This window comes from Prosopis cineraria, unplaced genomic scaffold, assembly GCF_029017545.1.
Source record: "Prosopis cineraria cultivar Desert tree isolate PC_DT_omini unplaced genomic scaffold, ASM2901754v1 PC5, whole genome shotgun sequence".
Classification (NCBI taxonomy): domain Eukaryota; kingdom Viridiplantae; phylum Streptophyta; class Magnoliopsida; order Fabales; family Fabaceae; genus Prosopis; species Prosopis cineraria.
In genome coordinates this window covers 29,549,232-29,693,410 of record NW_026555336.1, presented here as the reverse complement: position 1 = coordinate 29,693,410, position 144,179 = coordinate 29,549,232, and the positions used below count along the sequence as shown (strand labels likewise).

Genomic DNA, 144,179 nt, shown 5'->3' with positions numbered 1-144,179 from the left:
ATTACTTTATATTGTTCAAATATTAATGAATATCATTTTCTTAACTTGTTTTGTAGAGGAAGAATCAGGGGCTCAACGTTCAACCATTTCTAATGATTCTGAAGATGATGATGACGACCCAATGTAAGATTAAACATGTGGTTGATTGTTTGAAGAACTTTTTTCATTTGTTGTTCAGTTGTGTTGTTGCCTTGTGATAAGGCTATTTGTTTTGGATTTTTGCTTGTGACTTGTGGCATGACTATTTGTCAACTTGTGTGGTTGTTTTGATTTGATTAATGTTATGATTTGAAGATTAATGATGCTTGGATGACTGTAATATGTAATTACTAATATGAGAGCTTGTTTCCTTTGATGATGGTAATATTTAAATTGTTTTTAGATGGAATTAAAAGAATTTGAAGTGTAGAATATATATATATATATATATATTTGGGCAAAAGAGGACTGTTTGTCCAAAACGGGCCAGTCAGCCCGCCCAGTCTGTTTGCAACCCGCCCAGCCCGTTTTCAAATGGGTTGAAACGGGCTGCAAACGAGTACGGGTTGGCCCAGCCCATTTTGGATAAAACGAGATGGGCCACGAGCAGTCCTACGAGCCAGCCCATCCCGCCTGTTATTCAGCCTTACTTGCGAGTCAAAATCTATCAGTACTTTGAAGTCTTTCTTTTTCAAAAACAAAAAAGTTATATAATAGGCATGTTTTAGGGAGAATTACATTGTCATTGTTTTTTGGTCAAGTCAATGGTGGATCTTATAATATTTAAATATGTTGCACGAAACTTGTGTATAATTCTCCACATGTTTTAACATAAAAGATGTTAAAATTATTAATAAAAGTTAGATCTAATAAAAAGAGCTGATTTTTTACTGTATGAAAAATTAAAATTAAAATTCTCGTTAAAAGAATTATTTATATTTAATATGTCATCGTATTTGAAATAAAATTTTTTAAAGGACACTTATGACTAGTTAAAAAAGGTCAACACTGCAGCAACGTGTGAATAATGACTGCTCTGTGACCTTTCGGAACAATTCACCACTTCTAAAAATAATCCAAAAAATTATAACATGGTTTACCAAAAGGTGTCAAATCAGGAATGCTTGTGCACATGGTTTGATCGGCCTAACCCAGCCGGTTTGACCTGTTCATATTGAGTCGGTTTTACTCCGTAAATTTCAACATCTATGGTTTATGTTTTTTTATACATTAGTTGAGTTTCTCTTAATGAGATAAGCTCAGCATAGATAGTTAGCTTAATCTGAAAGTGATGTTGTGTTGTTCATGTTTTATTATATTGATTGATTGATAATGACTTTGAAGTCACCCGTGGAAAATTCTTTGCCTCAAGTAACAGTTTTTTTAAAATATTAAACAAACTAAATTATTGTACGGAATATTAACTCTCAAATTAGATAAAATGAATGGAGAAGGAAGATTTTAATAATTGAATTTCTTAAAAAAAAAGATAGATGAGATTGAAAACTTATAATACAGATAACTTGTAAAAGAAAACGAAAGTAAATATTAATTAAATTTTTTTGCCATAAAGTTAATTAAAAATTTTAAATTACACTACTCCTCTATTCTTTTTAGAGCCTCAATTCTTATTAAATTTAAAATATCTGAATATATCAAAAATTTATAAACAAGCCTGACTCTCCTATTATTGGCTTTTAAATTTATTTAGATTAGTTTAACTATCTCAAATTGTCAAAAAAATTTTAAATATTAAAAAAATAAATTATTGTATGGAATATTAACTCTCAAATTAGATAAAATAGAATGGAGAAACAAGATTTTAATAATTGAATTTCTTAAAAAAAGATAAATGAGATTGAAAACTTATAATACAGATAACTTGTAAAAGAAAACGTAAGTAAAATTAATTAAATTTTTTTTCCATAAAATTAATTAAAAAATTGTAAATCACACTACTCCTTTATTCTTTTTAGAACCTCAATTCTTATCAAATTTAAAATATCTGAATATATCAAAAATTTATAATTAAACCTGACTCTACTATTATTGGCTTTTGAATTTATTTAGATTGGTTTAATATCTCAAATTGTCAAAAATTATTTTATTTTACTTTTCTCTTTATTGAATCCATTAATTTCTTTTTTGAATATTATTTTAACCAATTTAAATATTTAATTTTTTAAAAAATTACAATATAAATAGTTTTAAATAAAAAATTAATTTTTAGTATAATTTAAATTATTTTTAGATAATGTTATATTTAAAAAAGGGATATTTTAATTTAATATATGTGACTTTATCATCAACTAATGATTAGATGGATAAAAATAAAATTTTAAAAATAAACAAATATTTATATTTTATAATTAGTCATACTAAAAAATGTTTAGGTTTAAAAAATAGAATAAAAATATCATTAATTAAAATAAAATAAATGAAAAGTTAAAATATTTTACTCTTTTTTACTTATAAGATTCATATTAACAATTTATTTTTTAAAGGTCTCACATGTGCCTCTTTTATTGTTGGCCCACATTATTCTTTACTTATTTTTACTATATCATATTAAAAAAACTATCGAATAAAAACTTAAAAAAAAGAAAAAGTTAGATAAGAACTGAAAAAAAAGAAAAGTCACATGGGAAGGAAAAGCAACCACAATTACAATATATTATAGATATAGACATAAATTATAGGTTATAAATACTCTTTTTATTAAAAATATAAGATATTTTTAATCTTTTAAAGTGTAATTATTACCTTTTTCTTAATAAATATTGAATAAATTACTTTGTATTTATTTTAAGGTAAAAATTTTTATTAAATAGGAATAAATATAAAAAAATAAGATTAATTTGAATATAAGTAACTACTTTATTGGATGGTGAGATTTAGTTAAAAATACTTTATATTTTTAGATAGAGGGAGTATATAATAAAATAGTAATAACAATTACTGTATTTTTATAAACATTAATGATTAATGATTCAAAATTTCATGTGAAGGACAAAATATTAGAATTAGAATTAGAGAAAAATGCACATAATGACATAACTCAATGGTGAAACTAAATTTTAAAAATTTGACAGTAAATATAATAATTATAAAAATAATACTAACTTAGATGTATGAATAATAAATCTATTGTAACATTTAATTTTAATTCAATATAATATATTAATTTTTATAATTTGGGAGACGTTTGCCCTTTACCCTCATGTCTCAAAAATAATTAGTCTTCATTGTAGGTGAGGTGTCTTTCTCGTTTTTTTTTTTTTATGATTTTTGTGGCAATTTCATTTGGGGTCGGAATTTTTTTAAAAAAATCTTTCATCTCCCTGAGTCAAGAAAAAAAAAAACTAACAAAAAAACAAAGCGACGTACGTGCGTCCACAACTCCCGCGAGAATCCCATTATTCCCATATGCCTTTGGCGCGTTTCTCACGCGCCACGATGCTGCGTTTCGCAGCGTCCCACCTATCCCTTCATGGTAACTATAGTGTGAAGGAGGGGGCTTTAAATTCTAATTCCAATTGGATAAGAAAGAGACAGCCTCACCTAATCTACTCTCTTTAATCTCATCCATACACGTGTCCCGCCTTTTCTCTCATCTTGCACGTGTCTCCACCTCACCCCCCAAACCTCAGTGACTAATCCGAATGCCTTAGTTTCCACCAATCATAGCCTTCCTTTTGTCAATTTCTAGATCTTTTCACTGAGGTGAGATAGTAATCTATCTACCCAATATTCCGAAAATACCCTTCATAAAAACCCATTTTTCCTCCCCTCGCCTTCCAAACTTGTCTCCTTTCGCAGTACTATATTTGTCTTTACGAAATGTTACCCGCGACCTGAAAGTTACCTTGTTTGAGAAAAGAATAAAATAATATTAATAAATAACTTTCTGATTTTTTTTCTTTGGAGAAATATTAAAAAAATTGTTTTTCTCCTCGTTGCCTACCCTTTTTATTCAGAGCCTGGTGCATCCGTCTCTTTTTCCTTGTTTCCTTGATTGCTTCGCTTCGGTACATTTCCTTTGCATTTGATTGAATTGAATGCCTCTTCTCTGTGCTTCTGCCTTAGCGTCTGTATAACTTAACACTGTTGCGATTCGCTCCTATTCGCGTCTTCTGTACTCTTGAACCAGATCCACTTCTTCCCTTCGTCTTCCTTGTTCTGAATTTCTGTCCATTAAACTCTAAAGTTGCATCGCCTTTTTGTTCTGGTTCCGATTCACAGGAACTTTTGAACCCTTTTTCTCTTTAACAGAACCCCTTCCACATTACAGATCCTTTGGTTCTTCGTAGCTTCGATTGAATTGGTAGCCATAGATAGGGACTTGTTCAATCTCACCGACAAAACTCAATTCTGATATCGTTGACTATATAGTTGCTCTTTCTTGGATTAGTAGAAAAGCTTCTGAGTCTTCTTTTCTGCTCAGTTTCCAAATCTGCTCTTGGTGGTGTTTTTGTTTTTATTCTATTGAGTATAAGAATGTTGGGTACTGGGTCACAGTTTGGGCGTGCCCGCGGAGAGGATCGGTTTTATGATCCGGTGAAGGTGCGGCGGTCCTTGCATAGCGTGGAAGGTGATAGATTACGGCGCGCTAATGGCGACGTTCCGGCGAGTCGTCCGTCACATTTGGTTAAAGAGAAAACGGTGGATTCAGTAAACAGAGAGCCTGAGAACCGGGTAGGATCTGAGGAGTCCAAGAAGCCTGCTGCTGTGCCATCTTCTCCCAAACCCGTGTTGAAGCGATTGAGTAATCTTCAGCGCTTCTTGCTGGCGATCACGCCCTCCGTGCCTGCTCAGTATCCATCCAAGGTCTGTTTGTTCAGTAGCCTATGTGCATAATCAGTTTGATGATATGGTTTACATATCCTGTTATAATTTCTTTGGTTTGTTACTATTGAGAGTTGCCGGGACTGGGTAAGTAAATGAAGACGATGCATTTAATTTGTTTGTTATTAATTTTTAGTTAGCTTATGGATTCATCAAAACTATTATGTGATTTCCTGCTTTTGTTTACAACGGATTAATTAATGGGAATTGTAGTTATGTGATTGCAGAAATGAATAGCTATTTGCCATACGTTTTAACTGTGGATTGACTATTGCAGACGACCATGAAAGGTTTCGTGCCTTGTGGCGGGGAATTTCAGCCTTACTTCGTTCTTGGTGATTTGTGGGAATCATTCAGGGAGTGGAGTGCATATGGTGCGGGAGTGCCTCTAGTACTAAATGACAATGATAGTGTCGTTCAATACTATGTTCCCTATCTCTCTGGAATTCAAATATATGCTGAGACTATGAAGCCCTCTACTAAATCAGGGTATACAGTTTGTTTTGATGGTTTTGAATCAGAAGTTTGGATGGCACTTGGTGTGAAATATTTACAACGGGGTGTTTCTACGAGTTTAGCTAGCCTTTTAAACTGTGCTGAAGTGAATGAAGTTACATGCCTTTTCATATTTAATCTATTTTGGAAAACTAAAAAATAGCCACGTGAAGTGGGGGAGCTTCAAGTTCACCATTTTAGGGGATCTCCAATTTCATAGGATCCCCATCCATTCTTGTCGTGGTGATGGTTTCATTGCCCCCTTTTTTCTGTCGCAAGATGACAACATTCTTTCATGTTTTTGGCTATAATGTTAGTGTTAAGCATACCCCATGTTTCAGTAATTATAAATATTAAATAGGCTTTAAGAACCATATATCTCCCAACGATACTTATGTCTGTTGCTTGATGAGATAAAAGGGCGTATTTTACTTCTGGCTGCCTTTTCATTCATTGCCTCCTACTTCGCTTTATGATATATTGGATTGTTTTTTTTTTTTTTTGTATGGTTAAAGTGCTTTTTTCTTTTTTTTTCTCATTTGAAGAAGCAACTGAGTTTATTTTTTTACTGATATGACATGTGGGTACAGTTTGAAAAGTGGTGGTAAACATTAGTGGTTTTGGATATTTCATTGCAGCATTCATGGATTTCTTGCTGGATTAGTATAATGTTCAATGCTCAATTTGACCTTGTGTTTTTTTAATCATTTTGATTTGATTGCTGGGTTTTTGGGTGATGATGGTGATGGTGATGGTGCTTTACTGTTCGTGTAGATTAGTGGACTTCAATTGCATGCTTCCTTTTTTCTCAGATGATTTTTATGCAGTTCTCTTGCATATTAATTGTGTGATTCTTCCTCTGACAGGCAACTTGGTGAGGACAGTGACAGTGATTTTAGGGACTCAAGTAGTGATGCTAGCAGTGATTATGAACCTGCAAGGGGATTAAAATACATGGGGGAGCAGAGGAATCTTCACCTGTCAGAGGTGCACCATTGGTTAGATAGATTATCCATGAGGGATCACCATACTGTCACTCAAGATGGTTTTTCTAGTGACGACGGAGAATCTGTTAATCCCCAAGGCTGCTTGATTTTTGAGTATCTTGAACGGGACCCTCCATACAGTCGGGAACCTTTGGCTGATAAGGTGTGTTTGTGCTCTCCTTCCCTTCCCTTCTCTGCCTTCCTCTCCAGTTTACTGGAACAAAGTTATTATATCTCATCACTGCCCCTTTGTGTAGCCTTTTGATTGGGCTTTCTGTTCTATTTTGGTGCAGATATTGGACCTTGCCTTTCGTTTCCCTGAGCTAAAGACACTTAGAAGTTGTGACATACTCTCTTCAAGTTGGATATCTGTAGCCTGGTACGATCTCTTTATACCTATGCTTTTGGCAGTCAACTTCAAGATGCTTAAGTGGCTGATCGTTTTGCATTTTACTTGTAGGTATCCAATTTATAGGATACCAACTGGACCAACACTGAGGGATCTTGATGCTTGCTTTCTGACGTACCATTATCTTCATACAGCCATGGAAGGTAGGTGGATTTTGACTTCATTTCTGTTGTTTAAGCTCTTAATTTGTGAAGGGTTGAATAATGAGATATGTCTAACTTAAATTTTGTTGTAGAATCTCTGGTTTGTGATAACGTTATTTAATGATGTTGATGATATTTCTACAACTCTATTTTTACTATTGTTAGCAGCCATTTTAGTGTATGATAGTAGTTCATCTTCTGTTTAGGGTGACTGATCACAAATTGCTTTCAGGTTCACAAAGATCACAGGCTCCCATCAGGACTTATCTGGGTGAAATTGATGGTGGGCTTAAATTATCTTTGCCTGTTTTTGGTCTTGCTTCGTATAAGTTCAAGGGTTCCCTTTGGACTCCTAACGGTGGAAAAGAGCTCCAATTAGCTAGCTCTTTATTGCAGTCCGCGGACGATTGGTTAAGACTGCTTCAGGTCAGCCACCCAGATTTCCTGTTTTTCAGCCGTCGCTGATGTTGAGGTGGCAGTAACATTTTAACTTCGGCTGTTGAAGATGTGGTCTTGCCATTTCAGTACCAGCTTGACCCATATATGTCGACAGAGGAGTTGTACACCAAATTGACACAGACAATGAGGAAAAAAAATGGTTAAAAAAAAAAGGAAGGCCAGAGACAAATGCCCCTTGTAATGCCCTTCTGGAAGTTCTGATATAATATAGCGAGGAATGAGAAAGTTAGTGGGAATAAAAACAGAGAAGCTTTAGATGAGCATCTCTATTAATGCTTCTCATGGACTTGGTAATGGTGGGTGGATAGAGTAAGAGAAGCTTCTGAAATTGCTGGCTGTGATACCTGTCATGAGATGGTTTTGTTGTCCACAGCACATGGAGGAACCACATCTATTGCTTCCTGATTTCCCCCCAGCCATTTTTGGTGTGTTGGTATGGTGTTTAAAGAGAACAGGCTGTATTTTTTATTGTCCTGATTATGTATAGGGCCAAGCTTTAATTTATGGTGGATTTGGAATGCAAGGGTTGCTGGTGTTTGAACTGGCCCAACGTTTCTAATTAAATACTAGTAGCTTTATTACAGTTGTATAACTTGTTTTATAAGGTTTTTGACTTTTGATTCCAATTGAAAAAAAAGTGGTTAGGATTAAAATGAGTTCCAAGTATACAAGTCATTTCTGCGTGCATGATGGTTTTGGCAACAATGTTTCGCCTTTTCATGAGCATTGCGATTTGCAAGTGAACTTTGCTATATGGCTTCTACTGTATCTAGGTTCTGATTGAAATCTTAGGGGTGCTGATTCTTATAGCGATGATGGCTTTGTTGTTGCCTTGGTGTTATTTACATACGTGGAAGTCGCAAGATGAGTGCAAGTTTTAGACAATTAAGGTTGTGGAAATAACAATAATGAATTATTCTCCGCATTTATTTAATTTAGAGAAAATTAATTTACTTAGTTCCTATATATATTTGATATTCTAGACCTTATGTTTTTATTTAATTATAACTTAGTCTTCAAATTTTAATTTAATAAGACTTAATCCTTATAGTTTAACTTTGAATTTTTATTTAGTAAAACTATTTTTTAATACATATGTATAGTATAAACTGCAAAATATTTTAAGTAAATATCTAAAAGAAAATAATTAATTTCGGAGTATAATTAGCATGATACAAACCCTGACATATAAATCATACAAATCTAAATTATTTATCATTGAATATGAAACTAATTTCTAGTCTTGAAAGCTGTGTTTGTGTCTTGATTTTTTTTTTAAAAACAATTGTGCAATCTAAGGGCTTACCCGAAAGCATTTTTGAAGCGTGATCCTCCATTTTGACAGGGCCACAAATGTTTCTCGACCGGACAGGCCCAACTTATGTTGTTGGTTCTATTCACATGTGCTCAAACTATTTTTCTTCTTTTAAAAATTAGAAAACTTGGTTTTCAAAACCGCCGTAGAGGTTAAAGGTTTGCATTAGTGATGCATGGTTGGGAAATAACATATAACTATATCAATAGAAATGCAAACAATTATACAGAATGGTTGGGAAAGAAGTTCATAATATGACTGCATCACTGAGAGAAACTCCACCATATTGCAGTGAACTCATGAGCATTAATTTGACACAATATGACTATGGGTTAATCTTTTTTTCTTAATTTTTTTATTTTCCTTTTTCTATTTCTTAAGGCTATGCCTTCCTTTATACATACATACATACATGCATACATATATATATATATATATGGGTTAATGAGCATCCTAAATTTTAAATTATTATATAAATGACATTCTAGATCTTGAACTTCTAAAATATACAAAACTCTTAAATTTTAAATTCTAAGCAGTTGAAACTCTATTATTAAGTTAAAGAATTGACCATTATTTTTAAGGGTTAAGATAAGTGTCATATCAATACGCAACTCGAGCCTTACAAATATAAAAGTAACAGTCATTTTTTTTTAACTTAACGGCAAACTTTAAGAGTTTAAAATTTAGAAGTTGAGAAAAATTTTTGCACATTAAATAATTCAGGATTTATGATGTTATTTGCGTAATGGTTTATTATCTAGAAAGCTCATTAACCCTATATGTGTGTGAAATAGTTAGAAAACTTGAGAGGGAGTGGATGCAAATCCATTTCCCAACTTCACCAATAGTGGTTGCCTGTTCTAAGTTCAATATTTATGGAAAAAAATAAGTTTAAATATACTCAAGTTGTTATTTACGTATAATTAATTTATTATTTATATATATTTAAATTGTTAAGTAATTATCATAAGTCATGTTGTCCTTTATTTTAACCCAAGTTACTATTTAAGTATAATTAAATTTTTATTTGCGGATATCCAATTTTTTTATTTAATTACTACAAATCAAATTGATATTTTCTTAAATCTGAGTTGTTATTCATATACAACTAAGTGGTTAAACTTGTATTTTTTTTATATGAAACTTATTTTGGCATTTACATACGGTTCTATTTGGTTATTAGAAAAGAATACAATGAAATGTATTAAAAAAAATTAACACAAAAATGAATTAAATTATCCTTTCACTTCATGAAAAGTATGATAAAATTCATTAATATATATATACATATATATTAAAAATGTAGGAATTATCACACCTTTCAAGAATATCATGAATCATAATTCATAACCTCATAAATTAAATTACTCATCTCCTCTATAAATGTGGTTAACTATTCATTTTGATTATCTCCTCTTTATTTTTATTTTTTTTAATTCATTTCATTTTCTAGAGCAAATATTTATTGATTTTGATTATGTAACTGTCTGACGGCAAAACTGCTATTCAAATTCTATTTTTTTTTTGGGGGGGGGGTTGCTATCCAAATGCAAGTGCTTTTACAGTAAGCAAGCAGAGGAGGACCCACATATACTTGAAGGATGGCAATTCCTCCTCTTAGTTTTGTTTCCTTATATAAATATGGAATGAGTTTTAATTTACTTTCATTGATGTGTTAGTTTTGAAATCACTAATTGAAAGAAAAAGAAGAGAAGAGAAAGTAAGAGAGAGAAAAAGATATGACATTCATCTAGGTCTATGTGAAGAGCCAGGATATGAAGTTTGTTTTCGAAAAGAGGATGTAGTATATTTAGAACTTTAGATTTAAGATACTCATTAAAATTTAAAATAATGAGTAGTAAGTAGAGTAAAAAATAAGAATTAGGTCTAAAAGACTGCTCGTTTAAGCTTATTTTTATAAAAGTTTGGGATTGAAAAAATGATACTTTTTAAGAAAATTGAACTTTCAAACCCAGCCCTGAAAAAACAGGTTCGGGCTCATGCGGCTCTTTTAGGCCCGTTTTTATTTTTCTCTTAAAAAATAAAAATTTTAAATTTTTAAATTAAATTTAAACTTTAGAATATATGTTTATACTATAAAATTAGAATTTCTATTATTTATTTTTAATTTTTAAACATTATAATTTGTATTTTTTAAAAAATATATGAAGTAATATAATTAAAAATTTTAATTTTTAAAAATTTTAAAAATAAAAAATAATAATAAGGACTTACGAGCCTGACCTTAAGCTCTTTATATAAGGGTTGAGTTTTAAAAAATGAGACATTTTAAGAAAGTCGGGCTTAAAGGCTTGAGCCCTTAGTAGTAAGGGATGATAGAGATTTTAGAATAATGTAAATATTATGAATGGTTATTTTTTATTGAAAGTTTTGGTTCAGATCGTTTAATTCTTATGTTTTTATTGGAATAATTTATTTTATTTTTAAAATTTTTTCTTTATTTTTACTGAAAATCATTTATAGAGTTTTAAATAACTTTAACCTTTATATATTCAATTTTTTATTTAAATTTTTAAGCAAATTAGATTGGTATACGTGGTAGAAGTCTCATTATTATTTAAACAAATGGTTGGGGTCTAAATCTCAACTTACATATAGAAAATTCAGCTTATATGGTTCTATGATTCTATTCATTGCTTTTAGCAGGTGGGGTAACTTAAATTTTTCTTTCAATATATATAATCCCTTAGTTTCTAATTGTAGAAGAAAAAGGCTGTATCATATAATTTTAAAAAATCAATTAATTTTATTAATTATGTTTGAAAATAGAAAAAATTGGACAAGATACACTTTATTAATTGTTTCTTATAATTATGAATGATGAAATTATGAGAAATAATTTAAAAAATTTATAATAAATGCTTATTGAAAAATTTAATTTTATTAATAAAAAAATAAATTAAAAATAATAGTTTCTTCTATGAATAAAAAAAGAGGAAGTATCATCTGTGTCTTGCCAAAAAAAACAAATTATGCATGCATTAGCCTCAAGTCCTAGGTCTGCCACAGTTAGTAAGGCCTATAGCTTATTTTTGTTTAATTAAAAAAATGTTGTTTTTAATGAAAAAGATTATGATTATTTGACTACGAAATCTCAAGCTCATACCTTTGCAAATTACTTTAATTGAGCCCCACAATACTTTGAGTCTCACCTACTGAAATAATCATATCACGATTCGGTGGGTGGTGGGGGAGGAAAGCCAACGGAGTGGCCAATCATACTTAATAATGTCTATGAAGAAGCAAATCATCATGTTAACGAGTACCTATACTCATTGATGCTCTATTAGATATTCCAAGGCTCTACTAGGCCTACCTTGTTTTTGGGCTTCTCTTTTTCTTAATCCATTTTTCCATATAAAAAGGTACAAATATTTATGTGCGTTTGTTTTTGTTTTTGTTTTTAATATAAGGTCACAGAAAAACTATACATAAAAATCAAATCATATAAAAAACATAAGGTTTCTCCATCTTAATGGGAGATCGTTGTAGATCATAATATTAAGGTTGTTTTTAGGAGCTTGGTAAACAAGAAGATTTGTACATTTGTTCACTTATTTGAAGACATGGTTAAATTTAATTATCTAATCTTTCATAGCAAAATTTCTAATTTTGTTAATGATTTTAGAGAAGGGGTGAGCCTAACAAAACTGTGTTGGATGAGCAACAAAACTTTTAAGAAATCAAAGTAAATGAGAATATTAGTAAGTTTGACATTTTAGCAACGTTTGATTCCTTCCAAAATATCTTAAAGTTATATAGTTATGCTTGGATGATATTGATAAATATCGAGAAACCCTTAAACCAATTCTTTTGGTTGTCACATATGTGGCCTCTACAAACAATAGTCCCATTGATGTTTGTTGAACCGTTAATATCGAATCTAACCCATCCTGCTTTAGGAGGGTTCCATTTTGCTTTAGATCTTTTAGTTCCCTTCCTAAAGATGTTGATTGTAGACTGGAGTTTGAGATCATTAAGAATTTTTTGGGTGGAGCAGAACGCAATATTTGTTTTTTGATAATCTTCTTCAGAGAGTATTGAACTGCAAATGCTTTTTCATATGTTCCAAGAAACTTGAGCAAAGAGTCTTTGTCAAAATATTCTTCTTGCTCCTAAACTTCAAGTATCATTTTTTACATTTTAAATTATCCAATCCTATTTTATGATAGGAGGTGAATGATGATTGATTGCTCTCTATTTTTTTTTGTTTGTTTAGGTTCTTGTACTGTATTTCTCTATTTCTCTTCAGTTATTGAATTAATTTCAGCTCAGTTAAAAAAAAAAAATCCAATCCTATATAGATAGGGAGAAGAAGGCATTAATTTTAGAAGGATTAACAATTTTCAACCACACTTCTCTTGCTCTTTTGCAATCATGTAGAATATAAATTGAAAAGTCAGTATATAACTAAAAGAGTAGATTTGTTGGTAAGGGCCGCTTCTATTGGTGCTGGCGAATTTGGTTTGGAGCTTGTTCCAAGCAGCTTTTCACAAAAAATATTTAACTTCTTTATAGATAGGTCATTTTCAAATCCTAAACTAGATTTAGGAACTAGATGTGCGTTTGTTTTCAATTGGACATCAACACTATGAAGGGTTCTTTCATAAGAAAGCTATTAGTATTAAATTCTTTTGATGTTATATTAGTTTGTTTTGTGAGGAGAAGGGTTACTCCAAGTCGACAACTCAGTGAGATGATGCTATGTCTTTTTTTCTTTTAATATTTGTTACCGGAGAAGGAGTTATACGCTAATACTATGACATAATTACATTGAAAAAAACTTATTTTTGTTGGAAATCTGGTAGAAAAAAAAAATAATTTGAGCCATGCTTGAGTATATTGTCCTTAAGAACCATTCTGTCATACATGGTTGAATGTGGCACCTCCCAAAATTAAACAAAACTTTCCTATAAATAAGTAGAGGCACAAAACATCAGAAACAAAAATAACTCAAGCAAAATAGTGGAACAAATTAAGGAGAAGAGAAGAGCCTGAAAGACTCAAGCTTGGTGTATTGAAACTTAATGCAAGCGCTAGAACTTACGAACATTGGACAGTAAAACACCAGTTAATGATGCCTTAATTACACTTTAAAAATCAATTCGGATAATAATGAGATTTAATATAAATGGTTTACAAAATGAATAGATTCAGTTAGTGACTAATATTCTTAATGTAAATAATTCTTTTTGAATTACTTATTAAACTAGATATTCCACACATGGGATGCATGGGACATTAATTTTATCCTTGATTTTAGAGAAATGGATAGGAATAGAATGGAAGAGATATTTTAATAACTTCGATTAAAAAAAGATAGAGAAATAATATTATAAAATTTTAAATAAATATTTTTAAATTTATATTACATGATCTTCTCTCATAGCAAATGAGTTTAAATATAAATAATAGTAAAAAATGTAATTAATATCTTATTAAGTGTCTCATATTAAAAATCAACAAATTTATCTAAAAGACATCCTATAATAAAGATAAAAGGGAGTGTAAAAAAAAGATATAATTAAAAATATATATAAAATATACCTAATGTCTTACTTTTTAGATTAAGTGAGTTTTTAGAAAAATACCATATTATGATTTAAAGAGGAGCACATATTAAATTTTTTTATTATTACCCCACATGGCACATATCCACATTTTTTTTGGTGTAGACTCTACAACTTCCATTTCTCGCTATATAAAAAAAAAAAAGAAAAGAAAAATGTCAAATGATACCGTAGAACTACAGCACCATTTCCACGGGAATTACAATAGATAAAGATTTTACAATATCCAAAAGTTTTTACATAGATTTGATAATATTTCAATTTGAATTAGTTAGAACTTAGGACGAAATAATAAAATAATTTTTAATTACTTACAATTGTTTTTTATTAAAGGTAAAATTTTATTTAAGTCATGATTAGATACTAAATGAATAAACGCATCTTTTAACAAGATTCGAAACAAAAATTAATTTGACCCCAACGTAAAATACCAAGGCAAACGTAAAATTAACGTTACACAAGAGAGCAACGATGTTAACCAATTTAATTTGTTATCTAAGCCTTTATTGTACTTCATTTGTCTTAAATTATAAAATATTTTTAAATAAAATTGATACATACTAGAAAAAATTTATTAAATATATTTTATAAACTTATTTTTTAATAAAAATATAAACTTTTAAGAATACTTTTCATTTAATTTTTTATTTATAAAAAAATATTAAAAAAAGAATATATGAAAATGGCATTGTTAAAAAAATATTATTAATAAAATATTATTTTTGTTAAACTATTTTATATTTTTAAGATGTTAAATCTTTTAAAAATATTTTATAATTTAACGTGTAGGTAATAATATTTTTATTATGGATTCTTTAAATTACGGAACCAATGCCCCCATCATGCGGTGGAATTTTTGTATGAAGTCAATAGTTCAATCCTAATCTTGTCGTTCAGGTCAAAAAAGTTCTCTTCATGACGTGATTTCAACTTTAAACTGCCGCAAACTTTTATATTTTAGTTTTTTTTTAAATTGCAAACATTGTTTCATATATTTAAGTATATAACTAATCAACAATTAAGAACTCTCAAATGTCAAAATTAATTTAGTCAGCTATCTAATGTGTAATTGGGAGATTACTTTTTTTTTTTGGGGTAAATGCATGGGCAAAGCCCATTATTATTCAATCAACAAAATTTCCTTGTGTAAGTAGTACCTAGTTCATCATTGTACAATAATTGTAACAAGTCACTAGGAGGCTCAAACAAATCAACAGCCTCAAAATCAAAAGTAAAACTATAATTAGCAAGCCAATCAACACACTGATTGTTCTCTACAAATATGTAAAAATTAAAAATCCCAATCATTTGCCATTTCTATCTATATCGGCCAAAGTAAGGACTTGCAAATATCAGCTCCTTCCCACACGCTTTTCAAAATGCTTATTACAAAGGTAGTCACAATCTATAATTAGCTTTAGCATCCCTAATTTCCTTGCTAACTTTAAATCCCATAAAACACCCCAAAGTTCTACATCAAATATTGAACAAACACCCAAGTTTTTAACATAACCTCCAGCCCATTTATGTAACTCATCCCTTAATAATCGTCCACAACCTGCTAATGTTGATATCCCTTTTGAAGCCCCATCAAAATTCATTTTAAACCAGCCAGCTGGAGGCTTCTCCCAAAAATAAAAAACCTTGAAGTAGAGTTGTTCAAAATAGTGGTATTGGTTGATAAGTTGGACAATTCCCAAACATAATGTTTAATAATACTAGCCGGGTGATTAGGGAAACTAAACCCTTTCTCAAATAGACACCTATTCCTCTAGCTCCATTGAAACCAACATGTAACAGCAAACATAATATTCCACTCACCCCTTCCTCCCAAATTGATTCTGAGCCAGTCCTCACAATCCAATTGAAAAAAATTATCATCTACTTCTTCACAACATAAAGACAAGCAAACACATTTAGACACTGTACAATCTCTAATAGCATGGAAAATTGATTCATTAGCTAACTTACATCTACAACAAATAGGAGAATTCCCCAATAACCTTGCCCTTCTATTAGAAGTAAGTAATCTATTATGATTAACAAGCCAAAGAAAAACTTGTATTATCCTAGGTCTGTGCCACCTCCATGTTTTCCTCCAAAAAGTATCAGCATGTAAATTGGCCAAGTTAGACATATACCTATACATATTAGCAACACAGTAGACATTGGAAGCAAAGCCCTTCCACCTAATGCAATCAACTCTACCATCAGCACGAGGACATAGGGTAGCCCTCAACTTTAATAGCATCTCATCTTTTAGGTAGTCATTGAGATACAATAACTCCCACTCACCTCATTCATTTGTCAGATCCCTCACATAACACTCTAATAATTTGCCTTTAGGTTTTCTATGACATAAGTCATACAACTTAGTCTTATCGTGCAACCACACATCATGCTAAAAATTGATCCTACTACCATCCCTGCATTCCCAAACTATCATATCTATAATTTTTGGCCAGACACTAGCTAAAAATTTCCAAAATACAGAATTAGAATTTCTAATAAAACATTCTTTCGTTAGATCAGCATCTCTTCCATACTTCTCAATCAGCACAGTAGAGCATAAATTTTCAAGTCTTACCACCATATTCCATTCCACTTTGGCCATGAGTGCAGCATTCATTCTTTTCATATCTTTAATACCATAACCCCTAAACTCCTTAGGTAGACAAATCACATCCTTGTTAATAGCATGGAGTTTTCTCTTCTCTTCTGATGAGCCCCAAATAAACTCTTTTTGTAACTTCTCAATTTCATTACACACACCAGCAGGAATTTGAGCATGTTACATAGTGAAAATTGGCATCTGAGAGGAGACCAATTACATAAGAGTCAGCAAGGGATAAACATTGCTTTTTGCATCTACTAAGTCTATTCTGCACCTTGTTAATTAAAAATTGGAATTTGTTTCTTGAAGCTCTTCCTTGTGTGATGTAAGCTCTTAAATATCTTCCTAGCTCTTCTTTTGCTTGGAAACCACAGATCTAGCACAGCTTATTCCGCTTCAATCTGGAAACATTTTTTGAGAAATAGATATTAGTCTTTTCTTTATTCACTTTTTGACTAGAAATTCCCCCAAACAAATCTGGGCACTCTAACATTTTGATTAGCTGGTTCACTCAGCTTCACAGAACAAAAGTAAATCATCAGCAAAAAGCAAATGAAAGATTGGGGTACTATTTCTTCCTACCTTTAATGGATTCCATTTTCCCTCATTTACAGCATCAGAAATAATATGAGAGTTTCTCTAGTGCCAGCACAAATAGATATGGTGATAATGGATCACCTTATCTCACACCCCTAGTAGGTTGAAACCATTCTCCTTTTTCTCCATTCCACAAAACAGACATACGAACAGTAGACAAACAATGACTAATTAGGTCAACAATATGATTAGGCACCCCAATCTCATTCAACACCCTAACAATGAACTTCCAACTCATCGTATCATATGCTTTCTCCAAATCCATTTTAATAGCCATATAGCCTTTCTTCGTTTGCATCCTGTTCATTATATGAGCAAGCTCTTTTGCAATAATAATATTATCTTGTATGTTTCTCCTTGGTATAAAACTAGCTTGAAAAGGATATATCAACTTATTTAAAACCCCTTCAAATCTATTAACTAAAATCTTAATAATACTTTTATAGATGACGTTACATAAGGCAATTGGTCTAAACTGTGCCACCATCTCAGGATTATCCACTTTTGGGATCATCACTAATGAAGTCTTATTAATCTCAAACAACATATTAGGATTATCCCAAATTTTTAAAATGTAATTTATAACACTAGGACCAACAATATCCCAGTTTTTTTTGGTAAAACAGGGCAAGAAAACCATCCTCACCTAGTACCTTCAGAGCTCCTATAGTATCAAATGCTCTCTTGATTTCTTCCCTAGAAAGAGGTCTACCAATTCTCTCTATTTCCCTTGGGTTCACATGACCCCATCCCTGCTTGGTGAGTTGCCAATTTTTGTTTGTATCATGTTCTTGAAATAAACTTTGAAAGAAATCTTTGATGATTCGTCCAATCTTCTAATTATCTGACACCCACTTGCCCATCTAATTTTTTAGCATACACACTTTGTTTCTTCTTCTTCAAATCAAGGTTTTTGTATGGTAGTACTTTGTATTTCGATCTCCCTACTCTATCTACATACCTCTTGATTTTTGGTACCACTTCATCTCTTCTTGCATTAAAACCTCATTTAGTTGAATCAGAAGGTCAATTTCATGCCCTTGCAATATTATATCATCAATCCCATCCAATTTTCTTGTAATTCAGGTAATTGTTGCTTCAATCGTTTCTTCCTTTCCTCGATCACCTTAAAAACTTCTCTATTCCATACTCACAAACCACCTTTGACCTTAATTAATGCTTTTGGTGTCTCCATTGACTGACACCAATTGCTTTTTAAGAACTCACAAAATTGGTTATGAGATAACCAAGCTGCCTCAAATCGAAAAGGTTGCCTACCCCTCCATCCCCTCAAAGGGCATGTATCAATGAAGAGGGGATAATGGTATGAGCAAAACCGTGCTAACACTTAAACCATATCATCAGGAAATAACTCTTGCCATAACTTATTATAAGACTCCTGTCTAACCTCTTGTATAATCTATCATGTCCCCTCCACTTCTAACCCTTCTATGTGTATAAAGGACCCTATGCTAAAATATCGATTAAATGACAACTATTTATCTAGCTTTACAACTTCTAACATTAACTCACACACCTCTTTGTTCAGTAGGGGTAGCAATCACATTAAAATCCCCTGCAAGTATCCAAGCCTCCTCCATGTTGTCACTAATATGTTTTAACTGTACCCACAAATCCTATCTAGTTTCCTCTTGAGGATTAGCATAGACAGCAGTGAAGTATCATTTAACATTATTACCTTGCAGAAAATAACCATAAACAAATTGTTCATGTTTCTTTAGCATTACAAAACCCAAATCTATCCAGTTCCACAACACTAAAATACCACCAGCAAATGCCCGTGCCTCCACTAGCTCCTAGTATTTGAATCCTAAGCTTCTTATAACAATCTTGGCCCTTACACCACTTACTCTAGTCTCAAATAGCACCACAACATCAAATTTATATGGGATCAAAGGAAAAATTTACCTTAAAAGTTTTTTGTTAGATGTAACTGATATTCTTAAATTTTGATTAACACGATGCAACTAGAAGTTTAAAAAATGATACAATATTGTCCTATAGTAACGTTTAACCAATATTGATTATTAGTAGAATAATTATGAGAGTTAAAGAGTAATTTTATTGTGAAAGTTTGTATGAAAGAGAAATTGGTATTTTAAACTTTCTTTTCTTTTCTTTTTTAATACAAGGCCACTCTAGATTCTATGCAAGAGGAAAACAAAAATCAAGTCATGTCAATTTCCACAAGGCATCTGCATGCATCCTGAAAGCAGATGATTAAAAATAGCAAGATCTAAATTTTCTTGGGAAGCCTGGTGATCAAGCATGTTAGTGCATCTATCAGTTTTCCTGAACATGTGATTAAAGGTAATGGTCTAGTCTTTCATGACAAAATCTTTAACTTTCTTGATAGTTTCAAAAAGAGAGTGACTATTACAAAAATTATGCATTCTAACAAGATTGGAGCTATTTTGCACCTTATAGTGGATAAGTTGTGAGGGTGCCTTAATTCTCATGGAGCTGCAAGTATAATCCTTTTCTGAAAACTTAAATAGGCATGTGAATATTGTAAGAGGTAAAGTAGCCTTGCTATCACAATCCATAAATATTCAATCAAAGTTGCTTTGATTTGTTGATTCCCAGTCCTTAGGTTAGTATATGTTGTTGTTTATCAAAAAGTTTGAACAAGTCTTTATTTGCTCATGGTTAAGCTCGTGCAACCCCAGTCTACTCATGTATTCATGTATGGACCTGCTCATGGGTAAAATAATGACAAGTTTGAACTTTGTTCTAGGGCCAGTTTGTGGAATGGGTAGAATTAGTTTTGTTCTTAGTCAACTTTCAGCAAGCTTTTAGTCAAAATCTAGAAATGTAAACCATGTTTAATATTAATAGCAGGTTGTTGAATTCTTCTTTTGATTTGAACATTAAAAACCTAAAATTATTACATTAATTGAAAGTTTAGGATGCATATTGCTTCTTCCCAAAAAAAAAAATTCAAGATAAAAGTTCCTTTTAATCTTGGTTAGAATTATTCATCTAACTGTTGACATTTGTCAAACATTAATATAAGGCGATATTACACTATTTTTTTTCAATTTCAAGATATCATTATGCTAATAAAAAATTAAAAATACTAATTGCACCTAACACAAAATTTTTAAGACAAATTTATCATTTGATCCTTGTGTGTGTGCACGTGCCCATGTGTGATTGGGAGATTACTTGCGTGTGCGCATGTGATATTGACGTTTCTTCTAGCAATAATTAAAATGGGATAAGTAATTACAACTTACTTTCTACAAAAATTTTTAATTATTGGAATCCAAATGTTGTAAATATATATGACTATTTTAGTTTAAATAATAACTACTTTTCTTTTAGCAATGATTAAAATAAAATAGCAAATGACAAATTTTACTCTACAAATTTTTTAATCATTGATCCAATTCTTTTTTTTTAATATTAAAATACAAGGGGGCCAAAAACTATATGTAATTGAATGGTACACTTTATATTTATTTTTATTGATACTACTTCTATATTAGTCGAGATATCATTATTTTATCATATAATAGAATGCATTCCTGATACAAAGAAATTCCATTACCAATAAAAAAAGGCTAATCCACTACTACAACATTATGAAATCAAGCATAAAAAGGAAGACAATCAAAACAAATATATAGAATCTCATTAGCCCAAGTACCTAAAGATCTCTTTCCAAATAACATTTGAGGTTGTTCTTGTACTGATGTGATCATGCGACGAAATTTGCAGCCCATCCACCATTCTTACCCTTGAAAATGCCACATATCCATCTTCTGCTTTACCGTGCAACGCACTAGAAAATTAAGCATAAATATTGATCAAATATAGTAATTAATTTTTATAAAAATCTATTAATAATAGGATTTGTTGTTTAGTTATCTTTTATGCAAAGAAATTAAAACTATTAGACATCTATTTGTGATATTTCATTCTACAATTTTCTTTTTTAAATACAATGCCTTCATCTATATTGTGCATGCATTTTTAATTTAAATATAGTGGCTTCACCATATAATTTAAGAACTTTTTATTTTTATTATACTCATACTATTAGTTTCATTTTGAATGTAGCTAGCATTTACTTTCCTCTACAGTGCATTATGAGATTATAATTAAGGTCTTAGTACATTATTAATGAATTAGTTCTACATCAAAGTTACGTAAAAGGAGAATTATTATTATTTTTATAGAAGAAAAACACCAAGTTATTACTCAGTGTTAATAGTTTATACATGATGACCAAGAACTTAAATCAAACTACAACTCCTGCTAGATGAACCGGGGAGGTAGTGTGAAAACTGAAATTCCCATGCCACTCAACATCTCCTGTAGTTTATGTATAGCATATTTATCTACACTAAAATCATATTTATGCTCATCTAGCACAATTCCACTTCAACTTGGTATATATTTGCTACTGGTAAAAAAAAATCTTAATATATATTTGCTTACCTTCCTTTGATAGGTTTGGCAACATCAATGACAAAGCCTGCTTTTGATATGCTTATACTCTGTTGTTCCATAGCTTCATGGATACTCACCCTACTAATGCATGAATATCTTTTAGCTAAACAAACATTTGCTTACCTTCTCCCTTCATTTGTGAAGTTGGTAATTAGAGCCGGTAATTCGGGCCAAGTTCGATGGGCTAGCCCAAACCAATCAGAAAAATGTTAAGGTCGAGTTTGGCTATCTGAGCCTTTTTAAGATGGTAGAATACTTTAAACTTGATCTGAATAAACCCAACTCAAATTGAGCCCAACCACTTGAATTTACAGCTTCATATGTATATCGAGTTAGTAATTTTGGCCAAGCCCGATGAGTTAGCCCGAAAAAAGTTAGAGTCAGGTTTGGCTACATGAGATTTTTAAAGAGGATAGGATACTCCAAACTTAATCCAAATAAGCTTGATCCGAATTGAGCCCGACTCGACTAAGCCCGGCCCATCCGAATGACCAACTCTTTTAGTAATTAACAGTATAAATTGGAAATTACAAGATTACAAGGGTGGTATCTTTTTTTTTTCTTTACCTATCCCGATCATTCAACTTGTATATGTTAGCTAAAATATGACTTTCATTAGCTTATTAAATAACATGTTTTGTATCTATTGGCAAGTATGGAAGAGCAGGTGTGATTTTATCTATGGAAAAATAGATGTTAATGCTGTGACTTGTTTAATAAAAGCTATTAGATTAGCTAATGAAGTTTGGATGGTACGGGACATTAAGAATAAAAAGAATCTGTCAAGTGGTAATCCTACATATGTGGATAAGGACTATGATCAAGCTATGTTTTGGAGAAAACCTGATACTGGGATTGTGAAACTGAATATAGATGGTGCTTTTGACGTGTCAAGGAAGTTAGCAGCTGTTGGGGTGATTGGTAGAGACCATGATGGAAGGTTTGTTGGGGGTATGGGGAAACTTGTAGCTGCAAATTCACCCTTTATGGCAGAATGTTTAGCTCTCTTGGAGGCTTTGATGATGAGGGATCTGTTTACTGATGGAAAGGTGATTATTGAAATGGATTGCTTGGTTTTATATGAGAAGTTGAGGAATAATAGTTTGGCTGGTTGTGAGTGGTTTTGTACTGATATTCTTTTGAAGTGTTTGAAGTTGTATGATGCTGATGTTGATTGTTCCATGGCTGTTGTGGCTCGTGGTGGAAATGGTGCAGTAGATTGGCTTGCATCTGGTGTTATGAGGAGTATGGTTCCGCAAGGATGGCTTTCTAAGCCACCATCTTCTCTTGCTTCTATCTTGCTCAAGGATCAGCATGGCTTCTGCACTAATGCTGCTGTCAAGAAGGGTATTGGATGACTGGTTTTTGTTTTGCTTGCTTGTTTTCTTGCTTAGTTTGTGTTTGATAGTCTGTATCTAGTTTTACTGCTTTATTTCCTTTCCTTAAGTTGTATTGTTAGGGGCTCTACTTTTTGTCTTTACAGGGGATTAGTGTGTGTATTAACTTTTTTTGTGATTAATAAAATTGGATTGTTCTGCTAAAAAAAAAAAAAAACATGTTTTGAAGACGAATACAAATGCTTTTGCTTTATAGTTGACATAGTGTAACAACATAAGGGAATGGGCCTCCAATTGTTTGACCAACAGCATAACATAGGCCAAGAGAAATTATGTCTATTTCTTTAACAACATGGAACAGTAGAAGAAAAATGTAATGGCTCAATGCTCATTTAACCAAAGGCCTGCTTTGTCATTTTTTGGTGACGGGAAATTGAAGAACTTTTTATGTCTAGTCCAAGATTTTTTTCTTGTTTAGTGAAAGACAAAGCCGAGAAGATGATAAACCATCCATTATATATAGCTAGAAAAGGACATTCCAATTGCAACACACACACACACATTGAATTTTCAACCTTGGTAAGACAGAATCTGGGATCCAATTTGTTGAAATATCAATCAAGCACAGTGGTTGAAATTTTCAACCATGTGTTTCCATTCTTAGCTAAGCGTCTATGCATTCGCACCAACTTTGAGTGGCTGCATTATCAAGTAATAACACGATAAACTTTTCATATCAATCATTTTTCATTTACACCTATCATTCATCATTAAAAGAACACAATTTATTAAATGAAAACATCACATTTTTTTCAACATTAAAATTTGAAACAATAATTTATTGGATAAAAATATAATTATTCTAACTTACTCATTATTTATTTTCTAAAAAATATATATTAATAAATTTGAAAAAAATACAAAAAATAATCTAATTTTTTTTTGTGCGCCATTTCTTTTTCTCTACATTGATCTTTTACCACCCATAAGTAATTTTCTATGTACTTATGTATCACCCATAAATCTATCTTAAAACATAGTAATTTCAACAGGCCTACACAAAAACTTGAATTATTCAAAGTCTTGAATTATTTGAGTATGAAAATTTTTTTTTAATAATGAATATTTTTTAGACACCTATACAGAAACAACCAGAAGGGTTTCCCAATGTTTTTTATTATTTGAAAAGAATAAGCTTGTTATAGAAGAGAATGAAGAAATATTTTAATAGGAAGTTTCTCCTGTAGCTAGGCTTGAATCAAATATGGGCGGTGGGCCCATTTTATTATGTTGAACTAATTTTTTGTATATATGATTGAATGCATGTCTAATAAAAAGTGAAACTTCATTATCATTGGATTGGAGAACCCCATCTATGTTCACATTATTGAATACCGAATACATGTCTAACAAAGACAACTCAAATCTACTAAGCAAGGCAAGTCGCTCTCACTCAGTATGAGACTTTCATGAATCTACTCTGATCCATATGTCCAGAGGATTCTGCAAAGGAACTAAGAAAAAAAAGAAGAGGAGATGTTTAAGGAATTTCAATCAAGAATATTTTACAATATATGGTAAATTCAATATTCTAAAATCTCATAACACGTGTTCTCTATAATTTGCCTCGTCTCATTCAGCACAAATAACTAATGACAAATTCCCAATCCCTTGGAATACAAGCTTTCCTTGACTATTACCTAGCATTAAGGTACTAAAAATTAGACGGATCATTAAACTAATTGAAATAGTAGCTTAAGGGTTAGTGGTCTAATAAAAAATCAATCTGAAATCAAACTGATCATGGTTAAAATAATATAATTTGATTAAATATATAAAAATATTCATATAAAAGACAATAATATGTAGATAAAAGTCTTTAATTCTTGAGTAAATGAAAAAATTTATCCATAAAATCTTATACATGTCTTATAAAAATAATAATTATAAGTTTTTGCCAATAACAAAACACAATAGCATTAAAATTATTAATTAAAAAATTTATATTTGATTTATGGTTTAATATTTAGAAGAAGAAAGGAAAAACAAAGAAAAATAAAAATAATAAAATCTGACCCAAGTCAACTCATTAACCCATCAGGTTAGTCAGGTTTATCTAGGTTGAAGTTAGGTTATAAGTGACTGGTTTTCTTAATCAATCAGATCAACTAGGTGACCAATTCATCAGTTAACGAGTCAACTCAATTAGATTGGTCTGGATTTACAAACAATGCCTAGCACCATTGTTATCGCCATTTTCTTTATATCATCTTCATCTTCCTTCAATAATTCATGTTCACTATCTCCCAAACCCTTCCTCCTCTTATTGTGCACATACCAAATGAGCAAAGAAACTAAAATCACTGTTACAGTCCACTACAAGCTCTTAAAGGTAACCCACACAAGCCTGGATTATTCCAAAACCTTCCACAAGAAATTTGGATGATTCACCAAAAGCAAGTAAAAACCCAAGTAAAATTGTTCCTAGAAAGATTCAATTTCTTGAGCCTATTTAATGCAACTGAGCTTTGGGGAATTGAACCCGTAAACACATTATTCCCCAAGTGTGGTTACCATTGTTGCTTTCACTGTTGCTTGGAGGCAACCTTTTTTTGAAAGCTTGAGGATTGTGTAAGTTGTAACAGCAACTCATCTACTCTGTTAAAGGCTAAGCACATATAAAGATAAACAATAAAATAATAAATGCAATTATTATAACATGATAATAATTGGTTTAGTTTGGTAATAATGGAAAGTGGAGCTTACCCATAAGAGGAAAATAACAAAAATTACAAAGAAAGATGTGAAATATTTAAATTTCTTTATATTTAGGGTCAAACTTCGCATGCTCTGCTCTTTTAATATGTCACTTTCTCCCTGCTTCTACAACTCTGCGCTAAATTACACTGACAGAGAAAGCCAATTGACTTTTACTGAATAAAACACAGCGATTTAACATAGACAACAGGGTGGGGAAAAAAATAAGACAACATGACACCAACTTTTTTGAAATAATTTAATCACCGTGACTTTGCACTGATATTCAATCAATACAGATATGTATTCTGAAGTACACTGCCCGCTATGTTTCCACTGCTGAATCTTGCTCCACAAATCCAAACATAAAAAAGCCGTTCAATATTGTTTAGCTGTACTTCGCCTGGAAGAAGAAATATGAACATTTCAAAGCATGAGATGGTTAAAAAGGTTTTGTGCAGATAATTCTGTACCTCGGGATCTGCTTCCAAAGAAATATAATGTGAAAAGCAAAGCAGATATATGACTAATATACATTAGTGCAGTCTTGCAAAGCAAATACTTTTATGACATGCAGTACTCTGACCGAGAATCCCTTTAACAATATCTTTCCTCCCAATTTTTATTCAAATTTCAAAAAGTAAATTCCACTTTACAAATTTTTTAATTATCGATCTATTTTTATTTTAAATTAAAGATATTATAATCATTTTATAAAAGATACTAATGTCAAAAAAATCCCAAAAATCCTGTGAAAAATTATCAGTGGGACCTCGAGGTCATTGATATATTTTGGGGACATTTTCTGTTATTTTTCCTTTTTTTTTTATCATCATATGGGGGAAAAAAACGAAGAAGTCGCAATAACTGGGAAGGAAATTGACGGACTGGTCGACTGGATATGCTCCGACCTGCCGACGGTGGCCCAGCTAGTTATTTTGACTAATCGTTCCATCATTCTAATTAAGCGGGTCTCACTGACAGTAAAGTCATCAGTGACTTGGGAGTATTATCTTTTAAATTTTTAATTGTTTATATTATTTTTTAAAATATATCTGAATATATCCAGTCCTTTCATTTTAAATAATATTTTATTTTAATTTTTTAATTTTATAAAATATTTTTTTAATATTTTAATTCGAACATGGTTAATTTTATCTTAACATTGAAGTTTTAAATATTAATAAAATATTATTAAATATTAACATATTAAATTTAATTTTTTTAAAATAATAATGATTGACATAAAAAATAATTATTTAAAAATAAAAATATTAAAATTGAAAGATTAAAAGAATTTTTATAAAATTAAATGATTAAATTAAAATTTTATATAAATTTAGAGGATTAAAAATATTTTTTAATTTTTTTTAAATAGAGTTTATTGATCCAAAAATAATTCTTTAAAAAAAATACACTTCATCTCCATGCCGTAATATTATAATCCTCTTCTGTTTTTAATTTTTATAGATCATTTTTTGATTTCCTATCCTTTTTATTTTCTCTGCTCAAAATGTTAGTTTCTATATTTAAAAAAAAAACTTAGAAAGATAATAATATGATACTTAAGGGTGTTAATTTTGTTAAGTTGTATTTAACATTTTTAAACCCATCAGAGACGACAGGAAAAACATGCTAACTTGAAAAAATTATAAAACTATTTGATTAAAAATGAAAAATAAATCTCATTTTCTTAAGATGAAAATTCCCCAGGAGGGAGAAGATCATCAAAAAAGCATTGGAGCTTTGAAACTCAACAAAATTAATATCAATTTGGCTAGCACGGAGTCATTCTAACTATTTTTTTAAAATAAAGGAATTAATATTTTAGACAGAAAGGATAAAAAGACTATGAAAAAAATTAACGGGACGATTACAAGCATAGAGATCTAGAGTAATATTTTCTCAAAATTCTTTAAAGTGAAAATTATAAAGAAGTCCTAAATTAAAAATGTGATTACTAATAGATTTCTTAAAATTGAACACAGCCCAAGGGCTGTCTTGGGTTCTATCATGTGGATAGAAATGTTTAATCTGTGTTGGTTGTTTTTTCTTAGGACTTTCTAAACTTAGGCTTGTCTTATAATTTCAAAAAAAAAATATTAATTATTAATAAATCTCATGCAAAACTTGAGCAAACATGATGGATAATAAATTTAAAATTTCTCAATTTCGTTTATAAATATTGGAGAAGCACTTGTAAAAATACTTTATCATATAGGAGTCTTCCTCCGATATTTGTCAGTCAAATTCAAAAAGTTATAACATATCCTAGCTATTTTTTTAATACAAGTTTTCATGCAATCTATTAACAAAGACTCAATTTTTAAAAATTTATTATCAATTTACTCATAACTTTATAAGTAATTGTCCATCAAGAAGGATGCTCTCCAACAAGTTCATGAGAGTGGACCAACCAAATCTACTCACAATATTAGCTAAAAAGAACCACCTTTGAGTTGGGTAACTCTTAACTACAATGGTGCAATCAAAAGTAGTAATGATCAAGCAGTTGTGAAATGTTTACTTTGCAATGTTGATAGCTCTTGACATCGTGGGTATTATCACAACATTGGAGTATATACCCTTACAAGCAGAAATTTTGAGTTATGGTTGATGGCTTAACTAAGGCTTGAGAGTGGGGCTTTAAGAAGGCTAAGCTAGATGTCGACTATATGCTAGCTTTGCATTTTTATCAACAAATATCACATTTGTGAATACTAACAATTGCTTGATTGGACAGATCCATTCTTTTCTACGGAAAGGAAGTTGAGATTGAACATATTTACCAAGAAGGAAATAAATGTGCAAAAGTTTTGGCCTTATTTTCCATTTTCATATATGGAAGTACACGACCTTGATCATCCATTAGACAATTTGAAGAAGCTTTTACAAGACAATAATGCTTTAGGCATTAGTCTAATTCGCAATTTGCATTTGTACTAATAGATCCTAATAGAGTCTTGTCCTTTCTAAACAAATATATATATATATATATATATACACTCATTGACTAATTAGTCTGTTGAACCCTGACTCACTCTAGTTTAGATTACCAGTGAGCAAAACTTTCCCAGTAACCACATTTTACACAATACTCAAATTCAACAACTATTTGAATTCTTTCGTTAACTGTTTTTTTTTTTTTTAACTTTCTTTGTTTTAATTGTTTGTCATCAATTTTATGCTCTATCAGATTTAAATTACTCAAATAACTTGAAAATACTCCTAGTTTTCTTAAATTTTAAATTAAGTTTTTATAGTTTATTTTATTTGAATTGAACTTGTATAATTTGACCCTTTTTTTATTATCAACTTATAGTTTGACGTGTTAAATCCGTTAATTCTTGAATGATAAAATCATTGAATTTTTTCCTCATTAAAAATAGAATTAAGCACTTTTACATTTTTTGTTAAATGATTATATAATTTTAAAATTAGTTATATCATCTTTAAAACTAAAACTTAATTTACACACAGCCGAACATGTCTCTATTTTTAAATTTTGCAACAATATCTCTTCAAAATTTTCATAAAAATACTAAAATAAAAAACTAAAAGAACAGGAGAATATTAGGGCCTGTTTGTTTTTATTTTTTTTTTAATTTTTTATTTTTAAAAATAAAAAAATTTAAAAAGTTGTTTGGTTAAGTGTTTTTGATTTAGTTGTTTCTGTTCTTTCTGTTTTTTTAAAAAATAGAAACAATCTCAAATTTTTTTCATTTTATTTTTTTATTTTTAAAATATATTACATTTGATTATTAAAAATTACAGTTATTTTAATCAATTTCTATCATAAATCACCACATTAACCACATATAACCATCGTTATTAGTTTATTTTTTAATTTTAAAGCTATTTTTAAATTAATATAACTAAACATATTTTTATTTTGGTTTGTTTTGAAAAACAAATTTAAACACTGTATCACAAACTGTTTTTAAAAATAAAAAATAGGAACAAAAATCAAACAGACCCTTATATTCTCTAACTATCTCAAGGTAACAGTAAGACAAAAAATTTAAATTATATCTTCTAAATAATTTTTATCCATATAGGATTAATATAAAAACTAATAGAAATATGAACATTTTATTAAATCAATTTTTTGGTCAGAGTGTTAAATAAAATTTTTTATGAATTTTAAAAAATCAAATTATAAGAGTTCAATTTAAAGTTTAAACCCCAAAAAAAAAATGACATAGCAAGAAATATTCGAGAAATATTATAGAGTGACAGTGCGTGAAATAACAATTGTCAATTTATCACCGTCAAAGAATTTATTTCAAAGGCTTGAGACAGGAGATAAAACGACAATTAAATAAAATGTTTTATATTTATGTACTTCCTCCAATAAAAAATATAAATTTTTTTTAAGAAGTTGGATATTAAAAAAATCTAAGACATTTTTAGTGTTTTAAAAGGTAATTAATGTGTTTTTAAAAAAACCCTTAATAAATGAATCAATTTATATCATATTTTAGTAAAACATCTTATTAAATAAGGATAAATATAAAAAAATTGTGTTAATTTGAAAACCATTGATAAATTTATTGAAGATAAAATTTAATTAAAAATATCTTCTATTTTTTAACCGAAATATATAAAATTTGGTTTCCTTCCCAACACTAAACTCTAGACTTGTGAGTATTTAAAAAAGTCCAAGACTATCTTATCTCAACAACTTTGAGACTTTGTCTTTGATCTACTATGCTCTGGGTTATATCTGTCACTTATGATCCTAGACAACTTTGTTTGCAAGATCTCATCCTATAATGTTGGCTGACATGTTTTTTTTTTTTTTTTTATGAACGAACTCTCAGCTGGAAGTTTTAGCTTGGTGATAATGAGGGATATTCATTCCTTACGCATCAACTTCAATGTGGTTTACGCATAAAGCTTAAAATCGATTCTCATTCGAGCAAATGCATATTCCTTTCATCTTTTTACTTTTGTTTTAGTTTCCTGCTTTTCTTTTCTTTTCTTTTTTGTTTTTTTTTTCACTTTTTTAACTCTAATTGAACTATTTGTCATTTAATTTCTATTTTTTAAAAAAGTCTAAGGCTATGTAATGAAGAGTTTGCTTTCATTTACCCAAAAAAAAAAAAGTCCAAGACTGTGTTCAAATTAATGATGAAATAACATCAGCTTCCACTTATATAGAATAAATGTTTACTGAGTCATCATCTGATAAAAACCATTATCAATGTTAGTGGTATAAATTTCTTGATTACTAATTTGACCCAATCTGTTTATTATTGTAGTGGAAATTCTCTCTTGCATGATTATTAAATACCAGAATCAGAGAGAGAGATTAAAGGCATCAAGCTCAGCAATAACTGTGCAGAATTTTTTTTTTTTTTCTTTGCTGATGGTGCTTTCTTCTTCATGAATACAAATGTCAATAATTGTAATAATAAACTTGCTCGTATTCTGAGGGTATATTGTGAAGCTTCAGGTCAGGAAACCAACTTCGATAAATTAGGTATTTTCTTTTCCAATAATACCCTGAGGAATTAGAGAGCCTGTGTCTGCCAAACTCTAGGTATTCGAGAAGCAGATGACCAGGGACCCTATGTTGGCATTTCTAATTTTTGGGGACAGACTAAGCATCAAGCTCTTGCTTGTGTAAAAGAAAGAGTTAGGAAGAAAATTCAAGGTGGAGTAAGAAGACATTGTCTTATGTAGGTCATGAAACCATGATTAAGGCAGTTCTTAATGCTATTCCCGTTTATCCCATGAATTGCTTTAAGTTTACTTTGCAGGCTTGAAAGGAGTTGAACAAACTTGTCTCTAATTTCTGGTGGGAAGCAAGGGTAGAGAGATAGGGAGGGACCAGGAAAGGTTATGGCCTCCCATAACTTTTAAATTTTTTCTTAGTAAAATGTGGAAATTATATATTTCCTGCCCTTAAATTGGCACATTATAGAAACTTTAAGATATTAGATGAAATTCACATTTCAATTTTATATGTAATCTTTTTTGCATGTATTATGTATAGTTCAATTGCTTCAGTAGTTTAAAGCATTGATGCTATTTGTTTTGCTTTCATTTTATATTTGAAAAAAGAAATTATGAGAATTATTATTAAAAAACTTTGTCAAGTATTGCAACAAAAATTTCAAGACATATTAAATGATATGTGATTGATATCTATCATAAATTCATTTATTCAAGAGTTAAAAGGTTATGGTTAAGATATCTTTTTTTAGAAAAAAAAATTAATTTTCTCTGTTATAATTAAGCTATTAAAATTTATTATATGAATGATTTTTATCATGATATAATTAAATCTCTTTGACATAAAGAATTATTGACAATTAAGTATTACTACTGTGTTGATATATTTATTTACTATAATTATCAATTGAAAGAACTAAATAAATTTAATAAGTAAGTAATAGAGTTTCATAAATTGAACATAATTTTATAACTCAATGATGTATTTAAATTGTTCAATGTCTATGGGAAAGATGAAATTTTTACCAATTTAATGATAGTTGATATTGAGAATGAAATTAATAAAAGTTCATCATAGAGATGATAATTAATAATTCTTATATCATGAAAAATTGATAAGTAAGACTTAAAAAACAAAGGTCTATATTTATTTTTGTTATATATTTATAAAATTGAACATAAATATATACTTTGAAATATTTATATTATGTTGATATATATATATATATATATATTTAACTTTCCTTCTATTAACATATATACTTTGTGGGAAGGTTTAGATAAAGGTTGAAAGACTCATTGGGTTGTGTGAATAGAAAAATTGAGCGAAAAGTGAATGAACGAGTTGTTCTATTAGCTATGCAAGTGGGATACATATATAAAGAAATACAAAATCTGTTGAAACAGTATTACATAAATACAGTAATGAAAATATACAAGATAAAATATTATAATATCCTAACAGTAAGATACATGCAATAGAAGAACTAAACTCGAACTACATAAACTGGGCTCTACATTGGGCTTTAGTGACTTCTTTAATAGCCCCCCTTAGACAAGAGGGTGGATGAGGAACTTCGAGTTTGTTGTGTAAGTAGATGAAGGATGAAGCTCCTAGAGGCTTAGTCAAGAGATCCATGGTTTGTTCAGCAGAAGGGACATAACGAATCTCAAGAGTATGATTATAGACTTGATCACGAATGAAGTGGACATCAATTTCAATGTATTTAGTACGTGCATGAGCTACAAGGCTCTCTGCAAGTGTAGTAGCACTTAAGCTATCACACCAAACAATGGAAGCTCGTGGAACTAGTGCTTTGAGTTCAAATAATAATGCCATTAGCCATTTCATCTCTGCAGCAGTGTTAGCTAAAGCTCTACACTTTGACTTAGTGCTAGAACAGGCAACTACGCTTTGCTTCTTAAAAGCCCCAGATATTAAGGCTCCTCTAATATACACGAGATAGCCTAAAATGGACCTATGATCTATAGGACAGGCAACCTAATTTGCATCTGAATAAGTTGAGACTTTTAAACACTTAGTAGGACAAATCTTGAGGCCAACTAATACAGTGCCTTTCTAGTAACGGAAGATACGCTTGATAGCTTGCCAATGTGCTGTTGTTGGTTTGGTAAGGAATTAGCTTAATTAATTGACTGAGTATGTGATATCTAGTCTAGTGTTAGTTAGGTAGTGTTAGTTAGGTATTGTAAAGCTCCGATTGCTTGTCAAAACTTGGTTGGCTCATGCAAAGGATCACCAATGCTAGCTAAAAGGGCTTTACCAACTGCCATGGGAGTAGAACACGGTGCAGTGTAAAGCATGTTGAAGCGTTGTAGCAAGTCAATCGTGTACTTGGCTTGGTTTAAGTAGAACCCAATAGGATCACAATGAATCTCAAAACCCAAAAAGTAATAAAGATCACCAAGATCTTTAAGTGAAAAAATAGCATTTACTTTAGCAATGAATGAAGCCAAGTGTCTAAAATTATTACCAATGAGGAGTGTGTCATCTACATATATGAGAAGCATGATGATAGACTTGTCACTATGTAAAATAAACAAAGAGTGATCACTCCTTGCGTTGAAGAAACCCTAACCGAGTAGTGTATTTTGAAGTCACTCAAACCAAGCTCTTGGAGCTTGTCAAAGACCATATAAAGCCTTACGTAATTTGCAAACAAAGTGAGGACATGCAGAGTCAGTGAATCCCTTGGGTTGTCTCATGAACACATCTTCCATGATATAACCGTTCAAGAAGGCATTATTAATATCAAGTTATTTTAACATGCCAGTTGAAGGATGCTACAATTGCAAGAACAACACGAATGGTGGTGATCTTAGCTACAGGGCTAAAGGTTGATCCAAAATTGACTCTAGCATCTTGTTGGAACCCCTTGGCAACAAGTCTTACCTTGGATCGATCAATAGAACCATTTGCTTTATACTTCATTTTGAAAACCCAATGACAGTCAACAATTTTGGTATTGGACGATGGTGGGACCAACTCCCAGGTATTGTTTCAAATCAAAGCATCATACTCCATTTGCCTAGCATGAGTCTATCTAGTAGATTTAAGAGCCTATGAGGTAGTAGCTAGTTCAATATCATCAATACTTTTTGCAACAACAGGGCACACGAAAGGATAACGAGGCTTAAAGATTCCTTTCTTAGATCGTGTTGTCATGGGATGACCCAAATGTGATGGTTTTGCGTTGTTAAACTCAGAAGATGGATCTAAAGAGGAGGATGAGCTCAAATTAAAAGTTAGATTTGCACTTACAGGAGAGATGGGCTCGTCTTGAGTTGGCCTAATGGGGTTATCATGATCATTATGTGAAGCAGAAGGATCTGATGCAGATGCTGAGTCAAATGGATCAAGTTGCCCAATGTTAATAGGTGATAGAACATATTTGAGGCAAAATAAAAACACAGTAGCTGTAGTTTCTTGCTGTTAAACAATAGGTTGAGCCACACGAAGAAAACCTGTAAAAAAGGAAAAATCACGTTCATTGAATGCCACGTGATGAGAAATAAACATCCTTCCATTTGAGTTGAGACATTTAAATCCTTTATGAACACATTTTTCTAAGCGAAATTGAAGTTTGTGTTGGTTATATGGTCTCAAGCAAGGATAACATGCACACCCAAAAGTTTTGCGTTTGCTATAATTAGGCTCTTTATTGAAAAGTTTATGATATGGAGATTTCTCTATAAGTATAAGAGTGGGAGTTAGATTAATAAGGCATACAGTAGTGTGAAAGGATTCCCACCAATATTGAAGAGGCATTTGAGCTTGTGCTAACATGGTCAAGCCCAATTCAACAATGTGTTTGTGTTTATGTTTAGCTCTATCATTCTGAGCAGAGGTGTATGGGCAAGATAACCTAACCTGAATTCCACAATCAGTAAGAAAATTTGCAAGACTTTGAAATTCTCCTCCACCATCACTTTGCAGGACTTTAATTTTTGTTTCAAATAAGTTCTCAACCAAGTTCTTAAATTGAATGAAAACAACTTTGACTTCACTTTTGCATTTTAAGGGATATATCCATGTGTTCCGACTATAGTCATTAACAAAATGCACATAATATTTAAACCCATTAGTTGAAACAATGGGTGACGGTCCCTAAACATCTATGTGTATTAATTCAAGAGGAGAATTTGAGTGCAAAGTAGAAGTATCAAAAGGAAGATTGTGCATCTTTTCAAAATTTCAAGCCTCACAAAATAAACATTTATCATTACTAGAAACTTCAAAATTACAGGAACGCAAAATTTGAACAAAATACCAAAGGATGGATGGCCTAGAATACGATGCCATGCCACAAGTTCATCACTTGAAAGCTTATTTTTTGAAGAAATAGGATAACAAATTGAAGTATTATTTGATGATAAATTCAAAGCTTTATACATCCAATTTTCTTCATGCTTCCCTTAGTGGAGGATTGTCCCTGTCTTCACGTCCTTCACACAACAAAACTTGGAGTAAGACTCAATAAAAACATTATTATCTTCAGTCATTCTACTAACACTTATTAACTTCTTAATATCAGGAGAGTGCAAAATGCCATTAAGTTGTAAACTTTGTCTATAAAAAATATGCAATTTATTATTTCAAATATGTTTAATGTAAAGTGGATATCCGTCACCAACGTATAAGCCAACCTTACCTACATAGTGAGTAGCATCATCAAGCTGATTCATATCATTAGTAACGTGAGTTGTGGCACCACTATCAAAGTACCAGTTAGGGTCATTAACTGTGTCTTCTATAGCAACAAATGCAGAGTGATAGGGAGGGTTGTCTTTGTCCTCTGAAGAAGGTTCGTTATAAGAGCGATCATAATGATGATAACAAGTTTTCATAGAATAACCATCTTTCTAGCATAGATGGCAACAAACCTTGTTTGTTCCCCTTACCAAAGGTTTCTTAACCTTGTGAGTGATGTCCTCGACCACGGGAGTTAAAGAAGTTGTTACATTAGGGAGCAAATTGGTGGCAAGATTGACTGTAAGAGAACTTAAGTTCAAATTGCTCAAAATTTGAAGCTGTTTGAGATGAGTCTCAAATATAAGAAGAGCGGCTTGAAGCTGAACCCATGTTAAGTCGGTCTTGTCAAGTAGTTGATAAAAAATTGGGTTGTATTCACCATCCAAACTTGCAAGTTTGTGTAAGACTAAATCGAAAATAGAAATGGGATGACCGACCAGAGATAGGTTGTCAGAAATGCTTTTCATCTTGAGCAAGTACTCATCCATTTTGAGTGACCCCTTTTAAGTCCGTTGAAGCTCGCTACGAAGAAGTGTGACTATATCATGTGATTGAGATCCCACCAGTGCCTTGATTTCTCGCCACAGTTCTGCAAACGTTTTGCACTCCATGAATTGAAGGGCAATATCTGGTTGCATTGTAGTGAACAACCAACCCATCAATAGTTGATCTGTTGAAATCCATTCATCATAATTTGGATTGTCTTTAAGTGAGTCACCATCTTTGACACAAATCAGCGGACAAGGTTTGGTGCCGTTGATGATGGCCATAGATGATAGGTAACACAGTAGTTTTCCAAAGCATGAAGTTGTGTTTGTTCAGCTTGACAAAACCATTGGAAGGAGACGACAGTAAAGTGGCTTTGAGAATTAGAGAACTCGTTATAGTGTAACCAGATGAGGGAGATGCGGTGGATGATGACGAGAAGCTCATTATGGCAAGTGCTGTGAGAAGCTTTGATACCAAATAGAAAAACTGAGCAAAAAGTGAATGAACAAGTTGATTCTATTAGTTGTGCAAGTGGGGTACATATATAGAGAAATACAAAATCTGTTGAAACAGTATTACGTAAATACAGTAACAAAAATATACAAGATAAAATATTATAATATCCTAACAGTAAGATACATGCAATAGAAGCACTAAAGTCGGACTACGTAAATTGGGCTCTGCACTGGGCTTTAGTGACTTCTTTAACAGTATGATGAAGGTTGCAAAAGCTAAAAGCTAATAGAGGCATGGGATTAAGAGATTTTGATGAAATGAATTAGTCTCTTTTATCAAAAACTGCATGGTGACTCTTCCCAAATCCTAATGCACTCTTGGTGAGGGTATTAAAAGGAATTTCCCTCGCAAAAGATGAATTTTATGAAAGCCAAAAAAAGTTATAAAATGTCTTGGTGTTGGTCTAGCATTGCTAAAGGCAAAGATTTTCTTAAGAAAAACATGTTGTGGAGTTTGGGAGATGATCATTCAATACACATTTGGAGGGATCCATGGGTTCCAAATAGGGCTGTGTAAAAGTCTCGTGGTCTCGTTCGGTCCGGTCCGACCCATGAACATCCAGTCCTGTCCAGTCCTGTAAAATGTTGGTCTCATAGGACCAAAAAGACCAAAAAGACAGGACTGATTTTTCGGGTAAGACAAGACTAGAGACCAAGTATCTAGACTAAGTGGTTTGGTTTAGTCCTATATAATTATTTTAATATAATTAAAATTAATTTATAAATTATTAATTAATAAGCCTTAGAAAAAAAGTCTTAATCCTGCCTTGCACTTTGCACTCTGATCGAAAAAAAAAACCTCAACACTCTTACTCAACAGCACTTAGCGTCTCAGTCACTCACTCAACTTTGCTCTCATTCTCAATTTCTTCAGTGCGCCAAAGCCCTAGCCCCTGCCTTGCACTTTACACTCTGATCTTGATCTGTTCGAACTTTGAAGAAACATGTCTGTGGGCTGATTTTTATTACTTTTGTTCTTGCTGATTTTTTTCCTCTAGTCTATTTTCGGTCCTTCCTCTGATTTTTTATTGAAGTTATGTATTTAAATCACTTGGAGTTTGGACTGTAACTAAAATATTATTTTCTTGGTTTTAGAAATTATTATGGATTTATTATGATTATAAGTGTTTTTATTATCTTAATTGAGTTTGTTAAGTTGAAATAATTTATTGGTCATCATAGAGAAAAAAAAAAGAAAAAAAAAAGCCAAGTGAGTATTGGACTAACAGGACCAGTCTCCCAATTCTATGGACCAAGTTCAGTCTTGTTAATTTTTGAGTTTTCACAAGACCAGACCAGACTACGGGTTACCTAAGCCAGTCCTTTTCATGAAAAGGACTAGACTCCGGGTTAGGCTAAAGTCCAGTCCCGTCCAATCTTTTGTGCAGCTCTAGTTCCAAATGTTGTTTTTCCTACCATGCCCCGAGAGTGCGATCTGGATATTGTAAAAAAAGGGAGAGTCTCATATTTAATTTCTCATGGTGCATGGGATCTTGCCCCAATTAGATATCTTTTTAATGACAGCACCATTAGTGCTATTCTTCAGCTCCCAATACCTTCATGTACTATGGAAGATAAATTTGTGTGGACTGCTGCACATAATGGTGTTTATACAGTTAAACTTGGTTACAAAGAAGCCTGCAATGTGCAGAATAGATCCATAGTCCGGCCAAGCACGTCTTTTGTTATTCCTTCCTCAACATGGACTTAGATTTGGAAAATCAAGACTATCCCAAGGGAGAACCAGTTCCTATGGCACCAAAGCTATAGCCACCAATGAAGCCTTGTCAGTAGAAGGCGTTGGCACTCTAAGGTGTGTCCTCTTTGCCATCAGGAGGAGGAAACAACTGAGCATTTATTTTTCTTTTGTCCATGGGTCTCATGTTTCGTTTGGTTACAATCTATGTTTGAAATTTGATAGACTCAGTTTCTCTAGCTTTGAAGTTTGGTAGATTCCTATTATGTCTACTGGAAATTTATCTGATTATGGCATCTCTTTGATATCTTGGCTTCTATGGCTAGTTTGAAAAGCTAGGAATAACATGCTTTTTAACTCTATTAAGCCGAATCCCCCTGAAATTATTGAGCAAGCCAAACTACTTCATAATGAATTCTGGAATAGTTGTGTGGAAATGAGTGAGTCTAGTGATTCTCCTATTTCTTTTGCATCTCCACCTGCTATTTATTCGGGGATGGGTTTGTCCTCCTGAAGGTATCTTTAAAGTTAATTCTGATGGAGCATATAATGAAGAATGATGATACAGCTATTACCATTATCTGTCGTGATTGGTTAAGAAACTTTAAATTGGCTTTTGTTGACAAAGTCAAATCAATATCTACATTCATGACCCAGGCTCTTGCTTTGAGAAGGGCTTTGATGCTGGCTAATGATCTTGGAAATGATAATACGATCTTGAATCTGATTCTTTGATGCTTGTGAGCTGCATTAATGATGATTGTCCACACCAATATGATTGGAGATGTCATAACCTCATTAATGAAATCCTTACTCTTATGGTCTCAATGATTGGAGTGGCTTTTAATTCTTATCTTCACTCCTCAAAGGGATAACCATGCCGCTGATTTATTAGCAGCTAATGCAATTAAGGGAGTCCACCCGATAGGGTGGGTGGATTCACCATCACCTCTTGATCGTCTTGTCCAATCTCTGATGCCATGAAAGCTATGGAAAATCCGATTGATGCTATCTCTCCGCCATGCAGTTCTGGCATAGGTTGATCAGGCTTTTCTTTTTCTTGGTTTTTGTGTGTTTTTGTGATAACGTGTTTTTATGCTTTTCTTTTGCTTGGTTTTTCTGCTGTACTTTTCTGGCTTTCCGTTTCCTTTTTGCTCGTTCTTGGACACTTCATTTATGGTGTGTTTTTACGCAATAATATGAGGGCATTTCTGATGAGAAAAAAATGGGACCCAATCTTTTTGTTCTCTTCTGCACAATTTTGCATAAAAAACAACAGAAGATATTTTGTGCAAGAAAATATCTACATAATTGGGTTCTATTCACCTCCCGTTTTCTCCCGTGTAGATCAAATTGTGCGCTTAATGCATAGGAAAAGTAAGAAGACAAATCGAAAGAAAATTGGTTGCAGTTTATAATAGTGATTGAATTTTTTTTTAGAGTGTATATATAGGTTAAAAACAATTGAAAATTTGTCAACAATAATTAAAACATCAAAATAAAGTATATAAAACTAAAAGTTTTTACTGTGCACAAGTTTTCGATAGGATAATTTATATTTGGTTGGTACACATACACGTCACTCAGTCTGATTCAAAATAAAATGAAAAATTTTTGGCGTAAAATATAATATGTAAAATTCATGAGGGAAAATGACAATAAATCCCACCAAAATATATAAATGACAATCAAGTTCATTGAAATGCATAAATTCCTCTAAAGTCCTTGAATGCCTTTCAAACATTAATAATTTTAGGTTAAATAATTAAATTGTCCATTGTTTAAAATAAAAATAATAGGTGTGGCTCCATTTTCATTATCACAATTTTTGTTTAACCAATTACAACTTTTATTTTTTGAATTATAAAAATTAAACAAGAAATCACAACTTTTCATATGAAATTTTTTTTATAATTGATAAATAAATTTTAAAAATAACTATTATTAATCATAACTTTTATTTCAACAATCAAAACTTTAGTTCTGTAAATAGCAAAAATTAAACAAAAAAATTACAACTTTTCACATAAAATTTCTTTTATTATTGAGTTCAAGTTTTGAAAATAATTAATCATAATTGTTGTTTAAGTAATCACAACTTTTATTTTGTAAATTATAAAAATTGAATAAAAAATCACAACTTTTTATGTGAAATATCTTTTATCATTGAAATCTTAGTTTTGAAAAAAAAATCAAAATTTTGTTTAAATAATCATAACTTTTTACGTGAATTCATTTTTTTATTTTAAATAAAGGATAATTTAATCATTTAACCTAAAATTATTAATATTAGAAAGGTATCGGGAGACTTTAAAGGGATTATGACATTTTGAGGAATCGTATTATCATTTATATATTTTGATGGGATTGTATTATCATTTTTTCAATTTATTATAATAAATGTCTTTTACTTTTTATTGTCCTTATTATAACACTTTTCCAATTATTTTTATAACAAGTTTTTATTTGTTTACCAAAACATTAATTTTTTAAAATATTCTTTGCATTGATAATAACCTCCCAACTGATTAGATAACTTTATCTAATTAATAAATATTATTAAAGTATTTTTTAAATTTTAAAGTGTTAACCAATTTTAACTAAATATTTTAATCTATATAAAAATGTTAATAGATCTTTATTGTAAGAATTGGAAGAAGTATTACACTCCCTCTGCAATGCTATTATATAAATGAATTTTATATTTTTAAAATTACTCTCTACCCATTCAATTTTCTATTTGTTAAAAATTCATTTGATAAAATTAGTTATTTTAATAAAATTTATATTTATATAAATTATTTTATAAGTTAATTTAATAAATTAAAAGTTGCTTGGATTATATATAATTAAAAGTACTTTTAAATATATATTTACTAAAAATGACATTGATTTTTATGATTTGTAAGTTTATTATACAAATATAGACAAATACTTAGGTAAATTAGGTGTATCACATCATTTATGGTCTGTCCAATAAAAAACATAACATTTAGATTATATTAAATATAAAATGATTCTGATATTAATTATAGTAGAGAGAGAAAAGGTAATAAATCAAATTTGTATTTTGTTATAAAAATAAAATTAATTTAAAAATATCATATAATATTTTTTGTAGATTACTTGGAGTATTTTAATTGAAGAGACTATAAATAATGTGATACACCCAGTCTATCTAAATATTTTTCATAAATATAATATATTTTAAAATTTTGAAAAATATATGTGATAAAAATTTTAAATAACATAAAATTTGATATATATTAAATAATAAAAATAAAAAATAATATAAAGTTTGAAAAAATCAGCACTAGCAAATGGCTCCTAGCACCGAATTTCTACCAAAGTTGGAACACTATCGCGGAAAATTACAATTAAATAATTTCGGTAGAGCCTATTATTATAATCAACTAAAGCCATGATCAAACTACAAGGCTACAAATTCCAAACTGATGTTCTTTTAAAAACAGCCTCCAATATATATTAACAAACAAAAGATTATTTTCAAAATTCTAGTATTCTCAAGACATCATCAGCTACTTACATTAAGAGTACGAAAACAAGGAATGTTTCGAAATGAGAACTCCCACTTGCGCTTAAGCTGAAGGCTAGTGTGAATGGAGAAGAGAATTTCAGATGGCAAGGAAGAGAAGGGAGAAGAAAAGTTGGGTTTAATTTTCCTAACCATTTTTTTTTTTAACTTAACCCATATTATCGTCTCTCTATCTCATTTGACTGTGGTGTTGAGAGGGATATCATGAAACATAATATATTTTAACTCTTTATTTAATGTTCACTTGTCATGTTCAATTGAAAAAACTCCTATTTTTAACGTTGTGCAAAAGTACGCTTGATTCATTTTATGATGGACTTTTGAAGTAGACTTTTTGGAAGAAATTCCAAACCAAATAACATTTGAGTTTGAAAAGGACTTTCTGATCGGCATAAATGAAAACCAAACTGACCCTCCATCATTTCAATATTATCCTTAATGAACTAGTTACACTAAATTTTATCCCAACATTAATAATCTCTTTTAATTCCTCTCACAACTATGAATATGCTTCTTCTATTTTGATTTTCCTGGGTATTCCCATAATTGATAATCATGAAATTAACCCCTCAAGAAATCTAAACGTTCTTTAAAGGGTTGTTTTCTCCTAAGCGAAACTTTCTATGCACGTTTTTGGGAAATTAACCTTGAAATGACACTTAAGAGAGAGATCTGGACCGTTACTATATGTTACACCCACTTGGTACATACATATGCTTGTTGATATCAAACACATTACTTTAAAAACAAATAATGGCTTAGTATATTTTGTAAAATAACTTATAAAAGATCACGAAAAACTTTTAGAAAATAATTTATAAATAAAATCAAAGGAGTGGCAATAGTAGGTATAGCTTATGAGATAGCAATTGTTTTAAGTTATTAATCACAATAATTTTTTTAAGTTTATAATCAACTTTGACATATATGGGAGTATTTGGATATTTTTAAGAAAATTAAGGACCTATTTATTTTCTATTTTTAAAAAATATTTTTATTTTTGAAAATAGAAAAATTTAAAACTTTGTTTGGATAAGTGTTTTTCATTTAATTATTTTCAAAACTATTTTCATTTTTTGTTTTTAAAAAAAAACAAAATCAATTTTTTTGTTTTATTTTTCTTGTTTTTAAAATATACTACATTTCATTATTGAAAATAATAGTTACCTTAACTAATTTTTGTTATTAATCACTATCATTAACTGCCAATAATAATTATTATCAATCAATTTTTAAGTTCTAAAAATTTTTTTAATTGATATAACTAAACAAATTCTCATTTTATTTTGTTTTGAAAAATAATTTTAAAAACTATAATATAAAATAGTTTTTAAAAATAAAAAATGAGAACAAAAACCAAACAGAGCCTAAAATTTTAGATTTATAATTGATTTTAATATGTAATATGAGTGTTTGGATATTTTAAAAAAAACTATGACATTGAATTAATAATTGATTTTAGCATCTAATATGAGTGTTTGGATATTTTTTTTAAAAACCATGATTTTGGTTCATAGTATGAATTTTATCATACCAACTAAAGATGTTCACAAATTCAATTTTGAAAAAAAACCAAACCAAACCAAACTAATCAATTCATTATAGTGTGGGATCTATCTAGTTTTTCTTTCATGGACTTATTTAGTTTTTTCTCTAATCAGTTTGGTTAAGTTTTTAAGTGGTTTGGTTCAATTTAGTTTAGGTTTGGATCACATTTAAAATTTTTTATGAGATATTCTTCAAAATCACCAATATTTTTTTGATAAGAAAATCATCAATATATATATATATATATATTCAAGTTCATTTATAATTTTTAACTGTTAATTATTATTTGCAATGAAAAATCAGTTGAGCACAAAAGAATATTTTTTTAGCAATTAATTAGCATGTTTAACTATTAAAAATTAATACATTATCTTTAACACTTGATTGTAATATTAAAAAATTATTACAAACAATTATAGATAACATTTAGCTAATTGTCACATATTTTTACAAATGATTTACAAATAACTAAACTTGAAAAAATAAAAAAATAGATAAATTTATAAAAATATATATAATAAATATAATAAAATTTGATTTAGTTTGATTCAAGTTTTTAAAAATAAAAACCTAAACCAATCGATTTTATAAAAAAAAAAAAAACCAACCTTCATTTATAATCGGGGTTGATCTATTCATGTTAATTTAATCAGTTCAATTTGGTCAGGTGTAAATCATTTAAATTGGCTTTGAGCGCCCTCTTACCAACATTTCAAACTAAGGCTGGCATAATATTGTATGGTGTTGTACACGGGGGCAAAGACTCACCATACTTGGTTGCATCCGCAAGCATTGAATCATAATCCTGTGATCTCCTGTGAATCTAATGAGGGCTAGCTAGAGTTGGTAAACGAGCGGGCCTAGTTTATATGGGCTCGATCCTTATAGACTTAGATTCTAAAGTCCGATTATCCCAATTTAATCCTAAAATTGAAGTCCGACCTTTATTCATAGGGCTCAAGGTCGGGCCCGTAAGCCCGGATAAGAATAAAATAAAATAAAATAAAATTTAACATTTAAATTTATTTAGAATATTTTAAAATTCAACATATATCAAACCAAAGTCTCACATAATCTAAAAAATGAATAAAAATTTTAAAAATCCAAATAAGATGAAGGCAAACATCATCATCAATCCTAATCAAGATCTCCCTCATTATCATCCATAAATAAAATATTAAAACCCTTAGATATAGGTCCATTTGTGAAAGATGGAGGCGGAGGCTTAATATTAATTATTTCTGCAGCTTCTTCATCATCACCTATAATAATTATTAATTAAATTGTTTTATTATCAAATATATATCTATACATATATTACAAGATAAAATATAAAAATTACTATAAAATGGCATAAAACAATTCAACCAATTGCTGGTACAAAATACAAATTAATGTTTGCACATTATCTAGAAAGAGATGAAAACAATACTTTATAAATAGTAAAACGGGCTTCACGGGCCATCCGAGCCCGAGCCCGTTTTTCTAGGGCTTAAAAGGGTCAGGCTTCGAAGCCCAATTACTCTAAAAAATGTCAAATTTTTAAGCCCAAATCTTTATTAAAAAGGGCTTAAACGGGCGGTCCGTCAAGCCCGACCCTTATTTCTGACTCTAGGGCCAGCTCAGCTTACCTGTTCAAAGGGCAAAACAAAATTTGGCACCAATCTGGCAATCTCTATCTGCCAAATCAAAAAACTATTATTATTATTATTATTATTATTATTTTGAAACCCTAATCCCCACGCATCATTGACCCACTTTACACACTCCTTGCCCCGGAACATTCCGTGAATACGTGTAGTAATGGAAAAAAAAAATTATTAATAGTACTATCTAAAAGTTTAAAATTTCTTATTCTATCTGTACTAGTATTAAATATAATTTTTCAACATTTTTTAATTTATTGTTCACATGTATAAATGTATGATATATCCTCCTATTTGAAATACTCACGTTTTAGGCATAGCCATACATTAAATATAAATACTTCATTCAATGAGAATTTGAATATTAATTCTCCAATCTCCATGTTGGAACTTTATCCTAAAAAATTACAATTAAATAATTTAAGTAGCGCCTATTATCATAATCAACTAAAACCATTACCAAACTACAAGGATACAAATTCCATTGATATTCTTCTAACAATAGCCACCAATATATATAATTTTCAAATTTCTCGTTTTCTCAAGGCATACCATCAGCTTCTCACGTCAAGAGTGCAGAAAACAAGGGATGTTTCAAAATTAGAACTCCCACTCGATCGATCTGAAGCAGAAGAGCAGTGTGAAGGGAGAGAAAGGTAAATTCAAATGGAAAGGAAAGAGAAAATTGGGTTGGATTTGCCGGCCGTTTATTTTTTTTTTTTTTTTTTACAGGCTTTATCCCATTTTTTTGACTCTGGTCTTGTATGGCTATGATGTTGAGAGGGGTATCATGGGAAGATAATATGTTTTAACTCTTTCATTAATGTCCACCTATCACATTCAGTTGAAAATGCTCCTATTTTTTAATGTTGAGCAAAGGTACATTTGAGTCATTTTGGGATGAATGTTTGAAATGAACTTTTTGGGAGAAATTTAACATCTGAGTTTTTCATCATTCCAACATTATCCTTAATGAATTAGTTACAATAAATTTTTATCCGAACATTATTAATCTCTTTCAATACCTCTGACAACTATAAAATATGCTTTTTTTTTTTCCTGTGATATCTCCATAATTGGTAGCTATGGGATTAATTTCTCAAAAAATTTAAGTATCAATCAAGGTATATATTCTCATATCTCAAGCAATGATTTATATACACATTTTCAAGAAACGAACCCTAGAATAGTGTTTGATAGACTCAACTTCTACCATCCATGTCACACCCACTTGATACTATAAATATGCTTATTGACATCAAAAACATTACTAAAAAAAATATCAATGGCTTAGTATACTTTGCAAAATAACTTCTAAAAGATCATGAAAAGTTTGTAGAAAATGACCTATAAATAAAATCAAAGGATTAGTAATAGTAGGTATAGCTTATGAAATAACAATTGTTTTAAGTTTATAATCAATTTTGACATGTATAGGAGTATTTGAATATTTTTTAGAAAACTAAGATTTTATATTCATAATTGATTTTAGCATGTAATATGAGTGTTTGGATATTTTTTAAAAAAAAACTATAATTTTGAGTTTATAATTAATTTTAGCATCTAATATGAGTGTTTGAATATTTTTTAAAAAAATCATGATTTTGGATTCATAGTTTGAATTTTCACATACCAACTAAGAGTGTTCACGCGTTCGGTTTTGAGTAAAAACCAAACCAATTGGTTCACTATATAATTTGAAATCTATTTAGTTTTTTCCTCTAATAGACCGACTTTCACTAGAATTAAACCGCTAGCACAAATGGGACAAGATCGATGGTGATGATTAGGACTAGACCACTTGTGACGGCCGGGATCGAAGGACTAATTACCACCAAGACCAAATTGATTGTGCTGATCAAAATTGGACTGTCACCAAAGACCAAGATCAAATGTTTGACTCTAACCCCTAATCAAGATCAGTGACTTATATAGGGATTGAACCATTGAAAGTCTGTTCCTACCAATCCTAGTAGCAGGCAGTTATTTGGTCGTTATCATTGCTAGCAGCCCAATCTTAGTGGAAGTCAATCATTTGGTCCTAGTTAGCAAAAGACGTCTGGTCTTAGTGGCAATCGACTGTTTAATCCTAGTAAAAGTTGGGCGTTTGGTCTTGATCATCACAAGCAGTCTGGCCCTATCATCATCGACAGTTCAGTCTCGATTAATTGCAACGACCTTGGCCTAGTCTTGGTAAATGGCGCAAACCTAGTCCTGATCCCAATCGACATCAATGGTCACAGCTCAATCTCAATCAATAAATGTGGTCCTGTCCTTTCACTATAGGTGGGCCGATCAAATTATGAAAAAGATTAGTGTTGGATTCGAAATAATAGAAGTTTAAAAATAATTTCATATTGCAAAAAAGATTCAAGTAGAATTTGAATTTAAAAAAACAAAAAAATAAATTATTATCTATATTTTTGCAGTTTCAAATTATAAAATATTTTTAAATAAAATTTTATATATTAATAAATTTTATTAAATACATTTAACAACATTATCCTTTCAAAATAAAGATACAAACTTTTAAAAATATTCATTATTTAATATATTAAAAAGAGAAAAGATGAAAAATAATTATAAGAGAAAAAGGATAATATTAAAATTGATACATTTAATAAAACTTTAATATACCTAAAGTGTCTTATATTTTAAAATAAAAAAATTTCTTTAAAAATACTTTATAATTTGAAACAAATGGAGTATTATCTAAAAATTAAAAATTTCTTATTCTTGTTTTCCATACAAAAAAATTTCTTATTCTATCGGTACTAGTATTAAATATAATTTTTTTCAAAATTTTTTTATTTAATATTCACATGTATGAATGCATGATGTATCTCTTTATTTGAAATAATTTTGTTTGAGATATATTTACACACTAAATATGAATACTTCTTTCATTCAAAATTTAAATATTAATTTCCCATCTTATGAACAAGAGCCTTTTCCACCGAACACACGTTGATTAGTTTTGTCAAAACATCCAACTTCGTAGAACATAATTATAATAAAGTATAATTTATTTGTTCAACAATTAATTTAATTTTTTTAAGTTTGAATAATTTAAAAATAATGTTTTGGCCCCAAAATTTTTTTTAGAATGTCTAAATTGAATGTCTGACATTATAGTGCCTAACTAAATGAAGGGGTTAATTTATAAAAAATAAATTAATTACATTATCATCATACGATTTTAACTTTTTTATTTGTTTATGGAGAGATGCGCGGCATTGAAGGGACTGTGGCTTTTATGATGAGGTCTATGATATGACTTAACAAGCGGCTGGACATAAAGTTGCTTCCTCGATTTAACTTTGAATTTGAAGTTTTAGGACTGTTTGGTATGATAAAATGGAGAGGGTAAAAATGAATACGAAATTGAAATTGAATTTTTTTTATGTTTGGTTGATTAAAATGAAGTTGGATTTGGCTTTCACATGAAAATCATTTTCATATATTTTGATGGAATTAAATTTTATCAAAAAAACTCAGTTTTGTAATTCTAAATTTCCTTTTTTTTTAACGCTTCCTCTCTCTCTTCCATTCTCACCTTCTCTCTTGAATGACGACGACTCAGCATAATGAAGACTAACCTTCGACATTCGATCTCCGACCTCTGCTCCTCAACTGCCATCACTCGTGCTATTCCCTTCACCAACGTCAACGACCTCCTCCCTCATTGATTCCACCTGTCTCTTTGTCTTCTCATCCATTGAACTGAATAACGGCAGCCTTCTCTGCAAATCATAAGGATGAACCAGCAAGCTCCAGCAATTTCACGATCCCTCCTATTGACAGCAGGTCTTCTTTTTCATGACAATGGTGATGATGAAGGCCACCTATGCGATGAAAGAGAAAGGATGATGAAGCCAGCAACATGGTTCCAGTGACAATCTTCTTCGAGCTAGTCCCTGAACTTCTTTAGCACAATAACATCTTTTGGTCTTCTTCTTTGCCGGCGAAAGTCCAATAAAGGTGCTTCATGGTGGTTCCCTCCCAAATTTGGGTAGGAGCTTTTTTTTTTTTTTTTTGGATGACAAAATTTTTGATCTATGATGGGCCATATTTTTTTAAAATGAGGGTATTTTAATCTTTTCTTATTTTTAAGATTAATATTGAATAAAATAATATCTCAATTCCATAAACAAATCAAACATATTTTTAAACCTCATATCCATTTCCATATCTACTTCCATATTCATTTTCATTTCCATCAAAATCATTTCCATTATACCAAACGTGGCATTAAATTTTAGATTTATTTTTTAGAGCTTAAAAGAAAAATATTAATTGTTTAAAAACCAAATTTAATTATTAAAATCATATTTTAATGGGAGAATGACAGTTAATTTTAAAAAAAATTATAAAACAAATGAAAGTTAATTTTAAAAAAATTATAAAGTAAATTATATTTCCTTAGTTCAAAAATGTAAGGCATTTTTTTGCGGAATTGAATGTTAAAAAATATAAAGTATTTTTAATCTTTCGAAGTATAATCACTGCCTTTTTTCAAAATGCTCATATTGATAGTGACTTTATATTTATTATAAAGTGTTTAATGAGGGTAAATATGAAAAAATAGAGTTAGTTTAAAAGTAAGTAACTACTTTATTAGGGGTCAGATTCGATTAAAATTGCCTTATATTTTTGAATGAAGGGAGTAAATATTAATTCAAACAATTATAAAAAAGTTTGTTATAATTTAATAGTTATTTAATGATTAAATACTTATTTTTAATTGAAACTCTTGAATTTAGAATAATCTAAATTGATTTTTTAATTTATTTTTATAAAAAATTATTAAAGATTTAATTATCATTAAATATTGTGACACTTATCATTCTTCCTATTTTAGACTATGAAATTCATCTTAACCAAAAAATAAACTATGACATTCATTATTCACATAATTTTTATTTTTTTATGTTTACAGTAGGTAAAATTAAATAATTGAAACAAACGCTCTAATTAATTATATATTATTTTTTGACCAGTTAATTATAAAATAATTGAAAATAACTTAAAGTTTTAAAATAGATTTTAATATAAATAAATATCTTCCCCGTTTTTGTCAAATGAAATGACTTGATAAAAAAGGAAAAATAAAGAAAAATAAAGGAAGGAAAGCAACAAAAGTGACTTGGATTATCATATTTTATTCCATGAAAAGCTGGAAAATAAAATAGCGTGTGAACGTGAAGTGACCAAAATATCATCACTTTGGCCGCAACATCGACACAGACTACACAGTAAACTGAAGTGAGAAGAGAGAGAGAGAGAGACAGAGACAGAGAGAGACAGAGAGTGGAGAAGCAGACAGAGAGCGAGAGGAAATCATGGCCGTTTCCGTCCCAATTCTGGCCACCGTCGCCTCCCTCCACCTCATCGCTTTTGTTCTAGCCGTCGGCGCCGAACGCCGTCGTAGCACGGTACACCTCCTCCCTCTCTGTCCTTTCTTACGGATGCGCTTTATAGGGAACCTAACTACTGTTAGTCTTCATCGTTTTACAGGCTAGAATCCAGCCCGATGAGTACGATGACCGAACGTTCTGCGTTTACGACACCGATGCGTCGACGGTGTACGGTCTGGCGGCCTTTGCTCTGTTGCTGGTCAGCCAGGTGGTGGTTCACGGTGTCACCAGATGCCTCTGTTTCGGCAAAGGGCTTGTCACTGGTTGCTCCACCACTTGCGCCATCTTCTTCTTCATTTTCTCTTGGTAAATCTCATTAATTTTCATCTCCATATTCTTCAATCCTTTTCCACCCTTCAAAATCCAATGTATCTCTCTCTATCTTTCATTTCCGCTAGTGCCATATGTATAACTAATCAACATCTACGCTTCTCTATCACTGATTAGAATCGATTAGGGTCCAATAGCGTAATACAGTAATGGAAAAAGGGGGTCGATTTACCTTACGCTACGCGATTTGAGCGAATTCTTTTTGTTAACCCGTATGCTGTTACGAAAGTCGAAAGTATCTATTTGTCCTTTTACAGTCTTTTAATTTATTTATTTATTTATAAACGTCTAATGTTAATCGTTATCATTATAGCGAGCTATAGAAGCTGAAGGGAAATTTCAATTGGTTTATTCCAACAAAGAGAAACTAGCCTAGAGGATGAGTACTTGAAGCTAGTAGACCGAACTCTGTCAAGTCATGTGATTTGCGCTTATAAAAACAAAGGGATGGGGACAAAGATTAGTATCTGAGTCAACCAAGCTTAGTACTGATATATTATGATTATAATTGAAAGCCACCAATATTGGTATCTCAGTCAACTAAGCTTAGTACTGATATATTATGATTATAATTGAAAGCCACCAATTGCTATATCTTTGTCAACTATGGGTATAGAAAGCTGAAGGGTAGTTTCATTTGGTTTATCTAGAGGGGAAAATATAAACAAGTGGGTTCTTTCAAACTAGTGAATGGGTATCACTCAACTCACTTGGGGTTGCAATTTACAGTTGAAGGAGTTAAAACTTTTGTTATAAATGTTAAAACAGTGTTGAATAGAAATGGGATATGAAAATTGAGATGATCTTTTGAATGTAAATATCAGGATTACATTTCTGGGAGCAGAAGCATGTTTGGTAGCAGGATCAGCTAGGAACGCATACCACACAAAGTACCGAGGGTTCTTTGGCCAAAACGACCTATCTTGTGCCACACTCCGCAAAGGAGTGTTTGCAGCTGGTGCTGCTCTGACATTGTTGTCTTTGTTGGCTTCCATTTCATACTACTGGGCTCACTCCAGGGCTGATACTGGTGGCTGGGAGAAGCACCGGCACGAAGGTGTTGGATTGGCCACTTCCAATTTCAACCATAACCAACAAGGTAGTGAGTTTGAAAAGGCCTGAAATATATTTGGGTTGGTTGGCTTTAAGCAATTTTGGTGGCTCTATTTGACTATTTTTGTCTAAAAACAAGGGTTTGGGACAAGGATTTCCAATCCTGAGTTGTTCATGTAGTAATGGAAGAATGTATAATGTGTTATTATGGGCTACTGCTTGAAACGATATATATATTAGTATTATGGTTGTTCATATTTCTCAACTCTGGTTTTATAGATTATGATATGTATGTACTTTTTCAACAGCATGATGAGTTTTATTAGCATTTGCATCTTAAGATTCTCATTCCGATGCTGTAGTTACTCAGGTGAGTGTGATTATTTCAGTGCATACGATATTGAAGTTCTACTTATGTAGTTTGAGAGCTTGCTTCTCGGCATATTGCACTTTGTTCCATCAGTGACTTGTGATTGCTGGCTGGTCCTCAACTTGGGGATATTGCTGGCTGAAGAATGGAAGTATGATCAAATAAAAATTCAAGCCAAAAGTGCTCCTTCCCTCCATTACACAGATTAAAAAATACAATAAATATATAAAAATGACATATTTTACCAAATCTATCTTGTTTTAACGTTTCTAAAAACATTATTACTCCCGGAACTCTATAATTGTCTTTTTTTTTTTCGGGGGAAAAATGGTTCATGATACATGTTTTTATTTGTTTTTTAAATTCAAAGCAATATTAACAACACTTTCTCTCTTACCTTTGCAGTAATTTAAGCATTAAATGATGGTTAAATATGATGAAGTATGTCAAATTTTTATATATTTGTTATATTTTTTAATATGTGCACAATAACCTTAAAAACAAATATAATGAAATGGAGGAGTGCAATTTAGAAAATTGTCATATCCAAATATAGTTATTAAATAATACTCCAAAGATAAAATGGGGAAAATGTTATTAATATTAGTTTGGAATTTTATGAGGTGTAATATGAAAAAAAAAAAATTACACTCCCTCCTCTCTATTTTATAAGACTTTTTTTTTTTATAAAATTATAAATATCAATAAAGTCAATTAAATATAGTTTAAAATTTTAATTTTTTTTAAAAAAAGAAATATGAACATCCAAATACTATACTCTTTATCCAATACGGGAGAGAGAGAAATATTTAAGAAGAAAAATAATAAAAAAATAATTTTAAAATAAATTTTATCAATAAATTAATATTTCCTCCTTCTAAATTATAAGACACATTTAAGGAAGATTTATCATTTCAAAATATAAAATATTTTAAAAGGATTAAGATTTCATTAAATAAGTTTATTTCAATATCATCATTTCTCTTTCTCTATTTAATATTAATTAATTATAGATTTAAAGTTATTAAATGAAGAATATTTTTAAAAATTTATATTTATATTTAAAAAAATAAAATTATTAAATATATTTAATGAAATTTATTAAATGTGAGATTTTGTTTAACAATTTTTTATAATTTGGGATGGGTGTCATTTTGCAAATCATCTTAAATCGCAGGAGATATAAAACAACATCATAAAGATGGGAGAGGGGTAGCATTAATTGATAGTCATGTCTGAAGTCACCCAATATTAATTCCTACCCTGATCACCAAACCAACTACCACAAGACAGAATAATGTCGTGACACTTCCATCTCACTTACGATTATGGTTGGAGTTGACATATCATTTAAAAAAAAAAAATTATGCTGATTTGGGTTTTCAGAGACTTATCAAAGTTAGGATATATTTTCAGGTTAAAAAAATACTTACAAAAGTATTCATAAATTATCTATCAACAAATTCTTCACATCAACTATAAGATTTGATAGTATGATTTTGTGAATTATAAATCAAATTCTTATTAATTGAACTAAATTTTGTTGGTAATAAGCTATCAAGTCAAGCTTCAATCAAATAAGCTTGAACTTATATAATAAGTTAGAAACTCAGACCTTACCTAAAAAGCTAAAATTTATGTAGTTTTTTTTAATATAATTTAGATCTGAACTTACCTAAAATTTAATTTGACTTAAAAACTTATTTAAAAGTATAACTTTTAAATCGGCTTATATAATAAGTTTTAAAGGTTTCACGTAAACTTTTGGACTATTAAGGCTCACTTATATACAACATGATTTACCAAATAACAAGTAAGATGATTTATCATTATAATACAATACAACAGCACATTAAACATGTAATGTATGAAAGATAATCTATTAAGAAATAATTGACTTAGAGGGAGAACAAGAAGGAAAAGGTCCAAGAAAGGGGTGAAGCCAATTATTTCTTAATTCCTAAGTTAATTATTTTATATATATATATATGTATATTATCTTTCATACATTACATATTACTCTCTTCGTTAAAAAATATAAGATATTATTAATCAAATTTCACCCCCAATAAAGTAGTTATCTACTTTCAAACTAACCCTATCTTTTCATATTTATCCCTATTAAATACTCTAAAATAAATATAAAGTCATTTATCAATAGAGAGACTTTTGAAAAAAAAAATAATAATTACATCTCAAAAAACTAAAAATGGCTTACATTTTTAAACATTCAATTTCTTAAAAAATGTCTTGTATTTTTAAACGAAGAGAATATATATAAATATAAAACATTATATAATATTACATTTGTAAAAAAACTGATCTATAAGACTTATTGGCCAAACCTTGTAAAAATATGTCTGACCTATTTATCTAAACAGGTTTAATCAAAAGCATGAACTTGATTTAACCTATTTAGTAAATAAGCCCAGCCAAACTTAAATTAAATTGGACTATAAGGCTCTGACAGGCTGTTTGGCCTATTTTCACCCTACGTCCACACTCAAGCAACAAATTATCACATCAAACTAGGTGATTTGTGAATTCTACCAAGACAATTCAATAGTAAGAAAAAATTATTCTCTTTATTAAAAAATATAAGGTATTTTTAATTAAATCATTCTTCCAATAAAATAATTAGTCTTTTTATAATTAATACTATCTTTTCATATTTATTCTTATTTAGTAGGGTGTTTAGCTTTAAAATAAATATAAAGTGACTTAATTTACCAAAAAAACATAAAGTAATTTATTAGGGGCACTTTTGGTAAAAATATGTTGATTACACCTCAAAATACTATAAATATTTTAAATTTTTTTAATATTTAAATTTTTAAATAATATTTTATATTCTTAAATAGAGTAAGCAGTGTGTAACATTAAAAGTCACTTTTGCAGTATCAGTTTCATAACTTTAATTACGGTGGACCTATGTGTTCACTATTCATATGAAGCCTGAAATAAATCATTGTACTGTTTATTATTAAATAATGATGGGGTGAACCTTTGAATTCTTTTTCTCTGTTGTCCTGAAGAATCATCCCTCGTCAATTATATAATGTCAAAATTAGTAGTTAATTATCTTGATTTGGGGTATTTAGATTAAAAAGAAAAGCATGTGCTGCCATCAAAATATTATAGAAGAAAATGTCAAGAAATCATTACATTGATTTTCTGTATTAACAATAAAATATATAAAAATTAATATTTATTTATAATTTATAAGTACTTGACATTCCCTGACAAATCAATTTTTATCAATGGTATAAAATACACGTCAGAGACCATATAACCAAATCGGTTTCCCTTATGCACGGAGACGTGAGTATTCCACCACGAGATTAGACATTAAATTCGGTGATTCACCTAATTAATTCGGTTATCAGTGTCACTCGTCCAGTTTATCAGAGGTCATAACTAAATCTAGTTACAACAAAGTTGGTCTAATTAATAAAAATTATGCACATAATCAAGGATGTGGACTTAAATATTATTGCTGATGTGAGAACCTTGTTAATGAACAACTATATCTTTATAAATATTTTTGAAATGCATGCATTGATCCTGGTGAGCCATCAAAACCTAACTCACCTAAACTTTTGCTTAAAAAAAAATTTAAATTTAGTTATACAAACTATTAAGACTATAAATCTCGACCATAAATCAAACATATGGAATTGAGGAATCTCAATATATGGCCAATGTATATTGGTCAAGTGATACTCTTGTTGGTTAACTATATTGATCAACCAACAGGTATTAGATATAGTGAAAATGATTAATTTCTCACAATTTAGCTAATCAAAGTTTTAATATTCATTGGAATATACATCCACATTTAGTATCCAATAATATTTTTAAAAAAAAATTAGAGGAGGATACTTGTGAGAAATCCAAAAAAAAAAATGTAGTACCAAGGCACCTTCAAATGAGAGGTTGCGAGTTTGAATTGGGAAAGATTAATATAAATAGTAGATGGTGTGTGTGATGAGTTTAGTATAAAAGGACTCTAGGCACCAAGTGCACATTCAAAAGGGAAAAAAAATTTTAACTTTCAAGAATTCATGAATAAAAAAAATTACATGCATTTTTCTTTTCTATTTTTTTCCCTCACTTGAAAAAATAATTGTGATACCTGGCACACCTCAATCAATCAACAAGCACAAGACATACCTGAGTAACATAATTTAATAATTCCAAATAATTGAATTAGAGAGTCCTAAATGTGGGTAAATGTATCAGGAACACGTGAAAATAAGACTTGAAGGCCATAGGCAAGTCATTCCTTTCCCTCCTTATGTAGAGTTTGTTTCTTTGTGTCAAAGCTTTAGATTTACCATCTTTTGTTGGACATATAACTATTTATAGGGTCCTTATGAAGGCCCATTAATCAGAATTATCAGTAATAAATTTGGATAAGTGAGAAGCATAATCTTCAACTAAGTTTCAGAGATTCTTATTTTGCAGCAATGGCAAGTGGTTCTTATGAAGCTTCACGTCAAGCAAGGTTGTTTGGCCGTCAAAGGCCATTTCATGCCATTCTTGGCGGAGGAAAGGGTCAGATATTTTCTAATTTCAACCTTTTTCTGTCCCCCCTCGCTTTTGTTTTCTATTTTCTGCCACAATCCAAATGCATAGGTTTTTCAGCTTAATTTGGAGAGGAGGAAAAAGAAAAGGAGAATTACATTGAGATCTCACAAAAAAAAATAATTATTATAAGATTCAGTAACAACTGAACTAAGGATATTGACAACATAATGAATTATCAATCTCCTTAGTTTAGTTGTCACTAAACCTTGTAGTAATTAATTTTTTGTACAAGATTTCAATGTAATTCTCCTAGAAAGGAAATAAACTCTCTTGAATTGCACAAGTTTACAATGTAAAATATCATTACACTAGTCTCATTTATGCAATTTTACCAATTTTTTTTTGTAGGATTGCATCTTCTACTAGAGAATGTCTCTTTCTTTTTAGAAAAAATTAATTATTCAATTCTTATAATTTTGATTAAATTAAGAATTAGTTTATTAACTTTAACTCGATATAACTCAGTTAATAAACTTTAGTTGTTATAACTTAGTCCCAATAGTTTTTATCTATTTAAAATTTAAAAATTGAATTATAACTTAATTAAACTATAGGAACTGAATTGTAACAAGTTAAAATTTAAAAATTAAGTTACAATTGAATTAAAAGCATAAAAATTAAATGATTAATTTTTTTTTCTTTTTTATAAGTAGAGGTTCACAGGTTCGATTTCTCTAAACCATTTGGTGCAGTACACTCAAATTACAGTATCATTCATTGAGAGATTCTGAGAGTTTAAAAACATCTCTATATTAGAAAAGGCTGACAATGGCTGGAAAAATGTCTTCTGCATTTGAAGTATTTATTATCATTTTAGAGTCTAATAATCTAAGAACGCAACACTTATTGTAAAAGCGAGACTTTTGAATTTGATGCTGTTGAACTGATTTTGCAGTTGCTGATATATTGATGTGGAGGAATAAGAAGCTATCAGCTTCTATCTTGGTTGGGTTATCCACCATTTGGTTTCTCCTTGAAGTGGTGGAATTCCATTTCATCACTTTACTCTGTTACTTCCTCATTTTCAATTTGCTCTTCTTCTTCCTCTGGTATAATACTGCAAGATTTATCACTTGGTAATGTAAATCTCATCCTCCTAGTGTTCATATGTAAAAGCTGTGTTTTTTTTGGGGTCAGAAAAGACATTTCTGTTAAAAAAAATAGTTGTTAGGTTAAGTAGAACAAGCTTAATTCTTTTTTAATGAAGTTGAAAGTTCAAACCTCATGAATTGAAGAGAATTATACTAGAAAACCTACTTTCAATTGAAACCATAATACTTGGATCTAACTTGACAACACTAACTATGAGATAATTGCATGAGAAATGTTCTATGGAAAAAACTGTCGCAATAGTGCAATTTAATTTTTTTTTTTTAACTAAGTTCTTCAATAACATTATAAGTTTGGAGTCAATAATGTGCTTGTCCGTTAAAAATAACACTGCCATGCAATATTTGATAGATAGAAAATGATAAATGCATCCATCTCATTTTCTTTCTAAATATATTCTTCATTTTCTTGTACCAAACATGCACTTTTTTTTATTTAAAACACCTCATAAGTCATAGCAACTTCTTTCTTAAAAAAGAAAAAAAAATTGAAATCCTATCCTTCTATAATCTCCAGACTGCACATTAAGTAGTTTGTATTGCAGGAGTCCTCCATGTATTTATGAAGTTGGAATATCAGAATCCACCTGGAGATACCTATTCAAGAGATTCAACTGGTTCATGAAGACACTTTGTGAGATTTCAACTGGGAAAGACCTGAAACTCTTATTTATGGTATTTAGAAACTCTTTTCAATTTCTTGAACAAGTATATTCATTCTCTCCAATGACTTCTTAAATAACATCTAGTGCTTCAATTTCAGACAATCACTGGTCTCTGGATCTTGTCAGCTATTGGGACTTGTTTCACAGCCCTGAATCTGTTATACATCAGTAAGATAACAAACAAATGTGCATTCTATATCATGGCAAAGTCACTAACCTTCTTACATAACCCTAATTGATCTGCTATGTGCTCTTATGCAGTCTCTCTCTGCATGATGACCCTACCAGTTATGTATGAGCAGTATGAATGTGAAGTAACTTATCTAGCAAGCAAAGGGAACAGAGATTTAAACAGATTGTTCAGGAAACTGGATTCTAAATTTCTCAGCAAGATTCCTAGGTTATCTTTACAATAAAAGAAATTCCAGGGATAACTATGAAAAAGAATTTCTGAAATCTGGTTGATCTGCAAATAAATTGATGTAACTATGTAAATGGCAACGATGTCATGAAGTCATTCAATAAATTTTAGATATATTTCAATAAAATATTTGGGTAAAACTAAATCTATAAAATTTAAGTTTTGACATTTCAAAATATTTAATCTTGAGTTTAAGATTTTGTTTTTTTTTTTTTTTAGTGATTAGAGTTTAATGAAATATTACAATTCATATATCATAAACTACTGACAAAAATCCAAACAGACCTCACTTTTTAAGTGAAAAAAGGGGGCAGATACAGTCTAAGAAATTCAACAAATACTTTTCAATTAGAAAAAATTATCATCACTCCACAAAAAGGTAAATTGCCAAGGAATTCAAATGCACCATGCATTTATATTCGGTGGCTCCTACAATCAACTATTCACCAAAACCTAGTAAAGGGAATCATCTTAGTATCTCTCCTCCACTGAAGAGATTCTAGAAACCTGTACGACCAAGATTTTTCCAGTTTTCTGACGATATAATTTAATACTAGGAACGCAACAACAATAAATTACTTGAATAAGTTTTTCTTTTGAACTCTAGGCTGCATCTTCTATTCTTGTTTCTGATTTTCTTCTCATTTTTCAAAAGAGTAAATGCTAGTGTTCTGAACACTGACTCAGTTTTATCTGTATACAAAAATATATAATATATACCTTGTGTACAGATGCGTGATTATTTTTGAGCTAGAAATCTTGTAACCAATATGAGCATACAGAGACTCTAAACAATTAAGGTATTCACATTCCACTTCTTTTCCTTATCTCAGTGGAAGATATATCCATTCGGAACTGTTCAGCAGGAATAGAGATGAACATGTCTTTTAGTTCCTCAGGAACATCCAAATCCTCAAGTACCTACAGCATCAGACAACGTTCTCACTAACACAGAACAAAAAACAAATAAGAAAGCCAATATTAAAAATTAAAACTATTGCTCCCTCCGTTTCAAATATAACGCATTTTTCAGACAGTACATGTTTCAATATGGGAGGCATTTTACAAAATACCAATCATTAATTACATGCTTTTAATGGGAGGCAAGTAATTTTGATATACTTCTATTGAAATTTTAGGTAAAAAGATATTGAGTCTTTAAAATTTCATAACATGCCTTTAATATTTAAACATCGACCTTTCCAAAAATGCCTTGCATTTGAAACGGAGGTAGTACTAAATTATTATGCAGAAGCACCTTGAAAGCACCATCTACATTCCGACCACCCACAAGAAAGGTGCATCCTGTTTCCTTGCAACCATTGAGTACCTTCAACATCTTGTTGTAATCCCCATCATAGTATTTAGGCTACATATCATAAAGAACATGAAGTGATCAGCTAATTAAATTTATTAACAAAAGGCACACTTGTTCTACATAACTAACATATTATAGACATGAAATTTAGGGTAATAAACTATAATTTGGCCAATTCATAACTCCTTCAGACACTAACACAACGTTGATGGTAGAGCAAAAAAAAAAAGGGAAACAAAAATGAGATATCTCCTGTTCTCTGCTCTTACTTTATCTGTTTCCTCTATCCTTCTTCCAAATTTCTATTCGTTTCCTCTAGTCTTCACCGTTTTATAATCTTATAGGGATACTTATGGTGCTAAATGAAACTTATACTGTCTTTAAGAGGCCATCGAAAACACCTTAAAAATATGTTAACTGTCAAGACTAGTATAATATTACATCTTATTACCTTTGGATTACCCTAATTAAAGTATCACGTCTGCCACTAGGATCAATGTTCAAAACTAGTCAACATCTGTTGGAAAAACTCCCTTGCATGTTTGCACCTGCTTTCTCAGTCTAAAACTGCAGTCTCTCCTACATCTTTTGCGAAGTTAACCTGGAGACTACTAATCCTTCACCAGAGTCAACTCACCACTGGCCTAGCCCTCTTTCATCTCTGCTTGGTTCCCTTGAGTTTACACTATTTCATAGTTGAAGCACAAACACATGTTTGACACAGCCGTTAACCTTGATCAATTTTTGACTAGGCCAAATTTTATGTCACTCAATGTCTCACAAAATTTTGTTCCAGCCAAGCATAATCAATTAAAAAAACCACATGGCAGAAGTGCTTAGGATCGGACATGAAGTTGTCAAGTTTGGCGCAAATTTTATTCTAGCAGTATGTAATTTCATACATTAATAAGCCTCACTGCCGTGTCAGCACCAATTACAAACGCACTTCCTGGAAAAAGCTCAGCCTTCTTATGAAAAAAAGGTTGATTGGATATAATTACTGACTTTCCTGCCAATGAAGTAGACAATAACATTAGAACTTTAAATCATATGGTAAACAGTACAAAACAACACACTCGATAGAGTTAAGCTCAGGTGTCACTACAGATTGATAGGCAAAAGCCAAACCATAAAAGTGGAATTTTTTTTTTCCAAGTAGAATAATATCTTTAAGAGAATATGTTGTAGCGCAATAAAAGATCTCTGCACATCACCAAATGAACTTATTCTGAACTTCTGACATTAACAGTACACATAACCCCTAATTCACTAAATTTTACACCATTAGTTATCTCTGGAAACAGTTTTACATCATTAGTTATCTCCTCTCTCTGTGTGGCATTTGCATCAGATGTTGTATAAACAAAAGCTAACTAGGCTATTTTGAATAAACAGAGAGTCAGTAATCAAGCAAACACAACTTAAGCAGCTTGCTACCAATATTGTATGGTAAACCAAGTGCAAGAATCTGTCCTTAGACAAAAAAGAAGAAATACAGTCCGTAAAGAATAAATGGTTTAGTTAGTTGAGGGGTCAGTTAGTTAGGTTCTGTTAGAATAAAGGGATGAAGGAGCCTATATAAGGGGTTCTGTACGTGAGTCAGATTATGCTTAATGATAAAATTCCCGGAATATAGGGCCTGTTTGTTTTCTGTTTTTAAAAACTGTTTTTTGTTTTTGAAAACAGAAAATTTTAAAAACTTGTTTGGATGAGTTTTTTTCATTTATTTATTTCCAAAACTGTTTTCATTTTTTGTTTTTTTTTAAAAAGAAACAATTTCAAGTTATTTTTGTTTTATTTTTCTTATTTTTAAAATACATTACATTTGATTATTGAAAATTATAGTTACTTTGACCAATTTCTATTATTAATCGACTAGCAGTCCACTTTTTAATCCTGAAACTGTTTTTTAATTTATATAACTAAACGGATTTTCATTTTATTTTGTTTTGAAAAACAATTTTAAAAACTGTATTATAAAACAGTTTTTGAAAACAAAAAATGATAACAGAAACCAAACAGACCCATATTTTCCATCTCTTTATTTTCTGTCGCCCTTTTCTCTCTCATCCCTCATCTACATTCCCTATTTTCCTTTGTTTTCTATTCCATTGCTTCTCTTTCCTCTATCTTCTACTATATCAGTGGCATCAGAGCCCGGTTTTTCCTACTTTATATGCCCATAACTGGTTCCCAGACTGTGTTACAGAACATGGCCAAAAAAACTGATGCAAGATTACATACTATTGAAACCCAGATTCAAGCACCCACAGCATAGATCGCTCAACTTGTTCACACCTTTTCTGAGACAACCTCTAAAAGAGAAGTAGGACACCATCGACCAAGACCAGAAAGAGAGTACCAACCTCCTACACAATTCACTAAGTGGAGTTTCCTAGATTTCAAAGAAAAAATGTTCTTGGTTGGATTCGGAAATGCAAATGCTATTTTCAGATTGAAGACACGCTTGAAGCATGGAAGGTTATGATGGCCAGCATCCATCTAGATGAAAAGCGTTTCAATGGCATCAAGCTCTTGAACATACTTGTCAGGGGAGAGCAATAGGATGGGCAGAATATGTGGAGGCTATCAAGAAGCATTTCGGGCCTACCTATGAGGCACCCACGGCCAAACTAATGAGACTTCAACAGAATGGGAGTCTTGGCAACCACAATGACTCCTTTGATGAAATCAAATGTAAACTTGACTTAATAGAGGATTATCTGGTGCAGACCTATCTTGAAGCTCAGAAGAAGGGTTTGTTGGACCTGTTCGTTTACTAAAGCCATCTGCCATCCACGATGCTCAACTTCTTGCAAGGATGCAGGAGATTCATTTGACAAAGGTGTACACTGAGTACAAAGGTGTTGACAAAAATATGAGAGATAGATCATCTTGGGCTGGTTTGTTGGGTCCTCCTCCACATATGTCACAATCATCTGAAAGGTAGAAGGAAACAAAAGGTACAGCTGGAGATGGTAGGTCCCATTTCATTAAGGACAAAATTCGGCTGCATCCCACCCTGTTTCTTCAAAAAGAGGTCCTGTTTCCTCTATTTCTTCATCAGTTCGATCTTCTTCTTCGCCAACTAATGCGAGAATCACAAAGACTTAGCCCAGCAGATGTTGATGAGTTTCACGTCAAGAATCTCTGTTTCTATTGCCACTCACCCTTTTTCAGAGGTCACAGGTGTTTTCTAGATAAGCAGATGCAGATGCAGCTTATTGAAATTTCTCCTGAATCTGAAGAACTGGTTCCAGCTGATACTGGGCAGGGGTTACGAGTTCACAAAAGTCCTGGTGATGCAAAGGGGTCTTCGGGATAAACAAGATAGATGGCTTTGACGTTTCAAAGCTATAGCATCAGTTAAGGTTTCATTGCATAAAACCTGAGGTCAAGGGTTTTCAAGGGGGGAGTATTGATATGTAAAGAATAAATAGTTTAGTTAGTTGGGTTCTGTTAGAAGGAGCATATATAAGGGGTTCTATATGAGTTAGATTATGCTTGACGATAAAATCCCAGAAATATATTTTCTGCCTCTCAATTTTCTGTTTCTCTCTTTCCTCTCTCATCCCCTGTCCACATTTCCTATTTTCCTCTCCTTCTATTCTGTTTCTTCTCTCTTCTCTATCTTCTACCATATCATAGCCCATCATTTCTTAGCACATGGACAGATATTTTATCAGCAAAATGTCTTTAGATCTAAGCAACAGTTAGAATCAAGAATCTTCAGGAAGAATAAGTTGAAAAAGCTCACCAACTTTTTCAAACTGCTTGACACGATTCCTTATTTCAGACACTGATAATGGAGGTTTATCTGCATTAACTGCAGATATTTCAAAGCATGGATAGCCGCCGCCACAAATGCTGCATAGATGAGCTCTTAATGAGTGAAATCTAAGACTGAAATTACCAACAGATACAAAGAAGTTTGAACGGACTGACATTAATAAGCAGTCCTAAACAAATTTTCAAAAGAACATATGATTCAGTAAGTTCAAGATCATGACATTATCATATTGTTAACTTTACACCATCACTACCTTACTAGATAGATATCTAAAAATTATAACATTGACAAAATTGTTAACTTATATTTAAAAAGAATAGCTTATTGTAATGCTTCAAGGTTAAATGTGTTTCTTTACTCCATTATTTGCAATCTACTAATGAAATTAAATAATTTAAATTATTCAACTACTAATGCCAAGTTATATGAGCAAATATGAATTTCTAAAAGTATATTATAATGCTAACTTTTGTAAGGCACATATTAAAATAAGCATATCAAAATAACACAAGTGAACTACAGAAATAAGGATGATAGATAATTAAAATCAGTACAAAATTAGACAAATAACATTGACCACGAATGAGCTTGTTTACCGAGTGGCAACTTCCATAAGCTTGAGATGCCCATCATGTAAAGGGTTAAAAGAACCAGGTAGAATTATTTTCCTCTCTGCTGATGTATAGGCTTCTGCAAACAAACGAGAAAGAATATCATTCAAGTGTCAAATTTAATTGTAATTTGAACTCTCTTATTCTTCTAAAAAATTTGGTCATACCACTACAAAATGGATAAATTTTAAAGCATGTTTGGCCATTTATTAGTTGTTCTAACTCTTGATCTTCACTGAATTGCTGTTCGCATTCATCAGATACATCAGATTCAGTCAACTCAGAGATAGATGTTGCTGGAACTTTGCATGCGTTTGCAATTGCCTACAACCAGAACAGAGAAGAGGTGAAGGTGAAAGAAAAAGGAGACAAAAAACAGAGATAAAAGGATAAAAAATAAAAATAAAACTAAGGACTAAACTAAGGTTTTTCACAAAATAGTAAAGGGAGATTTTGTTGCCAAATATTTCCAATCATATCATATGAGAACTCCACTGTTTGTATTGCATAATATGAAAAAAGAAAAAGTTATAGAATTAAGTAAATAGAATAAAGTAGCTCATAAGTGATAAGTGCACCTAAATGGAAGACTAATATATGGACAACCTCCCTTCACGCAAGCTACTCACCTTGAGTAAAAGATGGCTAGAGACTCTTTCTTCTTCTTCTCGGGTACGCAATCCCTAAATTGGAACAGTCAGGAAAACTAATAAATTTAAATATGTATATAAATAGTATGACATGTGTTAATTATATTCCTGGTTAATGATCAAAATAATGAACATATAGAACATTCAGGTCCATCAGTACCTTGGTCAAGGTCACTGTTGACATCCATAAACGGTTAGATGTTCTTGTTGACATATAAAATCTACAAATGAACATAAACGAAGAAGTTTAGCGGCTACAAGGCCTAAAAATCATACAATCAGGAGCTGTATTTAGCAAGAGGAAGTGAAAGCATGATATGGAAAGGACCTCTTTAAAGAAAATGAGACCAATTTACAAGGTAAAACATCCTTACAACATATATTTGCATTGTATAAGTAAATCCAAGTTAAAATAGTGGTAATGCACTTTTTCAAAGCGCAATTGATAAGTTTGTGTTGAGTCAAGATTTTGGAGTACCATCATAAATGGTCAACATGCTCACTGTTGCAGCTAAGGAAAAGTAAATTACAAGATCCACACTGAAAGCCAAGAATTAAGAGCAGCATGTCATGATGCAACAAATAATTTTAACCTCTCGTGTGAAGCAGAAGTTATTTTCTCGAAGTAAAAAAATATCCTCGCACAAAATGATTTATTAGCACCTAACCTATTTTTTACCTAACCTCTACCCTCACTCAAATATATACTTGTCCTTTTTAATAATCTGCCCGCCAAGTTTTGCAAGAGTAACTTGTAGACTAATTGCCATAAAAAAATTAAAGACTGTCCCCAGATGGATTACCCTAGTTGGATAAAGTTCTAACAACTTATGCCACCAAAGAATTGAACCACCAGTGGCAATGAACCCACGAGTGGGCAACTAATATTAATGCCAATTTCTAATCAACAAGTTACTCCTTTAAGAGTTAGGCATAGAAGAAAAACCATTACAAGCTTTGCCTAGGCTAAATAGCATCAGGCACATTAAGCAGTTCTGCAGATAACTTAAATTATATATTACCTGTGCTCCCCAAGTTTTGGACGCGTAGTAGCCAAAGAACCAGTGAAACCGACACCAAGAACAGGGGATCCTGATGAGGCAAAGCATGTACATATTTACAAACATGTCCAAATCATCCAGTTCACATGACAGAAATTTTGCCGTATCACTTGACAATGATAAAGAAGAAACTTATTGGAATAGCAACATGTTGTCAAAACCAACTATCAAATGTTTACTGGACCAAAAAACTGAACCCAAGAGAATAAGTTTTATTTTGATTAGTTGACCTGGTCTGGAGAGCTTAAGAGCACGATTGTAAGCCAACAAAGCCATTTCTTCAGCAATCTGTTGACTACAAAACTGAGGTGGAATCTGGAAGAATGAAGACAACAATAACAATGTTGAACATCTAAGAAACATAAATTGGATCGGTCAGAAGAACAATTCAAATATAGACCTTGCCAAGCAACTGGATCGTGGACATCCTGGAGTAAGGAATCACAGCTTCAAGCACTGTATTTGAAGCACCAGGAACTGAAAGCAACGAACCTAATACCTGATCAGGTTCAATATGGCTCCGATTACAACCGGGTCAACATTGTCTATCACAAGTACGCATTTTAACAGAGTCACAGAGATAGAGAGAGGACCATAGAAGCTCCACCGGAGAGATAGATGACAGCCTGAAATGGGCTCGAGTGGATGGCTTCGACAACGGTTCGGATACAAGCGTCCGTCATTTGCCTCCCCAAGTCTCCCTTCAGCGTTCGATGATCTCTCCGCTGAAGATGTAAGACAAAATCGCTATGTTGCCGTTAAACGATGGCAGATTAGAATATTGGGAGAATGTTGAGGAGGTGTAAAAGGAATAATTAATCTTTTAATTTTAGAATTACTTTTTGATAAATTTATAATTTATTTTTTAAATTTTAATATAATTGAAGAATAAAAAAATTATTTTTATAGTAAAATTTAAAGTAGAAGTTATCATCACACTAAAATTATAAAATTAAAAAATTAAATTATAAATTTTTAAAATTTGACATTTAAAACATGACTTGAATTAATAAATTATTTTAAAATTTTTTATTATTCTCTCTAAAATTATTGCTTAGCTCAAAAACTTGAGCCAAATTGGCAACATCTAAATTCTAAACAAACTCAAAAGACCAAGCTTTTGGATCTAGATCTTCTCAAAAGCCATTTGCCTTAGCATCCCTCTTTGTCCTAATATCAGCCATTCAATAAATATTTAATGTCTTATTTTCATTAAAAATAATTTTATTTTAAAAAATAAATTTTTTCATTAAATTGATTTATTATTTTATTTTTTATTTTCAAAACTTGTTCTAAAAAATTATCCAACAGATTTTTGAAAAGGGATTTATAGTTCAGTTTATTCAAACTCTAACTTAACTTATTTAATAAAAATTCATTTAAAAAATCTACAAAGTAGGTCAAACTATGAGTAGGTATTTATAATCTAACTTATCCAAACTTTGTTATGATCTATTAAATAAAACTCTATTTAAAAAATTTATAAAATAAATCAAAATGCAAGCAAATACTTATGATCCGGTTTATTCAAACTCTAGCCTAATTTATTTAAAAAAATTTATATAAAAATTTTTTAAAATAAGTTGAAAGAATTATTTTTTAAAATAAAAATATTTTTATGTAAGACAATGTGACAAAAAATGAGACAGTGGATATTTATTAAAGAGCTAAGATTGAAACGCCGAGGGACATTGCGGAAAATGACTTTTGGGAGGATCTAAATCCCCAAGCTTTTAGGGTGGGAATTAATCAAGTGCTCGGCTGCTCGCACCATCAAATCTTGCTGAGCCACAGAGATTTATATATATATATATATATATATCATTTTAATAACTCTAAATTGAGAAAAAGAGACTTAGTTATTAATTTTATCTAAAAATATAATATTTTTCATTTTATCTATATTTATTAATTTTTTTCATAATTTTAGATACATAATGTATATTGAATTGTTTATGTAATTTTTGTCCAATATATATAACTTTTTTTATTTACAAACTGTTTTTTTAAAAAATATATCCAAAAAGAAATTTTATTAGAGTGACCGATTTTTATTAAATTGATTTTTGTTAAATTAACTTTTGATAAATTGATTTTTGGACAACAAAACATGCAACTAGCACTAAATATTCAATTACCTTTGTGATCTAAAATTCAAGATACAACCGAGTATAATTAGATAAATATGTGATTATTTCATGCAAAATTGGGTCGATAATCTTGACTAGATGCTCAGAGGCGCTAATAGATATGCTTATTTGCTAGCTTACTACAGTTAATACAGTAATGCTGTTCAAAGATTGGTCTGAAGAGCCAATTAACGTAAGCTGGTTTACACTCATACAGTTCTAGGGCTGTGTACAGGAAAGGCAAGGTTGGGCATCCCGATTCCCTAGCTTGATGTGTAGTCCGAGACAATTTTGGCCCAAAAAATTTTAACATGTTTTTTGAAAAATATATAAATATTTTTTGAAAAAAATAATTATTATTATTTAAAATATATTCGTTATTAAACTAATATTAAAATCAAAATTATTTTTTTAAAATTACATATGGTCAACAACTACCAATTATTTTATATAATATTTTGTTGAAAATGTTTAAATTTTGAAAATGATTTAAAAAAATAGTAATGATAAGAAATATCCAAAAAGATCATAAAAATAATAGAGGTCATAATAACTTTCAATCAAAAAATAATATCATGAAATAAATATTATTTATAAATTTTTTTTATAAAAAGTGGCATATGTTTTGGTTGGGTCAGGCAAAACAAGGTTTAATATCTACTTGGTGCCTAGCCTGATGTGCTCAAATGGCTTGGGCTGATGGGCCTTTTGAGCATTGCAAATAGCCCTACTGTACACCATAGCATTTTTCACCCAAAAAATAAAACCTTTCAAGTCAATTAAGTTGAAGATTGCATTTTCTTGATTTGCCTCCTCTTGATTTCATGCTCTAGTTTTTTAGAAAAAAGTTTGGGGGGGTTGGTTTTAGGGATTCACTAGTATCAAGATATACCTCTAGACTTAAGGAGTGTTTATAGAGATAAAAACAGATTGCTTGATAACAACATTCATGATAGTAGAATTTGATCACACAATCTTATAAGTTAAATGTTAATTCCTTATCAAGTAATGGTTTTTCATGTTCTATTGTATCAAACATTTCTACACCCCCGTCATGTTTTTTTTTGGTCTTGTTTGATTGGGGCTTTGCCTCGGTAAGTTAAAATTTATATCTAGAAGATATAATTATAAAATTTTATAATAATGAAACCAATTTTTTTTAAAAAAAAATGTAACTAAATAAGGATCACAAGAACCATTCAACCAAAAAAGTTTATATTACAATGCATTGGCCTCATACATGGCATGAATAATGAAATGTCTAAGCTTTTAAGTTTAAACAATACGATGCTGCGTGTTGTGGCTGTAAAGGGAAAAGCATGCCTTAGGCTTTTGCGCAGCCATTAAATTTAATGGATATTGGCCTGTTGGGCTCCATTGTTCCTGCTTTCCCTTACTGTAGATCCCACTTACCTCATTTTCTTGAATAATAAAATTAATTAGACGCCATTTGTTTTTAAAAAAATTAATTAAACATTTTTTGGGCATGAATGAGGCTTGTGACCAACTATTGCTCATGATTTATATAAATAATAGAATACTCTCTTCATTTTAAATTATAAGACACTTTTAAAAAAGATTCAATGTTCAAAACTATAAAACATTTTGATATAAATAATGCTTCATTAATGATACTTTTTTAATATTACACTTTTCATATATTTTCTCTCTTTAATATTCTTTCATCAATAAAATATTAAATAAAAAATATTTTTTAAAATTTATATTTTTATTTTAAAAAAGTATAATTATAATGTGTATTTAATAAATTTTATTGATATATAAAATTTTATTTAAAAATATTTTATAATTTAACGCGGAAGGAGTATTATTTAGTTTATATTTTCTGGGTTAACTATTTGGTTCCGCGGGCTCCACACAACTCTTCCATTATTAGGCTTATCTTTTTAATATTGCTCACTTTTAAATTCAAACACTGTTTTTGGAAAAAAAAAATCTTATAAAACAGAGCAGATGGAGTAAACACCACGTAAATTTTATACAAACTCTTTTAAAGACCAAAAAAAGCCTCTAAAAAGGGTCTCCTTTTCCTCATAATTCTAAAAAGAATCTTATCTTGAATCTTAGAAATAACATGAGATAATACTACAAAGGTCTGTCTGAATCGAGTTCCCAAAAAATTAATAAACCAATCATATTTTATTTTTATAATTTTGAGTAAATTATAATTTAATATTTAAATTTTAAGATGAATATACAATTTAGACTCTGAATTATAAATACATAAGCAATTTGACCCATATACTCATAGTTGATATATTTTGAACCTTGAAAATTAAAATTGGTGCATCTTCGCCCCCACCGTTAATTTGAAACTAACGGCCATTACTTTTTAAACATACACCAGATAAGGAATTAATAGTGGGGGCCCTACTATGGTTAAAAAGTAAGGGGAATGACATTAAGGGCCCTAAAAATAAAATTTATTTCACTTAGGGCCTAAATGAATTTGAAATTGCTCTGCAAGCCTTGAAGCCCTAAGTACAATATTTCTTCAGAGCAAAAATACTATTTTACCCTTAATGGACAGAAATCAAATTGAACGCAAAGAAAGAATGACAAATGTAACACCCTCAAAACTTACAGACCGATTTTTCACAAATTATTAAAACCATTATCATGGTAGAAAATTTTCTTACCATAATACATCCAAGACATAACGCAAGTCTTAAAATATCCAAAAAGGCAATTAAAACCATGAGGGACAAACATAATCCTCATGGCATGATATTCAAATCAGATCATAAATCAAGAGGGACAGACATAACCCTCTTGGTCATATAAATACTTTTAATAAAAAGGATTAGAGTTTACATGTTTCACAAAGAAGATATGTCCTAAGTTGGCACAAGATACATTGTATAATCCAAAATAAGAGGCAACGTAAAAGATGGTGTCTCATACACCATAGTTACACCTCCGGTGCTTTCTCGGCCGGACTCGATCCTGTAAAAATATTAACCATGGGGAATGAGACTTAAAAGTCCCAGTAACCAAAAATTAATATGTAATGATGCATGCGGTTGTAACTAATCATGCGATTGCTAAGTGGGCACACAAAACATTTAACCGAACAATATTTTCAAACAAACCGAACAAGTATTTAATTTGCATGACTACACCTTATATCCTCCTTTCGCCATGCTCGGACGCCAAATCACCCGGCTAAAGGTGAGTTGGACCAAGCGACACGCCACTCATTGGGTCCAATGAGGGCTTACCACGTGGTAATAATTAACCGAACAGAAATTCCCATTAACACCATACATTAAAATACCCTGACAAGTCATGCATCATTCAAATATCCAAACAGAAATATATCCGAACAATGATATCTCATCATGATAAATAAAAATAAATTTTTGACCCACTTGGCAATAATTTCAAACAAGTATATAACAGTATTTATTTTCAATAATTCATAGTTTTTCGAAACAACAAGTCAACACATAACCATTCACAAACACACTCATCACAACACATTAATAATGGTTACCTTGTGTCTTGAATAACAAGTTCCCCTTCACAACTCCTTTTTCACCACTATCTTTGTCAATATAATCTACATAATTATTTCACAATACTATATATTAATTTTACATTAAAATAAATAACTCTAATTTAAAGAGTTAGAAAGTCTTATATCTATAATCCATATTAATACTAATTTAAGATTTATGCCTCATTTAACTTCCCAAATTCTTTTTCTAAAATTCTCGTACCCTATTAAACTATTTTTTTTATCCTCAAATCACTTCTCGTATCACAATTTCATCCTTCTATATTCTAAAAATTCGTTCAAAAATAAATTAAAAATTTTAGAATTATCCTAAAGCCTCAAATCACCTTTCTATAATCTCAAAATACCTATTCATACTTAAATAAATATTTAATAATCATAGGTTTATCCCTACATCTCAGATTCCACATAAATTCAACCATATAGATCTAGATTTTAACTCAAAAATTCTTAAACATGAGTTTCAACCTTAAAAAAAATATTCTATAATATTTATTATATCCCTAAGAGTTTTAACCTATATTTTTAATCCATCATATCATCAGATTAACTATCATATAGAAAAATCCTAATCAGAATATTTACTCTATCCTACAAAATAATCATATCACTAGAAAGCTAATATTATTTAGAAAATAACTATAAAATTAATTTTTTAATTAAATAAATTTTTAAATGCTAATCTAAACAGGAAAGTTAGAACATACCTGAAGAAAAAGAAAATAATCTCCCCTTGCAAGAAGACGCCGAGCAACGTGAGAGGAAGAGAGAAAAATAATATAAAAATGAGATTGTGGGTCCCAAAATTATATTAAAAAAAACTATAGGTCTAAATTTAATTATTCAAACCTTTGGGCCATTACTTGCAATTTTCTCTAAATTACATTTTGGGCCCTTAGTTGCAATTTTCACAATTGCATAAACTTTTTTTTTCTTCCTTCCCTGCACGTTCTCGCTTTCTTTTATACATGAGGAATTCTTTCCTCATCCCAGATGTGGGACTTCTACACCCCCCTTTCTTTTTTTTTTACTTTCTTTTCTTTTTTTTAAACTCACACACACATAATAATTTTTTTAATTATATCTTAACAAAATATTTCTTATATAATTTTATAATCTAAGTTTTTAATTCATAATTAAATTTCTAACCATATTATTATTTTTGATTTAATCTCAAATAATATAAATTTCTATTATTATTATTTATTTTTTTTAAATAAAAACTTAAATTTCACAACAATTTTTTTTTATCTAAAAAAAATCAGGATGTTACAACAAATGCTCGAGAATTGGTATTCAACTAGAGAATGGGAAGGTTTTTATCTCTAATGGGGAGGAGTAACTTTTGAGATGTGTAGATTTCAAAATCTATCCATCTTAAACGATGTTTTGATGATTTCAAGATCTCAGCTGTAAGTTTTCAGATTTCTCATTTCTTGCTGTAGAAATGAGTTGAGATTTTTACTATTCTTGCTGTAGAAATGAGAGGCATCTGTTGTTACTGCATAAATCATTTAAGGGTAGAAATAATTTAAGGTTTGTCATTGCTGCATGTCAGTTGCTAGTGAAGTGGCAACGGAGATGATCTTCACTCATTTAATATGTAGTAATTCATTTAATAGAAGCATTTAATAAGGGTTTTACATGAGTTAGTAGGGTGTATATGAGATGGACTTTTTGTTGTAGAAAGTTAAATGTGATATTGTTGAAATTGGAATTTTATTTGTGATTCTACTACTGATATGAGGTAAAAGTTGCTGAATCATTTTGGCCATGAAAGTTTTAGAGTGGATTGGTTGTTACACAATAATGATGGTTGACTTGTTTATATTAAAATTTTACACGTGAACTGAATAAAATATGATCCAATATGAAGAAAATTTTTTGTAAAAAATGTTGGAGTATTTGTTGTGCAAAAATAAACTTTGAGTTGTCTTTATTGAATGTTGAGATGTGTATTATGTTAAGCCTAGCCTAATGATAAATTGGAATAACATGGACTTTCAAGTGAGAATATATGAACTTTATATTGAGCATAGTGGATATTGTGTTATACATTATTTGCCTACTTGTGAAATTTGTTGAGGAAGCCTAACCTACTGATATAAGCTAAAGGCTGATGAACCATTAAGTTGGTTCAGGTGAGAATATATGAATTTTGTGTTGTGCATGGTGGATATTATGTTGTGCCATATTTGCCTAACTTGAGCATTCCATTTGTTAAGCTTAGCCTAATGATAAACTGGAATAACATGGACTTTCATAAGAGAATATATGAATATTATGGTGCCTATAGTGAATATTGTGTTATATATTATTTTCCTACTTGTGCTATTCATTAAGGAAGCCTAACTTACTGATAAAAGCTAAAGGTTGCTGAACAAAATATTCATTCATATCTCACTCTATTGCCTTTATTATGTAGTGATGATTGTGGAATTCATCTCATTACGTGGCTCAAATTCTGGAATAATATCGTCAATGTTGACCATCCTTTGTTTACCATGTCTAGATACACAACACAAGAACTATCAGCCATGAGGTGTGACATGTTATGTTGGCTAATGGAGCATCCCAACAATACCATCCGTGAACGTCTACTTGCACTTATAGGAACATGCAAATGAGAAGAAAAATTATAAGATTATGGAATTAGGTTCTCCTACTTAGATTATGTACATATTTTAAGATTTTTTTATAATTTAAAAATAGTTTTTATTTGTAATTGAAATTATGTATATATTTACACGAAAAGGAAATGAAATCTACAAGTCTCAGCCTTTCCATTATGTACAAGACAACATCAACTATGCATGAAAAGTCCATGAATTTTGAGTAATTCAGCAGCCTTGGGTTTTAACTGAAATGGCTACGCAAACCATATATGACAGAACACCCACAACACACAAGACAATATCCACGCATAAAAAACGAAAAGTCCATGCATTTTCAGTATTTCACTAGCCTAGCCTGGTGAAAATGACAAGTTAAGCAAACTATGCACGACAAAATATCTACCATGCACAAGATGATGTCCACACATGCACAATGAAAAGTCCATGCATTTTTAGTATTTTACTAGCCTAGTCTGAAGAAAATGACAAGTTAGGAAGACCATGCACGGTAAAATACCCACTATGCATAAGACGATGTCTATGCATGCACAATGGAAAATCCATGCATTTTCAATATTAATAAGGACAATTACATCAGACAAGAATTTCATGTTGGTACTAGCCTAGGTACTAAAACAAGTACTCACATGAAATTTGACATCATATTTCAATTCTGATATACACAAAAAGTTACCCACTATATCCAAAACATTTAACAATTGTTTCTCTACATACAAACAAAAAATATATATCATTCTCAATTGTCCAAAAAATATTAATTGAAAATGCTTCCATACGCATATTTATAGCTGCCTAGGTACACCAAAGAAGTATAATGTGACTATTTCTCATGCTGGGTTAGGATTCTTGCATGTCTTGTGACTGTGTCCGCCTTCCATATCTTGAACATGATAAATCTTCTTATCTTGGAATTGAGATCTAAAACTACTTTCCATATCTTATATTAACCTACAATGAATAAATTAATCTAATAAATGTTCGCATACAAAAGCTCAACTTTTATTTTACACAATACAAAGTTCAACACAAACAACTCAAAGTTTATTTTTGCACAATAGATAATCTAATGTCTTTGATGGCAGATTTTCTTCACATTGGGTGTCATGTTGTATTCAATTCACATGTCAAAATTCAATATCAATAAGTCAATCATATATATTCTACAACAACTAATCTACTCTAAAACTTTCACAACTAACTTAATGGTTCAACAATCTTTAATTTCTATCAGTAGGTTAGGCTTCCTTAACAAATTGCACAAGTAGACAAGTAATGTATAACACAATATCTACTATAGACAACACAATATTCATATATTCTTACCTGAAAGTCCATGTTATTTTAATCTATCATTAAGCTAAGTTTACCAAATGGAATGCTTAAGTTAGGCAAATATGGCACAACATAATATCTACTATGTACAACACAAAGTTCATATATTTTCACCTGAACCAACTTAATGGTTCAGCAACCTTTAACTTATATCAATAGGTTAGGCTTCCTCAACAAATTGCACAAATACACAAATAATGTATAACACAATATCCACTATGCATAATACAAGGTTTATATATTCTCACATGAAAATCCATGTTATTCCAGTTTATTATTAGGCTAGGCTTAATAAAAAGAATGCTCAAGGTAGGCAAACATGACACAACATAATATCTACTATGCACAGCATAAAGTTCATATATTCTTACCTGAACGTCATGTGATTCCAATTTAGCATTAGGCTAGGCTTAACATAATGCACATCTGAACGTTCAACAAAAACAACTCAAAGTTTATTTTTGCATAACAAATACTCTAACATTTTTTACAAAAGATTTTCTTCATATTGAATCATATTTTATTTAATCCATGTGTAAAACTCTAATATAAACATGTCAACCATCATTATTGTGCAACAACTAATCCACTCTAAAATTTTCATGGTCAAAATGGTTTAGTAACCTTTGCCTCATACCAGCAGTAGAATTACAAATAAAATTTCAATTTTAACAATATCACATTTAACTTTGTACAACAAAAAATCCACCTCATATGCACCCTACTACTTCATGTAAAACTCTCATTAAATGCTTCCATTAAATGAACTACTACATGCTAAAAAGAGTGAAGATCATCTCCGTCACTTGTAATGTCCGCCTCAACATTACCAGGACACTACTCACACATCGTTGTAATAACTATGATTTAATAAAATCCCCTACTAAAGCTACCACAATTCAAGGGTTTGAAAATAATTAGTTTAAAAACATTGAGATCTCAAAAAAACCTTTTTAAAATATTATTTGAGCTCAAACCATGGTTAAAAATTGATTAAGAGCAAATACGGAAGCATGAAAATTAGTTCACTTCAAAACAAACTAAAACAAGTCACTTTGCCCTTATCTGGTTTGTTTGCCGTAGCACAAGCTGTGTCCGCCATAGTGGATGGCACAGAGAGATGAATTCCTCAAGGGCCTCTTGTGTCATGGCGTAACAATCACACGCCGCAGCACGCACCTACTATCATGATAGTAGATTGCTGTCATAGCTTCTCTCTGAACTTTCGGAGCGTGTCGTTTCGCCATCTAACATTTGATTTGAACGGTTCAAGTATCCACACGAAGCTCTTTGAGCCCTATAGTTAATGAAACTGGTCTCACATTTAAATAATCATCTATTTAAAAGATGAACACCCAAACTAAAATGGTTTATTTTATAACAAAACACATATTATGGTATCCAACTCACATTACACAATGCCAATAGCCCCAGAAACACTTTGACCATCTCAAATGGACTACACACCACATAATAATTTATTCATACCACACAATTAATCAATCACACTCAAAATAACCACCAAACCCTCATTGGAAAATAACACAATGGGGTGAATAAAATTCAACATACAAATTAATTGGTCATTTTGGCACTCAAAACACTTGACATATATATCACATGTAAGTATAAATTAGCCAAGCACACACTTAATCCACAACAACAATCTTAGTCCAAGATTTACACACTTATCACAAGATTCAACAAAAGTAATATTCAAATAATGTCATGTTCCTAAGTTGGCAATATTTAGTGTCAATATTCGTTACAATACCCAAAAAGAGGAAAGGGAAGAGCTATACATAATGCTCTTCACTTTTCAAATGCACCTTCCTTCCCCTTGCTCTTACCGGAGCCCTCACCTATAAAATTTAACCACGGGGTGAGATAAATATCTTAGTAACCAATATAGTTCATCAAATATTTATTACCACAAATAATCATGAAAAAGTATCAAAACTATAATAATAACAAGTATACCATAATTATGAGATAAGTGTATCTTTTCATAACAAAAAACATAGTTTCACACTAGCATGATCATCTAAACAGTAAACCTTCAATGCTCCCCGACATGAAACCATAGGCTCTCCTGTATCAACCACTTGTTGATCTGAGCATACTTTTGGTGGTAGAAATACCCGACCAAAGGTAATCTAACCCGTTTATGGACTATGGTTTTTTCCTTTTTACATACTTGTGATAGAGGCGTTGTTGACTCCTAACCGCATCCTAATGGGTACTAGGGAGTTGTTAGACTGTCCGGATGTCTCATGGTAGCAGTCCTATATAATGCTGTACCGGATGTCCCATGGTGTCAGTCCGATCATATGAATTTTTCACTCACATATCTCTATACACATATCCTCACATATCTCGAGTGAACTCCCACCCCATATGATCATGTTCTTTCACAATTTTCACTACTTTTCATCACATTTTCACATCGCAAACTTATATACATAGTATAAACATTTCAATTAGAATCAATAACCATTTACAAATCAATTTTTCATGCAAAAAATCATTTACAATGTCAAATTATGCACAAAACTCTTCAAAACCATAACCTTATCATTTGTAATTACTTCTACACAGTTATAATAGTTAATAAACATAATAAACTATATAGTTACCTTAACCCTTTGTCACACAAAAAAGGTTACCGTGACTCAACGTTAGCTCCACACGTTCTATACACATGATATGGCCCGAGCAAGTGCTCAATCTACACCAATAAGTGACAATCGTCAATTATCACTTCGGATAACTCCGAATCCTCTAGGTTCTAAGTGTCTAAAATACTAAACTTTCTTTTCTAACAATATCAACCATTCTCACACGCTCTAATCATCCTATTAAGCATTCCAACACATCAAATTCGCTAATCAATGTCTCACATTGTCTTAAAATTCTCAAATTATATTTAAGGTTCATCCAAACCCTTACCAAAAATTCTCAATCATCACAAAACTCATAAACTTAAGGTTAGAAGCTTGATTTAATTTTTCAATATCTTAAATAAACTAATGGGTTCGGTCTAAATCCAAGGGAACCAAAATTAAAGCCCTCATTACCCCAAATGTTCAGATTTTTGCATAAAAGAGGGAGAAGAGGGAATGTACAACTTACCCAATAGTGAATCAAGCTCTAAATGCCCACAAAGTAGCCTCGGGATTGTGCCCTAGTTGATCATAAGCTCTTCTCCATTGCTCTCTCATTATCTCTCTTTTTCTCTTCTATTTTTCAAGTTTGATTCCTGATCTAATAAGTGCTGATTTTGCACGTGTGCCGCAGCGCGTCAACATGCTTATCGTGGCCCATGACACAGAATACCCCATAAAATTTTAAACTCCCTTCCGTGCCATTGCTCACTTGAACCTCGACTTAGCTCTCTTCTAAGGCTGTCCAAGGATCTAAAAACCATATTAGTCTCTATAAACCTTACTAAATAATAATTTTTCTAAATTGACTAAATTACCATTGAAAATACTAATAATTACTAATGAGAAAATTTAGGATGTTACATCACCACTTCACCAACAACTGACATGTAACAATGACAAACCTTACATTATTTCTACCCTTGAATGATTTATGCAGTAATAATGGATGCCTCTCATTTTTACAACAAGAACAATAAAAATCTCAGCTCATTTCTACAGCAAGAACATGAGAAACCTAAAAATCTCTAGCTGAGATCTTGAAATCATCAAAGCACCATTTAAGATGGAGAGATTTTGAAATCTACACACCTCGAAAGTTACTCTTCCCATTAGAAATAAGAAACCTTTCCATTCTCCAACTGAATACGCATTCTCGAGCGTTTGTCATTCTTTCTTTGTGTTCAATTTTATTTCTGTCCATTAAGGGCAACATAGTATTTTTGCTTTGAAGAAATATTGCACTTAGGGCCTCAAGGCCTGTGGAGCAATTTTAGATTCATTTAGATCTTAAGTGAAATAAACTCTATTTTTAAGGCCCCTAATGTCATTCCCCTTAAAAAGTAATGATTGTTAGTTTCAAATTAATCGTGAAGACAAAGATACACTAATTTTAATTGTTTAAGGTTTAAAATGTATCTTTATGAATATAAGATTCAAATCAGCTCTGAATATGTAATTTAGGATTGAAATTTTATATTAAACATAAATTTTAATTCAATGGAATTTAGTATCTATAGTTTTGACTGAAACACATTCCCATAATTTTTATTTGATTGAAACAATGAATCCTAATCTCCAAATTTTAATTCAATGCAACTCAAGTATTATAAAATGAATCATATAAAACATTAGTCCTCAAGTCAAGAAATAATTTTATTCCTTATAATTTTATTTCTAAAATATAAAAAACATATTTTAAATATTTAAAATTATATGAATTGAGTTATATCACATAAGAGTTCAGATACTAAATTTTAAATAAATTAAAACTATAAAGATTAAATTGTATCAAATTAAAGTTAAAAAATAATTCTTTTTCAATATTAAAAATTGAGTTTTGACCGAATCAAAATTTTATAAATGAATTTATTAATTTTTTTAAATTTTTATTTTTTAATTTAAAGGAAAATAGTTCACGTACATGAAAAATGAAAACAATAAACAATAATTTTCTTAAGAGAATTACGTTAAGATCTCACTCATTGTATTGTCATTCTCTTAAGTTTTAATTGTCAATATACTTGAGAATAATTAATTTTATTAAGTGAGACTGATATGTAATTCTTCCTCTTTCTTTTTCTTTTTCGTTTGTTTTATATTTTTTTTTCTTAACAAAAAAAAAAAAAAAAAGGAAGCGGAGAGAAACTGTATACAAAGAAAAAGGCGGAAAGGGGAATGAAAGAAAGAGCACGCGCGACAGGTGGCTACGAGTTGGACCACGTCGGAAGAAGAAGACACCTAGGCCGACAATTTTCTTAAATTTACATGTAGACCCTCCAAATATTATATTTTCCCCATAGCCCCCGCGGTCCCTGCTTTGGGCTTGAGTGCCCCTCGAACGGCTAATCACCACCTCACCCATCTCTCCCCAGTTTCTCACCAAACGTGATATCTCCGATCTCCCAACCTCTCTCCAACCATCTTGAACTAACAAACCATATAATAAAATAGAAAAAACATGATTTTAAGTTACTGTATTTTATTTAAATCTTATTATAAATTTTTATATTTTTTTAATATTTAAAATATTTATATTTATATTTTTTAATATTTTAAGTTTTTTCATTATAAGAAAAATAAAATATAAAAATTTATAACAAAACTCGAACAAAGTATAAAAATTTAAGTTATATTTTCTCAATGAAATATTATATATATTTTAAAAAATAATTTGCATGTCCTTATAATTTTTTAAATGTTGAATTAAATTCATTTAATTAATTAAAAAATTAAAATTATAAATTATTTAAGTAATGTAATGTATATATGTTTAATGAAAATATATTTTTTATCTAAATTTTTAATTACACTCAAATGCCACTAAATTTAGTGATAATTTTTAATTTTTGTAAAATTTATTTATAAATTAATCAGTTTTATGAGATTTATATGTAATTTTTTCTTTCGTTTATTAAACTGACAATTGCAGGGCGAGATGTGGAGAATGGTAATTAAAGAAATGCAAAGCAAAAAGTGGACATAGTTATGATTGTGTCTCCCTAACGGTTCAGAGGCAGAAGACTACAATCATCACTGTTCATTGTGTATGTACGATCTACAAATCACAATCTAAAAATTATTTATTGTTATTTTACAAGTCATTTTATATAAAAAAATGAATTATTTATTAGTTTATTTTAATTTCACCTTTGCACTATCTTTTATGAGCAAATAAAATGTTCTAATTATACTATAAAGACAAAATGTTGACACATTTAATAAGGATAAAATGATGATTTTATTTATTTTAAGAAAATATAAAAATTTAACTATTTTTTTTCTTTCCATGAAATACTTAAAAGTGACTTATACATATAATCAAATGGAGGAGGAGTATAATAATCTCCACAAATTATACATAATTTTAATTCCAAATGTATAAGTTGCATTTCAATTTGTTTCTTACTAAAACAATTAAAAGTTAGTAATAGTTCTATTACTTTAAAAATTATAAGAAATGGTGCAAAATATTTTCATCTTCTTGCCTTAGATATTTAAATTTGTAGAAATAAAATTAAAATATTTGGTTAATGTAGTATATATAATTTCAGAGTCACTGGTCAAACAAATCAAGATCATGTGCATAGTTGATAAAAGATTAGTATTAGTTATGCTGTGTGTATGCATATTTAACTATGTTTTCCTTCCAGGTGCAAATTTCAAAAAGATTATTTGAGGAAATGACATTGTGATTTGTGAAGGTACGACCGATTAAATGTTCTTGTTAAAAATGACACCACAAAACAAAAAAAAATTAATTTATTGACAAGTTGTGATAATTATTAATTATCTAAATATCTCATTCTACAGCTAATATGGTACTTTAGATGAGAGCTATGAAAAATAATTGAAAGAAGTGTACTTTATTCTTTTGGCTAGAGAAAAGAGCAGAAGCGTCTTTCACTCATCACGAGCCTGCCTAGGCTGTGCTATTCCTTCTTCTTCTCTGGACTATGGACCACGCCCAAATTATCGCGAGATTTTCAGTCAGATGCTTGTGGACGGGTCTCAGTTTCTCGTCTCTCTCACTCTCACCAACCTTCTTTGCCGTTTTCATTTGTCTAATAATACTATCATTATGTATCCCCCCGAGGTTTTCGTCTTGGTAAGCTTAACTTTTTCCCCGTTCAACGCTTTTATTTCGTCCTCGCCACTATTCGTTAACACTTTCATTATCCGTCTTTCTTCAGCTCCTTTTGCTTTCACTTTGTCTTGTTTTCTGCTGCGGAAATAAAGGGGAATCTCCACTGTTCTTGATCTTCCATCTTTGTTTTCCTTTGTTTTCTGGGTTTGCTCCTCCAACGGTCACTAAGTTGGAGATGCTTCCTTTGGTTTTGTTGTTTCTTCTCCTTCTCTGTAGTCATCTTTCACCTGTGACTTCTCTAAATGCCGAGGGCTCTGTCCTTTTGGCTCTCAAGCAGTCTATCACAGACCCAGAAGGGTCTATGAGTAACTGGAATTTTTCCGACGAAAACCCATGTTCGTGGAATGGGGTTACATGCAAGGAACAGAGTGTTATTGGGATCGGTATTCCGAAGAGGAAGCTTTACGGCATCCTTCCTTCTTCTCTGGGATCTCTTTCTAAGCTTCGCCATGTAAATTTCAGGAACAATAAGCTCTTTGGGAAGTTGCCTCCAGAGCTATTCGCAGCCCAGGGACTGCAAAGTTTGGTCCTTTATGGTAATTCCTTTTCTGGGCCTGTTCCCCAGGAGATTGGGAAGCTCAGGTACCTTCAATTCTTAGATTTATCACAAAATTTCTTCAATGGGTCTTTACCTGCAGTAATTGTCCAATGCAAGAGACTGAGAACCCTTGTTCTGAGTCACAACAATTTCACTGGTCCCCTTCCGGATCGATTTGGTTCTGATTTGTTCTCTCTGGAAAAACTTGACCTTTCTTTCAATCACTTCAATGGTTCAATTCCTAGTGATATGGGGAATCTATCTAGCCTCCAAGGCACTGTAGATTTATCTCATAATAATTTTTCTGGCTTAATCCCACCCAGCCTTGGTAAATTGCCTGAGAAGGTTTATATTGATCTTACTTTCAACAATTTGAGTGGTCCGATACCACAAAATGGTGCTTTGATGAACAGAGGACCAACAGCTTTTATAGGCAACTCTGGTCTCTGTGGACCTCCTTTGAAGAAGCCGTGTTCTTCAGAAACTCCTGGTGCTAGCCCTTCTTCCTCATTACCATTTCTGCCAGACAACAACCCTCCTGGGGATTCTGATAATCCTTATGGCAGAAATGAGAAAACCAAAGGGTTAAGTAAAGGTGCTATTGTAGGCATTGTTGTGGGTGATGTAATTGGAATTTGCCTCTTAGGTCTGTTGTTCTCTTACTGCTACTCAAGGGTTTGTGGGTTTAAGGATAATGATGAATCTGGTGAGAAGGGAGATAGAAGTAGGAAAGAGTGTTTTTGCTTCAGAAAGGATGAATCTGAGACCTTATCTGAGAATGTTGAGCAATATGATCTTGTCCCATTGGATGCCCAAGTGGCATTTGATTTGGATGAGCTTCTCAAGGCTTCAGCTTTTGTTTTGGGAAAGAGTGGAATAGGCATTGTATACAAGGTGGTGCTTGAAGATGGGCTTACCTTAGCTGTGAGAAGATTAGGCGAAGGTGGTTCTCAAAGGTTTAAAGAATTCCAGACTGAAGTGGAAGCAATAGGGAGATTAAGGCATCCTAACATTGTTACCCTGAGAGCTTATTACTGGTCTGTTGATGAGAAACTTCTCATCTATGACTATATACCCAATGGAAACCTTGCTACAGCAATTCATGGTAAGTTGATAGATTGTTTCATCTTTTCTATTTGAAATCTTGAACTGTTCCTCGTTTATGTCAAAAGCCAGGTGAGTTCAAAAGCTTGAGCTGCTATATTATCTAACAATTTGATTGTTTGGTTTCATTCAATGTCATCAGGGAAGGCTGGACTAATTGCATTCACGCCTCTCTCTTGGTCGGTTCGCCTAAAAATCATGAAAGGCATTGCAAAAGGATTGGTCTACCTGCACGAGTTTAGCCCCAAAAAATATGTTCATGGAGACCTAAAGCCAAGTAACATACTGCTTGGGCATAACATGGAACCCCACATATCTGATTTTGGACTTGGAAGACTTGCAAATATTGCTGGAGGTTCTCCAACCTTGCAATCCAATCGAGTTGCTGCCGAGAAACCCCATGAAAGGCAAAAGAGCTTAACTGCATCAGAAGTCTCAGCTAATGTTTTGGGAACCGGCTATCAGGCTCCAGAAGCATTGAAAGTGGTGAAGCCATCACAGAAATGGGACGTTTATTCATATGGTGTGATTTTGATAGAGATGATCACAGGAAGGTTGCCCATTGTCCATGTGGGAAGCTCAGAAATGGACCTTGTCCAATGGATTCAGTTCTGCATTGAGGAGAAGAAGCCACTCTCAGATGTAATAGACCCATATCTGCCAGAAGATGCAGACAAGGAAGAGGAGATTATTGCAGCTTTGAAGATTGCAATGGCTTGTGTCCATAGCAGCCCTGAGAAGAGACCGACAATGAGGCTTGTTCTTGATGCTTTAGATAGGTTGTCTGCTTCTTCTGATTGAGAAATTCTAGGAATAATGTAATAATCTGCGAATGAATTGTGAATCCAGTTCATTTGTGAAGCTTTATGTTTTGGTCATGTTCAAGGATTTCAAGCTTGTTAGTTTTGTCCAAGTTTTACTATAACTCCTTGTAATTGAAGTTCTAGAAGAGAATGATGAAGCATTTTGTCTGGGGGGCATTGTCCATCATTGTTATTTACCATTACAAAGGAACTGCATTGCATGTTGAGAAATTCATACATCCATTAGATGCACTGAGATAAGCGTAAGAAGCCTATAAAATTTCAAAAACAAGTGTATCAGCTGACATCACAGAACAAATATCAACTTTTGTGAGTTTTTATAATTTTATTATGCCTATTCATCCTATTTGTGTGTGAGCTATGTATCTGAGAATTGCTGATGTCGGTGTGCTCCATGTAGAGTATGCTTTGAGAGCCTTTTTCTCTTTTCTTGTTTAATTACATGTACTCTATTTAATGAAGGAAAATGAAAATCACAGAATGTCCTGTTGTTGCTTTAACCTTTGATCACAGTATCTCTGGCTTTTAATTTCTTGCGTTTTCTTTCTAGGTAAAGAGAGCCAACGATACTGCCGGCTTTGTAAGCTAGTAGCATGTAAATTTTCTTATAAGTGGAGGGTTTTGGGTTCAATCTGGCTTGTAACTTAAGCCATTCATGTCTGTCCTTCTAATTAAAAAAGAAAAAATGAAAACAAGAGAGCCAACAAACTTGGACAATGCCTTAGCTTCTTAACCCTTGGGACCCAAAATAAAAAAATAAGAGAGATGATGGAGGCTGACATTAAAATCCCCAAAATAATGAATTTATTGCTATAAGGTCCTTGACAATTTTTTTTAAATTAGTTATAAATATTGATTTACATAATTATAAATTCAAATTTTTAATTGTAAGTAAAACATTTAAATTTTAAATATAATTCTCAGTTTGCAGTTAGAATTTTTGTTTTATAATTGTTTGAATCAATATTTATAATTTATTTTTTATAAAATTTTGTTAGGATTTAATTGCATAAATTTACAATTTTAAGACTTTATTGTCATTATTAAGATGATTCTGATAGTTATATTATATAAATATAGGAATGAGTGTTTTGCAAAGTGTTCAAATGATTTGAGGTTTTATTCTTAATATGTGATCTTAGTAATGGGGTGATTAATTGTGTATAAATTGTAGATTCTTGACCATATTTTTCTTCCTTTGAACCATCAAAGCATTTGTGATTAGACAAAGAATGCTGTATTGCACGAATGCCAATCTTTATCTTTCTTTAGCTTTTAAGTTTTACCCATCTTTTTCAACCTTCGCATCACTGATGTCTCATGACTTTTTTATAAGAAATTTTTCGGTTGTATTAAAAAAAGAAGAAGAAGAAGAAGTTTTTTGGAGGATTCTCGTGATCCTATTTATAAAAAAACATCAAATATTTATTAATAAAATCAATTATTAAAACCCACCATTTTAATTATTAAATGAAAACATTGTGGTAAATAAATTTGCATTTGCATTTGCCACATATTTATTGAATCATACGAACTTTAACTGCATTCCTCCTTAATCCATGAGAATTAATTATTCGTTTTTCATAAAAACAAAACCAGGAAGTACTTTCTCTTATCTTTAATATAAGGCAAAATTAACTAATTTTACACTTATTAAGAAATAATAATTACATCCTTGAAATTGTTAAAAAAACATATAACTTTGTAATTTTACCCTTCTTTATAATTAACTAATTAATAACTATATTAAATTATTGTTTAGGAATTCAAATCACAATAAATAAATAAGGGGTAAAATTAAAAAAAACATTTAACTACTTTAATTTTGCCTTATATTAAGGATTAAAAAAGCTTTTAACGTTTGTCTTCTATTAATGACGAAAGGCAGTAGTATCATTTAAGAACTTACTCTCTTGATCCTGTTTATAAGCTAGGGAGAATAAAAATTTTTTAGTCACACTTTTGTGGTGTGCCACTAATTTTTTATCACAATTTTTTTTTTACTTTCATTAAACGTTAGGGAGAGAAAATACATCGGTGAGATATGTATATGTAATACTCCTTTTGATTATATTTATAAATCATTTCTAGCATGTTTTATTAAAATTAAAGAAAATCTTAAATTTTATTAACTTTATCTTAAAATTTAATAATTTTCACTTTTATCCTTAACTAATATTCTTAAATCTCATTATTATATTTTTATTCAAAGCATTTAATAAGGGTAAAAATGTAAAAAGAATTATTAAAAATTATTAAGTGCTTTATAAATAGGATTAAATTTTTTCTTTCTTTTTTGCCCTATAAACAAGATCACAGGAGTAAAGATAAAAGTTAGCGACTTATTAAATTTTTTAAAAAATTAATATGTTTTAATATGTTTTTAATTTTAAAAATATATTAAAAATGATTTATGAATATAATAGGAGGGAATATAAAAGAAAAAAAAATAAAACAAAAGAAAACTCCAAATGGTGTCACCTTTTCTTGACTAGGGGATAACTTAAACGAAGAGTTTAAGAGAGAAGGAGCCCACATTGTATTAAATGAAAGAAGTGGTTGGACTTTGGGACGAGAGCAAGTCATGTGGCGCAGATTTAGGAGAAATGGACTCCAGCAACCTAATAAGCTACAAGTCCTGGCTGTCATTAGCTTTCATCTATGAATGAACTTCAATCTCACATTGCTTCAATCTTCAAATATCACAAAGACTATCTCAAGAGCGGGACACACTTGTTTCTGTCTATTTTAGAAACTGTCTCTGTGTTCCATCTCATCAAATCAAACCCTTTTCATCCTTTCTGCTTCCAACCAACCAAGAGCTTCACCACGTGGGTTTATCACATTTCACTATAACCTTTGCTAGAACTAATAAATTGAGTTAAAGGGACATTTGGTGCTTATTATAGTTTTAAATATTTAAACTCATAACATCAACTTTTCTAGGTATAATTTAATTCATGTATTAACTCCCAATGACTCAATCTTATAATTTTAATGGGTTCAAAGGAAATTTTACTCTTAAATTATAAATTCAAAAGCATATAAGATTTTAAATTTATTTTTAATACAATATTCCTCTTCAACTTTTAAAAATAGTATAATATTTACTCTCACAATTAACATAAGTTAACTTTAACATTTAATGAATTAAAAAAATTACAAAAATAATTTAAAAAATTAGAGAAGATGACTCAAAAATTGAATAAGAATATGTAATTTTGAGGTCATTTTATATAATTTTTTTATCAACTACTGACTAAAATTAATATTTATTAATGATAGAGGTAATTTTATATCATTTTTAAAAGTTGAAAGAGAACATAATACCAAAAGCGAGTTTAGAGTTTTAGATGATCTTAAAAATTTTTCATTTGAATTTAATTTTAATTATTTAAAACATTGCTCCCTAATGTTCAAAAAAATAACTTTAGTCCTTCGTGTTTTATTTTATGAAATGTATAATCAATATTTTAAATAGTTAAATTATAAGAATTGAACTGTAATACTAATTTAAAATTTAAGAAATGAGTGTTAAATCAAGTTATGTGTGGGGATCAAATTATTGATTTTTTTGGTGATTTTTATTTTTTTTAATTTACTTCTTTGCCTGTTACAAAAAAGCTGATTTCATGGGTTAGGATGTAGATGCAATTTATACCAGGACAGATCCAGTGTTTTGCATTTTTTTTTTTTGGTTGGATTGCAAATTACATAAAATGTGAGGGACTAGGATTAATTTTAACATTCTTTGAAAAAAAAAATTTAAACAAAGTTTAGGATCAGTTGGAAGCGATTAAATATTCCAGGATTACCTATATATATTAGGTTTGTCTTTTTATCACATAGTTTAACTTCCCTTAAAGTTATATACCTTTAATTCATTTTTCAATTAATCAATACAAGACTTTTTAATATATTCTAATATAGGAAACATGCACCCTGATTGATTCATCTCGGCTCATAAGGGTATGGATTTCAATAATATTGTCAATGTGAAGACCCTATACTTGTTGATTAATATTTTATAAATACATCTATAAGTTTTTAAATCATGAGGTTTGCTTAAGTTTTGGTGAGTTTATGAATATTATTCCCCTAAGTTTTTTGTCTCACATAAATAAAAGTGAAGTTATTTTTTGGGCTAAAAAAGTGAACTTATTTTTTAGCGTTCATTTAGGATGAGTTAAACGTTTGTTATTTATTTTAATTACAGCCAATGGATGGAGAAATGTCATTTTCTTGTTGATAAGTGAAACCAATTTAGAATAGTACTTTTTGCCATATTAACATTGAGCTTGAAAATCCCACAGAACAATTATTATGTCCATTGGAAGTTAGCTAGAGAATGAAATCAGTAAACAAAAATTAATCATCACTTTCGATTTTGTCCATCAGGGACTTTACTTTACTGTCTGAACTTCCCATGTGCATTTTAGTTGAGATCAACCCATCAAGTGTTATTTGGACAGCCTACTTAATGAAAGATTCTCAACCTAAGATTTCACTTTTCATAACTATATGGACAAGTGAAAGGACAAATAGGTACATAGGCATAGGCATAGATTTCCAATTTGTCTGCTATCTATGGGAAGTGTCCTTGTTACTTGGTGGTAAATGCTAGGGCGTGAGAAGCCTTCTCTACCTCCACGGAAAAAAATTTCAACGATCCATATTAAATATTTTAAGTTTTTATTTTAAATTTATATTTAAAAAAAATATATAAAATTTTTAATAAATATATTTATTAATTTGATAGTCCAAATTTAATATAGATAGTTTAAATATAATATTAAAATTTTTTTAATAAGTTTACTGCTCTGTTTATATATATGCACTATCTAGAATATATCTAAAAAGTTAATTTAAATTTTTAATATTAAATTTAGACCATTCATATTATATCTGGAGTGTCAGATTAGTAAGTATATTTATTAAAATAATTTATATTTTTTATTTCAAAAATATAAATTTAAAATAAATATTAAAAATATTTAACTTAGACGGTTTAAATTTTTCTCTGGCTCAGTAAAGTGAAGCTGAATTCGTAAACTCTAGCCTTTTACTCCTTTGCACAATAATATAATATATATTCTAGAAATCTTGTTTTCTTTAAAATATAAAGTATTATATAATTTTTATAATAATTTTTTCAGTTATATCCTTAATTAAATTTAATTTTTATAAAAAAAAGTTTAGGTGAGTTGGTCCTGAGGGCTCACTAGGACTAGAGTATGTCTTCAGATTCAAATAATGCTTACAGAAATACTTATAGATCATCTACCAATAAGATTCTTATATCAACAACAGAATTTGATCTCACAATCTTATGAGTTACTTCTTTCAGTCCTATTTATAAAGCGCCTTTTAAAAGATTTATTTAGTCTCATTTATAAGTCATAGTGCAGCTTTTTAGGTAATATTTAAAAAATATTTTTAAAATTACCCTTGATGTGAGAGAAAAAGTAGATAACATTACTTTTTAAATTAATTATATAAGGGCATATTTAGAATTTTATACACTTTTATTCCTTTTACCTCTTTTGTATTAATATTGATAAGGTTAGTAAAAATGATTTATAAAGAAAAATGAAAGAGTATAAGCTAACTTCTTATCAATTGGACCAACTTTTGTTGGTACCCTTCATTTATTATTCTTTTTTTAAAAAATGACGCATTTGAATTTCAATTGTCATAATTAAAATGCTTATATAGAATATTTAATGAGGATATGATTAAAAAAATGTAAATTTTTTCAAAACATTAATGCTTCACCTTTTTTTTTTTTTAAGAATCATGAAGTAGCTACCAATATCTTATATTATGGTCTGAAGGGAGTAACCAATGATGCATTAAAATATGTAGAACATTTTGGCACGCTGTTATTTTTGTATTAATAGTAATAAAACTTTGAATATCTAAGTAACATTCAAAATGTCTGTATTCAAGACATTGATAACTCAAATACACAATGAAGAAACATCAGGAAACACACAGAAAATTTAGGTTGTATTCTTTCTTGCAATCCTCAACCTCTTCACGCTTTCTACAAACTCTCTGTGTCAAAATGACAGAAAAAACAAGGGATTGAAAAGAAAATAAAGTTAGATAATAGAGTTCGAAGTAGTAAATAGTTTCAGAACAGAATGCAGAACATGGTAACACAAACAGGACACCGAGGAAAAGGAAACCTACTTCCATGGGACATCACCTACTGTTCTCCAATGATCTTCTCTGTCTTTGTAGAACAGTAAATACTCTGACTCAGATTGGAACAGTTTCAAACCAGAAACAGATTTGCTTCCTGAACGTGAGTGGCACAAGAAATTAAAAACAAAAGAATATTAGTAAAGATCAAGAGTAGATACAAACCTTCTAGAAAATTCTTAAGAATTTCTGTGACTACTTCCCAGAAGAGAATTAGTTGCCATCATGCTTACCAAACATGTTTTCTAACTGGTTTGCAAGACTTGGATATCCTTCATGATCAAGAACACAAATTTTTCTGCCTACTGTAACACCATCCATGATAACTTTCACATAAGCCCACCTATCATTGCTCTGAACACCTTCTATTTCCTCATCAAAGTTCTCTGGGACGGATTTTGAATGCATTGTGCTTGAGCTCTTGAGGTTGAGATTATTAGACTCAGGCCAATCCATGAGGTCATCATATCTCCACAAGCTTAAAACTGAACTCACAGCACAGTTAAATTAGTTTCAAACACCAACGACTACTAGAAAATTTAAGAGTTACATAAGCCTGAATCATTATCATAGAATAGAACTGAAGTTGAACAAGGGACTGTTAAATGCATACAGTTGCTAGAAGAATGATAAGCTTCAGGCTGGACAGTTCTGAGGCTAAGTCCCAGGTCAATCATGCCATCCTCATCATTATCATCTTTGCCTTGGTAGAAATCTGGGTGAAAAGTTGAAGAATTCAGAACAAAGCTTGAAGTGTTTGAATCCATGGAGATACTGTACTCCTAAATTGTAACTTCTAAGCTTGAAAATTTCTGACTCTGTCAGTGATGAAGGTCTATTGAGTTGAATTCATGAATCATGCAATCATCTATTTATAGGGTCAATTTTGATTATATATATATAACTAAAAATGTAGAGAGAGAGAGAGAGAGAGAGAGAGAGAGAGAGGCACATGGAAGACAGTGAAACCTTCCCCCATTATCAATCATTGAGTGCACAAAGCTTATCTTCTGGTACTGTCAACATGGAACAGAAGGTAGAAACAAAACACCTCAACAACATGGAATAATGGCCATGTTGATCCTAACAAAAATTGTTCTGGATCTTGTTTCCTCACTTCACTACAAATCCTTAGACTCTTGTGCTAATATTCCAAGGTATACTTGAGGGCATGCAAGCTGTGTTTTCCACATTAATACTAGCTTAGAAAAATTTTGACAGAAATATCTTCACTTCAATCACATATCAGTGGTTAAGAATGAAGGGATGATCAGGGCTAAGAATCAGTTTAGAATCATTATTCTGATGTTTTTAAGACGTGAAATCCTCAAGTGTTTGTGGGATTTCAGTGGATTATGTGTTCAAAAAAGCAAACACTATCAGAAAATAATTTAAGGGAAGGTATATAGATATAGGGACAGGTCTTTTCTGTGACAATCAGATGACAGGAATGCTACTTTTCAAGGGAACAAAGGCCTGGTCTGATCCCCACAACCCATTCCACAAATGCAAGAAAGGATATTTTTACTGGTTAAAGTTCAGATTCATTCTTGTAATTTCTTGTTCTTGATTAAGACATTATGACTAAGATAATAGATACTGTGTTTATCTGAGAATCTGAGGTTTTCAAAGTTCTTTACGTATCTCCTGTATATTTTGCAGGGTATATGGAGCTTTCTTTTTGGGCCTGAGGTAATTTTTTTTTAATTATCAATAATGATGAAAATTACTCTTCTGTTACTATTTACTCCCTCGAGTCCTATTTCTTAGTCACATTTTAAAGGATCATGGTCTTTAATATTTCCTTTGATGTGCAATTTTAAAAATATGTTATTGTATTTTTTTATAAAAAGTGCAACCTTTTGATGTCTAAGAAAATTTTTCCACATATCATTATATCAAATTACTCTTATTTAAATTTAGAGGTAAAATGAAAAGTAATTTAATTTTAAGATAATTTTATTATTCTAACTATTTCATTAAAATCAAAGAAATCTAATTAAATTATTGATGTTTGGAAAATGAAGACTTTTTTTTAATTTACCTTTATTGAATGCATCATTTCTAAAAATACTTTCTCTTTCATATGTAACACTTTACTCTATTTATAGAAACTTGTTAAACGGTAAAAAGTAAAAGAAAGTAATTAATAATAATTTTTTTTATTTAAAGTGACTTACAAAAATGACTATTAACTTTTTTTAAAAAAAAAAGTTATTTATGTATAGGACCCAAGATAGTATAGATTTTTTAAAAGATATAAAATCTTATCTGGAGTGACATTCAAACAAAGGAATTTTGTCAACTTGGGATGATGTAATTTGAAGTGAACATACTACAACAAATACTCAGTCTCTATCAACTTTTTAAGGTGAGAAAACATACAGATACTTTTTTCCGGTAGATATTTTAATTCTGGTCCGAATTCTTTCTTAAAAGAAACAGAATTGAATGATTTGTCAAGCGAGTCCGATTAATGCATGGCAGCAAGGGACATTGGATAATAATAAATCAAAGAATGTAAGAAGATTTTTTTTTTTCAAGTGATGATCTCATAAATTCAAATATGATGCTGTAATTATTATATATAACCTAATATTTCGCTTATTTTATTAATTTTACTATATTTATTGCCACAATCATCATACGTTTACATAAAAGTCAAACCATTTTTTAAAAAATATAATTGATAAGTATAGTAATGGGAGGATGGCATTTTTTTTTTCTTCCAAAAATGACAATTAAATTGGTAGAAGAAACGCGGCCTTGCATCAAAATCAAAATAACTAAGAAAAGCCATTTCCCTTAGAAATCATGTTGTCAATAATGAAATAACCCTGCTCTTTATAGATCAAGACTAATTATCTCTTCTTTTTTCCTTATGAAATACTTTTGTTGTTTACTTTTTTAAAAAAATTATACGGATAAATATGTCTATTTTTTATTCATTATTTCCAATGAGGCTCTTTCTTTTTCTTTGCCATTGCAAGTCTTTTCATTTACCTTTTATCATTCCGTTCTTATCACCGCTAAACACGCACCAAGTGTTTTCTTGTTACCCACATGTATTTTTTTTTATTAAAAGTAATTTTGTTCAAGATATTATTTAATATTAAATGGAGGCATTTGTTTTAATAAGAATTTAAACTTAGTTTTTATTTTGGAGAAAATTCAAAAACAGATTTATAATAAAGAAAACCTCCTTTTTTAAAATACTGAAAATTTAACATTTTAAATTTTAATCCTTGGATTATTAAGGAATTAATCAAGTTTGATTATGAAAATTGAGTGATTTGATGTAATGTATAGCTTGAGAGGTTTAATATATGTAATTGGTTGTGATTTCAATTCTAATTATGAGTTTGAAGTGAAGTTGTGCCACTCAAACATTGAAAGGAGGAAAAAAACATAAAGAAAGTGTTTCTGTACCACATACCGTAGCATGCAACATGTCTGTCGCAGCACATAAATGACCACTGAAGCAAGAGGGCTACTTTATATCATGTGCCATAATGCATGCTGTGTGCGTCATGATGCACGGCCAAAATTTCTAATAAATTGATCACGAACTGAAACAAAAAAAGAAAAGAAAAAGAAGAGGGAAATAGAAGAGCTCGTCCTTGCCTTGCTAGAGTTTGCCATATTAATGGTTTAGGTGTACTTTGTGGTTAAAAAACACTTAAGGTAAGTGTCTTACATCCTAATCTTCCATTTTCTTCTACTTTCTTGAAGTTTTTGGTTAGAGTTTGGTAATGAGAGATGATTTTCGATCTATATAGGTTATGGGTCCGAACCTATTGACTCAAATGAAGTTTATGAGAATTGTTTAGATTATTTAAACCTAGAGATTATGGATTTTGATACTTTTAGTTGGTGAATGTCATTGATGTTTGAAATTAGACATTTAATTCGAAATTATGGAGGTGGTTGAGGTATTAATGGTAATGTGGATACTTAATGAAGTTGAATAATGCTAATGAGAGCCATTAAACCCAATAGGTAAGCTCTAAAGCGAGAAATAAGGATGTTGGGTATTGTAAAAGTGAAAGTGTGAGAGTCGAAATTGTGTTTTTGACAATGTTGATAAATTTAGAATTAATTAATTATAGATTGAGCATTTGGACACCATTTTGACTTGGGAAATCAAGCTTAGAAGCTAATTATTGAGGGGTAAATCTATGACCTCTCAAAAATTTAAAATAATTGAGAAAACTCTACTTTAGGTAATTGTTTATTAATTGTATGATAATGCAAAAATGGATTTGTGTGTATGTGAAAAATTGATTTTGTTGATGTGATAACATACTATGCATCATGTGTTAGTACATTCGCTTTGATACTGAACTAAAATGCGAAGATAAATTTGAAATGCATTTCAAACCACAATTTGTATTAAACTATGAAATTAATGATTGTTATGAAGATTTTGATTGATGATCAAATGGAATATAAATGATTGTGTTGAGTTTGAAAGTAGTGAATATCTGTGATATATGCAAAAATGAGATTTGATGCTCATTTAGGTAGCATAGTCATAAGCCCAATGTGTTGATTTTGAAAATAATATTGTAAAAAATGAGTGGGCATCATACATGACATGATCAATTGGCGAAAGTAAGCCTAATGAGAGTAGTTAAAATCTATATGGCATTTTTGACTACCTTTCAATGCACGAGGGTATATCTTTATTCTATAGTTTATCGAGAGACTAAAACTTACCTATCTCCACTAGTGTATCAAGAAGGTTAGTTTAAGGCATACAACACCACAAGGATTCGAGAGTGAGGGAAGCCATGACCTAAGAGTAAGTCTTGTGATTTTTGGCCGGTCACATCTCACAATTGGTGAGCTTGGGTAGTCTAGTCACACGAACTAAACCTTATTTGATGTTATAGCCCACGATTTCAATTGAAAAATATAAGGATGGTTTAATCATGCATAAGTGATTATATGACGTGTCACATTGTTGTTTAAGTTTGTGGCAAGTTGAAATAATAAATTGCGTTATTATCACATATTTGTATGTCTTGTGGCAATGTACCTTGTGATTGAGATGAGATTGAGTTAATTGAAAAATAATCATTTGTGTTACATGTGTTAGTGTGGATTTTGAGAAAATCAACTTCAATCTTATATGTTTATTCAATTGATATGCAACTGTATAGGGTAGGCTTATCTTGGTTACTAAGTGACTAGACTCACATCTCTTCTTTAATATTTTATAGGCTTTAACTTTAATACTGAAAGGGAAAAGGCTTTGGAGGCTTAGGAATCTAAGTATTCCTATTGTATGCCTCTTTAATTCATTTATTTTGTGTAATAGGGTGAATATTGCCAATTAAAATGTATTTTTGTTTACACTTGTATCATATAGTTGTCTGTGATGTATGAAATGTATTTTGGACCCTAAAATGTTGTTTATGATGAGTTGTAAATGTGGATAGGGCCAAAATACTAATATAAGTGTAGTAAGGTTGTTTTAAACATATTATAAATGATTTTTAATGAAATGCAATGCTAGAACCTCCCTATTCTATTTTTAGTATTAACGGGGTTGCGGAATAAAATTTTGATATAGTGGTGTATTTGTGCATATGGTGTGTTGTACCGTCAGTCCTTAGTCCAATGAATATGCTTTGGGTGTTAAAAATGGTGTTTGGTACTTGTATAGGGTTTGGACACCTTTTATTGTGAAAGTTTATAATAAAATGTGAAAATGTGTTTGGGTGTTCAAGTTCTTGATGTGACTTGATTTGAAAGTGAAACTCATATCATTAGCTAGTATATGAAAAAAAAATTTTATAAACACCTAAATTATCTTATTTGGACGTTGGATAAAGAAATGGGGCATGCCGAAAGTTGCCTAGATCTGCTGTTAAGAACATGTAACACACTGCAACGCGTCACATTATTCTATTTTTAGCAACTTGAGATTTTTCAACTATTTTCAACTCCTTTGATGTATCTCATGCTTTTGTAACATGATTTTACATTGATTAATGATTTAATGAATGAGTTTGATTCATTTTTTAATTATGAAAACTTAGGATTCCATTATTTTAAATTATAAACTTGATAATTTTTGTATGGGTTAATCCTTTGAGTATCATAGATTATAGTTTTTTTTTATTGAGATTAGTAAGGAAGGATATTTCAGAAAGACCTTTTTTCTTTGGTTTAAATGCATTTTTCAGGAATATTTTTTTGTTTTAAAACTTCCAGCAGTGAAAAATATATGATCATAAAAAGTAAAAACTCCAAGGTCAATCAACTCCAAATTCAAGCATAACAAACGACAAAGGCCCATTTGTCAGTGTAAAAGCGAAAAAAACCATTTTTATATAAGAAGCCGGTTTTAGTTTGGGCTTCAAAGCCCATTTTCCCTCGCTGACCCAATTCTCTGCTTCCTTCTCGGCCCCAACTCCGACGCTCTTCTGGCCTGAGAAGAAAGAGCACGTTCTTTCGCCGCCTTGTCAAGACAGACACCACCTCTCTCAAACTGAATGCTTTTCAGTCACCATGTCGAGTAGTGGGGGCGGAGGGGCCGAAGTGAAGAGAGTGTTTATAGGAGCAGGATGCAACAGAGTAGTGAACAACGTTTCATGGGGTGCTTGTGGCCTCGTTTCCTTTGGTGCTCAGAACGCCGTCGCTATATACTGTCCCGAGGTCCCTTTCGGTTTCTTTAACTCACTATGTTCTTATTTCGGTGATTTTTTTGTCTTAAACATCTGATTGAGAGTTCCCTTCGTTTTCTTCTGATTGGGTTTTGACAGAGTGCTCAAATTCTGACTACTCTTCCGGGTCACAAAGCAGTTGTGAACTGCACCCACTGGCTTCCTAACAGCAAGTTTGCTTTTAGAGGTAGCCTCTTTTGCTTTCTGCTATTGAATAGAAATCCTTAACTTGGTGCATTTCTACATAACTCTCGGTGAATTTCTTTTGTTGTACTTGGAATGGTCTATCTAGCATAACGATGAGATGGGCTATAAATTAAGTGAGAAATTATCAGAAAAATATTGAGGGAGAGAGGAGGGGCAGATGTTTCGAGGAGAAAAGATATTTAAATCCTCGTGCTTTACCTCCCTCTTTCGTGTGCTTTGGTTTTTAAGTTTGAGTTCATTTGATATCGTTATTGCAGTAGAAAGCAAAGACCAAAAGCGCAATTTACTGCCTTAATCCACGAATGGATACAGGTCCTCATTGATTCAGACAATTGACTTACACAATGAAATACGAAGTTTATGTTTGGTTCTTGAGCCAAGTTCTTACTAAGCTTTTTCCTTGATTGTGCAGCAAAACAGTTGGAGCAACATTATTTGTTATCTGGCGATGCAGATGGTGCTATTTTTCTCTGGGCATTGTCCCTTTCTGATGGGAAGGTACACTGGTTTCATTTTTTTTTTCTTTTTATGCATTGCTGACTTGTTTCCAAACTAATTTAGATGATTCTGGGAAAAGACGACAAGGAGTGGGGCCTTATCAATTTTTTTTTCCAAGTATTTCTAGACAGTTTGAAGCCTTTATTTACTGTTACATGTATTTCTGACATCTGTCCACAGTGGAGATGTGTCTTACAAGCACCACAATCACACAAGAAAGGTGTCACATGCATTAATGGAATCATGATTTCTCAAACTGAGGCATTGTTTGCTTCTACTTCTTCAGATGGTACAGTATGCGTGTGGCAACTGATATTTCCAATGGCTAAAGGAGGTAAGGCTTAGTTCCTGACAACATGGATGTTTACTGCCACTTCTATTGTAAATTGAATCTAACCTTGACCTTCTTTTCTTCTCAAAGTCTACATGTTGTCTCCCGTTATCTGGCAAATCTCTCTGACAAAACATACATTTGAATTTTTCTATCGTCTGACAGATTTAGAACAATTCAGATTTTGGAATTTAATTTTGTTAACCTTTTCTGTTGTTCTGTTATAGAGTTTGGTGCCTAACTGATGTAGTGTCCACACGCAAGAGTGTTCCCAGTTTAACTGTCTGGCTTTGTTGTTCCAGTTTATGTGGGTTTTAGAACGTGTCTTATGTCTGAACAAGTTTAGATTGAATATTAATAATTTTGAAACGACTGTTTGGATTATTGGAACAAGCCTTAAAAAGCCCAACAGAGAGGAGTGAAGATGAGTTATTTTGACCTAATAGTTAAAGTACCATTTTAAATGGGTTTTCTTTTCTGGGATGCAGTTTTGAGTTTTTATGTGTCTTGTTTTCTTTTGTCCTGTCCAAAGATTCAAATTTGTGATTATTAATTTCTCAACGTTGAGAAATTTGCTTTACATTTTAGGTGACTGTGAATTATTGTGTCTGGATTCTTTCTCTGTTGGTCGTAAACCAATGGTGGCTCTATCATTGGCGGAAGTGCCTGGAAATAGTGGGCAAATAGTTCTTGCAATGGGAGGATTGGATAACAAGATTCATCTTTATTGTGGGGGAAGGACAGAAAAGGTAGTTTTTTAAATATGTACTTTAGTAAGTTATATGGAAATATTATCTATGTATAAAAACTTCTCTTTTTCTCACATATGAACCCAGCTTGTTCGTGCATGTGAGCTAAAAGGACACACAGATTGGATCCGAAGTTTGGACTTCTCATTGCCTATTAGCACAAAGGGTGAATCAGACAGCATGTTTCTGGTAAGTTCATCTCAGGACAAAGGCATACGAATTTGGAAGATGGCACTACGGAGTTCACCGTCCAATGGACATGCAATATACAAGAAAGAAGAAATAAGCTTGTCATCCTACATAGAAGGTCCTGTACTTGTAGTTGGTTCGTCTTGTTTTCAAATATCTCTTGAATCACTTTTACTTGGACATGAGGATTGGGTATATTCAGTGGAGTGGCAACCACCTTTGGCTGCATCTATGGAGGGGGATTCATATTATCAACCTCAGAGCATCTTATCAGCATCCATGGACAAGACCATGATGATATGGCAACCTGAAAAGACTTCTGGTATTTGGATGAATGTGGTCACTGTTGGGGAACTTAGCCATTGTGCTCTAGGGTTCTATGGTGGTCACTGGAGCCCACGTGGAGATTCAATATTAGCGCATGGATATGGTGGATCTTTCCATCTCTGGAAAAATGTTGATAATGATAATTGGCTGCCACAAAAGGTTCCCTCTGGTCATTTTGCATCAGTGACTGATATTGCCTGGGCTAGATCTGGCGATTATATTCTGTCTGTCAGTCATGATCAGGTGTGTTGCCTATATTAAAATTGAAAAGAACTCTTGCATAAGACTGTCTACTCTGTAAAACTTACAGCTAAATGGTTTTAGTTCTGAATGTAATCATAAGTAGACAATATCGTGTTACTTTAAAAGTTAAGCAGTACCATTAGGAAAGTCATCTGAATGCGTTCTGTAGGGCGGCTACTGGTTAGAACCAAGAAAAAATGAACTAGATATTGCCTTTTTCTGTGTGTAAAGTCAATCTTTGGGAAAACTGCTTAGCAGAAAGGATTTTCCCAAAGCTCCTAAAACTGTTGCACTGAAAAGCAGAGAATTCAGTCCCAAGTTTTATGCACTGCTTTGGTTCTTAAAAAATTCCTGTCCTTACGTTCACTTGATGCTTATGACTGTATTTTGCTAAATTTAGGTCTGCACATGTTATGTAGCTTTTATACACAAATACACACACGCACACATATGCATGCATGTGCCCTCACATGTATTATAATCATTTATTTATTTGAAGTTGTTTTGTTTTAGAATTGATTTTGCAAATTATAAAACTTGCAGACAACTAGAATTTATGCTCCATGGAAAAGTGAGGCTTCTCTTCGAACAGGGGAATCTTGGCATGAGATTGCTCGTCCTCAGGTTCATGGCCATGATTTTAATTGCGTGACAGTTGTCCAAAGTAAGGGAAACCATCGTTTCGTTAGTGGAGCTGAAGAAAAAGTTGCTAGAGTATTTGAAGCTACCTCTTCTTTTTTAAGGACTTTGAATAATGCCTCTTTGCAGAAATCTTGTTCTTCTGATGATTTCCAATCAGATGTTCAGATTTTGGGTGCAAATATGTCTGCTCTTGGGTTGTCACAGAAACCTATTTATGTTCAAGGTTAGTAATTTTTTATGTATTGAGTTGCTGCACATTGCAATGGTGTTGATATCTTATGGTTCAGCTGCTGTTTCTCTGGTTCTATAAAGTTCTATATGGCTTTAGCCAGCCGGAGTTAACTCAGTTATCTAGGGTTGGTTAAGGTTCATCAACATAGAAATAAAGCTGGAAATAAGAACAATTCACTGGTTAAGACTAAAAGAATGTCCATAAATGAAGTGCTAGTTTGTAATCCAGGTAATTAATTCGTTAGATAATTTGGTGAATTTTGCCATGTACTAGTCCCTTCAGTCCTTTATTATTATTATTATTATTATTATTATTATTATTATTATTTATTTTTTTTTTTTGGTCAGCCAAACTAGCCCCTCTAGTTTAATCCTTCAATATTTTTGCGGAGCTTAAAATGTGCAAATAATGTGTTTCTGGAGGGGATGTTCACCTAGTGGCTACCCACATCCTAATCCTATCTTAGAGGATGTTTGCCTGACCAGTCTGTTTTGATATTTGATGACCATTCAAATTTTCACCTGTTTCCCATTCCATTGTATGGCAGCTCCTGGAAAACTGGATGTCTAAATTTTCCCTAGTGAATAGTGAAGCACATTGACATCATCATTTGACAACTTTCCTTATAGATTATCATGCTCTATGCAAGATAATATGCTTTCTTTTGCTTTCTGACCCCTTTACGTGAGCCTGTGTCAAGTCTTTTAATCACTGTACTGCTTGAGGACCTTCAACATATAAATGTAAGCCTTGGATTGTATTTTCTGAGATCTGATTTCAGTTTCTTGTTTATTGAACCAGTTATTGATATAGGTTTGGGGTTTTGCTAGCTTGGGAAATCAGCTGGTATATTAGCTTTTAGGTGTACCTTTATGTTTTAGTTATCCTACAAGTATTTTGTAGATGGCCTGTAGCATGCACCGTTGGTGGCCTTTCTCTATGGTATAGACTACCCAATTCCCATGATATAGACTACCCAATGGTAGGCAGCAGGGTGACAGTCAAGAATGGAAAACTCAAATCCCTTATTTCAATTTTTGTGCTTGTTGAAATTGAAGTTGACAGTCATATAAAATCAGTTATATCTCTTTTATAGTTTAATGGGTTATGCTCCAATGCAGCTGTACATGAAACCCCTGAGAGAAATGGGATTGATGGTCTCGACTCCCTTGAGACTATTCCTGATGCAATTCCAACAGTGTTGACTGAGCCTCCAATTGAAGATCAACTGGCTTGGCATACACTATGGCCTGAATCGCACAAACTCTATGGTCATGGAAATGAGATCTTTTCTTTATGCTGTGACCATAGGGGTGAACTCGTTGCTTCTTCATGTAAGGTATGTGGTATCATTCTTGATATACAATTATTTATTAGACTAAAAGTTATAGTGGCACTTAGAAATACCTCGCTAGCAAATGACGTTTGGCATGATAATTGAAAGTTCTCATAAAATGGACACAGGCGATATTTTGTTAAACTTAACTAAGCTAAGACTGGTGTAATCTGAGGTTCCTTTTTTTTTTTTTTCTTTCTTTGAGGTACCGCCTAAACTTTTTTTGCCCTGTGACACCCTGGATCTACTGAAACTAGCATCTTAAAAAATGCCTAACATACAAGATATTAGGTCAAGGTGACGGTGCTCCAACCACATCTTTCTTAATTTGTGGTATTAGATGGATAGAGTAGTTTTATCTTCATTTCAATGTTAATTTTTGTTCTTGGATACACGCGCGCTCACACTGGCTTGTTTTTGGTAGGTAATAATACCATTATTTTCACTTTAAGTTTTTATGAGTGATATTTTTACATTATAATTTGGTAATCATTGCTTGTGTTTTGCCTTTTCAGGCTCAGTCGGCAAATGTGGCGGAGATATGGCTTTGGCAAGTGGGCTCATGGAAAGCTGTAGGCCACCTGCATTCTCACAGCTTAACAGTGACACAGATGGAATTCTCACATGATGATAATTTTCTTTTGACTGTTTCAAGAGATCGTCATTTCTCCATCTTTAGAATCACAAGAACAGGTACATGGTCTAGGCATCACCTATAGAATTGGCATATGCATGAGTGCTTCAGCAATTTAATTGAGTGACAAGAATATGAATAATTTTAGTTTGATATTCGTGAAGAAAAAATAAATAGAAAGAGCATTATGAACTAAACTAGTATAGTATATGCAAGACTTTCCTGTTAACATGACCCTGGCAAGTCAAGAAATGATCAAACCTAAAAGGATAAGGCTTCTTGTTGTTATTGTTTGCTATGGGATGAGTTTTATTTTTTATTTTTTTGAATGAAAACATGACATACAGTACATTACAAAGCAAAAAAGCAAGCTAAGTCATCCTATCATCAACCTCCAAAACAAGTTAAGGGTTGATCAAAGACACAAAAAATATCTAACCTATAATATCTGTGGGAATATTATGTTATTATTGTGAATAATTAGCATTTATTAGGATCTCATTAATTAGGCTTTATTAGTATTTATTAGCTTTTATCTCTCTTGATGTATATATATAGGACCAGTGTGTACATTAGAAATGTAATGAGATAATACAATTTTTCCTCTTTGAAAATTCCACATGGTATCAGAGCATCAGGCTCAAAATTTCAAATTAAATTAGTTTTGGAATGGCTAGAATGGGGCTGCCTGAACAGTACGTGACGGCGTTTGTGTGGACAATGGTGGAGCGAGTTTTGAATCTCACCGCCACCCTAGACATACTCAGGAGGCTTCGAAAGGCGAAACCTAGGATGGCGGCGGCGAACGTTGGCGTGTGTAGACCACACGCCACCCCTGCTCACTGTGTCAGCAAGCTTCCGGCGGCGTGTGGAGGCACGTGGCGGCTTCGTTCAGGACGCGATCTTCTCGGACGGCAACGACGCACTCTCTCCGGCCAGATCTAGCACAATCCAGTAAATGGGCACATCGTTTTTGAGCCATATCAGGTCGTATGGTGTTGTTGGTGCCTTGTTTTGTTTGGTTTGGAGTTATATTGGGTTGTGGCTTCTGTTTTCAGTCTACTAGAAAGTTTTTCCCTCATTTGAAGTGCTAGGAGTGGTGCTGTGGCTACTTTTATGTAGTGTTGTGCATAATTCCATATCTGCACCCATGGCATTTGTGGCAAAAAGAGAGTCTTTTCTTCAGGCTTTAAAGACAACTCGAAGTGCAGTGGTCTGGATGGTGGATTCCGGGGCATCTAATCATATGACTAATTGTCATCAATTGTTCACCACTTACACCCCATGTGCTGGAAATATTAAAGTGAAAATTGTAGACGGCTCCTTAACACCGGTGGCAGGAAAAGGGAGTATCTGTATATCAGATTCTATTATTTTGGAATCTGTCCTTCACATGCCAAAATTTGACTATAATTTACTTTCAATCAGTCAATTGACCAGGCACTCAAATTGTTTTGCTAAATTTCTCCCGTCACATTGTGTATTTTAGGATCTATCATCTAGTATGACAATCGGCAATGCCAAAGAATATGAGGGGCTTTACCATTTAGAAGTCATCACTCGAGTGGATAACCCACCTATTGTTGGTAATTCTGCATCTACATCTAAAGTTCATGATTTTATGCTATGGCATAAGAGAATGGGTCACCCTAATTTTCATTACCTTCAGCGATTGTTTCCAACCTTATGCCTGACCTTGAATCATAGTGAAATCCAGTGTGAGGTATGTGAACTTGCCAAACACCATCGAACTTCCTTTCCTAGAGCCAAATACACACCTATCAAACTTTTCACTACCATCTATAGTGATTTGTGGGGACCATCTCACATTTCAAACCGTACTCAAACAAAATGGTTCATCTCCTTCATTGATGACCATACTCGTGTTTGTTGGATTTACCTTTTGAAAAACAAGTTCGAGACTGCATCCACATTCATGAGTTTTTTCACCATGATCAAAAACCAATTCAACACTAGCATTCAAGTTTTACACATCGATAATGGCACAGAATACTTCAACCAATCTTTGAGTAATTTTCTCCAAATGCATGGGATTGTCCATGCCAATATGTGTGCCCATACACCCCAACAAAATGGGGTCGTAGAAAGAAAAAATAGACATATCCTTGAAGTTGCAAGAGCACTTATGTTCACTTGCAACGTGCCAAAGTTTTATTGGGGAGATGTCATTTTAACTGCAACCTATCTCATCAACCGAATGCCCAGTGGAATATTAGCCTTTGAAACTCCTTTCCAAAAATTGCAGAGTGTTTTTCCTACATCCCACATTGAAACCAAACTTCCGTTTCGTGTGTTTGGGTGCACAACCTTTGTTCATATCCACCAAAGCAGTAAACTTGAACTTCGAGCTATCAAGTGTATCTTCCTTGGCTATTCTCCTACTCAAAGAGGATATAAATGCTTTGATCCTGTTTCTAAACGCATCCTTGTAAGCCTTGATGTTACTTTCCATGAAGAAACTCCTTTTTATTCTAATTCCTCAATTCAGGGGGAGAATGTAGGTAAATCTCAGACTTGGGAACTAGAACCTAATGCTGAATATATACTTCTTGAGTCCATGTCTCCTTTACCAGAACCATCACCCTTACCTTTGTCTAACATCCCACCTTCACCAACCTCTTCTCTTATGTCAAAGTTTGAGGAAAACAAGAAAACAGAGAAAGATGTGGAAAGACCACAAAAGGGAGAGTTGTTAGTTTATACTTGATAGAAGAAAACAAAAGATAGTGAGCAACTTGTACCTGAGGCACCAAGAGAGTCAGAACTAGAGGTAGTCCCTGAAGCTGACGTACTAAAGATTGGTCCATCTAGTAGGCCAGATGACTCAGAACAAAGATGTGAATCTACTGATCTTGATCTACCTATTGCCCTTCGGAAACAACCTCGGTCTTGTACTTTGCATTTGATTCAGAAGCATGTGTCCTACAAGGCTCATTCTCCTAGTTACCGAGCCTTCATCACTAATTTGGATAAAGTTGTTATTCCTAACAACATCCAAGAGGCATTGGAAATACCAGAATGGAGAATGCAATTATGGAGGAAATGAGAGCTTTGGAGAAAAATGAAACATGGGAGATTATTGAAAGACCTAGAGGTAAAAAACTGGTTAGTTGCATGTGGGTCTTTACCCAAAAGTATAAGGCTGATAGCACACTTGACAAGTTGAAAGCACGGTTAGTAGCAAGAGGTTTCATCCAGACTTATGGCATAGACTACAAAGAGACGTTTGCGCCAGTGGCAAAACTGAACACTAAGAATTCTATTGTCAGTGGCAGCCAACCTTGAATGGCATCTTCGTCAACTAGATATCAAAAATGCTTTTCTAAATGGAAAATTGAAGGACGAAGTCTACATGACTTTACCTCCTGGGTTTGATAGAGGCAGAAATGACAAAGTATGCCGGCTGAAAAAATCACTGTATGGCTTGAAATAGTCACCTAGTGCATGGTTTGACAGATTCTCAAAGGTGCAAAAGTTAGAAGGCTACAAGCAAGGATTGTCAGATCATACGATGTTTGTTAAGGCTGAGGGAGCTAAGAAGTGCATCCTCATCGTGTACGTTGATGATATAATCCTTAAAGGAGATCATGTTGATGAAATAGCAAGGGTAAAAACTGTCCTTAGTAAGGAATTTGAAGTTAAGGATCTTGGGAACTTGAAATATTTTCTCGGGATAGAAGTTGCTAGGTCAAAACGAGGAATATATGTATCTCAGAGGAAGTATATACTTGATCTTCTCAGGGAAACTGGCATGTTGGGTTGTAAACCTGAGGAAACTCCTATTGTGGTCTCGAAAAAGAAGAGGCCACCTAAGAAAAGCGGCACTGAGGAGTTAGAAGGAGAAGACAACTCTGATAATGAAGTTGAAGAAGAAGAAGACAAGGAGAAAGAAGAAACCATTGATAAAGACAGATATTAGAGACTGGTTGGGAAGCTGATTTATTTATCTCATATGAGGCTAGATATTGCTTTTGCTGTCAGTGTAGTAAATCAATACATGTGTGATCCAAGGAAGAGACACCTGGAAGCTGTATATAGTATTCTCAGATACCTTAAGGGTACACCTGGTAAGGGATTGTTATTCAAGAAGCATGATCAAAGGACAATTGAGATTTACACCGATGCAGACTGGGGAGGGACTTATGGAGACAAGAAATCCACCTCTGGCTATTGTTCATTTGTGTGGGGAAACTTTGAAACTTGGAAAAGTCAAAAGCAAAGAGTTGTATCCAGAAGCAGTGTTGAATCAGAATTGAGAGCATTAGCTCAAGGAATTATAGAAGAACTATGGATAAGAAGGGTCATGGAAGAAATACAAGTCAGAGTTGAGCCGCCAATGAAATTGTATTGTGATAATAAGGCTAGTATAAGCATGGCATTGAATCCTGTACAGCATGAGAGATCTAAACATGTTGAAGTGGATAGACATTTTATCAGAGAGAAAGTAGGAGGTATTGTATGTCTGACATACCTACCTACAAAGTTACAAGCTGCTGATGTACTAATCAAGGGACTACCCAAGCCTGCATTTGAGAGTTGTATAAGCAAGTTGGACATGATTAGTATCTATGATCCAACTTGAGGGGAAGTATGGGAATATTATGTTATTATTGTGAATAATTAACATTTATTAGGATCCCATTAATTAGGCTTTATTAGTATTTATTAGCTTTTATCTCTTGATGTATATATATAGGACCAGTGTGTACATTAGAAATGTAATGAGATAATACAATTTTTCCTCTCTGAAAATTCCACAATATCAGACTTGGCTAAAGCATCCGCATAAACTAAATTTTCCCTATGACTAAAATCAAAATAAACATTCCACACTCAAGTAAGCAGATATCTAGTTTCAAAAATAATATCTCTGAAAGGATGGTCCTCCCTGAAGTCCCTAGTGATCAGGTTGATTGCCTGTGCAATCAGAAGTGACTTTGACGTGTTTATATCCCATATATTCCAGCAAAGAGTAAGCGTGGCATAGGAACATTTTTCATACTGTCCATAACATTAGCAGTCACTTTTATATTTATACTCCATCCAGTCCTTATTATAAGACATCTTTTAAAAGAAATTAATGATCCTTGGTGGGATATTATTTGCATTTTTCATTATTACCCTTATTTAAACTCATTAACTATGAGAGAGAATATAAGGTAAATTTGAAATTTTTTTTAGACAAAGTTAATGTCCTAATCACCTCTCTTTGGTTCTAGTGAGGTGGTTAGAGGTGTCTTATAATAGGAACTAAAAGGAGTGTGTGTGTGTGTGTGTTTTTTTTTTTTTTAAAAAAAAAACGTTTTCATGTGTCTTGATTTTACCAGATGATCTTGTAAGGAACACAAAAAAAAAAAAAAAGAAAGTATTTTCCTCCTTACATTATTTACTGAGCTACCTTTGTACTGCAAGAGCTGTCAGTTTTTTCTTCATAACTAGTGCTGAAAGTGAACAGAAATCTGAGTCACTTTTGGTTTATAGGCACAGGTGAAATAAGCTACAATATTCTCACGAAGCAGGAAGGACACAAACGTATCATCTGGTCATGTTCTTGGAATCCACAGGGTCATGAATTCGCAACAGGTTCCCGGGATAAAACAGTGAAAATCTGGGCTGTAAAGGGGGAATCTACAGTCAGGCAGCTCATGACTCTGCCTCAGTTTCACAGTAGTGTAACAGCATTATCTTGGGTTGGTCTTAGTGATCGGAGAAACGACGGACTTCTCGCCATCGGGATGGAATCTGGTCTAATAGAGCTCTGGAACCTGTCATACTCTCAAACAAGTCTGGGTGCTTCTCTTGCTGTACGCATGGATCCTCTTATGTGCCATGTCTCTTCTGTGAACCGTCTGGCATGGAGGAAGAAGAGAGAAGGTGAACAGAGTATGCAACTGGCTTCTTGTGGAGCTGATCATTGCGTGAGAGTTTTTGAAGTAACATGTGATCAGTCTGATATGCCTATAGAATGAATTTCTGATTCATAGGTATGACTTAGAAGAAAAGCAGTTTGATGTATTCTTTGAAAGTGGACTGAAAATTAGGGGCAGGAGCCACAATTTTATATCTCCTGCCTTAATGTGATTATTGTATGTGTTTTGTTATTATCTTTTACTTTGTTATACTAAAGTTTAGATGGGTTTGCTTCCAGAATCCTGTAGGGTCCAAGGCATATTTAATGGTTTGAAAAATTGTTTACATATAAGCAAGCATATCAATTTTTTTTTTTTAAATCTCTCTTCATTACCCTTTTTGAAATTCATTTCATCCATGCCAAACAAATGATTCAACTGTTGGCTTTGGAACTTGTGGCGTCCCACATTCCTTCCTCCCATTCCTTCATTCCTAGGTTGCCATAACTTGTCCAGCCTTCTTTAATTGAAGTAGCAGCATCCTCACTTAGTCCTCATATTCGACTTTCCATTTTTGTTTAGTGAAAACTATTATCAACGAATCCATATTCAAATGTTGTGCTTTTGTTAAATGGCAATTTGATCCCTAAGTTATTTGTGTAGGAGCATTGGGGTTCTTGATTCATTTTTGGAGCAAATTTGCTTTTCAATTTTTGAAGATGGTATGATGTCATCTTTATTATTAACAAAATTTAATTTTAACTATTTGTTAATTAGAAAATGGCAGAAAAGAGCAACTTTTCTTAATTCTTGACTATATAGTTTTTGGTTTTTTTTTATAAATTAATGATCGAAGTTAATTTTTATTAATAATGGCTATGAAATTATATTGTTTTGAAAAGTTGAATGAAAATATTATAACAAAAACAAATTTAAACTTCCAAACACTTTTGAATTTGTAATTTAGGAGTTAAATTATCCTTTGATCCTAGATAAAAATAGCCCTTTCCACGTAGTTTTTTTTTATCATAATATGTGAATCGATAACATTTTTTATTATATTCAATCTCACTACTAAGGGTAATTTCAATTTTGTTTACTTATTAAGAAATATTTTCATTGCTAGAGGCGCGTTCAAATAAACAAGGTTGTGCGTTTGAACAAGAGGGCATGCGCGTGGAAAAAGTGTAAGGCACGAGGGGGAAAAAAAAAAGAAGAGAAGAAACTTTCATATTTCATTCACGTGCATCTTTGCCGATAGACACTAAAAAAAATATTATTAAAAAATAAATTTTTAAAATAATAAATTTCATTCACAATTTCCATTTAAAAAATTACAAGAATTAAATAAAAAATTATAACTAATCAGGATAAAATAATATTTTTAATTTAAAATTTATTAAATTTTTTTTTAATAAAATTATAATATTTTGAGGAATTAAATTATTATTTATATAATTTAAAATAATTTTATTGTTATTTTTTATATTTTCATTGCTAAAAAGGCCTACTAGCCTCATAGCATCAAGGCGCCTTCAAGGCTGCGAGTTCGAACGAGAGGGTACGTGCGTAGGCTTCTATCTATGTGGGAGAAGTGTAAGGCGCGTGAGTGAATAAAAGAAAGAAAGAAACTTTGATATGTCATTACTCATTCATGTTCATCTTTGCTAGTAGACACTAAAACAGTACAGACAGAAAATTTTGAATGTTTTTTCCCCCAACAACTCTAGTTTGACATCGTGACGTACTACAAGCTTTGAACTGTTGAAGAAATGAAGTTGATGCACGAGACAGTGAAGATTGAATTATAGAATGGGCTGAGTAATAGGGAAGCATGGAGGTAGGTCCCTGAGCACGTGGGTGTGGCGTGACAAAATAAACTTCTCGTGCGAATGGGGTCCACAACACTCCTCTCCTCAGCTCAATTATTTTGGTAAGAATGTCAGTTTCATCTTCCGAAACTTGAATCAATATGATGAAGAGACTACGAACAACACCAAAATTTCAAATTCTCTCGTATATTTGTATCAATATTATTTTTCAATATTAATACTCACTAATATTTATTCAATATATATTCATAAAACATTTAAATAATATTTTTTAATTTTAAAAAATTTTATTTTCAAAACGTATTGATACTTATAGATTGCAAATTGGTATTTTAAAATCAAAAATTTAAAAAAAATTAAGTTTATTAAAAATTGTGATAATAAACTTTTTGTTACTAATATCATTTTTTAATCTACTTTTAAAGTCAAATATTATGTTTTTCTTAAAAAAAAAATATGCTTTGAATGTAATAAAAGTATAAAGATTACATTTTTCTTAATTATAAAAATATGAGAATGTAATCTTATCATAATCAAGAAAAAAAGATATTGATATTATACCTATTAGTAGGGACTAAGTGGTATGTAATTAGGTATAAATAAAATAAAAGTACAATTAATGATTATATTTTGCTTGGTATTATTATAGCTAATTTGGATATTTTCTAACTTAAAATTATATTTTTTATATTTTTTACAAATATATACACACATATTGAAAATGTATCATATTTTATGATTTTAAAAAGTAAAATATCAACATATCAAATACATATTGCATACTAGTATCTGTGCACCATTGTCAAGAGATATTAGCAGGAGTTGGGTTTAGCAAGAAATGATAGTTTCTCACGTGATAAATTAAGATGTAAATTTTTACTAGAAGATGTATTTATATTTAGTACCCTATAGTGCTTTAAATAGAATTATTTTTAATAGGAGAATACATGTGGGTAACAAAAAAAATATGATAAAACAATTTTTGACAATATTTTTTAGAAAATAAATTGTAAATATCATATTAGATAATTGTAAATTTTGGAGTTTCAATTTCAGGTAAACCATTCAAGTTTCAATAGTAATTCTCATTTTATAACTGAGATTTTTGATTATTTTGAAACTTACCTGCTATTCTCTATATTATTATTATTATTATTATTATTATTATTATTATTATTAGTTCATAGTAAATAACAAATGAGAATAGTGGGCAGGTAGCACCATCACCGTGACTCAACCATGTTTGAAGCTGCTGCTTTTTCTTCTCTTTCTCAACAACATTGATGGGGGAGAAAGATAAATAAAAATAAATAAAAAGTTAAAGGGATTAATTTTAAATTTTAAAAAATGAGGAGTTTGTATAATTGCTTCAAAGTTTAGGAAAGTTTTGTGTATTTTAGTCTAAAAATATTGACCCTTCATTTAAATGAGAAGAAAGATAGAAAGGAAGGAGAACTTGAAGAGAAATTTCTTAAAAGTGATGATTTTTTTTTATCTTTTAATTCTCTCCTTCTTATTTTCTTCCCTTTTTTTTTCCCATCCAAGCTAAGCTTTATTGCTTTGCTTATCTAATTCAATCAACCTTCTACAACGTAGATGAGATTCATCAATAATACAAAATTGAAATTTGGGTCTATAAAAAAAAAAAAAAGCTTTCTAATGCTATGAGCGTTTTCCTATAAGTCAATTCATACATATATTAGCTTCTTTCTTAAAAATAAAGCAAATATATTATTAACAATAAAAAAGTTCAAAATACAATTTTTAAATTAGTACACCAATGAGAGAATCTATACTCGTAAACAAAAACACAGAGAATAATCATGAGAGATTCAAATCTTATGGTATTCCATTCATATAATCATAGGATAATCCTGACAAATCTTTGGATAACAAAGTTGAGAGAAAACATTGATATCTCATTTGTAAATAGAATTCAAGAAATAGTAGTTATCATTGTAAAGATTCAAAAATTGTTGCAGATGAGGAGAGTGACCATGTTAAATGATATAGTTTCTAGTCTGCCAAATCATATTAAGAAAAATAATGATACATTTAAGCTTAGCAAAATTATGTTTTAGCTTGTTGGAAGGCTTGTTCAAGCTTAACATCTGTAGGAAAAAAAAGCTATACTCATGTTAACATCTACCATGACTCCATAAAAAAATATTCATCTCATTTAAAATGAATACGGTCATAATCATTTAAGAAAAATACTATTTTTAATCCCTGCATTTTGTTAAAGTTTTGATATATGTCTAGGTACTTTATTTTTGATGTTTTAAATCCCTATACTTTTCTCTATCTACAATATTGATCCCTGTATTTTCAGAAGGACATTGACGTGGTATAAATGATGTTAATGATACTAACATATCAATTAAAATCATTGATTTTCTGATTATGTGTTAAAATGATACTAACATGAAATTATTTATTAAGAAAAAAATTTAAAAAAAAACCTACATCAAATGAAATAAAAAGACTAACTTGAACTTTTTAAGTGATCAGCAAAACCGACAAATTTCATGTACGCTTTTCTAAAAAAATTGTTTATTTAAAATTTTACATCAGCATCAATTTAATACGAGCACAAAATTAACAATGTTTAATTAACATGTTAACATTATTAATATTATTTGTGTCATGTTAATGTACTTCTAAAAATGTAAGGACTAACATTATAAATAAAAAAAAATTTAGGAACTTAAAATATTAAAAAAAATATAGGAATCTATACTAAATATAAGAATCAAAAGTAGTTTTTTTTCCCTTATATGCAATTGACAAGTTTCCACCGAACCTTTTTTTTTTTTAAAAAAAAAGACTAATCGATGCGTTGATAGGCTCTCTAATCAGTGGATATTGATAGTTTTAAAATTAATTTTTTTACACTTGACTTCGGCCTTTTAGATTCAAAAAGAAAAAAAGCAAAAGAAAAAAGAAAGAAAGACATTTATCCCCATTTCATGGGCCATACTAGGCCCCACCATATTGTGTCATGTTTGAAGCTTTGCCGGCATCATCACTCCCACTTGTTCCAAAATCCCAAATCATAATTCCATCACAACGCTTTATCAAATAATAATAATAATAATAATAATAATAATAATAATAATTCCATCACAACGTTTCTGGGTAGTTCCCTCAATGTCCTCTCCTAATTCCTTTTTTTTTTTTTTAAATTTTGACGACACAGTTCAATTTCAATCCACAATGAGGATTGTTTATTATGACTAGTGTTTCCTAATACATCAACAAGTCTAAATTTTGCAAAAGGATTTTAAATACTTGATAACAAACTCAATTGGATCTTAGGCATTTTTATAGATTTGAGATTAGTCATATTGTTTAACCTTCAATGTTACTTCTGTAGATTTTATTGATTATTGATATATTTTGATGATATTAAAACCAATGAAACTTTATTCCATTTTAACCTTTTTGTTTGTTCGAAGTTAACTCAGAAATCTACATTAAGTACATCTTCATTCACTTCTGTTTCACAAAATTGTTAATGGGAAAATATGGGTAGGTTTGGTTTACTTGCTTTTAACATTAAGTAGAAGAATCCCAAAGCTGGTGTAAAGGGGAAATTTTAGTTAAGGAACACGATAGAGAATTAATTTTAAGTTGGGCTCAAAAAAATTGTAAAATTTCAGTTTAGTTTAAAGGAGGATAGTTAAAAGAATTTTGATAATAAAAAAATTAAAATACCTTTCACTTGTTATGCAGAATCATTAGTTGTTAATTTTTTTAATGTATTTGTTAATGTACCAATATTATTTATAAATTATATCCGTTTGTCAGATAATTAGTAACATTAGTTGTTAATTTGCTAACTTTACTTGTTAATTTACTCACTTTAGTTATAAATTACAAGACTTGTCAGTAATTTATAACTGATGATTGAAAAACTGATGTCGCTATTTATGATTGAAAAACTGATGTCAAGTCTTATATGATTATTAACATGTTAATTTATTTAATTTGCAACTCATATTTGTAAATTAACAAATAGAGTAAGAAAATTAATAACTAGCGATTCTACATAACAAATAAAGGATATTTTAGTCTTTTCACCATCAATTTTTTTTATTTTTGTCTCTTGAACTAAATTGAAATTTCAAAATTTGTTGGACCCAACCAAAAAGTAAATTACAAGAATTGTTAATAATTTACAATTAATGTTAGTAAATTAACGTGTAAAGTTAACAATTTAATAATTGATATTGTTACTTATGATTGAAAAACTAATGTCAAGTCTTATATGATTATTGACATGTAAATTTATGTAATTTGCAACTCATATTCATAAATTAATAAATGGAGTAAGAAAATTAATAATTAACGATTCTACATAACAAATAAAGAATATTTTAGTCTTTTCACCATCAAAATTTTTTTAATTTTTGTCTCTTAAACTAAATTAAAATTTCAAAATTTGTTGGACCCAACCCAAAATTAATTATCTATCGTGGTTCTTAACTAAAAAAATTCTCCCTATTCTAAATGTTTGTAGATTTAGGGAATGTGGCTAGCTAGTTGCAGCTTTTGAAACTTATATTTTTTTTAATAGAAACTGAAAACTACCAATACAAACTAAAAAAAAAAAAGTCAATAAGCTACATTACACATCTTCTCAAAATTCACCAACTCTCTACATAAAGTTGAGGGATCATCAAAAGAACAAAAGTCACAAGGGATGTCGTGGGAGAGCATAGCAAGGCAGTGAGCACATTAGTTAGCTTCTTGGCAGAAGTATTGAAAGGAGATTTGTTAATTCCTCTTAAAAAAGAGTCTTGCTAATTCAATGATATTACTAAAAGGATGGTTGGCATGAACTCCTCCTATAATAAGTCAGATGGCTTCAGCACGGTTAGAATAAATTTCAATTCTTTGTAACCCCAATTGGGAGCAAACATTAACGCCCTCTATTACTGCAATAACATCCGCTATAACTGTTGGAAAATCACTGATCTTATAAGTAAAATCTCTAACCCATTCACCCTTACTATCCCTTATAACCCTTCCACAACTTGTCTTACCATTATCAAGAATAGAGTTATCAATATCAAGACAAAAGTAACCTTCTTGAGGAGGTTTCCACTTAGTCCTAATGTAGAAACTATGAATAGATATTCAAAAAGCACATTCAAGTATAGTTTCTTCAAGAGATATGAATATATATGAATAAAGTATATGATTCAAGTTGAGGACTTCAATTGGTAAGCCTTAGAGCATCGAAAAAACTATAGATATATCAAAATACTTTAATAGTATAGGGATCCATAATTGTACATTATTATTGTTAACTAGCCTCCTTAGTATAAAAAAATTAGAAAAAATGACAATTAGGTCTTAAAATAATGAATTATTGATAGTTAGGTCCTTGATAAAATTTTTTATGAAATGAATTATAGATATCAGTTTAAATAGTTACAAACAAAAATTTATGTTATAGTTTAAGAATTACATTTGATATTTAAATATTTATTTGCAATTGAAACTCCTGAATTTTAACAATATAAATTAATATTTTCAACTTATTTTTTTAAAAAAATTTGTCAAAGACTTGTCTATCATTAATTTAGCATTTTGGGACCTACCTATCATTCTCCCAAAATGTTACTCCTCAAGTAAAAAATGATGAATTTTATTTCCATCTTATGATTTTATCAGGAAGTTAATATTAATTATTTTTTTATTTACAAAGTTAATATTAATATTAAAACTTAACAAGTCAATTGACATGTTCCCAAATTAAATATTAGGTAAATAAAAACTATTTCAATCAACAAATATTTAAAACAATAAACATCAGGTTCATCATTAATTATGGTACAATATTATCATTACAGATATATACTTTTATTTGAAAACAATCATATTCAATACACAGGTATTAAAATATAAGCATCATTCAAAGTTCAAGCCCTGGCACAATGTTATTAATTATGCCAATTTCAATATAAAATATAGTTTCCGGCTCATTAAAATAACAAAATTCTTAATTGAACAACCCTGTTCATGAGCTTTAAATTTATTCTTCAGACTTTCTTTTAGGGATGCGCAGGACCCACTAATAATTTTGGATGTAAAAGAATTAAAGAAAGACATTATGTCCGAATTCCGCACACAACAATGCGTGAGTCGTGAGAGAACCAAAGAACTTATCTTAAGCTGCAATTTGACGATGACCATTTTCGAATCAGCCGCAATAAATGATCAAGTAGGCGAGATATACCACTTTGAGGGTACACGTTTCTTTCTTAGCCTGTTTTCACTTCCTTTGGAACAACAATGACCAATTTTATCAACTAGAAGCAACTTGGATCTTCTTTCTTTACTGCCAGGTAACCACCAGAAGTTCAGAACATTACTTTTTTTTTTTTTATTTCTTTTTGCATGTGCACATGGTTTAAAGAATTGTTTGTACTTAATTAATCTAGATCGAATTAGGTCAAACCACAAAAGCAGCATATTCTCCCAACGAGTATTTAATATAGTTAGATACTCTAAACTCAAACTTGAGATCTTTAATTAAGCTAATACAGTCCCTAACCTGCTAAGAGGCACACTCATTGGTTAGAACATTACTTTTATAACACAATAAAACACCGAATCTAATGTTCATCCAAAAAAAAAAAAAAAACCGAATCTAATGAACTTGCACTGCATGTCACGTGAAGTAACGTGCTTCTTGTGAGCAAGTTTGATAGTGTATCTTAAAGTTCACTGTACGTCAAAATTCCTCACATGAACATCTCCCTTGGTTTTCGTTGGTTTCTGATATTGGCTCTACTGAGTTACCAACCATTCTTCTTCTTCTTCTTCTTCTTTTGATAAAGAAAATTTTAGATGGGCTAAACGCGAATAACTCACTAAGGTTAGGACAGACCTTCCAACATTCTTTGAGGATTTTTGGGAGGAATTATCTATCACCTACCAATGAGTGCCCCACATCAATCAACGGGATTCAAACCTTGGTCTTTGTGGGGTGAAGGCCAAGTCCTTAACCAACTGCGCCAAACCTTCATCAGCTGAGTTACCAGCCATTCTTAACAGCGTTGTATTCACGAAAAAGCAAAGAGAAGTTGAGAAATGGCTCAAAATGAAGCACAAGTAATTGAAGTTTATTTAAGAAAGGAAACCACACATACCCATCATATGGAACCATCTAATTTAATTACTGCATAAAGGTTTCCATCTGCTGCATGAAATGCCCTAATAAACAAATAGCAATTCTTATATATGCAGTTTCAACTAGGCATCTCGTGGTAATTCAAGGGTTAGTTTCCATCAACGATGGTCCAATTCAAACTTGGTAACGACAAAAACACATTAGTTGGCGGAAAAAAAAAACAGATATTTCTCATTAAACAACAAACGAGACCGATAAAAAGTCTAACTAAACGTGTTGAACAATTTTAGATGTCTGCCAGGAAGCGCAAACTAGTGGTCCTTCTGAGGTCCAGGATGTTGAAGGGGTTAGGGACTATAACTTCTACGCTCCCAATGGTCATACTCATTGTGATAATCAATGAGAGAATTATTTGCAAAAGGAAATTATTACTCTTCCATAGTTCATGAACGATAAAATACATGAAAGAACCAGGAACAATGACTGCTAATTTACACGGCAATAGCTCACTAATCAATATTTGAACTCGACAAAACAATTTTGAGTCTTTGAACTTTTACAGTATAACCTTGGACTATAAATTTCTATAAATTATGACATAGAAGAAAAAAGTACAAGATGAGAAGAGTTTTTAATAATCTATCACAAATACAAGCCCAAAAACAGGTACCAATAACACAACAAAAACAGGAGCAGAAAAATTAAAGAAAGAAAAAAAAATATCAAACCCATTTTTCTTCAAAATTATTTCTTTACTTGGGACTGACTTACTGTGGCTGTGATGTTCTTATTTGCTGCTTCATGCTTTCTGAAGAAGGCTGGGCAGAAACTTCTGGCAATACTTGAGCAGCAGCACCTGTCATAGTTTGGTACTGTGAAGGCATTGTGGGAGCCAGAGGCTGAGAGAAGTATATCTGGGTGCGAGCCGGATCAGCATATTCATAAGCATAACCAGCAGGAGCACCAGAATTGGAAGCAACAGCCTGAGATGGATGATGATACTGGGAATAGGCAACAAATTGCTGCTGAGGCTGACCAGATGCAACTTGAACAACCTGAGGGGTGGCTGAAATTGCTGTTCTGTATGCACCTCCTGTCATCTCAGATTTAGGTACTGGAACGTTCCTGATGGGGTTGTAAGCTGAAGATGGTGGAACCATTGCAGGATTTGATGTTGTTTGGGCATGGCTAGAAGGAATTTTTGAAGCAGATTCATTAACATTAGGCTGCTGGGAAGACAAGTTATAAGGCTGGGTCTGTCTAGTGGGCACATAGTAAATCTGATACTGCTGCTCAACCTGATGATGATGCTGGGGATGAAGCTGCTGCTGGGAAGGATACACAGGATAGTATGCAGGGAGCTGCATGGCCGCTGAAGGGGCATGGTGAATGAAATGTGTGCCATGTATATATTGTTGCTGTTGTTGATCGAATTGAGGCTGCAATACATATCCCGCTTCCTGTACTTGTTGCTGTGCTCCGTGTATAAATTGGTGCTGCTGTTGAGACTGCTGCTGTTGCTGCTGCTGCTGATCGAATTGTGATTGCAAAACATATCCCTGTTCCAAAACTTGTTGCTGCATTTGGATCCGTCCATGTGAATCAGACAATGTAATTTTCGGGTTCGGGTCAACAGGATTACTAGGAACCCTTGCAGCTCCTGAGGGAATTTGAAGCTGAGCTTGGTCTTGATAGACCATAGGTTTTGGGCGCGACATTGCATTTGTCATACTACTGTCACTGAAGAATTTAAACATGCAATCAGCACAAAGCACCTAATACAGAAAGCTCTAACAAGTAACCCATAAATATGATCAAACCAAATCAAAAGAGAAACAACTCAATGTCATAAAAATAAGCACAAGCCACAGTCAAAACCAGATGGAAAAACTGCGAAAGACAGAAAGGAAAAAAAAAAAAAAGGATTTGTAGATACCTCGAAACTGAATCTGGAGAAGGCAAATCAACAACGCCTCCGGTAGGCTTCTGCTGCAATTGCGTATGCAGAATCTGAGGCTGAGGCACCGTCTGCGGCTGCGGTGTCGGCTGTCTCCAATAACCCCCAAGGATCCCATGGTCTGATCTCTCATCATCAGAGACAACACGATTCTGGTATTCACCAGGAACCACCGAGGCGCCGATTGGCACACCCGGCGCAGCCGGGCCGGTGGATGCGGGCATAGTAGGAGGTGAAGACAGCAGATAACCCTCATCTTGCTTCTGTCCTCCACCAATACCCATTTGAGCAAGCTGATCCTCAATCCCCACCGCCTTCTGATCCTGCAACCTCGCTGCACCGCCACTGCCATCATCAACGTGAACCCGAATTGGCGGCAAATTTGCCATCGACGGCGATGAAGAAGTGGACCCAAAGGAAGATGTAGTTTCTAGCATAGGCGAATCGGGCACAGACTGAACATCCTGCCCCTGCTGTTTCACAGTCTTGCCGTTTCCAAAAGATCCAGAACCCACAGCCTCGACTTCTTTCGAACCCCCATCCGAATTGCCAGCACCAACCTCATCATCAAAATTCATCAACAAATTAACGGAACCAGAGTCCGAAAACCCTCTATTAAGCATACCCAGGAACCAATCTTCTGCCTTGGCCGAGCTATTAATTATAGGTATCGATTGGGTCGAATCGGGTTTAGCCGCGAACAAGAAAAGGCGGATTCTGGAGGGTTTCAGTGACGAATTAGAAATTCGATCGTACTCATCGATCATGTTATCGAGGTCTTCATCGGTGGTCACAGAAATAAGAGAATCAAGGTCTTCAGTGGGAAGCAAGTATTTGAGAGTGAAGGGACGGCCATTGAGGAAGGTTTTAGAGAGATGAGAGGAGAGGTCGAAGAGGGAGGTGTGGCGTTCAACGACAACGATACGCGTCTCGCCACCAACGTAACAAAGGGACTTGTCGTGAGGACGAGGGACGATATGACCGCCGTAGCTGCACATGAAGCGGAGCCTGGCGGAAGCGGCGGCGGCGGCGGCCGCCGGAGGGATAGACTCATCCCAGGAATCAGTGTTCCGGGAGCGCGGAGAAGAGTCGACGGAATCGGGATAATTGAGAAGAGGGGTTGGGGGTGGTGGGGCGGAGGAGAGCGGCGGAGCAGCGGGAGGAACCTCCATGGATGGTGGCGGAGAAGAGGTTTGGGGGAGGTTTTGGGGAGTGCCTGCTGCTGTGCTGTGTGCTGCCTCCTCGGCAGGAGAGAGAGGAGAAAAAGAGGCTGAGCGACGTGGAACTTGACGTTCTTATACTTCTCGCAAAGGCACGACACAGCTGGCCCTCCCTTGCACTTTATTTTTTGGGAAAAAAAGAAATTAATTTATAAAAAACTAAAAACATTATTAATTACTTCCCCTCTAATATTACACAATATTTTGAAGTGAATTACAGTCAAATCATCACAATGATGCTAATTATTTTTAAATTATGCATTTTTTTATATTTTATTTCATTAATGAATAAAATCTTATTAAGTATACTCTAATTAAGAATATTTTCAAGAAAACCTTATTAATTGTACCTTAAAAAAGTTAAAATATTTTATTCCTTTCGATAAAAAATGTAAAACATTTTTAACTGAATTTCATTTCTCAATAAAGCTGAATTTCATTCTTCAATAAAGTAGTTATATGTTTTTAAACTAACTCTATCTTTTTATATTCACTCATATTAAACACTCTATAATAAATATAAAATCACTGGGACACTTTAAAAAAAGTAATAATTATATTTTAAAAGATTAAAAATATCTTATATTTTTAAACATTTAACTTTTAAAAAAAATATCTCACATTTTTTAACGAAAAGAAGTATAATTTTTTAACATGTCTTTAAGAAAATGTCTCATATTTTTAAGGAAAAATAACAATTAAGAATAATCTAAGAAAATTTATATCAGTTAAAAACTAATTGTTATTAAAACGCCAAATGAAAAACAAATATGAATGATCTGTTATTAATTTAAAATAAATTATTATTAACATTTAAATTAATATAAGTTAATAAAAGATTAGTATAAATTGAAAAATATTCATTTAAATTTTAATAAAAAGTGATTTGATATAAATGTTTTTTAATAATAATTGATTGATATTTTCCCAATTTTTAAACAAGGGGCTACTGATAATTCATTAATCATCAATATATTTGCAATTTTGCATATCTGAACTTTGATTGGCTGAAAGCACGAAATGATGGAATAGTAATTGGAAGGATACATCGATCAGTCTTAAGAAATATGACCATTAATTTTTTTTTTTTATCATGAAAATGCTTTCGTTAACGTCGTAAACAAAATGTTGGTAAAATGTACATTTGCTGCTCTAATTTTATACAATATTTTAATTTTATAAAGTAATTTTTTATTCTCTAACCATAATATCTTTAATTTCAATTAATTTTTTTATCAATCTTTGTTACTTTAAAAAATTAAATTTAATGTGTTAACATTTATAAATATTTTGTTAATATTTAAAAGTTTAATATATAATTTTTTTTTGTTAACAAAACTAATAGTGTCAGGTTAAAGTATCAGAAATATACTTTATAAAACTTTAAGGTATAAAAAAATGTGTAAAATTAAATGATTAAATATGTACTTTATCCAAAAATGTTAAATAATTTAAAAAAATTAACTTTAAATTTGTTCTTTAAAAATATTTATTATTGTTATTATTAAAAATATACATTTGAAATATTTAAAAAATTATAGAAGACTGTTTTTTTCAAAAAATTTATATCTTAAAGTATGAAAATTAAAATTAAAATATAATTTCAATATTATTTTAAAATGTTTTATTTACTAAAAAGATTATAAATGTAATATTATGAGATGTATTCAAAAATACGAATGGAATGAAATAAGTTTTAAGATATTAATATTTAATATGTCTCTCTCACACACACGCATATAAAGTTTACTCCATTGTCTTTTAATCGTGTCTTTAACCTTATTATTCATTGTATTATCCTTTTTTTTAATAAAAAGATCAATAACATACTCGTTCATTGTATTATCCATTTGAATTTGAATATCATAGAACTTTAATGAGACTCGTTCTTTTAATATACTCTTTTTATTCACAAGAACAATATCAATAATAACTAATAATTTTTTAAATATATTATACGATTTGGTATTTCTTTTTCAAGGATTTGAAATACTGGGAAGGGGGAATTTGAAAAAGTGTAAGCATGGGTGGAGGATGGCTAGCCAGCTAGTTGCGTGGTTGGATTCCGTTGGGTAGTTTTTTTTTTTTTTACAATATTTATTATATTATATTATATTATATTATATTTTTTTATTATTTTTTATAACATCGAATGGGTTAGATGTTAGAACATCCTATCTCGTATCTCCTTTGGTACCACTTTAAGAAAATATCTTTTATATAAAAAATTAAAAAAAAATTAATCATTTAGTTTATCTAGCTTTAATTCAATTGTAATTCATTTTTTAAAGTCTAACTCATTATAATTCAATCTTTATAGTTTTAATTTGATTGTGAGTCGGCTCATGAATTTTACCTCTTGCAATTTAGTTCATATAATTTCAACCACTTAAATATTGATCTTTATATTTTAAAAAAATAAAATTATAAAGATTAAATTTTTTTGAGCTTTTAATATTTATAAAGATTAAAAGAGTTTAATAATTTAAAATATTACTAATGAATTTTAATCAAATTTTAATCTTTATAATTTTATTACTAATATTATAAATATTAAAAGTTCAAAATATTATAATTTTAATCTTTAAACATTATAAATATTAAAAGTTCAAAATATTTCTAATATTTATAATTTTTTTAAAAAAATATAATGACTAATATTTAAGTAGTTGAAACTAGGGTTAATGAGCAAAATGGCCTTTGAAGTATTGCGCAAAAAGCATCTTGGACCTTGAGCTTTTAAAATGTACAAAATGTATTATAAATTTTTAAATTCATAGTAAATTAAACCCCACTGTTAACTACTAATTAATGCCGTTACTAATGTGTCATTTTTTAATTAGCATCACAGATCGTAAACTATTGCACGAGTAGCATCTTGGACCTTGAATTTTAAAATTCACAGCAAATTACTTTCACCATTTATGTGTAAAATATTGATTATTAAGTAGACTAAATTAGTTTCAGTATGGCCTGTCAAGGTGAATGCATTATTGGCCGTGGCGAACAATCCATAATTTTGTGAAATGATATTTTTTGCTCCTTTTTTTGCAATATTTTTCAAACAATTTGTATCTTATGCTTTCATATATTCTATAACTCTGATTTATTCTTATTTTAAATAATATTATTTATTTATTGGTAAAAACTTTGTATCTCATTTGAGAAGAAGTTTAAGATTTTAATTAACCAATTAATTTGGATTTGAAATCCATTGATAAAATTGTTGACTTTTGCATCTATCATTTATAAAATTCTCTGACACTTAAACTTTTTTTCAAATGGGATCCCAAGTTCTCACTGTTAAATAAATAAACATTATTTAAAATAAAATTAAATTAAAGTTATAGAGTATATAGAAGTATGAAATACCAATTGTTTAGAAAATATTGCAAAAGGGGGCAAAAAGTTATTTCACAAAATTATGGGTCATTTGTCGTGATCAATGATGTATTCACCTCGGTGGACCACGCTAAGGCTAATTTGATCTGCATAATAGTCAACATTAAATGGTGGGATTAATTTGCCATGAATTTCAAAATTTAGAATCCAAGACGTTACTTTTGTAATAGTTTAGAATTTGTGGTGCTAATTAAAAATAACCCATTAGTAAGGGACTGCCACATTAACATTTTGACTAGGTCTCACTAAGTGAACAGTAACAATATTTAATTAGTAGTTAATGATGGGGTTTAATTTGCTATAAATTTAAAAGTTTAAGATTTATTTTGCATATTTTAATAATTCAGAATTTAGAGTATGTTTCGCACAATACTTCAAGGTCCATTTTGTTCATTAATCCTTAAAACTATAGATATTAAATTGCAAGAGATAAAGTTCAGAAACTAAGTTACAACTAAGTTAAAACTATAAGGACTGAGTTATAATAAGTCAAAATTTAAAGATTACGTTACAATTAGATTAAAGCTGTAGGGACGAAATGATTAATTTTTTCTACAAAATTTTAAAAATTATAATATATTTCATTTTTTATTACTTGTTGATAATTATTATTTTTATTATGTTTTATTTTAAAAGAGACCCTATGTGTGAGCACATGGAAGAGGAAGGAATCAGCTTCCCTTCACCGAGGGAAGCCTCCTTTGCCTCTCTATTGAAGCAGAGGCAAATATAGATTATTCAGATTTCATATTTTTAAAATAAAATTTATAAATTTTTTAATAAATATGCTTATTAATTTGAGTCTAAATTTAATATGCATGACCAAATTTAATACTAAAATTTTTTAATAAGTTTATTGCTTTGTTTAGAGTATATTTGCACTATCTAAAATATATCTCATAAATTAATTTGAATTTTAATATTAAATTTGGATCATTCATATTAAATTTGAACTGTTAGATTAATAAGCATATTTATCAAAAAAATTTATAATTTTTATATATTTTAAATTTTAAAAATAAAAATTAAAAATATTAAATTTTGACAACCTAAATTTGTCTCTGCCTCAGTGGAGAGACATAGGAGGCTTCCCACCGCCCGAAAGAATGATATATTGTGTTGGATGAAATGTTTGCCAAACAGAGTTACGCATTCGAACTCAATTCACAATACACAAAAGATGTACACTAAGAAAAGAGGAAGGTAAAAGAGAGGGTAAGCGAGAAACAAGCTTGGATGCTATAAGAATGGAGAGAGTGATCGATTTCATACTTTGGCTTCTCATATACACTACCCACACCCGATGGGAATTAACACATCATGTATGTAGTTTAATAATTTTGCTCACGGTAATTCAAATAGTTAGAAGAAAATTGCACACAAGACTCCAATCACATTACACTTATAGGCCTAGACTTACCCATTCTGATAAAGCCTCCATTCTCATTTGAGCTTATCTTTTTGAACTTAATTCACTAAGGATGATAATCCAACACTTTCAATATTTTTCATTTTCATTTACAATTACATAAATGGGGAGAATTTTAATAAAAGATCACAGTATCAGCTTATTTATTAATCAATCCCAAAAAATTATGAAAATACACTATTGACACAAAGGATTTAAATGAAATTAAATTTTGCAATGAAATGACCTAGTTGCCCCGAATGTTTTGAAAAAAAAAAAAAAAAGAGCATCCAAGAAAGCCATTTTCACATAATATTGAACTCAATTTCCCGCCACTTGTACGCAAGTTATCATACAAGCCTATTTTGTGGATATAGGTCTTCCATTGGGTCAAATAAAGGGTTTTTTTTAATAGAAAATGAAGTTGTTATTTACTTTGAAATGTATTATCAAAGGTTCGGTGTTTCCTAATCTTATATCACTCGTTTGCATCAATGTTGAATGTTGTTAAGCATAACTCGGCGCACCCTCTATTGTTATCCCCCCTATGTATGAAAACCATTTATTTATGTGATTTTCCCCTTTTATTGTGCCTTTTTAATTTGATGAGTTATTTGGCTCTTTTGTATTTGTAAATGTTTGCTTTGCTTTATTATTTATTTTTGGGAGACAACGGAAATTAAAGACAAAGCAAGCAAATAAAACAACTAAGTAATTTTAAAGGTGAGAATAGACCAGTCCTCCAATAGGGGCTACAGTTTAGGCTCAATCTAACCTATTTACTAAATATATTCAAATTAAGCTCATGCCTTTAATTAGGTCTATTTAATTAAATAGACCAGTCTTATTTTTTTTAAAGCCTTATCTACGAGTTCAACAGGTTGGCCGATTCACAAAAACACACATAATGTAATATATCACAAACATATCAATTTTATCATTTGATTTTTAATTAATATATTCTTTTTTATTTATAATTATGTTTTCAATCATATTATATTTATACATTAATTTTAGTGCTGTTAGCCTATTACTTTATTGTTATATTGTATTATAGTTGATAAGTCATTTTAATTATTATATATTATAATTGATAAATCAGGTTATATATTGTATATTATAATAGTTCAAAAGTATATTTAAGATGTTTAAAACTAAAATACGAATTTATTTAAAAGATTTACTTTTAAGCAGGTTTTTAATAGGCATGTTAGGTCAGGTCAGGTTTTAAGTAGGTTCAAAGTTAAATCATGAAGAATACTTTATATAAGCTTTAAGTCAGGTTCAGATTTCTAATTTACCATATGGGCTCAAGTTTATTTAGACAAAGTCTAATTCAACCTAACCTATTTTCACTTCTAAGTAATAGTTTTAGACTCTCTGAAGAATTCATAGAAAATATATATACTCCAAATATAACCATATTTTGATTTTATATAAATAATAATGTGTGTGAATATAAGATTGTATAAGTAAGGAAAAACATATCTGTGATTTCTTAAGAGTTCGCTTCAATTTTTAAAAGTTCTTGTAATTTCATTTGTTGGAATTAGGCCTTGTATTTTTGTGGGCTTAGGTCCGTGAGTCCTTATGCCACTAACTAATTAAGTCCATTTGAATTCATTTAACACTGCTAAATCATGACACCATGGAGGATGAGCTGGATTAAAATTTTTGCCAGGTAAGATTTTCATTTTCCCCAGATTTGTTGTCCTCGACAGTGCGACTGTGACAGAGCAATTAGGGCTTGCAACTGAGGAAGAAGACGACTTCGTGTGCTGAGAAGGGAAGACGGCTTCGTTCGACTGAAGCTGAGAAGGCGTCAGGTAAGCGAATCAAACAGTTGAGTACTTCAAATCACACCTACGGGCATTTATATAGAATCGGTAAGATGAACACCATGGTGCTTAGCATTAAAACACTGCCGTTTGTTGGTGTTTTTTGTTTTTTTTTGCTTTTTTAAACTACAAATTTATTATAATAATAAAGAAATATTGTAAAATTATTTTTTTAATATTTAATAAATAAATAAATATTAAGATTTTAAAATTAAATATGAACAGATTAACTTATTAAAATTTAACTTGAATAATTCATATATAAATTTTGATCTGAACAGTTTAGAACTATATTGAAAATATTAAAATTGTAAATAAAATTTTTTTATTTTATTGATTTTGCACAGTTATTTACCTATGAGATAATATCATTCAAGGCTTAGTCAGGTATTAAATATAGTTACTTCTCATAATAGGAATTCAAATATTGATTTATTATAATGTAAAAAACTGGTTCATTTTGCTAGATTCAACTCCTATTTTAAATTGTTCAGATCATTTTTTATTTTTTCAGTACAGTTCTCAATGCTTAAACCAAAATTTTTTTTAAACTATTCAGGTTCAATTTTAACATCTTAATATTTATTAGTTTATTAAATATTAAAATAATACTTTTATAATAATTATTTATTATTATAATAAATTTGTGATTTAAAAAAAGTAAAAGAAAAAAAAACACTGCCAAAAGGCAGTGTTTTGGTGCTGAGCACCACAAGATGAGCACCGAAACCAAGTCCTATTTATATATGTTGATGATTCTTGACTTATTTTTCAAATTCAAATTACCATAAAACCTTCCTGTAGTTAAAATTCTGATATCACTAGAATGCTTGGATTGATTGGGATGCAAACCTCAATGAATAACTACTAATAAAATTTCTTAGAAGAAGCTACTTGCTGAAGCCTGCTAATGGATTGTTCGAAGGCCCATGAAGGAGTTCCTCGATGCTAACATAAGAAGGGTATATCCCATGGTAGAAGAAAAAATGTTGTCAAGAACGCTTCATCTTACTCACATTGCTGCTGTGCCCCAATTTCCTTTGTCCATCCCCTGATTTGAAGATGTTTATTCAGTTTTTACTTTTAGATTGTGATCCTAAGGTTCGATTTTGTGTGGATTTTATTTCCATTATGAATATGCAATAAGTACTCTCGTTATTACTTGGCACTTTGATGTTGATAGAGGTACACCTCAATGTTCTGGTGTTTTTATTTTAAAAAAATACATTTTCCTCTATTGATATTCATTTTAAGTATTTCTTCAACATTTTCCTCAATTGATGAAACAAAAAGAGAATGTGCAAGCAGCCATTAACATCAACCTTCTTCGAGGAACCAACCTTCTCAACAATTTTCTTCAAGCGAGCGACCTCCACTGTACAAGAGACAAAAACAAGCACTTGCAGCTAGCAGTAGTTAATTTCAGTGAACTTTTGTAGTTGGTGTTAATTTTAGTAGATTTTGCAACATGGCTCTTTATGCCAAGTATTAGTTTAGCAAACTTTTATACTTGTGTTAATTTTCGTAATTAGCATGGCTTTATATGCTGTTCTGTTTAACTTTTGAATCGCATTATTCTCTGTGAGTCTCTTCTATTTCCCTTCAAGTGTCATGTGATTCATTTTTATTCTAGATTTGTAGATCTGATATACATACATACATACAGTGATGGTAATTTATAGGATATATATATATATATATCATGATCTCACCATTCGAATCTGATGTACAAGCTAATATTAATAGTAATTGTAATCTGCAATGTAAATGTGTGTGGGAGTGATTTTTTTGTGATCCTATTTAATATAATAATGGTATCTCCCTCGTTCAATGTGAACAGTTACAGTGCGGAGCAAAAATAGAAAAAAAGAAAAAAAAAAACAAAGACAAAATTGTGCCTCTATTCAATTTGTGGTCCCTATCACATGCGTTAATAGAACTTTGTGGCAAGTGTGCGCGCGTCACTTTGATCCAAAATATCAATAACAGTATTCTCCTTATCAGAAAATCATTTACAATAGCCATAGTGAAGAACATAGCCTTCAAGCCATCATCCACATTTCTTTTCAACATCTCTATCTCTTGATTCATCTTCCAATTCTCTTTTCATTAACCTGTTCTTTCTCATGCTTAAGAACTCGACCATCCAACCAATCAAAATACTTGCAACACCAAGACTCCTATAAACTTTCAGAACCAATATAATAAAACAAATGCAACCAATTCAGAACCAATTTATAACAAAATACATAAACAGTAAGTACTCCCTTGAAGGATTGTGGAAGTATACGAATCATAGAAGTTTTTTAGAATAAAAATTCCCATCTCATTAGTAAGTTCAATTCACAGAGTATCACTATGATGCTATCTTGCTATCTATTCATGTTGAACTTGATGCTATGTTGTTAATTTTATGTGATCTATTAGTTTTGGCTGAAAAGTATCAGAGGAAGCATTTAAAGGCATATTGTGAAAAGTATTTGATGGCCAGATTGAACTGAGGAAAAACCAGTCATGAATTATGCCTTCTCTCATCAACACAATGCTAAGCATGAGGAGTATGAGGATCTGGTTGTGGAAGACAATTATTGTGGTTGAAATCTATGAAGCTTATCTCTCAAAACAAGGTAGTCCTGCAGTCAGCAAGAAATCTTTCAAAAAGAAATAGCATAAAAGGCATGAGGAACTAATAGAGTCAATGTCGTGATAGGCAAAGTGTTAGGAAATAAGATTGGCTGTTAATTATGTAATTAATTAAGATATGGATAGGTACGAACATGCCTCTGCACTATTCAGATATTCTTTGCGTACGTGTTCATATTGTATTGTTTGACCATAACCACCTATACTATAAATATCAATAATGGGAGTGGACATAAGACTTGTTTTTAAATTAATATTATTTTTTTATATTTATTTATATTTAATAGGATGTTTTATTTTAAAATAAATATAAAGTGATTTATTCGTTAGGATACTTTTAAAAAAGAAACAATAATTACACCTTTAAATGTTAAAAATATTTTATATTTTTTAACATCACAATTCACAAGTAGTGTTATATAATTGAGGGTTAATAGTCATTTTGCCCTTCAACTTTACCTGGTGCTTAATGGTAAAGATTTTCTCATTTATCATCCTAACGTTAAAAATACTTAATTTTTATCAGTCATCAGTGGGTCGCACTATTTTTTAAATATTTTTTATTGGATTAATGATCATTTTTTCCCTCAATTTTTATTCAAATGGTCATTGGGGCACTCTCAACTTAAATATTTTATAATAATAAAAATTAAAAATGAAATGTGGGATTCATTAACAGTCAACTAATGGTGAAAAAATGACAAGGTGCTAAAGGAGAAAATCTTTAAAATTGAAAGATAAAATTAACTCATAGTTGAATTTGGAATCCTTATTGACTTTTTGAGTAACGTTGAGAGGTAAAAATGATCCCTTAACCTTGTAGTTTATTAACTAATAACATTATTTTAACAATAAAGCTCTTGACTTGTTTGTTTGTCAAGTGTCTAATTGAATGTATAAATACTAGAACCATAATAACAAGTAATCTTAGAAAATTAATAACATTAACAGAATTAGTGGTTGAACATGCGGTAAGAAGTGATGTGCCAATATGCCATTGTTGGCTAGTTGTTTGTAGTAGGTTGGCTAATGCTAACCTAAACAAAATTATAAGTAAAGTGTAATACCTGAAGTGACAATAAGGCACAAGAGAATAACATTGTTACTAAAAGTTCGTGGTAAATATAAAAATACTATGGAAATAAAAATATTCTTTAATTCAAAATTAATTTAAAATTAACGATTAATATCTTTTTTTTTTGCTGACTAATTATCAATATCAATGTTTGATATTATTTTTTTGGGCCAAGAATGTCTGATAGTTAAGAGGTAACAATACAATGACTTTTACACTTGAGAGGCAATATTATTTTAACGAATAATTTAGGATTGTGTTTCTTGCAAAAGAGTTTAAAAACAAAAATTTCTTTAATTAAATTTTTAAATTTTTTTACAAGCATTCTCTAAATTTAAAAGCATACCTTAATTGTCGTGAATTCTTGAAACCTAGCCTAAACTTTAACATACAAGAAAAAATTTCTTTTAACTAAAAAAAGTATAAAGCACCTTTGAAATTCATACAAGGAACTCACATGGCCATCATAAAATGTATTGATCACTGATTAAAATTAATGTAAATGATAGAAACTCTTGTAATGTAAATGAGTGGTTAGAAATTCAAACTTTAATTATTGTGTATATAATAATAATTTAGTTAAAAGATATTTATTCATTATTTTCAACATTAATGGGAGATATTCTTTGTTCTCCGTGAACTTACTCTTTATGCTCGGGGAATAAGATGTGGTGGCCACTTGGCCAAGCCGTCGTAAGTTGCGGCTCTGAGTAGGACGCGGTTTTGCGACTGCCACCCACGAGTCCACGAGACCACGGCAGCGTTTTTTCCGACGACATGACGTTGTGAAGTAGTGGACAGAGAATCGGATGCTTCTGGTGATGTGATCTCCACTTTACAAGATTCTTTTTTTAAATTTATAATTACAATAAAATTAATATTCCTACATTGCGTGTTTCTTGGGGTTAGAAGTAGGAATTACGACATGCTCGATCCTTAAAGATTTAACCCTTATAGAACTAATTTTTAAAAGCTCAAATTTTAAAATCTAATTATTTAAAATTTAATTTAATTTTAAGATTCAATTTTTATTTGAAGAGTTTAAGGTTGAGTCCTTAAATATTTTTTTCCTAAAAAAATTAATATTTTAATTTAAATAAAATATTTTAAAATTTAATCAAAATCTCACATAAAATTTAACATAAAATTTGAAAAAGATTTAAAATTTTAAATTTAAAATAAAAATTTTAATTTTCATCAATATAAATTTAAATCCTTCTTCTCATCTAGAAATAAAATATTAAATTCCTCATATGTAAATTCATTTGTTGAAGATGGAGGTAAAGATTCAATGTCAATTATCTCTATAACTTCTTTTTCATACCTACAATAAATATTAATCAAATTATGTCATTATCAATCAAATATATGTATATGTGTATAAAATAATCATGCTTATTAAGGCTTGAAAGGCAGAGCTCGAGTTCGAGCCCTTCTTTTATACAAGATTTATCAGAGTCAAGGTCTCAAGCACGACTACTTTAAAAATTTTAATTTTTAAAACTTAAACTTTTATTTAAACAAGGCTTCTTTGAAGCCTATAAAATCATATCACAATATTAATATAAAATTATAAATGATCATGCTTATTTCTAAATTAATTCATAAATTTGTAAAAAGCCACATTTTTTTTAAAGAAATGGTCATTATTGCTACTCATTTTCAATGTATTATTTGTATTACTAAATTTGGGTTTTGCAAAAATCAGATTGAACTTGTCCGATTAATTTGAACCCCAGCCGCTTTGGGATCTTTTTATCAAAGATGACATTTTTCATAAATTATAACTTAACTAATGTATCTATAATTTTTTAAGTCATTTTCTATAATTTTTTATTCAACTAACAATTAAAATTAATATTTGTTAACAGTATGAATTACATTACACCATTGTTAAATATTAAAGAAAAATATTGTATAAAAAATAAATTTAAAATTTAGATGCTCTTAGATATATAGTGTAAGAGTAAAATTTTAACCCATTGTTTATTTATACAATTTTCTCCTTATTTTTCGTAGAACTTGGGACAAAATTTTTTATCCCTAAATATTTCTTCGTATATTTCAACGGAATTCAATGTTAAAAAATGAGTATAACATTTGAATTTATAAATTATTATTTATCATACGAAAAAAATCTAGTTTGGCTTTAAAATTAAAACGTGTGAAGGGAATACTCCCTCAATTCTTATATATAAGATATTTTCTATAAATTTATTTTATCCTTAAATATAAAGGGTGACAACGATATTTTTAAATAATTAGAAAACTTTACCATTGTCTTAAACAACAAAATAGATCATTAATTGTATATTTTTCTTACTATCATTATAATATTAATTATGATATTATTATGGATAAACTAAAAAATTATTATGTTTTTATGTGAATTCAAATAAATAATAAAATTTTATTGATATGTGAGATTTAATTAAAAATATTTTGTATATGAGAAAAGGTGAGAGTAAAAAAAAAAAAAAAGCTAGGATGCCTTTGATCTTATGTTACTATTTTACTACTTTTTTTTTGGGAAATGTGTGATAATTAAAGTAAGGAATAAATTTTTTTAAAAAATATTTCATTAATTTTAAATTATAAGATAATATGAGATAAAATCACACATATTAATTAAACATAATAATAACACTTTAATGACTTTAAAAATACCTTTTTAAACTAAACTATAAACTTTTCAAAAATGTCTCTACACACTTTTTATTATGCTATAACATTATTTTAATTATCTCTTCACTTGAAGAGTAATAATAAAAAAGAATTATTAATAAAAATTTATTTTTTTAAAATTATTTTATATTTTGAGACAAAAATTCCTCAATGTTATGTTATAATTTAAGATTGAGGGAATATTTGATAATTGATATATATAAAATATATATATATATATATATATATTGGAAGGACCTTCTTTTCTTTTGATTTCTTTCCAAGATGTATTGCACTATCGCTGCTCATTTTCAATGTATTATTTGTATTCTTAAATTTGGGTTTTGCAAAAATCAGATTAAACTTGTCCAATTTAATTTGAACCCCACTGCGGGATCGTTTTTATCAAAGATGACATTTTTCATAAATTACAACTTAACTAATATATCTATAATTTTTTTAAGTCATTTTATATAATTTTTTATTCAACTAACAATAAAAAAATATTATTTATTAAAGTAGGAATCACATTACAGCATTTTTAAATATTGAAGTAGAATATTGTATAAAAATTAATTTAAAATACAAATGCTCTTACATCTATAGTTTAAAAGGTAAAATTTTAACTCATTCTTTATTCATACAATTTTCTCCTTATAGTTTGTAGAACTTGGTGCAAAATTTTTTTATCCTTTAGTATTTCTTCCTATATTTCAACGGAATTCAATGTTAAAAAGTGAGGATAATACTTGAATTTATAAATTATTATTCATCATACAAAAAAATCTAGTTTGGCTTTAAAAAATTAAAACATGTGAAGGGAATAACAAAAGGGAAAAAAGCTAGGATGCATCTGATCATATGTTATTATTTTACTATTTGTTTTAGGAAATGTGTGTAATTAAACTAAGGAATAAACCTTTTTTTTTCAAAAAAAATACTTTGTCCATCCCAAATCATAAAATAATTTGATATAAGATTACGTATACCAATAAAACATAATAATAACATTTTACAAACTTATTTTTTTTCAAAACAAATTATAGACTTTTAAAACTGTCCCTACACACTTATTATTATGCTATAATATCATTTTAATTCTTTCTCTAATTGGAGGGTAATAATAAAAAAATATTATTAATAAAAATTTATTTTTTTTAAAATTGTCTTATATTTTAGAGTAAAATTTTTTTTAAGATTGTCTTATAATTTAAGATAAAGAGAATATTTGACAAGTGATATACATACATACATACATACATACATACATATATATATATATATATATATTTGGAAGGACCTTCTTTTGATTTCCTTCTAAGATGTACCTCATTTTTTTTATGTATAAAAGTTTAGGTAGTCAAGTCTAGAGACTCACTGAGATCAAAACATGTTTTAAAGTTTAACAAGTGTTCATAAAAATATTTACAAATTGCCTACTAATAAGGTCCTCACATCAAGAGCGGGATTTAGTTCCACAATCTTTTATATTATAAATCAAATCTTTACCAATTGAATTGACCTTTGTTAATTTTTCTAAGATGCACCTCAACTGTCAAAAAAATTAAAAAAAGTTAAGAAATATCATACTATTTCAGGACCTTTGTCAATGGTTATAATTATTAATATTTGTTTATAAGTGATATGCTTCAAGTGTAATAATTTCTAATCGTAGTTGTTTTTAGAGTAGTGTTCATTTTGAAATCAAATCTTGTGCTGTTAAACAGTCACATATCTAAAGAAAATGTGGGGACTAGAGGCTATAAGAATTAAAATCTTTTCAATCCTTTAATTATTTCTTTTCTTTGGCCTTATTCAATTACTCAATATTCAAGCAATTGAACCAAATTAAGATCATATTGTGGGACCCACACTGACAAAGTATACTTATGTTCTATGTTTATCTCTATGTTTTTCTTAAATTAACTAGATGAAAATATACAAGGCACTGTCACATGGTAAAGTTACAGTGCATGACTGAAAAATGAGGGATTTCAGCAACGTGAGATTTCAACACAACTTCTTATGCACAATTAGTTTTCATAGTTGAAAGAAAGAGAAGTTTATATAAAAAAAATAAAAAATGCCACTATTTTCTTATAAATATATTTATAGTAAGATTTAAAATATCAAAATTTCATATGAAAATTTTATTCAAGTGTATGAAGTTAAAGAAACTTTTTTTTTTAAAATACCCTTCTCTAATTTTTGTATTTATTACATTACAAATTCTCTCTCTCACATGCACGCTAAACATACCCATAAGATGGATCGAACCTGCAATACATTTTACCAAATATATGTGTGTGTATACTCTTTTTTAAGTAATCATGCAATGTCTAAAGTCAAAATTTTGACTAATTCAAATCTGGCATTATTTTGAGCAGAAATTCTATCACCAAATATTGTTGCATTTTAAAAACTCAAACTTGATATATCTGACCTTGCTAGTAGTCAACCAATTACTTGTTTGTCAATTTTTTTTTATATGCTTAATTTCTGTTCCATTCTCATACTTAATTTTATCTAAGAATCTTGCCTCAACGGCTCAACCTCAACCAAACGGGGCATACATTGGTGTCACTGGTGTAAAGTAGTTCGATTTAGGTTTTAATGAAGAAGACAAAATTCAAATACAAATTTCTGACGCTCCCTTAAAAAAAATAGAAAAAGAAAAAGCTTACCAGCTAAGCAAATTCATATTTGAATATCTTCTCCAATGGCAACCACGTTATATCAGAATTTGGTATTTACTTTTAAGATAAAGTCCAATGGGCTCACCGGATGAGTCCAAAAGCAAAGCAGCCCACGTAAACCCACCGATTTTTTTTTGTTTTTTTTTTCGACGAACACAAATTTCTAACTGTATTTCACAATTTTTTCCCAAAAACAAAAAAAAAAAACAAAAACAAAAACAAAAACAAACAAACAAAGCATCTGAAACAGAGAATTATTTACTCTTTTTAAACATTCATAAAGATGGAAGAATCTCACATGAGGCCAGAAGATATTTGTTATGTAGGCCAAATAGGCTCTGATAATTCTTCATGTGTAATTATTTTCAAAATTAAAATGATCGAACTATCTTTAATAAGTAAAAATGTATCAAGTATAAACTTATTTGTGAAAACATACTATTTATTATACATAATTAGACTTTTATTGCTATTTGCAAATCTTTTGTGTTAATTTTTCTCAACCAACTTGTAATGTTTTTTTCAAGTACAAATGCAAGCTCATATAAATTCTTGTGAATAAATAGATTTTTTATTGTAAATAATTAGACTTTTTTTTTTATTTATAGATATTCTGTTGTTATTCTTTTTTTTTTTGGTTAACATGTGGAGCACATGAGGCCTTCAAGCTTGTAGAGATTGATCATAATCTGTTGGATCTGTCAAGCAAATATCTTCCTTCAAAAATCTTACATGCGATTCTGCCAATAAAAATACTAATCTTTGCTACTATCTATGAGAAATATGTCTATGAGAAATATGTCATTTACCATTTAGCGGTAAATTTATACGTAATTTGAGGGGGGAAAAATATAAAGTGCATGACAAAAATTCTGAGAAACCATATTCATAAAAATAAACGCAAACATTACTTCCAATAAAATTAATGTATATTCCAATAAAATGTCATTCTTTTAATATCAAAATTCAAAGACTAAAATATACTCACGACTCTTCTACTATGCTTTAATTACACAAACATTTCCTCTATTTTGAAAATTCATATAAACCTATTTTAAAATTAAAATATGTTACATTGTATATTTAAAATTCTATCTCCATCTATCACATCATTAGTTGGCCACTAAGTTTGATTTTAAATTTTTTTTATTTGACCAAATGCCCCTCTTTAACATAAGAATTGTATGAAAATCTATATATTTGCCAAAAAAATTTTATACAACAAAAAATATATATATGTATCTTCAAATTTTTATTATATTATAAAACTTATTATTTTTATCATATTATAAATTTTTTTATCAAATTTATTGAAAATTATTTGTTTATGTTGTTTAAAATTGCTAAAAATATATTTCAAATACATATTTTTTTGATCACGTAACATAAAATGGTATACTTTTTTTATTTAAAAATATAAGGTATTTTTAACTAAATTTTATCACCCAATAAAGTGGTTACCCACTTTTAAATTAGCCATATATTTTAATATTATCTCTATTAAATATCCTATAATAAATATAAAATCATTCATTAATAGGAGCACTTTTGAAAAAAAAAATAATGATTATATTTTAAAAGACTAAAAATGCCTTATATTTTTTTAATGGAGGGAGTAAGTTTGAGAGATTATATAAATAATTTAAAATTTGTAAACATGTTTTTTTAGAAGAAAATTATGTAACTCCCAAAATAATATAAATTACGATTTATTAGGGGGAGGGGCAAATTAACAAATAAAATTTCTTTTAATATAAATTTTAATTTTAAAAATAAGTTTTTAAATCTTTTTAGAATATTTTTAACAGAGTTAGTGGCTAAATTATATGTTTTCAAAGTATAAAGGAGGCCTATTTAATTATAATAAAATAGAAAAGTGATGAGAATATTATGATTAAAAAAAATATTTGCAATTAAAAATGATTTAACTATGACTTAATGTGAGTTGATTGGATGTTGACCAAATCCACTTTTTTCAAGAGTAATTGAACGGCCGGTGTGAGTTCACCAACTAATATTCCTTTACTTCTATTTACAGGACAGGGCATAGAGGTGATTAATTTTAATCATATTTATAAAGTATTTTGTTATATGATATGTTTATTTTTACTTTTTTATTTTTATTAAATATTATAAAAAATTATTAAAAATAATTATCTTTGTCTTTATTAGGGGATAAGTGTGAAAACTTATTAAATTTTAAGATAGAATTAATAAAGCTTTAAATTTTTTTTTATTTTGATAAAATATAGTGAAAGTGATTTATAAATAAGATTAAAGTAAATATTGAACAAGTTTAATCGACATTTGCTTGTACTTTGGTTTAGCTTGGTGTGTTGGCTTTGTTGTATAGGCTGAGTGTTTTTTATTTTTTGGCTTCGTGATTATAACTTTGTTTTGCTGATGTTAATAAATATGACTTTTTTGTCAAAAAAATAATATCATTCTCCTATATATATGTATGTATGTGTATGTATATAGTAAACAAGTGGCTTTAGACAATAATGTTATTAATAATTAGTGTGCTTGTTTTGGGGCAAAAAGTCATAGGAGAGGCCAATCTTGAACAGGGGATGGGACACCACTAGGTTTCCATCATGTCCCATTTGCACCAAGTTCTTTGGATTTTCTTCTTAAATTTTATTCTCTTACTATTAAATTCTAAAAATGTTATCAAATTATACAATTGTTATATTGAATAATACATTAGTTAAAGATGAAGAAAACTTTAATAATTTTAGTCAAATTAATTGATGATAAGTGATGACACACCAAAGTGGAATTATTGAGTGGCGCGACTTGGCAACTTTATCCTTGTCAACATCTGAAAAACCAGCGGATATTACTGATTATGCTTTTGCAATTTGCATGTTACGTTGGGCAGCCACGATTGAAATTTTCAACGCTTAATTATGTTCATTTATAAAGTGATTATATTCCCATGCATAGTTAAATTCTTAACAGTAAATAGACAAGAATTTAGCACAAGTTCATTAGAATTATTTAGCACAAGTGAATTTTAAATGATTTAGTTGTACTGCTTTGTTTTTAAATATAAGCATTTAATCAACTGTCATAATTTTAAAAAATTGGTTAATCCTAATAATTATATGAAATTAAAAAATGTGGATTAAAATGTTCTTGTGACAAATCCCTCACTTTTATCTAACTTAATAGTATTGTCATTTAAAAGACAATTAAGAAAAGACATCATAAATGCTTCTTTAAAATTGTTGTTTTTCTTGTAGAAAATAAAAAACCATATAAAGATTTTACTTTTATTTGAAAATGAAGGGAGTAACTGTGGCAAGTTGGCAACATTGCGATTGTTGAGTTGTTTGGGATTAATCATGATAGTACTTTCTCCCTTCTAAATTATAATACATTTTTAAAAGAAATTTAATGTTCCAAAATAAATAACACTTTAACAAAAATAAGGTTTTATTAACAATGCTTTTCTAATATTACCCTTTCCATTATATTTTCTCCCTTTAATGCTCTTTAAACGAAGAGTATTTTTGAAAACTTACATTTTATTTTAAAAAAATAAAGCTATAAAATGTATTTAATAAACTTTATATGTATGTGTAATTTTATCTAAAAGTATCTTATAATTTAGAATAGAGGGAGTAGTATCTTTGTTGGTGATATGTTGTGTAACATCCTAAATTTTAATTAGAAGTATCAAACATAGTAGGAATGGGTTAGGAATAACGCGGAACAAGATTTAGGACTTAATAGTAAATTTAAATGGAAATTTGGGCTTTTGTCTATGACTACTTGCGGATGTAACCTAACAGTTGATTACTGCATGTAGATAAGCATCCCTAGAAGAGGAATATGCATTATTTGCAATCATCCACAATTGAGCCCTTCAGTGGTGATGATTGTTCGCAGTTATGAACAAAAGGAGCAAAGCTAGATTAGTGAATTTGACTACCAGTAAACATGATTATAATGTGTACAGCTGTTCAAGGTTGATGCATCAGTTGTGCATTACAAGAAACCATAAATGTAGAAAAAAAGGCGAGAGAAGGGAGAAATCAGAAAGGAGAAGAGGGAGCTTTGCTAGGGTAAAGAATTTCCCATGATTTGAAGAGTTTTGGAGCTTAGAATCACTAGAGGTAAGTTTCTAATCCTTCCTTCTCCCTTCTAGCTCCATTTTTAGGTTAGGATGTCTAACTTTCCTCTTGAATTTGGTCTTTAGCAAAATTTTTGAACTTTTAATGGTTATGGCCGAGTCAAATGAATGAAATAAAGTTTTTGGAAGTTAGTTTTTGCTCCTGAAACAATGATTAATGGTTGTTTGATCATTGAATCTGAATTTCATTAGTTTAGACAAACCCTAGGCACATTGATGAAGAATTGGAGTTATAAGGTGTTAAAAATATTGTTATTTAAGTTAATGGAAGATAAATAAAGTTAATGAGATTTAATAAACTTATTGGGTATGAGATTGAAATTGTAGTTAAGAAATTTGGTTGTCAAAGTGTGAAATTAAAAGCTAGAAGTGTTGATTTTGTTGATTATTAGTTAAGAAATGTAGTTAACCTTGTGAAGCATCAAAGAGCTTGAATTGAGCTTGGAAGCAAGTTTTTTTAGGTGACCTTTGAGTTCTCAAAAATTGGATGTAAATGGGAGACTCTATTGCATGTTATTCCTTATTAATTAATTTTAGGTCCTTGTGAACTTTGAAAATATATTTATATATATATATATATATATGTATGTTGTTTTAGTTTTATACTATGCAAGTAGAGTTTTGTACATTAATGTAATTGGGAAATAAGAAAATGAGGATTTCAACTCTTGATTTTGGTAAATGTTGATGATTATGAGCATCATAATGATAATATTGTTATATGCTATGTGATTTAGCATGTGATGAGTTGCATCATTATAGTGATGGAGGGGGTTGCTTTTGTGGAGTAATGAATTGTGTCCACAAGGATCACACTAATGCTGCAAGGCTTCAATGTTTGGTTTATTATCCTTAAACCCCACCTAGCAAAGGTAATAATAAGGCTTATCCTTCAACTCCAACTAACGAAATTGGTAATAAGATTCTCTATTATTAGGGATGGGGGAATCTATGGTTCGAGAATGAACGTAGAGCCTTAGCCTAACTACCCCTCATGATTGAAGAGTTTGGACTAATCTAGTCACATAGGTCTAGCTCCTGTTTATTGTGTAGCCCATGAATTCAATCAAGAGTAATAGAGGATCGATAAAGTTGTTGATCATGCATTGCATTGATTACGTTTAATGTCGTTAAGTTGTTTTATAATTGCTCACTTTGCATGTATATTGTTATTTGACTTGCATGAACATGTTTTAGACTGCCTTTATTATTAAGTGGTTGTATGCACCTCTTATTTAATATTTTATAGGCACTAGTTATAAAATCTCCTAATTGCTCCACAAACTTAGTCATATCAAACACAAGTTACTATGGTAATTAGGGAATCACTCATCTCCAAGTAATTAACCATAGAAGATTCTTTAACTGCAGTTACTAAAAGAACTAATCATAGTAGAAAGGAAAATATTTAATTCAAAAGTGTATCATGACTGATTAAAATTGAACTTATTCAAAGTAAGCACCAATAAATCCCTACCATGGTAGAATATATTCAAACCAAGTAATTTTACCTTTACTAAAGTCAAAGAGATTGAAACTCATTTACTCATAAGATATTCTTTAGTAAAACCATTTAATCAATAGGATCCCAAGTTTAAGTATGACTAAAACCTTTTAAATCAAGATAACGATTAAATATTAAGGTTTTCAATTATTTGAAAGCATGGGATACCAACTAATAAGAATTCTTTGAAAAATATAATTTAAATTTAAACTTCAATAAACATAATTGTCTATTATAATTAAGACAGGATGAGCCACAACCAACAACATTTTGTGATATGCACCATAGTGTAGGCATCGTTTGTTGTGATGCATTGTATAGTTCAGATAGCCCCTTGCTATTAAATTACAGATCTAGGGGCCGAACTTTCGGCATATCCTAAATTTTCATCTAATGTTCAATTGAGGTTATATATGTATCCACAAGAAGCTTATTCAAACAACCAGCTAATAGCATTTGGTTTCATTTTCAAATAATATCATATCATAAAATTAGACATTCGGAATCACAATAATCACCTTTTC

At 30.7% G+C, this 144,179-nt stretch overlaps 8 protein-coding genes across 23 annotated transcripts; 5 read left to right on the top strand and 3 right to left on the bottom strand.

The window, feature by feature from the left end:
* Positions 1-3,969: 3,969 nt before the first annotated feature.
* On the top strand, positions 3,970-7,969 carry LOC129311889 (uncharacterized). Its single transcript, XM_054954375.1, has 6 exons — positions 3,970-4,806; positions 5,102-5,313; positions 6,186-6,468; positions 6,599-6,684; positions 6,766-6,857; positions 7,090-7,969. The coding sequence occupies exons 1-6, from the start codon at positions 4,477-4,479 to the stop codon at positions 7,320-7,322; spliced, it is 1,236 nt and encodes a 411-aa protein (XP_054810350.1). The 5' UTR covers positions 3,970-4,476; the 3' UTR covers positions 7,323-7,969.
* Positions 7,970-50,932: 42,963 nt separating this feature from the next.
* On the top strand, positions 50,933-52,758 carry LOC129311770 (uncharacterized). The gene is made up of 3 exons (XM_054954223.1): positions 50,933-51,128; positions 51,211-51,416; positions 52,265-52,758. Exons 1-3 carry the CDS (start codon positions 51,036-51,038, stop codon positions 52,560-52,562), a joined length of 597 nt encoding a protein of 198 aa, XP_054810198.1. The 5' UTR covers positions 50,933-51,035; the 3' UTR covers positions 52,563-52,758.
* A 4,574-nt stretch (positions 52,759-57,332) lies between these two features.
* On the top strand, positions 57,333-59,720 carry LOC129310811 (reticulon-like protein B14). Its single transcript, XM_054952725.1, has 5 exons — positions 57,333-57,420; positions 58,349-58,529; positions 59,108-59,237; positions 59,326-59,395; positions 59,489-59,720. Exons 1-5 carry the CDS (start codon positions 57,333-57,335, stop codon positions 59,641-59,643), a joined length of 624 nt encoding a protein of 207 aa, XP_054808700.1. The 3' UTR covers positions 59,644-59,720.
* LOC129311424 (uncharacterized) lies at positions 58,353-67,835 on the bottom strand. 11 transcript variants are annotated; one of them, XM_054953737.1, is made up of 14 exons: positions 67,672-67,835; positions 67,479-67,577; positions 67,309-67,393; positions 67,040-67,109; positions 66,178-66,238; positions 65,997-66,050; positions 65,535-65,691; positions 65,353-65,446; positions 64,724-64,833; positions 61,869-61,975; positions 60,847-61,017; positions 60,369-60,569; positions 59,445-59,550; positions 58,907-59,382 (listed from the first exon to the last, which is right to left on the bottom strand). In XM_054953737.1, the coding sequence occupies exons 1-12, from the start codon at positions 67,759-67,761 to the stop codon at positions 60,453-60,455; spliced, it is 1,215 nt and encodes a 404-aa protein (XP_054809712.1). In that variant the 5' UTR covers positions 67,762-67,835; the 3' UTR covers positions 58,907-59,382; positions 59,445-59,550; positions 60,369-60,452. The 11 variants fall into 11 exon arrangements, with proteins under 11 accessions (XP_054809717.1, XP_054809719.1, XP_054809712.1 ...); XM_054953740.1 differs by having other exon boundaries at positions 58,907-59,176; XM_054953743.1 differs by having other exon boundaries at positions 58,907-59,176; positions 59,445-59,508.
* Positions 67,836-83,310: 15,475 nt separating this feature from the next.
* On the top strand, positions 83,311-86,151 carry LOC129310349 (receptor protein kinase-like protein ZAR1). The gene is made up of 2 exons (XM_054952170.1): positions 83,311-85,169; positions 85,311-86,151. Exons 1-2 carry the CDS (start codon positions 83,702-83,704, stop codon positions 85,967-85,969), a joined length of 2,127 nt encoding a protein of 708 aa, XP_054808145.1. The 5' UTR covers positions 83,311-83,701; the 3' UTR covers positions 85,970-86,151.
* A 5,701-nt stretch (positions 86,152-91,852) lies between these two features.
* On the bottom strand, positions 91,853-93,468 carry LOC129310444 (auxin-responsive protein IAA32-like). 4 transcript variants are annotated; one of them, XM_054952284.1, is made up of 5 exons: positions 93,152-93,468; positions 92,813-92,914; positions 92,433-92,684; positions 92,188-92,296; positions 91,853-92,049 (listed from the first exon to the last, which is right to left on the bottom strand). In XM_054952284.1, exons 1-5 carry the CDS (start codon positions 93,186-93,188, stop codon positions 91,995-91,997), a joined length of 555 nt encoding a protein of 184 aa, XP_054808259.1. In that variant the 5' UTR covers positions 93,189-93,468; the 3' UTR covers positions 91,853-91,994. The 4 variants fall into 4 exon arrangements, with proteins under 4 accessions (XP_054808259.1, XP_054808260.1, XP_054808258.1 ...); XM_054952285.1 differs by having other exon boundaries at positions 93,169-93,468; XM_054952283.1 differs by having other exon boundaries at positions 92,813-93,000; positions 93,152-93,466.
* A 5,133-nt stretch (positions 93,469-98,601) lies between these two features.
* On the top strand, positions 98,602-110,512 carry LOC129311220 (elongator complex protein 2). Of its 3 annotated transcripts, XM_054953352.1 has the most exons (11): positions 98,829-98,865; positions 98,973-99,060; positions 99,338-99,392; positions 99,493-99,578; positions 99,759-99,912; positions 100,498-100,658; positions 100,746-101,417; positions 101,961-102,282; positions 103,413-103,630; positions 104,143-104,320; positions 109,764-110,512. In XM_054953352.1, exons 3-11 carry the CDS (start codon positions 99,383-99,385, stop codon positions 110,249-110,251), a joined length of 2,289 nt encoding a protein of 762 aa, XP_054809327.1. In that variant the 5' UTR covers positions 98,829-98,865; positions 98,973-99,060; positions 99,338-99,382; the 3' UTR covers positions 110,252-110,512. The 3 variants fall into 3 exon arrangements, with proteins under 3 accessions (XP_054809325.1, XP_054809327.1, XP_054809328.1); XM_054953350.1 differs by lacking the exon at positions 99,338-99,392 and having other exon boundaries at positions 98,602-98,865; XM_054953353.1 differs by lacking the exons at positions 98,829-98,865; positions 98,973-99,060; positions 99,338-99,392 and having other exon boundaries at positions 99,494-99,578; positions 99,865-99,912.
* Positions 110,513-119,594: 9,082 nt separating this feature from the next.
* Positions 119,595-122,327, bottom strand: LOC129311703 (uncharacterized). Its single transcript, XM_054954119.1, has 2 exons — positions 121,044-122,327; positions 119,595-120,847 (listed from the first exon to the last, which is right to left on the bottom strand). The coding sequence occupies exons 1-2, from the start codon at positions 122,234-122,236 to the stop codon at positions 119,875-119,877; spliced, it is 2,166 nt and encodes a 721-aa protein (XP_054810094.1). The 5' UTR covers positions 122,237-122,327; the 3' UTR covers positions 119,595-119,874.
* Between the last annotated feature and the right edge of the window lie 21,852 nt (positions 122,328-144,179).

Bases quoted from the DNA above. Each gene is read 5' to 3' on its own strand.
- LOC129311889 (XM_054954375.1), top strand. From the start codon at position 4,477: ATGTTGGGTACTGGGTCACAGTTTGGGCGTGCCCGCGGAGAGGATCGG. The intron at 6,685-6,765 runs GTACGATCTCTT...TTTTACTTGTAG, and splicing joins AGTTGGATATCTGTAGCCTG to GTATCCAATTTATAGGATAC. The intron at 6,858-7,089 runs GTAGGTGGATTT...AATTGCTTTCAG, and splicing joins TCTTCATACAGCCATGGAAG to GTTCACAAAGATCACAGGCT.
- LOC129311770 (XM_054954223.1), top strand. From the start codon at position 51,036: ATGGCCGTTTCCGTCCCAATTCTGGCCACCGTCGCCTCCCTCCACCTC. The intron at 51,129-51,210 runs GTACACCTCCTC...ATCGTTTTACAG, and splicing joins CCGAACGCCGTCGTAGCACG to GCTAGAATCCAGCCCGATGA. The intron at 51,417-52,264 runs GTAAATCTCATT...TGTAAATATCAG, and splicing joins TTCTTCTTCATTTTCTCTTG to GATTACATTTCTGGGAGCAG.
- LOC129310811 (XM_054952725.1), top strand. From the start codon at position 57,333: ATGGCAAGTGGTTCTTATGAAGCTTCACGTCAAGCAAGGTTGTTTGGC. The intron at 57,421-58,348 runs GTCAGATATTTT...CTGATTTTGCAG, and splicing joins CATTCTTGGCGGAGGAAAGG to TTGCTGATATATTGATGTGG. The intron at 59,238-59,325 runs GTATTTAGAAAC...CTTCAATTTCAG, and splicing joins ACCTGAAACTCTTATTTATG to ACAATCACTGGTCTCTGGAT.
- LOC129311424 (XM_054953742.1), bottom strand. From the start codon at position 67,761: ATGACGGACGCTTGTATCCGAACCGTTGTCGAAGCCATCCACTCGAGC. The intron at 66,239-67,039 runs GTAATATATAAT...GTTCATTTGTAG, and splicing joins CCAAAACTTGGGGAGCACAG to ATTTTATATGTCAACAAGAA. The intron at 64,834-65,352 runs GTAAACAAGCTC...TCATCTATGCAG, and splicing joins CTTATGGAAGTTGCCACTCG to CATTTGTGGCGGCGGCTATC.
- LOC129310349 (XM_054952170.1), top strand. From the start codon at position 83,702: ATGCTTCCTTTGGTTTTGTTGTTTCTTCTCCTTCTCTGTAGTCATCTT. The intron at 85,170-85,310 runs GTAAGTTGATAG...CAATGTCATCAG, and splicing joins CCTTGCTACAGCAATTCATG to GGAAGGCTGGACTAATTGCA.
- LOC129310444 (XM_054952283.1), bottom strand. From the start codon at position 92,966: ATGGATTCAAACACTTCAAGCTTTGTTCTGAATTCTTCAACTTTTCAC. The intron at 92,685-92,812 runs GTATGCATTTAA...CTGTGAGTTCAG, and splicing joins TTATCATTCTTCTAGCAACT to TTTTAAGCTTGTGGAGATAT. The intron at 92,297-92,432 runs GTAAGCATGATG...ACTCACGTTCAG, and splicing joins CCAGTTAGAAAACATGTTTG to GAAGCAAATCTGTTTCTGGT.
- LOC129311220 (XM_054953350.1), top strand. From the start codon at position 98,719: ATGTCGAGTAGTGGGGGCGGAGGGGCCGAAGTGAAGAGAGTGTTTATA. The intron at 99,579-99,758 runs GTACACTGGTTT...ATCTGTCCACAG, and splicing joins TGTCCCTTTCTGATGGGAAG to TGGAGATGTGTCTTACAAGC. The intron at 103,631-104,142 runs GTATGTGGTATC...TTGCCTTTTCAG, and splicing joins TCGTTGCTTCTTCATGTAAG to GCTCAGTCGGCAAATGTGGC.
- LOC129311703 (XM_054954119.1), bottom strand. From the start codon at position 122,236: ATGGAGGTTCCTCCCGCTGCTCCGCCGCTCTCCTCCGCCCCACCACCC. The intron at 120,848-121,043 runs GTATCTACAAAT...TAAATTCTTCAG, and splicing joins TCTCCAGATTCAGTTTCGAG to TGACAGTAGTATGACAAATG.